Source organism: Xiphophorus maculatus, chromosome 13, assembly GCF_002775205.1.
Source record: "Xiphophorus maculatus strain JP 163 A chromosome 13, X_maculatus-5.0-male, whole genome shotgun sequence".
NCBI classification, from domain to species: Eukaryota; Metazoa; Chordata; class Actinopteri; order Cyprinodontiformes; family Poeciliidae; genus Xiphophorus; species Xiphophorus maculatus.
The window spans coordinates 12,174,133-12,317,117 of NC_036455.1; the positions used below are offsets into that span (position 1 = coordinate 12,174,133).

Sequence of the window (142,985 nt, forward strand, 5' to 3'; positions counted from 1 at the left end):
CAAGAGAGGTAACACGAAATATCACATCTAATCTGGTTCGGGAAGGGTAACTATATGGGAAAAGGGGTTGTAATGCAATTAATGTAGAATCTTCTTCAAACTCGACAATCAGGTTTTTATAAAATGCACTTTGTGAATCACTAACATGAAAAACATCCTTTACTGTACCATAACATTGTAAACGTTCAACCATCTCTTTTTCGTCATCACAGCTCTGAATGCCAGTAACTAACACAGATCGTTGCATGTTTAAACCCAACTGAGTAACAACATCCATTTTTTTTCTTTTGTTACTAACACATTCAAATTAAAGGCACTGTGGAATTGTTCAATTATTCACCCATTACAAGACTCCTGGCTAGCTCGCCACTTGTAGCGCCTTTCTCAACTGAGCAGATCTGACTGCGAGGTGTAGTGTTAACCAGTTTGTATAATCAGAAGTAGGTACGGCACGGAGTCATGAGTGGGGTGAATAATTAATACAACTGATACAAAAAAAAGTAAAGTTTGTTAATACTGCTATTTATTGCAGTGGCAATGATAATGATAATAATAATAATAATAATAATAATACCAAAACAACAAAACAATACATTTCCAAAAACAGAAAGGGGAAAAAAAAAAAAAACAACAAAAACAATTATAATAATAATCAGTGATACTTCAAACGTAATAGAGTCCACAATAGATCCAAGGACAAAAAGAGAATAATTATGTTCCCTTTTCAATACTCAGAGTTTTTAGTTCGTTTCTGTAGGGAAAGTGTAGTTCCGTTTTCCTACCACCAGATGGTGGGTGGGTAGCTCGCCATCTTCCATCATCAAGTGAGTCAATGCAACAGCAAAGGCGGAAAAAAAACCTGACCGTCGAGTAACGGATTATCTGAGGAGGTAGATGCAATGATAACTTGCTCAAAACAGGAAGGTTTACCAGCTCTCAATGGATCACAACCGCAATCTTCAAGTTTTAGAGATTACATATGAGTGATGAGTCGATTCAGACACTCCAGGTTGTTTTACAAACAACCAACACGACAACCAACAGTGAGTAGCAGCAAGGTGGGGAAGAAAAACAAAACCCGGAAGCACACATGACAATCAACTTAAAGGGACAGCTTAAAGGGAAGGTGATTGAGTCATGGCGGACACCTGGGTTACATTTACCTAAATATGATGATCAATCAAAGGATCTGAGCCTTAATATTCAGATTCTTTGATAAAACTCTATTTCTCTGCCTGCATCAGCATCTTTAGCTATTTGGCGTCTCTTTTCCATTCAGGCCTTTATTGATGCTTAACAACTATTACAGCTAAACATCCTGATTAATTAACATGGTTAAACATCCATCATAGGAGACAAAACAGCAAATATTTTCTGCATTCAGATGCACTAAAGCAGGGGTGTCAAACTCCAGTCCTCAAGGGCCGCAGTCCTCCAGTTTTTAGATGTGCCACAGGTACAAAACACTGGAATGAAATGGCTTAAAAACCTTCTTGTGTAGATCAGTTCTCCAGAGCCTTGCTAATGACCTAATTATTCTATTCAGGTGTGGTGCAGCAGAGGCACATCTAAAAGTTGCAGGACTGCGGCCCTTGAGGACTGGAGTTTGACACCTGTGCACTAAAGCATCAGTTAAATCTGGTGTTTTTATTAGTGGTCACACTGATTTTCATAATGATCTATACAAATCTTTTCCAAAGACTGCAAAAATACATAAGAGGTAAGAAAAAAAATGTGACAAAAATATAACTACTGGACCTCAGCATTAGTTGTTGACATGATAAATGTATCTGTGCAAGAATTAAAGTCATGCCAGATTTTGTTACTAATATTAATGTTTGAATAAATAGAAGAAAAACTCAAATAAAACATAAAAATAGAACTACTTCAAAAGTGGTGATCAGATGTTTTTAAAAAGTTCACATTTAAAAATATTCTTGTCAAAAATCTATGAATCCCAGTTAAGTAAAATCCTCAAGATGACATTTCAAACTGATGCCGATCCTGATCTCGGTGCCTTAATGACAACCTGAAAAAATTAAGAAATAAACAATTAGAGTGACAAAGTAATGTTAGAAATGATCTCAGTGTTATAGCACTTTCCAAATAATTAAAACATTTAAGTATCTTATCAGTCATTCAAATGTTTTCAAATATTACTCTTTTGATCACAAATATTTTGTTATGAAGTGGGAGGTTGATGGTGAGGAGAGAAGCGGTAGACCCAGATTGAAGTGAAAGAAATTATGATTTAATGGTGAAAAGCACAAAATACAAGGAGCAATCAAGGGAACACAGGTGGGATTAAATGCACAAGGGGTAATCAGGGAACATGAGACACAGCTGGGAGCAATCAGGGGGTAGACGACACAGAGACTCAACTGAACACAGAAACCTAAATTAATACACAGAAAAACCAAAACCTTACACATTTAGTTTCATTTGCCAGTTATATTAATATAAGTGCATTTCTGCAGTATTTCACAAAATTCACTATCTAGTAATTTCTCAGAATCTGAGAGTAATCACTTGGGAATCATTGCTTACATTGATGCATCCAAAACATTATCTTTTTTTAACCTAAAAAACATGCAGTTCTTCCATATTCAGATTGAAAGTGACTTTGTTTTATATATGAAATTACTCACTTCATTTCATTTTTGGAAAGCATTTCTTCCTGAGCCTCACAAAGCTTCACAGCTGGAAGTCAAACAAACTGTTAGGAAGTTTCTGTTTTATACTGAATGTTGCAACAAAAACCTGCTGAAAAAACTTCTTATCAAAAACAGAAACTATTTAGCAAATAAGTATTTTATACATGTTTTACTCACCATTTATCATACGCCCGTTTTTACCTGAAAAACGATACACAATTTGAGCTGTTATATTAAAAAACTGTATATAAAGTTTTCAGGTTTGACTTTTATTATGTAAAATTATGCATTTTTATTTACATTTAGGTAGCGCCACCTTCCAAAAATAAAAGTCCATGTCTTTTTTTTTTCTTTTTTTTTGTCAAAAAATCACTTTTGGATAATAATAACTTTAGGAAGGTGATGTTATTATTAATAAAAGATTATTTAAGTTTGGCTTTTTTTTTCCAACTCATCTCAAAATCTAAAATAATCAAACAAAATTTGCTGATTTCTCACCGTTATTCTTTCTCAACGTGTAAACGTATCCAGACAGAGCCAAAGTTGCAAGACATAGAATTACAACTACGATCAAAGAAATGATGAGCACATATGAATAGCCTGTGGATTAAAAAATAAAAATATGCACGTTAATCCCCCTTGTGCTAAAATCAACATTTACAATGAGTAAGATTGTTTATAGTCTACTTATGTTGCTTTGCTGTTATTTATACTATTACTGTACGCAGCTGCATACTTCTATACTCGTGTAAAAATACAAAAATTGCAGCACCTCTAATCTACAGTTTATTTCCCAAAATTATCCTTCACTTCTCATTTTATTCTCACCATAGTTGCTCCGTATTTGTGTTTTCTCCAGTTGGATAACAAGGTCATCTTTGAGACCAAAGAGCTGAAACACACATTTATGTTTTGTCCAGTCCTTAGTTGGAACAGATGACAGGTCAATGTAAATACTCATCTGGAAGGTCCCATCATTGTTAGGAAGAATCTCCTGTTTATCTACACCCTCATGAATCTCCTCTTCACCTTTCCTCCAGAACATTTCAGCTCTGCTAGGATAGAAACCTGTAGCGTGGCAGCAGACTGGAGAGGATGGAGACTTCTGGAGGAAAGACACTGAAGGAACATCTGTGGAGAAAAATACAATAGTTATATTGGTTATAAGGTGGTAGCACAAAAAGTTGAAAATAAGAGAAAGGAGAGTAAAACACACTCTCCTCATCATAAAACAGAGAAACTCGGTGAACAAGAAAGTCCTCAAAACCTCAGACTTGAAAACTGATTTTATAATTTCACAGGTATAGTACTAAACACAAAAGTGCACATAGAAAATTTACAAAAACAGTCAGTAATGTAAAACATATAAACATGTGACAAATAGGTCACTGTAAAAAAAAAAGTGCTGAATACTAAACTATGCATCATTTTACCTGTTTTCAGCAGAGAGTTCTTCCCATACTCCAAATATTTTTTCAGCCAATCAGGACAAATTTGGGTGATGTAGTTTTTTGTCAGTGCCATCTTCCTTTTGTCATTGTCCCATTTGTTTTTGGTGATTGAAGCCTGATATACTGGAGGAGATCATCTCTCTGTTTTCAGGTCTAATGCGATGAAGTCCTCTCCATCATAACCAAAGTTTTCCCAACCTTCAACTTCTTCATATTCATCATTAAACTCACAACCGTACATATTCTGGAAGATGTGAACACCTGAGAAACAGAAACCATCATTAGATTTTCAGTGGCTGTGAATGTTGTTTTTCAACAGACAGAGCAGGTCAGAGGGTACAAGCCAGATTATTTCTGCCATTGCTTTGAAATTTAAAAACCACATTTTCACCAAACGTAGAAAAGAAATAATTTAACATTATGGCTCATTTGAACTGTGTAAATACGTATGGCAAGCAAATGATTTTGTGCAATTTCCTAAAGAGCCTTTATGTAAGTTTAAGAAGAGAACATCAATGAAATAACTAATAATCTCACTCATGTCGGAACAGTCCTAATAATATTGAATAAAATGCCATAATCTTATTAATAAGACAAGCCTGATATTCTAACAGTAGTAAACTGACAAACCTCCAGTTTGGTTGAAGCGCTGCTTTGCAACTTCAATACCATCTATAAAAGATTTCTGGGTTCTAGATAACTCATGTGTTTGAAAGTCCCAGTACTGTGGATCATCCTCTGTGACTTTCTTCATCCAGTCCTGTTTGGGTTTTGCTTCCCTGATGTTGCTGTCATAGTACATGACCTCGTTTCCATCAACCAGACCAACAGCCACAAACTCTGGAAAGTTTTTGATTCCAGATGATGCAGTATAAATATACTGCAGAGAATGATGCACTGCAAGGAGAAACAATATTACAATTTCAATTTTTGGAATTTGAAACTGGTTGCAATAAAATCTTTGTGAAGAGATAAGAAAAAAAACAAATAAATATAGGACTCCAAGGGATATCACCAACCTGTCCTGAACAAAGATTAGCTTTGATGATGAGTGAAAGACGGCTACCTGACTATCTGCTGCAGTTTTTTTGTTTGTTTTTTGAAAATTTTATGACATGTTGCCATTTTTTGTTGCCTACATTTTCAAGCCTTCTGTAGGATTTGAACCTAATGCTTTGAACCGTTTCTTCTTTTTTCTAATTCTGCATCTAGTTGAATACAATTACCAACATTTTCCATCAAATATATATTTTTTATTTTTCATGTTTCATTACCAACAATAAAGAAATGTATGGCACTGATATGGTTTTAAACACCTCTTGGGCTAGTGCAGACTTGAACATAACCTTTGAGCAGCAAGTCAAGTTTACTCACATACTCAGCAGTTCCAACACAATCAACACATTTTTGCATAAAGGGTCGAGGTCAGGGGTCGCTGCCGGGGTCATCTGCTACCCTCGAAATCTGATTGGCATAAACAAACTGCCAATCAGTTTGTTTATATTGTATGTTAGCATTTCAGAACTGCACCAATTTATTCTGAAGAAAATTGTTTTTTCCTTTTTTAATTACTTGTTGCAGTCCACACCCCATGTCAGTATGGCAGAAATGCTCTTTTAATTGTTCTATAATTACCATTAATAATAATAATAATAATAATTATTATAATGAGTAGCAGTCTCTGACTACTGCACAAGAAGACCTTTCATTTTGATCATAAATAAGAAAAAGGTTGTAATGATTCAAAGCTGTTGACTTTAAGTTGATAAGCTGAACAGAGTTAGCATAACGGTGGTAAGTTATACAGAGTTAAGTTTCACTAAGCTAAGCAAGCTAATCGAGGGACTGAGAAACATTTTCTTGTGCAATAAGCCTCTTTAACAAGGGATTCTACTGCAGTCCTCAAATGTTAAACAGAACCATGTGGCTTTTTTGGTAAAGTAAATGGTTTTGTTTTTTAAACTTTGGCCTTCTGTCAATTTTCATCTTAATACTATATATTTTGATAAAACTGCACCTTTACTGTGACACCCACCTGTAGTCTGTGACCTGCCTGGTCCTCCAAAATAAAATAAACTCTAGGCATGTTCCCATTGCCATTTGAGGAATTTACCCTTTTCTGGAGGGACGAGATAAAAATACTGATGGATTGGCTGCACATGTCTGACATCAATGTCCTGCTCTACTAAATGAGCATGTGTTGGAATATCACTGTATAATGCATGAAAATCCAAAATTGGCTGCATTAACTGCAGACAAATGGCTCAACAGTAGTTCCAAATTAAACATCTCAGAGTTGTTAGGTCTTGGCTAGAACACAACATCTAGAATCTGCACAACTTTGTCTAATACTGCTGTACAACTCCAATCTATTTTCACCGAAGAGACAGCTGCCTTCATCTCTTTTCCAAACTTTGACTGAAGAAGGCTTCAGTAAATGTACATGACAGTGCTGAGTAGGTCGTTTCCAATCTGTTGGTGAATATTTTCTGCTATAACTACTGGTCTAATGCAGCTACATAGATGTTTAAAAACACTGTTAACACCCCAGGAGGAACTGGTGGCAGATCTCTGCAGCAGTTGAGCTGCGTCATAATTAACAGCAATGCCTGAATATAGTCATAGTAGAGCAGAAATAACTCCAGAGCCTACCTTGTCAGCCACCGTGATAGAAATACAACTGCATAACAAATATTTCTAAACAACTTGTGAATTGAACTTTGAACTAGAGTCCTTCATAACAAAACAGTCCTTACACTTTCAGCCATCTGCTGTTCCAAACAGAACAATCTAGAAACTTAGATTAAACCCTGATTATTTCATTTAATAATTGTAGGCTTAATAACTTACCTGTTGCAGCACTGAGCTGCATAAGCAGTAGGATCAAAAAGACAAACATATAGATAGCCAGATCCACTATTGCTTGTCTAGTTTACATCCAAAATAATCCACTTAGTTTCTTTACACTAAAGGAAGAAGCACGAAACTAGAGAGAAAGAATAACAGCTGCAACGTCACCAAACATTATTTATTAAAGGGGCGGCATTGTGTACTTTCCACACACAAAGTGCCAGTACAATCAAGTAACTATGTTACCTTTAGTTCTTACAAAAATGTTGTACATATCAAACGTAGGTCAAAGTGTAACCCCAAATAAACTTTTTTCAGATAAACTGTCTAAATAGGTTATTAAAGGTTCTTTCTTTATTGATTGATAGCGTTTTTCTACATATAGTGACAAAGTGGATAAGTTGGAAACAGCGGGAACACAGCCATGCTTACACAAACTAAGAATGGCACATCTGGTACCACTATTATTGCTTTGCAACAAGAAGCTGCTCACCTTGAGTAAGAAAAATGGTACTGCTCCTGACATGCAGTTGCAAAGGAATGCCAAAGAAAAGAGTTACATTATTAAGGCATTTTTACTTGCAATGAGTGAGGAGCTTGCACCAAAATGCAGCTTTCTCCCACTGAGGAACACAGGGTGTTTATACACATCAGTTGTTCTCCAACCCTGTCATTACAAGATCTTCTCGTTTCTGTAACAGAAATATCTCATCATGTGGCGTTGCTCTGTCTTCTGCAACTCAGAGTTTTTAACGGTGAAGAATTTCTTCCTCTTCTGGACAGCCGGGAGGTTCTGGGTTTTTCCACACTTATGAAATGAGTTCAGCTTAAGCAAAAATAAATGCAATGTATAGAAAATACTTTTCATATCACATATATTGATTAAATGATAAAAACAAGTCTTTCTCGCAGGTTCTCTCCAACTTCCTCCCACAGTTCAAAAACATAACTGTGAGGTTAATGAGTCTCTAATATGACATGTCCACGATCTTTTCCCCAGGCCTCGACCTAAAACGACAGATTGATGGATGGCTGTTTGAGTCATATTTAAGAGGAAATTAAACAGAAACAAGTTGCAACAATAGGACTTTACCATTGACTGTCTGATGAAGCACTATCTTGGGAAGTTGAAGATGAAGTCTCAGTCATGCTATCTTGAGTGACTAGAAAAAACATGTTAAATAGTTATTTTTTATTTTCAGAGACAAAATAAATTTTTGTCAAGTTCTTTAGCTTTAACTTGTATGTTCACATTGTTTATACAGGCCCTCTTAGAAAAATAATCTTTTCTGTATTTGACGTCCCCTCTGGCGCAGTGCCCCTATGAGGCACAATAGTGCAAACCCACATTTTACGCCACTGGCTAGCTCTGACTATAAAAGTTTGTAATTACACTTGACAAGCCCTGGATATCAGAAAATATACCCATTGGTTCATCTGTCCTTTTACACTATCTTTGTGTTTGAAAGCACCTTTAACAGTTTGACTGTAGCTCATTTTTAACATTTACTAATGTTGAAAACAATTAGAGTCCATGAGTTATTCTGAGTTGACATTTCCTATTTTATACACATTTAACAAATGTCCTGCTAAAACATGTTTGACTATCTCAAATAAACTATTAAAAGTTTATTTTCTCCTGGGTTGCCCTGGTCATTTTCTCTTAACTCTTTTTTTATTTTTGGTAATTTTTTACCTAATGAAGCAGAGTAATATATAAGCTATTGATAAGGTGCACATATCTAAAATAAAAAAAATTTCAAAAAGATAATGTATTGCTTTCTTACCATTTTTTGTTGTCTGACAAAGAAATATAATCACAGCAGTGACCAGAACCAGAATCATCACAGCCACAATAACAGCCACAATAACAGCGATGTGTGAGATGGCAGAATTTACTGAGGAGAGAAACGAGAAAAGAATCAAAACCTGTGTGCTAAAGTGAACAGTTACAACGAGTAAGACTGTCAATACTCCATGCTATTTGGAATTTCATTTTTCTGAATATATTTACTGTAGTTGTAACTTTTAGTTTGTATTCCAAATAGGTACATGTGATTATGAACTAATAGTAAAAATGAATTTTACAGTAAAGAAAAACTACATTTTCTCTTTTGTATGTGGGAATAAAAACTACATGACTAAATTGTATTTGCTGAATTTTTAGTCTTCACTTTGTCCTCACCTTCGTTTGTCCTTATTTTCTTTCTCTCCAGTCTGGTGACAATATTATCTTTAAAACCAGAGAACTGAAACACACATTCATACTTTGCCCAGTCATCAGATGGAACAAATGAAAGATTCACATAAATACTCATTTGGAAGGTCCCATCATTGTTGGGGAGGATCTCTACTTTAATCACACCATCATGAATCTTCTCTCCATCTTTCCTCCAGAACATCTCAGCTCTGTTAGGATAAAATCCTGTAGCGTGGCAGCACACTGCAGAGGAGCTATTCTTCTGGAGGAGAGACACTGAAGGAAGATCTGAAGATAAATTAAACATTTGTAGTTATTATTAGCTTTAAAGACCATTTGTAATTAATATTCATTTCCAGTTTTACCATCTTGACACTTTTCATGTTACCTCCCCTGACTCATAGTAGTTGGGTCTACCAATATTTCAATATACCCTGAAAGCTTGATAAGTAGATTTTTGAAAAAGGCAATTTAAAATTGCAGTATGGTGCTTATACATATTGGTTAAAACTGTAACTATGTTGTGACAGTATAGTATAAGACATATTCTGTGAAAAATGATGATTTTTTCACATATGATTTTGTTCCAACTTTTTGGTCCACAGTAAGAGAAGATCACTGTTCTGCGCCTGCTTTTTAATAAATAAGTAAAACACATACTTTTGTAAAAGTTCATTTCTGCAGATTTATCATAGAAAATATCAGTGGCATGACAATGTAGTAAATACACAGGCCAGTATGTCCATGGTTAACTGTGGCGGATTTTTGTTAATACAAAAACATAAACATAGTTGCGTAGTTTACGCTACTTAATGTTTTATGTCATGTGTGCTCTGTTGTAGTACCTGTTTTCATCAGTGAGCTCCTCCCATAGCTCACATACGTCTTCAGCCACTCAACACATGTTTGAGTCAAGTAGATCTTCTCAAGTTCCTGTGCAACTCTATTATTTTCCCAATTCTGTTTGGTGTTGAAAGCTTGTGGTTTAGGAGCGATCCATGATTGTCCTTCCAGGTCCAGGGCAATAAAATCTTCTCCATCATAACCAAACTGATCATAACCTTTGACCTCTCCAGTCTCATCATCCCACTCACAGCCATACATCTGCTGAAAGATGGGCACTCCTGTGACAGAGACAGACTTTATTCAACATCAGTGTTTAAAATACAATTTATTAAATACCCTAAATGTGTATTTTATTGTGACAAACTGATTCATAAAACAGAGAAACCTTCAAACATATATTTTGAGCAAATATTCTAACTTTTTATTAATGTCACTACAGAAATAATATGTATATGGTGAAGTTACAGTTTACATTTGACTGTATTAAGCAAAAAAGGCAAAGACCTTTAAATAAACAATAACTAACAATCATGTTTAAAATAAACACTTAGATGATAATCTGCAAAGATCTATTAGGGAATCTTTGTGAATTCAGTGCTTGAAAAAAATGTTTGATTTAAGAAGTGAAACATAAACAAACCTCCACTCTGGCTGTAGCGTTGTTTTGCAATTTCTAGGTTTATTTTGAAGGTTCGCTGTTTAGCCAGACATGTCTCTGTTTCCTCCTTCCAGTAATTTGGATGTTCTGAACTCACTTCATCCATCCAATCCTGTTTAGGAATATTTTCATTTGTTCTGCTGTCACAGTAACTTATCTGAACATCATCCACCAACCCAACAGAGACGTATGATGGGAAGTTTTCTATTCCTGAAGATGCCGTGTAGAAATACTTCAGAGAGTGGGTCACTGTAAGAAAAAGACATTTCTGAATATTTTACAATTTCAATTCCAGTATGACTCAAAACTAATTTCAACTCAATGTATCATATTCTGACATAAAAAAATGACATCAAAAACATATCTAATTTTATAAATTCATGGTTATTCTTCTGTCCAAAAAGTAATTTTAAGCCAACTAATCTAGAAGCTTACCTTCCAAAAACAGCACCATTGTACAATTTTTACTCTTAACATATTTTTTTATTTTATTTTTATTTATTTCTAACATAATGGTGGCATAAAATCATGCACAAGAACAAGGAATGCAAAAGACACATATTCTTGTACCACAGTAATCTTAACATTACATAAAGGAGTAGGAAGAAGTAAGAAACTTATGAACTCCGACCCCATAAACTCATACAATATTTACAGATTGATAAATTCAATCAAAAATAAAAACAAACAGGTAAATTAATTTTCCATTTTATCTGGGTTTACATATGTCTAAGTTAATGTGTATACATCCATACCCACACACTCATATGCGTTAGCCTCAATTTATGTTTACACATTAGTGCTAACAAGCACAACCTTATTCTTACTCTTTTATGTTATTTTGTTGACAGTGTGTCTGGCAAATGTTGAAGAAGGCTTTAAATACAGACAAGATGCAGGCAGGAAGATTGGTATACTGTAATGCAAAGCCAAACCTGTAATGACAATCAGCCCAAATATTAATGACTGTTTGATAATGTGGGGGACCAGTTGCCGGGGACTTTAGATCAAGGACCCCCCTTCCATTAAAATTATTCTATTCTTGTTCCTATGAATATTTTGCTTTGTTTTGTTATTTAGAAGCACTGTGATTCATTGTCCATGTGAAGCTGTGCATTCATATATATGTAGATAACTATTCTGGCTGAGAGTGAAAGGAGTTTAGAAAAGTATCACTTTTGAACAGGCGCGTAGGGCAGCTTTGGGTCCTAAGTGCTTGCTGTGTTGAGGAAGCCGAGCCAGGAGATAGCAGCCTGAGTGTGATGCACGTTGGATTATGGATGTTGTTCGTGTTTCAAGAAAAAAAGGAAAGTAAAGAAAATTTACAACAACCGTATGTCTCGACATCATTTTTGTTCGAGTGTGCAACAATAAGCATAAAAATAAACAATTCTATAGACAGTGTCTGGAAAATATGGTGAAGGCATAAAAAATACTCATTTTTCAAAGTAACAATTGAATAGCAAACATGTACAGCATATTCACTTACAGTACATGTTCACTGGCTTTTAATTTATGCAAGATTTGCATACTCATCTATTAACCACTGTCCACAAATTAGATTTATTTTTAAATTATACAAACAGTTAGCTATAAAACAACAAGAGCAATTTAACTAGCTCAAACTAATATTTCAATTTTTTCTCTAAATTCAACATATAATGCAACTTTCAAATTCAATTCAATTAAAAAATACTTTACTAATTCCAAAGAGAAATTAAATGTTGTTGTAACTCATTAATTCAAATTCTTCAGAGTTATTGTAGATGGTGATGTAGCAGTCTGTATTACAGTGAATTTGCAGAAGCCTCTGACTGAAGATACTGTTTTTGTAAGACAGTCTAATAAAAAGGTTAGAGTTGTCCATAATTTTCTTGATTTTGTGTAAAACCCTTCTTTTCATCATTATCTCTACAGGATCCACAGAACCAGCCTTCTTTATCGAGTTCTTGTGCCTTTTTAGGTCCCTGGCTCTGATGCTGCTGCCCCAACAGATGACGGCAGAAGAGACAACGCTCTCAGCAGAGAAGACATAATTCTATTGAAATCTTAATACGACAGGTGCACAACATTGAGAAACCATGCAACATCCAGTAGTTTCTTATTTGTACAACTCCTTGCTCTCTCTAATCTTGACTTTGAGAAACTCTGTATTCTCGTCAATAATTCCCTCTCAAACTTCCTGAAGGTTCGTTTTGTTCAACCCTGCATGGCTCTTTTAGCTTCTTGTGATCATCTTTTCATATTTCTTTTTATTACAGGTTGCCTCTGAAGCAGGGGCTTATACAACGACAGACTACAAACTAATTTGTCAAGAGGAGGCCTTTCTTTGGAGACGTATGCATCCCTGACTCTCTCTAGAGACACCCAAACATGACATACCCTGAAAAAGCTTGGAAAATACAGTTCACAATGACATGGCACTAAGCTTAATGACTTATTAAACACATTTTGTCAGCACATAATGGGCAGAAATGAAACTACAAGAAACTATACATCCATGACATATAATTACTAACAAATGCCTTTTCAAATAGTGATCTCATGTTCCTTTTTCTTAAGAACAGCAGTAAATTTAAGGCGATAGGACCACTCTTTTACATTGAAATTACACATCAGATGTTAGAGTGACACCTATAGATAATAATCTGGACAGAAATCAGACAAAGAAAGCCAAGAGCTTTCTTGTAAAATGATTTACATAAGCAACTGCACCGTGTTTGTGAGGCTTTCATTCTGAAATCCTACAAGAAAGTCTTACCTAGTTTATAATTTTTAAATTTTTGAAATGTATTTGTTTTGATTGGGTAGTTGTAAACTTGCATCTAATCGCCATGCTTTCACTTTCACTTTGAAAGCTCTAGTAAACATGAATACCATGAATAGGATCGTGTTTTTCTGAGCCGGGACTGGACTGAGCTGACCACAGTGACCCATAAACGCTGGTCTGGTCTGATATTATCAAATGTGTTACTGACCTGCCACCACGTTTGGTAGATCAAGAAGAAACAGGAGCACGAACACAAGCATTTGAAGAAGACAATAGTTTTTTGTTAGTTTGGTTTCCGTAGTCTTGGGTGCTGCTCCAAAATGAACCGCTTTCTCAATGCAAGGGAGGGAATGACAAATGTATTGCACGGGAATCCAACACGTTTTGCGAGGGAACGCAAAAGAAAAAAGAACTTCTCAGGTCCGGTTCTTCGTTTTCCGCTTCTTCGTTTTCCGCTTCTTCTTCTTAGATTTTTCTGGCGGTTGGCAAATAGTTTCAACGGTGCACTACCGCCATCTTTTGAATTGGAGTATGAACCAGAATTGAAAAATTATTTTTAACTTCAAAGTTCTGATTTTATAAGAAGCTGAAAATAATTTAAACGATATAATCCAACCAAATTAAACTACTTTTTGCTCACAAGACGTGTAATAAATAAAATGTATTTCTCTGATATTTTATACCTTCCATAAATGCCTGTTTAACTGTCTCTTAATTGACCATACTCATAAAGGCCCTTTTGCTTTCCCATTCTGTTCAGACTACAGTTCAAACTTGTATGATCAAATCTAAATCTTTCTCAAATATTATCTTCCCTCTTTGCCTCTTACCCATGGTTTTTTGTTGCCTGAAAGGTAACAATGGAGAAAATGTGTTTGGTACGTTATGCTTTTCAACAATTGATGTTCACCTAAAAATGTTCACTGTACAAAAATGCTGCTCCTAAATTAAGTATACTAAATCTTGAAATACTTGAAATGCACAGCCAGTATAATAAAATTACATATTTTTATTATGGATATTTTCTCTTTAATGTAAATTAAATATAAATTTTGCTGGGTAGCCATTATGTTCATGCCTGTTAATCTCAATGGTTTTATTATCCTACTCAAAGCCAGACAGGACCTGGTAAATTTAACTCCTGAGAAGCAGACAGACTATTGTCAGACTTCACAACTTGATCCCAATGTTTTTGACATTACACACAAGATAACAATGCAATAAAAATATGACTCAATCTAGATTAAAGCGTAACAGTTCTAGCTCTTTACAGTTACGTTACAGTGTCGAGTGTTGGTGAACTTGCCTATGTGAAACGACATGATGGGCCAAGATAAACATTTGTTGAAACCAGTTTAAAGGTCGACATTCTGCAGAGACCTGCTAATGAACCGTGATTTCATTCAGGTGTGATGAACTAAAACTAAAACATGCAGGACATTGGCCACTAAGGACTGACTTCAAACACTAGATGTTTTGAACTTTTGATCAGGATGTACCAGGGAAGGTTTCACATCCTGAGAAGACCCAAAACTCACCGGAGGGACAACATCTCCAAAATACCTGTTCTTAAGAAGCTAAAAATGCTGTCAAAAACTGCATCCCAAATTAACTTTGAAAGGAATCCCATACCTCTAATTTTCTTTTAATCGTTTTTTAAATTTCTAAAGACAACATGTTTCCATTTGGCCACAATAAATAGAACAACCTGTAGCATGTTTGGAGATTATTTTAAGTGTGCTATTTAAACTAGTGTGACCATTGATATAATATCTTCTTTCTTTATTCTGCTACATTATTTTAATATATGGTGGAGTATCATTAAAGGAGACCACACAAGGATTTTATTGCTTTGTGTTAATTTTATTTGTATATTTTTGGTCTTTCAACTCCAGTAAATTTTATCCACTTTATGCTACAAGTCACAGCCAAAGCACAATGTTATTTTTTAACAAGCACTAATTCCACATTCGAAAGACTTGGTGGAATTAAATGTAATTGCAATCTTGTTTCTCTTTATTTTTGCACATTTTTTAACCTTTCTCAAGTATTTTTTAAATTGATTTCAGCTGAATTTTACTTCACTCATAAGGAGCACTAAATTGCTGTTGCTTTTTCTCTACTTGTTTTTCCACAGTTTGATGTAAATTTGGTTGGAGATTGATATTTTTTTACTACTTGCATTAAAAAGAGATATTGCTGTAGGAACGAAGGAGCTTGCACATGTTACTTTTTATACAAGGAAGTCTGAGTCTGATGCCAGAAGACAGAAACTGGAACTCAGCATGTAAAGAATAAGAAGTATCAGCAATAATGGCTTTAGTTTTCCTAATGATTTGTTTTTTTACAGAGTTCTGTAAGTGAGCATTGATCAACCCCTAAGATCTTATTGCTAGTATGTAATACTCTGCTAAGGGCATTTTTTGGTCTAATACTAAGATTCCCAAACCAACAGTGGAGGGAAAAGGTAAACACAAAAATGATGAAAATGATCAACATTTACTAGCGATCTGAGTGATCTATGCTAAAAAAAAAAAAACTATGCTAATGCCTCTGCATGCGTATAGCATCAGGATACTGTCTTTCTGTAGTTGAATTTATTGTGATTAAAGTAACAATTTCACAGAGTTTGCCGCCCTAATCCAAGGTAGCAGCTCAGGCTTTTATTCACTGTTCTCAGCACTAACATAACAATAACCTTTGTATATCATGAGACCACAGGGGCCTAAGCATAAAGCGTGCGTGCACACAAAAAATGTGCAGCGCCATATTTTACGCACAAGTCGGCATGTATAAAAATTAACTTTGCGTCAAAGTTTGTAAATACGCACACTTTTTTGCTGGCATGAAAATGTGCGGCAGTCACTTTCTGTGGATAATATCAAACTACAAAGCGTCAAAACTCACCTAAATACACTGAAATCTGATTACATTCGGTGTTATTTAGACCAAGAAGAATCAAACCCGATGTTTTTCACGATTTTAATATTTTATTGTTTAAACAATGAAACTGAACCACATTTACCCTCAGACAATAAGCTAACAAGGACACAAAATAAAGCAAATAAAAATAAAAGTATATGAAAACGTCGCTCTAATCTAAATAGTACTTTTTCTCAGTTTTTGTCTCATAAAGATGTAACGCATCGGTCCGTGTGCCAAAGCGCATGAAATGCATCTGGGTCATTTCATTCTCACTAAAAGAAGAAAACAGGATTTTAACTCAAACCTGCTGATTAAAAATAATCAACAGGTTTGATTATTTTTAAGATGATCAAGGTATGTTTACAATCACACGTTTATAAGTAGCTGCGTAAAGGTGAGCCGAGTAATAGTGGCACCGCGCTTTGGCTCTGATGGAGAACCTCGCCATTGGAAGGATTCAGAGGGAGCAATTGATCTGTAGCCCAATTACACCGTTTTAACATGGGTAAGGGCCCCTGAGTTCATTAAACTCATCAAGTTATAAATAATAATTTTAGTACACTCTCGTGTTTTAAACTTATGTTGAGTTTAGAGTAATAATATACCCGTATTTCTTTCCCTTCTCACCAAATAGTAGACTTAAACAGAAATAACACACTCTAAGTATAGTTCTTAATAAATCAAACGTACACCTGTATGAGAATTAAACATGTATTAAACACATTAACAAATGCACAAACTGTGAAATACTTCACTCTTTTAAGTTCACACAATATATTAATTAATGTGGGCCCACAGTTCTAAGTTCACCTAAGCCGGCAATACTTAACTAAAATAGTGTCCCAACAAAACAAAAAGAAACCCCGTTGCAGGCCTGTTGTGAAGCTGGAACTTGGCGCCCCTCTCCGAGTGAAACCCCGAGCCCTTTCAACACCTCACCCGTCCTCAGTCCAGCCAGCAAGATGTCCTCAGGCCCCAACCAGTCCGGTAGTCCTCAGGATTCGGGAACAGAGACGTCCAGCGTAGCCCAGTCCTCCAACCACTCCACCACTCTTTCCACATGCGTAGCTCGCTGCTCCAGGCGCTACTCCATAAAGCTCCCACTTCGGAAACTTTAACTGAACTGTCCGTTAGCCGGGTTAGCTAACAGTCCTCAACGGCTATTCACTGAGTTAGCGAATAATAAATGCCTCAGCGAGCATTACATATAGTGTTCAGTGAGCTCCGGTCTGGAACTCACAGCAGCGGTAAAACAGAGCGTAGGGTTGATATACTTTCACCGACTGTCGAGCTGAAAGCCGAATTATGTACAAACCCGTTCGCTAAATTCTGTCATGTCTTCTCTCTTTTTCGTGATTCTCCCCTCTCTTCCTGTCTCTCCCCTCTTCTCTCTCCTCTCCTCATGACCCTCAGCCAACCACGGACCAGTCAAGTTCCTTTGATCTACCCCACTTCCTCCCGCAACATGAGCCTTTCAAAATAAAATACAGTGAAAATTACTTTTTAAAGAACCTGAAATACAGTTTCTGGTTAACACTGATTAATAACATTTTTAGCATATTTAAGCAACACATTCTAAACTATCACTCCTTTGAACTTAATTCCTTACAAACACCTTTAGTTTGGACCGGGTTACAGATCAAAGATCATATTGATCTGCTGGGAAATGTTGATGATGGTTTATGAGCGTTTAGATTACTCAGACTGATCATCCTGGAGCTCTGAGCCAAACTTAAAGAGCCATCCGCGGTACCGGTACCGGTCCAGCTGCAGTCATCCTTCAGTCGAGTCACCCGCTTTGTGAATGCGCCTTATGGACATAAAGCATCTATTATTTGGAATAAACGTCCACATTCCCACTAAAATGACTCTCTGACACGCTGTCTGTCTTTAAATCCCGGCTGAACGCGCTACTGTTCAAACAGGCATTTGCACGATCTCTTTATTTATTTATTTGGATTTTTATTTTTTTTTTAATTTATTTTTATTTTTGTGAAGTGACCTTATGTGTCTTCAAAGCACCTTTTAAATAAAAATATATAATTATTATTATCATAAATACTTATTGCTTCACGTGGTGCCAGACTTCCGGGTATTAATACTAATTTACATGTATTTATGGAGGCGACAGGGCGGAGCAGCCGCTGAGCTCTGTTTCCCGCAAATTATGATTTTTAAAGGAAAGGTGCGCGGTCACTTGCGTGCGCATGACTTTATGCATCCGATTTTTTTTTTTTTTTTTTTGTGCGCCGCCCTTTTCTAAAATTTTCCGTACGCCAAGTTTTAGTGTGAAAACTGCGCACTCTTTTATGCATGAGGCCCCAGATCTTTTCTCTATTAAGGGTGATTTTTTTTAATACAAAAAACTGTTAAATCAGACTTTCTTTTTGTTCAGACTAAAGAAAATCATGCCCATCTTATCAGATGTGCTGAATATATTATGATCTAGAAATTTGAATAAACACTTTATTTAAAAACAGCAAAAATACACAACAGATAAAACAAACAAACAAAAAGATACTTATACTGGGTTTGACATTAATATCTGGATTTGGTATGAGAATGCATCGGAGTAAGTATCAATTCCCTTGAAGGTAATTTAGTTTTACTAATATTTACAAATATTTGATTACATATGAGAAAAAATTAAACTCAGACATAGAACTACTTCAAAAGTAGTGACTTAGTGTTTTTGTAATATAGAGTTACATCTTCAGAGGACCAAGTTACTAAAATATGAACATTTTCCAAAGGATGTTCATTTAAACTTTTTATAAATTCCAGTTAAGTAAAATCCCAGGGATAATTTCTTTAATGTTCACTTGGTGGATGTGGTGACACTGATTCTCATCTTAGTATTTATAACACCAACCTGAAAAATAAAAAGATACACAAGTAGTTAGCAATTTTGTTTATTTTTTATAATATCTTCTGAATGCTTAAAATATTTTCAGTCATGTTTTCTGACATCACTTTGCCTCAACTATTTTATTAACTTTAATTCAGAAACAGTTCAGTCTGAGGTCTTATATTAAAAACTGTAGGACCGTTCCCAGACTTTCTTTTTATCATGTTAGTAACAGTTTTGCGTCTTTCACAAACTGTCTTTTAGACTTACATTATTTTTAGCTCAATCAAAAAAATTAACATTTAAAATAACTAAAAAGACAATTTGTTGATTTCTTACCACAATTTCTCCACAGGCATAAATGGTATACAGCAAGACCTATTGCTCCACCTGTCGTTACCCAAATTATGGTGATAAAATAACTAAATTTTCCTGTGGAGAAAAAAGAAACAAATGAAAATTTGCCCATTAAACACACATGTGCTAAAATTACCAGTAACAATGAAAGTAAAGATTGTTTAAAGTCCATGTATGTTGCTGTTATTACAGTTTCTATATGTTTGTGAGTTTGATTTGCTATCGGTCACCCTGATATATGATGCGTCTGTAGAAGTCAAAATAAAGTTTACAGTAAAATAAGATCAACACAAACTGTACATTTCTGCATTCATAAGGCAATTTCCAAAAATGTTTTCCATATCACATTTATTCTTACCATCATTGGTTTGAATTTTTTCTGGCTCCAGTTTAATGACAAGATCTTTGAGACCAGAGAGCTGAAACACACATTCATACCTCATCCAGTCATTAGATGAAATGGATGAAATATTTAAGTCAACACTCATCTGGAAGGTCCCGTCATTGTTGGGGAGGATTTCTCCTTTGTTCACATCCTCATGAATCTCCTCTCCATCCCTCCTCCAATACATTTCAGCTCTGCTGGGATAGAAACCAGTAGCGTGGCAACTGACTTGAGAGGATGAAAGCTTCTGAAGGAGAGATAATAACCAGGGAAAATCTGAAAAGAACAATAGAGATATTTCAATGACTTAGCCACCCATTTTGAGTTAATACATAAACATATTGTACAACTATGTGAAAACAGATAAGAACAAAGGAGAAAGTAAGAGGCACAAAAACCCAACTTGATGACAAAGGAAGTACTCCAATCCCTGGACTTACAAACAATGTTTAAAGTATTGAGGGTTTAGAGCTTAAAATGCATGAAACAGACTTGAAGAAAACAGCTTATATGTAGAAAGCAGACAAAAAAAGTAAACATTGTTGAATGGAAAAATGTGACAAAAAAGGTCATTGTACATATATATATATATGGTATACTTTAAGAAGTTTAAATATGGACACAGAGTGCAGAATACTAAACAGTTTGTTGTTCTACCTGTTCTCTTCAGAGAGTTCTTCCCATACTCCAAATATTTTTCCAGCCAATCTGGACAAGTTTGGGTGATGTAGTACTTTGTTTCTGCCATCTTCCTTTTGTCATTGTCCCATTTGTTTTTGGTGATTGAAGCCTGATATACTGGAGCAGACCATCTCTCTGTTTTCAGGTCTAATGCGATGAAGTCCTCTCCATCATAACCAAAGTTTTCCCAACCTTCAACTTCTTTATATTCATCATCAAACTCACAGCCATACATATTCTGGAAGATGTGAACACCTGAGAAACAGAAACCACAAAGAGACTTTCAGCGGTTGTGTGAATTAATGTAGCACATTTCAAATGTTAGGATAAATAATTATCTGGCATATTACAGTGAAGTGGTTTTAATCTCTCATCTGGAAAGATCTGACAACACTAAAATATTGCTACCTTATCAATACGTGAAGCCTGTTGTGTGAATGTATTAGAGCAAACTGACAAACCTCCAGTTTGGTTGAATCGTTTCTTTGCAACTTCAATGCTGTTTATGAAGGACATCAGGGTTCCAAATAACTCCCGAGTTTGAAAGTCCCAGTACTGTGGATCATCCTCTGTGACTTTCTTCATCCAGTCCTGTTTGGGTTTTGCTTCCCTGATGTTGCTGTCATAGTACATGACCTCGTTTCCATCAACCAGACCAACAGCCACAAACTCTGGAAAGTTTTGGATTCCAGATGATGCAGTGTAAATATACTGCAGAGAATGATGCACTGTAAAATAACACAATATTGGGATTTCTGTTTTCAGAGTTTAACCCTTCAAGTAAAAACAGATAAACAATGCAACATATGCACACAAAAATAAAAACAGTGACAGTAAATAAAGAAAATTTACCAGTTTGTTCTCCTCTTTTGAGGAAGGAAATATGCCTGCCTTGACATTGAAGACATGTTTTTAATTTTAGTTTTAAGATGAGATTATAAAAGGAAAGAAATCATTACCTGGCAGCTGCATGACCAGTGTAAGCCAGTCTTTGCTAACTACAGTTTCCCTTTTCTGAATGACTTGAATGTTAGAATCATGTCTGAATGACCCTCATTCCGGTCAAAGCAAACTATTAGTGGCAGCAAACAAAAAGTTAACAGTTTACAGTCAGTACTTTTACAAAGGTACCACTCTGCAGAACTTTGTGGATATTCCAGATTGGTTACTTTTACCAATGCACAGAAACAAATTGAGCTAAAATAATCTAAATAAAATATTAGCCTGTGAACTTATTGCTTGTAAATCAGCCTTGGTTCTTTGACAGAACCACTTAAGTTTTGTTTAGTAAAATAACTTGAACATTATCAGGTGCTATTCAGGAAGTATTTGTTAGAATCTTAACTTAACAAACCTTTAACCTTAGGTTTAAGGTGTAAATGAAAGCGCCACGAGTTTATCTCTCTGGACCATAAATGTTGCGTGGGATCTCAGCAGAACAGAACCGGTGAGAATAAATCTTTCTGCTGAAACTCTGCTCTACACAACACTGTAAACTTTTAAACTCATTAGAGTTCATTACACATATAATCTATACAGTGCAGCAGAGCAATATGCTTCTATTTTGGAAAAAAAAAACTTCATAGATGCATTGACTAATCTTAAATAGATAAACAAAAATATTAAATTAGATAAAAATTAATTAGATTTTTAAAGAAAACTATTTAACAAAATGTTTTTATTGATAAACAATCCTTTTTCTCAAAAAGAGTTAAATACTGGACACACATCAGAAACCTCTCTCAAAACTGCACAAGTTGTGAGGCTAAAAAAAAAATAAATATATATATATATATATATATATATATATATATATATATATATATATATATATATATATATATGTGTGTGTATATATACACTGCTCAAAAATAAAGGGAACACTTTAAGTGTTAAACACCTGTTTAAGTGTTCCCTTTATTTTTTTGAGCAGTGTATATATATATATATATATATATATATATATATATATATATATATATATATATATATTATTTCTGACTCACCTGATATTGCACTTTGTATTCCCTGTAAAACCAGGAAAATAGACCAGATGCTCATTTTAGCCTTTTCACAGCTACATTTTTATAATTTATAATTTTCCTCCTCTTCCCTTCTGAAGAAACTCTGGAAAGAAGGAAGATCAGTTGGGAATGTAAAGTTCACCTTTCAAAGGAACCAATGAGAGACTCCAGGTTGTCAGCGTCACTCACCTGGTTATACAACATGGTGACGTTTTTAATGACGGTGACAGTAAATCCTGACTGTACTCTGTTATTTGGACAAGAGTGAATAGAAGATGACATTATCATAAATTTGAAGATCTTTTCTTTTTTTGCTTTATTATAAATGTTGGAGGAAGAGTTATTTTTGTTTTATTTCTGTTTGGCTTGAACATAATACTAATTAGAAAACAGTTATAGAAAATGAGGCCCACATGTTGACTCTGCATACTTTTATAACTTATAACCTGCTAAAAAAAAACTTTTCTAAGCAATTAATTAATGCTTTGCACATTATTATTACTAAAAGTTATTTACAGTAAAGTAAGGTGAGCAGAAGAGGAACATGTGAACATAAGTAGCACTATAGTGCTTCCTTTAGCCAGTTACTATTGTCTCTGTTTTCCCGTTTTTCTCTGATGTTTGTTTCCAGATTATCACTGTGAGTTTATGAGTGACTGGATAAACTGTAGTTGAGATCTGCTCACACCTTTGGACTATAAATTGAGTAGCAGGTACCAAAGGTCATTTTGTTGACACTAAAAGATAAAACACCCAGTAAAACACATAGAAATGAGTGTATATAGTGGAGATCCAGGTTTTGTGCATAATAACAGCAGGAACAGTCTTTGTCTTCTCTGCAGGATCTTTATGATGTCATTATGTAGGAAGTGATTTGTTTTTCATGCTCTTGAGAATTTCTTTCTCACCCCCTGCCTGTTATAAAAGTCCAAAAGCTGGACCTGACTCCTCCCTGGTATAGTTCTTAACTACGCCTGATCTTTCTCTGATCACCAGCTTCTCTGTTCACTTTATATGCAGGTTTATAAAGACCGGTATATATTTTTTCCTGTCTGTTTAGCTTCCTCTGTCTCATGAGTATTGTTTGGATTTCTCTACCTTCTCTGCTCTGCTTCCTGTTTTTATATTTTCTTTCCACTTTTTGTAAATCTGCCTTATATTGTTACCAGTGTTGATATACTGTTATAATTTGACAGTTTATGTTTTTTCTTATCCTGTTTTATCCTGTAGTCGTCGTCATCATCATCACAGCATCTTTATTTACAACAGTATAATTGTTGTACAATTCAATTAAATTCAAATTCAAAAATACTTTATTAATCCCAAAGGGAAATTAAATAATGTACAGAACAGGAGGATTTCTGCTCTGTAATCCAGAATCTAATCCAGGGATTCTGTATTGGCAGTGATGGATGCATTAAAATATGAATTAATGTTCATATTTCTAATTTTGTATTTCATTCATGGGGGTTTCATGTCATATGCGAGTTCATGACAGGATTAATGTATTTTGAGCCGCTGCACTCACAAACAGGAATATTTAACTTTGTCTTCTTTCACTGTCGGTGTTGAGTCTTGTGTGTTGAGACTCATTTTCCTGTGAAAAGTGAAACAGAACCATTTCTGACAGAACCAGTTCCTCCAACAAATCTGAATTTAATTGAAAGGGAAGTTTTGGAGAAGAAGCAATGAGCATCGCCATGGCAACACAATAATGAACATTAGAAAAGACAGGAATTTAAAACTGTTAATAAAGGAAGATATGGTGGTTTTCAAAAAAGATTTAGAATTTAATCAACTCCATTGACTCATGTCAAATAGAACATTTAGTCTGAATCATATATTGCAGAAATTTTATGTATCTGTGTGGAGAATTACTGGCAGTTTTTTGCTATTTCAAAGTCAGAGCTATGTTTTTATTCACAAATAGGTTTATGATGAAAAAAGGATTCTTTCCTACAATTTGATAGTTTGAGGGCCCATTTCCATCCTCTCCCAGCTATCATGGGTCAGGAGCAACTGAGGACTTAGAGCAGGAGTGTCAAACTCTAACGTCCAGACGAGTTTGATGCTTGTGACCTAAAGGCAAAGGATGACAATCGGTTCATAGTCATTGTTTGAGCTAAAGTAGAGAGATCAATTTATTTAGCTAAATTGTTATTTATGGTTAAATATTATTGTTAAGGGGCATGGGCAGGCCTCCATCCATTTACATAAAATGTAAATGAAAAATGTTTTTAACAGTAGTTTTTAGGTTTTTTAATCCTGCAAACAGATCTCTTATAAAACTCATATCTTATATGTACATTTTTAGCAGAAACTGAGCTTGATATCCTAAATTTCAACTGAGGTGACCTACTAGGATGAATGACATTACAGAGCGGAAGAGACAAAGTTGCATGAGTCAATGCCATGATAACTAACAATCCTGTAATGCAGTTTTTTCATATAAAACTAATGAGAACATGTAAAGGTAAGTGTGCACATAAAACTGGATGAAATGCCCGTTTTCATCAGAAAGCTCCTCCCATGTCTCAAATGCTTCTTCAGCGTCTCATTACAAATTTATGTGTGAATTAGCCAGACTGATCAGCCTGCAGCCAACTAGTTTCACAGAGCTCACCTGTTAACGGTCACTCCTTCTCTTTATTACAACTTGCACTTGTTACTGAACCCGGTTGGTTTTAGTGACTGGGATGAGTCCCAAGGATGTTGTTTTACATATAGTTTTGGGTTAAAAGCAAACTATAAACCATTTTCCACTTTTTCCTCTCCAGAATCAAACATCATAGCTATTTTACAACCGTCAAAGAACTTTAAGGTGACTCATTAACTGAATGTCCACAACATCTTTTAGATTTTCTTCATGCTAAATATTTTATTAGTAAGGCGTTTTTGCAAGGGTCAGTACAGCTTAATTCAGTAGCAGAAATAATCAAATAAGTAAAATCAACCATCTAGTCTATTTTTCCCTAATGCTGACACTGAGAACTAAAAAGGGAACCTTTGAGAGAGACGGACGGAGTTTGGCGTTTTGAACCCCAGACCAGGCCTGATGATGAAGAAGGTACTGCAGCAGGAGGAGGATGTTGATCGACGAAGGCAGGAATCTCTGTTGGTCTGATGAGCTTTCGTCTCTGCATGGATGGACTTGTGTGCTGGCAGGAAGCGTACTGACTTAGAGCGGCAGGTCTCGGGTCTTAGGGTGACTTCCTCATGTGTGGAGCGTTTCTCAGCTTCTTGTCTTGCTTCCCTGGAACTCCCTTCATCTTGTCACGATCTTTCTGGTCCGTTGAGATGTAGACGCGCTGACCTCAAGGAAGGTAGGCACCAGTTCTTTGCCTTTGTCTTGATCTTTACCTTTATCTTCATATTTGTCTTTGGGGTCTGAGCCCAGCTGATGAGAGAAGTGCGATTTGAAGCCACAGGTTGCGGGCCTGACGGGTTGTCCACATGCGCAGGACAGTCTTCGGCTCTGTGGCCCCGGCTCTTCTTCAGCTGTATGTTCTTTGTCCATTTTGATCTTGGCTTGAAGCTGCCTGGAGGGTCCAACCAAAGGTTCCTCTTTTGCACCCACCTTTTATAGGGTTTATCCACCTTTCTGGTGCATTTGCATTGGCTAGCACTGTTGCTGTGCTTGTTTCATTGGCTGTCTGCTTAGACAGATGATCTCATATCCATCACTGTCTTACAGACATTTCCTGATGTCTGTGCTAATGTCTCAGGGTTGGTCAACCTCCTATGTCCATTGCCTGCACAACGTTTTCTCTGAAAAGTTTAAGTTGTTCAACAATCTGCTTCCAAATAAGGCGTTGATCATATCTGCTCTCCTGTTAGTCCCCTTTTTCCCCTAAACTTTCTCCTACCATCCACCTCCAACATATCAGTGATGTTTAATTGCAGTTACACCTTTTTACACCATTTCAAGCTCAATGTCAAAATCACACTTATAACTTCTTTAGCTTCTCTGATTTAGCATTATTTATAATTTTATGATAACCATAACTTATCAATTACTCTTATTATAATCTTAATGTGAGTTATTACAGATGGCCTTCTGAAAAGAAACCAAGAATAATCTGTTATTGTAATTATTTGATACCAAAGTTAGTTAGTTTTTCTTGTAGCTGTTCCCACAAATGTAAGTGTAAGTATTCTTACAATAAACCAATATTAATATAAATATTTTACTTTGAGTCTTATTCAATTACTCAAAATGTTTAGATTTCATTCTTTAAAACGTTCATGCTTTAAAATAAGGAATAGTCTCAACTACTTTTATAAACCTGCAGGCTGGAAACCTACTTCCTCTTTTTCCAGGAAACCTGCTCTTCCTGTTTCATGACTCTCTCTGTCTGACTACGATTTCTTATGATTAGATAGAAAAAATGAGTAGAATTAAAGCAAAGTTGGCAGGAGACAAAAACAACACACACAACCAGATTTATTTTATTGAAGATTAAGTCTACTGTTGGGTCTATATGTCACTTGTGTGATTAATTGATTTAAAGGTAACTTTATTTATTGTTACTGTTTAACTAAACTAAAATCTCCAGCATGGGGAAGTGGGATGATCTCGGGTTTTCTTGACAATATGTTGACATGTCAGATTGGAGGCTAAGAAGAGCTACACTTAGAGACCAGTCTGAATCTGTTTCCTGTCTGCTCCTTTAGTTCTCACCTTTCTTCAATTCCTTTTCAGAATAATTAAAAGATTGAACATATTTTCTCAGTCATCTGAAGATCTTCCACCATTCATCCTTTAACACTTGTTTTCCTTTGACACAGAAATATTATATATTTACATTCAGTAATAACCTGCAGATGTAAAGCTTTCTGGAAAACATTTCTGTGCAGCATCTTCCACTGATCTGAGAAAAATCACTTGTTTATACACAACCAAGAAAGTGTTGTTTATTTTTTTAAAAAGGAAGGAATAATATGCAGTTCTGCTCCGAGCTAAATCAAATATTCCAATCTCAAACTGACTCCATGCCAGATTGGTCAAAGCCTGGGTTGATAATGACCATCACTGATACTGTTATTCTACTCAGTCAGTATCCTGATTGTTTTATTTCTCTCCCTGGTGGTAGTTACTACTTCTTCAGGCAGCTAATGTTCTGCAGATTCCTGCTAATCATCTATCACTTAATCCATGTGAGTTGAACCAGGGAGAAAATTAAATCATGTAGGATGGACCTTTGGACACACCTGACCTACTGGATACCTATTGGACTATTGTTGCTCAACGAAGGAGAATAACCTGGTAACAACCATTTCATTCAGGTTTTCTGGAACAGGCATGCATATAAAATTTGAAAGATATTATTCCTTATCGATTCCTGATAGATAAGGAATCTACATATTTCTGTCTGGTCTTGATAAACTGTCACAGTGAACTGCCACTGGTTACTCCTTTCAAAGTAAACTGAACACCAGACTAACTTAGTTAGTCAAATATTGTATATTTGTGTTTCTTTGTTGTCTAAGAGGTTTATTTTCTATTGAGGGCCAAGAAGGAACTAAATAAAATAAATAAATAGATCATTAATTAAATGTAGCATGAATAAAAAATGCTTTATAATTTTAATTTTATCCGTTAAACCTGCCCATCAAAGTGGAGGAGAGGGGCTAACATTGATCTGTTGAACTTCATTAGTTTAGTCTGATTCTTTTAGGAAGGATTTTCATAAGCTTCTCTGTGAGAAGCTTTACAGACAACAATAGGAGATTGTTATCAAAACTACATGGTGGATAAAGTCAAAGAACTGGCTGAATGCCAAACACTACAAATAACTGCAAATATATGTTTAAAAAGAAAAATAAATAATTGTACAGAAGACATGCAGATCTGGTTGTTTACTCTGAAAAAAGTTATGTTATAAAATGTTATTTTATAATATAAAATAACATTTTATGTTATTCAAACATAAAATGTTTGAATAAATTCTGTTATTTAGAGACAGAAACTCAGGTTTTTTGTTTATCCAACACGTCCCTCCATTACCTTGTATTTATTAAAGGAGTCAATAAATCATTATCAGATAAATCACCTGTCTGTAGATGTTTTAACTGAGGAATATTTTAATTAATTTATCATGTTATCATTTTCTGTTTTTGATGTCAATATTCTGTAACCTCTGTGTGCTGATCCCAGACTTAAAAATAGATTTTTAATCTCAATGAAATTTTCCTGGTGAAATACATTTTAAATAATAATAACATAGATTGAAACATTTTAATATAACAAAATATAAAAACATTTTATTGATTTCAAATATATACATTCAGTATTTGTATTACTCAAGCAAAACAAACAACCAAGAACAAATAAAATGAGCTCATATTATAATAAACATTTCTATAAAAGTTTCACGGGTAAAGGTGAGCCCTGCAACAGACTGGCGACCCATCCAGGGTGACGCCGCCTCTTGCCCAGAACGTAGCTGGAGAGGCACCAGCAACCCTCCCGACCCCATTAGGGACAAGAGTGAACAGAAAATGGATGGATGGATAAAGGCAAGGCAAGGCAAGGCAAGTTTATTTATATAGCACTTTAAAACAGTACCACTGACCAAAGTGCTGTACAATCACAAGATGTTAGGTAAATTGTATTATTAGTATTATCAAATATTTGTTGTATCATGTAGCCTTGTAGTTACATTTAGATAATGTTTCTGTGTGTTAAATAACTTTGATTCTATCCTGAGACTTCCCTGGGAAATAGGGGTGACAGCTACTCTCAGCAGATGTTGCCCTGCAGGACTTCCTACAAGACAGAGGTGTTAATTGCTCCCAGCAGAGTTTTACATGCCTGACAATAAACTCTGCTCTGTGCTTCTTTGTGATACAAAGCCGTTGCTTTGAAGCTAGGCAACGTGTCTTATTCAACGCCGTGCCTGGAGAAAGAAAGATTTAGAGTATAGATAACATGTGTCTAGAAGTGAATGTTATTTAGCGCTGCAACCATGTGATGAATGCTTTGACTCCACCCTTTTAGAGTTGCAGCGCCCCTTGTGGCAGGGTTCCTAAAGATCAATAAAAGAGAGGAACAGACAGATGTGTGGCAGAGTGGTTGGAGATTTGTGACCAAAAGCACATCTCTGTCTGCTCTCCTCGCGAGAAACAAAGAATCTAACTCTCTTGTCTTTCCTGTATTTGTTTAAATTGTCTCTAATAGGTATTTAGACCTGACACAAGATTAAACAAATAAAAATCAAAATTAAAACACATAAAAACCAACAATGCAGTGACGTAAAACACTCTATATAATACATAAACATACCCAGATAAATACAGAAAAGCAGCATCTCAAACTGAATCAAAGGCCAACCGAAAAAGGTAAGTCTTAAGAGCAGATTTAAAAATTGCTAAGGAGGGGGCCTGTTTTACCAACATAGGTAAAGAATTCCAAAGTTTGGGAGCTGCAACAGCAAACGCCCTGTCTCCTCTCTGCCTCCTGGAAGTCCTCGGCACCTCCAGGTTCATTTGGCTCGCTGATCTAAGAGCTCGAGGAGGACAGTGTATATGTAGCAGCTCAGAGAGATAGGAGGGAGCAAGGCCATTTAAAGATTTAAATACAAATAAAAGAATCTTAAAATGCACTCTGAAATGTACCGGCAGCCAGTGCAGAGAATATAAAATCGGGGTAACATGTTCTCTCTTCCGCGATCCAGTTAAGAGCCGAGCAGCAGCATTCTGGACCAGCTGAAGACGGGACAAAGAAGACTGGCTGACACCCACATATAAGGAGTTACAGTAATCCAGTCGTGTTGTGATAAAAGCATGGATTAATATTTCAAAATAATCCACTGGTACAATATTCCTAATCTTAGCAAGCCGCCTCAAATGGAAAAAGCTCGTTTTCACAACGGCACTGATTTGTTTATCCAACTTAAAATTTGCGTCCATTACAAAGCCCAAATTTGTAACAAATGGCTTTACGTAATGTGATAGCGGACCCAAATCCACAGGAGTGGACTTGCAGGTAGTACCAGGGTCAAAAATAATAAAGGTGGTTCATAAAATGTTTGCGCTTCTCATACATGTTTTTGACTTCACATTGCTGAAAAAAAATAAAAAATTTAAAAACCCTGTAAAAGTACCACCCCGCCAACTATAAATTAAACATTTAACATTGCTAAAAATAGCAACAAAAAAAAAAGCTTCAGAAAAATTAATATAAATTCAAGAACTTGATGTATTTAGGAACTTAAATGTTTATCAATAGGAGAAGCACTTGCCAACAATACTTGCTCCAGACATGATTTTTTTTACCTTTTTTTTTCCCCCTCCAGGAGACCAGGGGGTATTTTGTGGGCTCTAGTGTCCCTTATATGATAGTTGGCTGACAGGAAAGGGGAATGGAGAGGGGGAAGACATGCGGCAAATATCGTCGGGTCCGGGAATCGAACCTACGACGGCTGCGTCGAGGACTCAAGGCCTCCAAATGTGGGTCGCGCTAACCCCTATGCCACCGCAGCACGCCCCGTTTTATCTTTTTTATTCCTCAACATTTTCAAACTAGAAATCAGCTAACATAGCAGAACAGAATGAAGTCCTTCATGTTGTTATTGTGGAAAAAAATCCTTAATATTAAGCTTCAGTTACTATATAAAATTACAGTATAATAAATATTAATAAAATATATAATAAAAATTGTGTCCTTTTCAAAACCTCTTTTGAACAATATTTGAATAGAAAGGCCAAGTAATATGGAGATCACTGAAGATGCAAATTATATTTTGTATTTTCATGCAGAAATCCAGGAAAACTCTGATTTTGGTGTCCAAGGTCCTCATTTGTTAGGGTTTTTTTTTTTTTCTTTTTGCTGTTGAAACAATCAATAAGCAGAAATTTATATAATATTTCTATAAACTTATGTTTATTCATTGTATACATACAAAGCACTGAAAAAGAAACAAGTTATAACAATGGGATCTTACCGTTGTAACAATGGTTTATCTCATGAGGAACTGCCTTTGCTGTCGTCTGAACTGATACTAGTTAAAGATGAAGTCTGTAGGCTTGAGGTCAAAGTCTGTAGGCTTGAGGTCAAAATCTCTGATCTTGAGATCAAAGTCTCTGATCTTGAGGTCGAAGGCTTCATTTCATCAGAAACTAGAAAATAAAAACATTTTATGTGTTATGTCATTTTTTATTTGTCCTTTAAGTTTATTTTGATTTAACTGAAGCCTTTAGCTAGGTCTCTTACTGGCCCTTTCAGTCAATACCTTTAGTGAAACTAAATCTCTGGTTCTGAGTTTGGTGGTTTGTGATTGTTGATGGGTGTAAAAAAACACAGCATGGATCTTTGTCATGTTCTGCATAATTACAACACTGTCTCCTTTCATTTGTCCTTCTTTCCCTATTTTCATCGTCCAGCTCTAGTAATAAGATCAAAAGCTCTTTTAATTCAATGTTGATTCACAAACAAACATCTGAAGCCAATTTTTCTGATGTGATTCAGCTACAGAAACAATTCAGTCTTGCAATTCTATACAGTGTGACAAGTTAGTGAGATTAAATTTTATCCAGTCTCACATAAGTTTTACTGTGGGCCTCAGAAAACATTGCAAAATGAGACAAAGACGAGAAAAATCTGACGAAACATTGTAAATACTTACTGACAGCACGTTTACGTCCTGAAACAAACAAAAATGATTAATAAATTATTTGTTTATACTATAAATAGCTATATCTACAACAAATATAATTTTTTGAGCACTCAAATATTTTCACAAATTATAAAATTAAGTATTAAGTGATTAATTGCCCTTGATAAACTCTGAAAATCATAATTTAAACTTACTGTTACCTCAGTAGTTTTAGATTATCTGAGTATTTGAGAGAACATTTAGCAGCTTTACTGTAGTTTTTCATCTCTATATAAAGTTAAATAAAATTATTTATTAATGTTAAAAACAATTGAGTTATTATTTTTCCCTTATTTTACATATATTCAACAAATATCCTGCTAAAACTTCTTTCACTATCATCCATAAACTATCAGAAGGTTTGTTTATTTCTGAGATGCTGGTTGTGTTGCTTTGTTGCAGTTTCTTTACCCCCCCTGCAACTTCACCTTTAATAAATTTGTTCAGTCATACATGGACTATTGTTACGTTGCTATTATTTAAATATCACATATCACATATAGTATATATAGTAGCATTTTGTTCCTCCTGTAAATAAAGGAAGCTTTACTTGTCCTTTAAAATCCCTTTAACATCATTTTTAAACTTCAAAATGCTTCGCCAGATTTGTAGAGCAGATTTTAAAGCATTTTGTACACAAACTTCCTGACATCCTTCAATTTGTTCCTGTTGTTAATTAAATGATAGTCTTTGATAGGCCTGTCGCAATAGCAAATTTTGCTGAACGATTAATTGTCTCCAAAATTATTGCGATACACGATAATATTGTTTGAAGACCTTTTTACACTGATTTAATGGAAATGACATAATAATCTATGCGATTTCTTGCCAAAGATAGATACACTTTATTTCCAAAAGAACACTTAACACTGGAGCTGATAAACAAAATAAACAAAACAACCAAAAACAAAATAAAATGGATTCTCAGTCTCCATGAACAAAAAATGTACTTGAATAAAAACTAAACAACATAAAGCCAAAGTGGAAATAAATACTACATTCAACCAAAAGAGTGCAGATTATGAAGTCTGTATATTATGTTGCCCTTCAGTAATAATTAGATTTAAATAGAGAAGATGGGCACATCGACTACCTGATGCAATAGTTCACACTACATGATTTTTGCTCCCTTACAACAATCTTAAAATGTTGATCTTTCTAAGATTGTGTGGTGTGTTACGGTAGATCGTCGTTGCCGCTATCAGGGGTTTTCCGACTGGACGCTTTAACGCAGCCTGTTGAATGTGACAGGTAGCCAATCAGAAAGCGCGGATTCTCCTCCGTGCTTTCTGAGGGGAAATTATGGAGAGGAATCCCAAACAGCTGACACGGGGCAACCCGAAGTCCAGCGGACATTGGAGATGATATGTGGAAACAACATTAATGTTTATTCAACATGCAAAGAATATAGAAATGACAAGAGGAGGAGTTGGAGCGAAATTGCTACTGCAGTTGATAAACCCGGTAACTTTTCAGCTGTTCTTCGTTAACGTGACGTAAACAGGTTATAATGATTTTCATTCAGTCAGGACTTTAGGCTGACACTAGCCACATGCACTGCAGGTAGATTGTAGTAAAGCATTGATTAATGCCTGGTTTTAAAATTAGTTAACTGAACTTGTAGCCATTATTTTGTGCCCATTGTTGGACACCACACGGCAGGAACGAACCCGATCGAACCGTTATACCAAGGATTTCTGTCGGCTAATGTGTGGTCTGTCAGGTTTTGAAAATGGGCCGACAATCGGCGTGTCGTGTCCGCTGGGCTTTACACTAAGGAAATGAGGAAGGGGGGAGTCTATGGAGAGCACCGGAGTTGAGCCTTTTTTCATTCAGTGACATTAACAGAAAGAGAAAAGGGCCGGAAGAGACGATAATGCCATCGATAGTTTTAATTTATCATACTATTAATTGATTTATCGTTTATCGCGACAGGCCTAGTCTTTGACAGTCTATTTTCTGGCATTTAGGGAATCATTGACCCATTCAGAACTTTGCTAAACATTTTTTAACAAAATATTAGAATTTTATGTGACATTTTTCTTCAATCTGTCCTGTGAACATTATTTTTAGAGAAGGTTCACATTAATGTCTGTGACATCAACGCTGTGATGAGTTGAATGTGTTGATGTGAGCAGGAACTACTCGTGGTTTTAATTAAATGTTATTTGTGTTTATTATTGTCATTCCTGCAGACACAAAACCTCTGAGGAATCTGTAACTTAAACATCGTTAAGTCACTAAAGCAATTATTTTATTTTAACTGTTTGGTTTTTGCTTCTGCAACTGTGAATAGTTTCAGATTTTTCTTTTCTCATTACAATGAACCGTCGCTATATCGCGGTTCACCTTTCACGGTCTCGCAGCTTCACGGATTTGCATCGTGCATTGTGTTCTGCATTCTGATTGGCTAAACAGTCTCTCTGCTTCTTCTCTGTGTGTCAACAACGTTGCGGTTTAATATGTACACGTATGTAAAACAGCTTGCCAAAGTTAAGGTTGCAAATTCTCTTGCAATTTCAAGAATCTTTTTGCCCAGAAGAAAAAAGAGCGACAACAACTACCGACTAATATGTTCGTCTCTCGAAAAAACACACCTGCACTTTAGAAGAAAAACAGAGCGGAGTCAGGATGCAGCGGCTCAGTCAGAAGAGCAGTGAAATAAACGTGAGTCACTATTTGTCCTACTGTACTTTGTTTTTTTTTCATAATCATTTTTTATTTTCTCCCGTTCCAATCCAATGACTGAGGTCGCGGTGGGGCGGCGCTGATCTCCGCAATTCGGGCACGGGAATCCGCCTTCAGTTCATATTAAAATTATTATTTTACAGTAGCCTACAGTAGTTATTTGTAAAAGAAAACAAAAAAAAAAATAACAACAAAAAATGTTTATACAGTACTTTTATTTGTTAAACAAATGCTTGGGCCTGTAAGAAGGTTTTGTTCTTTGGTTTCAATGTATTATGGAGTATTTTATATATAATAATTGTAAAAAAAGAAAGGTTACTACTTCACGGATTTCGCCTATCATGGGTTCTTTTTGGAACGTAACCAACGCAAAAAACGAGGGTTCACCTGTATATCAGTTTTACATATTCACCAAAATGACTAAGAACTTTGAGTTAATTTAACAGTGTTATTTTATCAGCTCAACTCAAAACCTACAATTTAAGACAATAAAAAAGACAATTGATTTCTCACCAGTTTTCTTTTTGTAAAGAATGAATCCAGCCGCAGCAATGAATCCAAAGATTATCACTGACACAATAATAATGATGAGCATGAAGGTTGAATTTACTGTGAACAAAATAAGAAACAATGTAAACATATTAAACAAACATTTATGTGCTAAAATGAACAGCTTCAATGAGCCAGTGTAAATATTCAGACTATAAATCATTATATGCATTTATAACAGCAAATTGCTGCTAATTTCTTTAATACTCTTTTTATAGAATACCATCATATTCAATAACTACAATAAATATTACAATGAGTTTTGTTTGTCAAATTAAAAGTACCTCTTGAAAATAACATTTAAGCAAATATTAAACAAACTTTTAATTAAGTTCACATTTCTGTTAAAAATATTTTACTACTTTGATAAGATATTTTAATCTTAGATAACTAGTTTACATTAACTATAAGCAAAAAATTAACATAATTTGGAGAAATAAAGGTTTGAAAACAGAATTAAATGTGTAAATTACTTATAAAATGTTTCACCTCGTAAACCGAGTAACTGAAATAAATGAAACTTTCAATAAAATTCTCATTTATTAAATATGACTCAATATTCATTGTAATGTGAAGTTTCCATTGCAAATTGGTTAATTGTGATTCTGCAATGGAAAAACAATTAAATGTTTTTTACTACATAAAATGTACAGGTCTGCACTAATAAATTCAAGAACTAAAACATTTCTTCATCAAAGTGTATGATCTAAATTTTTAATTTTTAATTTTATTCTCACCTTCATTGGTCTTGATTTTGTTTTTCTCCAGTCTGGTGACAAGGTCTTCTCTGACACCAGAGAGCTGAAACACACATTCATACCTCGTCCAGTCTTCAGGTGGAACAGATGAAAGATCAAGATAAATGCTCATCTGGAAGGTCCCATCATTGTTGGGGAGAATCTCTCCTTTCTCCACATCATCATGAATCTCCTCTCCATCTTTCCTCCAGAACATTTCTGTTTTGTTGGGGTAGAAACCTGTAGCGAAGCAACTGACTGGAGAGGAGGAAAACCTCTGGAGAAAAGAAACTGAGGGACGAACTGCAGAATATATAAAGAAAACATTTTTAGTTTCTTTTGTCAAGAAAATCCGAGCTCATCCCACTTCCCCATGCTGGAGATTTTAGTTTAACAGTAATAATAAATAAAGTTATCTTTAAAATGAATCACTCAAGTGACATCAAGGCCCAACAGTAGACTTAAGTGTCAATAAAATAAATCTGGTTGTGTGTGTTGTTTTTGTCTCATGCAAACTTTGCTTTAATTCTACTTTTTTCTATCTAATCATAAGAAATCATAGTCAGACAGAGAGAGTCATGAAACAGGAAAAGCAGGTTTCCTGGAAAAAGAGGAAGTAAGTTCCAGCCTGCAGATTTATAAAAAATAGCTGAGACTATTCCTTATTTTAAATCATGAAAGTTTAAAGAATGAAATCTAAACATTTTGGTAATTTGATAAGATTCAAAGTAAAATACTTATATTAATATTGGTTTACTTGTAATAATATTTACACGAACATTTGTGGGAACAGTTACAAGAAAAACAAGTAACTGTAACTTTGGCATCAAATAATTAGAATCATGTATTATTCTTGGTTTCTTTTCAGAAAAACATCTGTAATAACTCACATTAGGATTATAATAAGTATAATTAATAAGTTATGGTTATAAAATCATAAATGAATGATAAATCAGAGAAGCTGAAGAAAATAAATGTGATATAAGTTATGGTTATAAAATTATAAATGAATGCTAAATCAGAGAAGCTAAAGAAAATAAATGTGATATAAATGTGATTTTGACATTGAACTTGAAATGGTGTAAAAAGGTGTAACTGCAATTAAACATCACTGATATGTTGGAGGTAGAGAGTAGGTGAAAGGTGAAAGGCAAGGAACTAACAGGAGAGCAGAGATGATCAACGCCTTATTTAGAGAGTAGGTGAAAGGTTGTGCAGGCAATGGACATAGGAGGTTGAGCAACCCTGAGACATTAGCACAGACATCAGGAAATGTCTGTAAGACAGTGATGGATATGAGATCATCTGTCTGAGCAGTCAGAAACCCTATAAAAGGTGAGTGCAAAAGAGGAACCGTTCGTTGGATCCTCCGGGCAGCTTCGAGCCAAGATCGAGATGGACAAAGAACTCTGCAGCTGAAGAAGAGCCGGGGCCACGGAGCCGAAGACTGTCCGGCCATGGGGACCAACCCGTCAGCCCCACAACCTGTGGCTTCGAATCGCACTTCTCTCATCGGCTGGGTTCAGACCCCAAAGACAAAGATGAAGACAAAGGCAAAGACAAAGAAGAAGAACTGGTGCCTTCCTTCCTGCCAGCACCAAGTCCTGTGTGACCTCACCATCCATGCGGAGAGGAGGCTCATCAGACCTACAGAGATTCCTGCCTTCGCTGATCAACATCTTCCTCCTGCTGCAACACCTTCTTCATCATCAGACCTGCGGAGATCCTGGCCTTCATCGATCGGCGTCTTCCTCCTGCTGCAACACCTTCTTCATCATCAGACCTGCGGAGATCCTGGCCTTCATCGATCGGCGTCTTCCTCCTGCTGCAGCACCTTCTTCGTCGTCGTGCCAGGTCTGGGGTTCGAGGCGCCAGGCTCCGTCCGTCTCTCTCAAAGGTTCCCTTTTTTTAGTTTTCAGTGTCAGCAGTAGGGAAAGACAGACTAGATGATTGATTTTACTTATTTGATTATTTCTGCTACTGAATTAAGCTGTACTGACCCTTGCAAAAATGCCTTACTAATAAAATATTTAGCATAAAGAAAATCTAAAAGATGTTGTGGACATTCAGTTAATGAGTCACCTTAAAGTTCTTTGATGGTTGTAAAATAGCTGTGATGTTTGATTCTGGAGAGGAAAAAGTTTAAAATGTTTTTAAGTTGCTGGTAGCCCAAATTTAAAACGTCATCCTTGGGACTCGCCCGAGTCACTAAAACCTACCTGGTTCAATAACAAATGCAAGTTGTAAAATAAGAGAACGAGCGACCGTTAACAGGTGTGCTCTGTGAAACTAGTTGGCTGTAGGCTGCTCAGTCTGGCTAATTCACAGAGGGAAGAAGGGTGAGACACCTGGATGTAGGCCGTTAAAAATCAGGTGAATCGTTTCTCGAAACCAGCTTAAACAGAGTTTACTTCAGTTCTGGACAGGGTAAATCCCGGCAGATTTAGGAAACTCAATTAACCCGTTAGATGGAGAGCTGGTAGCACATCTCCCCTCTCAGAAGAGGAAGTACGAGAGTGAGAGAGTAGAGACAGAAAGGAGGGGGGGGGTGTTGCGCAACAACAAGTGGCGCCCAACGTGGGGCACGACTAACGAAGTAGGAGGGCCCTATGCCAAGTCAGTGAAAACAGATGTGAGACTCTGAATAGCTCACTTGGGTTACTAACTCTTAGGGAAAAGAGTTAGTGGTGACTGATAAGGCCATCAGTCACAACCCTCGCAGTAACTGTATAGCGTACAGGTGAGGGAAAGCTTCTACTGAGGATAGAATGACCGGATCCAGACAGTGAAGCTAGTAGCCAACATAGTCTAGACCCATCCCTGCTCAAGAGCGCAAAGAGAGGCTTTGGGGGATAGACAACTCGAACCGACGGAGAGACGGAGTGATGGATGATCACTTCGAGGAGGAAAATCTGGGGAAGAAACCGGAGGAAGCCGGCCGTCCAGATCGTTTGGAAAAGGAGGAGACCTCAACAGAACTGCATCAACTTTCTGCACAGCTACCCAGGGCACCCAGGACAGCGGATGGAAGGTTTGTTCATCAAGAGCACAGTCCCATGGGGTTCAGTCTGCATGGATGTAGCAGAACCAATGGGGACAACAGGAAAGAGAGGTGAGAAGTACCTCTTGGTGCTGATGAACACAGTGACAACTGCTAGAAGAGCAGGTCTTCCCCTGCAGAGGAACTCCGTTCACGTCACAGAAAGCAGGGAGGCGAAGACACTTCTCCTTTTTGCTCAGAGAAGAAAAAGGGAAGTTGCAGCTCAAAGTGTCACTGAAAACAGGGCAGAGAGTTTGGATTAAAGCTCAAGATCGGCCTGCAGCTACGGGGATCAAGCTGAGATTCAACGCCCGAGTTTTTGTAAAGCAAGTACTGAACTTCAACACAGTACTACTGATGAAGAAAGGGGTCCATGAGGAAGCAGTGCTCAAGCCAGTTCTTAGCTACAGCGAACCAGAACATTACGAGACGATGGCCAGAGAATCAAGCACCATGCCATCCTACAGTAGACTGGCCACTATTACAGGAAGGTTGCCGTTCAAAGAACAACTTCAAGGCTTTGGACTGGGAGGGCCGTGAAGAAATTGGACTATGCTAAAGAAGAACTCCTGTCACAACCTGATGGATTAAAATGGCAAAGGATCATGATTACGGATAAAGTGTCATGATGCTTATGCTTTTTGCTTTGCTCTGCTGAACAGTCAGAATTTTTTTTTTTTTGAGGCCTTCTGTCTCAGCCCATCTTCCCTTCCCTAAAGAACCATCCCACATCCTGAAGAACTGACAGTTCATCCAGCGAAGGTTCCTGTAGAAGAATCAAAGCGATCCAAGTTTTCTTCGACATTCATCACCTCATGGGGGAAATCAAAACTCCAAGGAGGGGGTGTCAAGAGAAGTGGAGTTTTGATGACTACACTGAGCCCTCTGTGACAACTGAGGATGAAGAATCTGCATCTTCACATCCCAGACGAACATCTTCTCTTTCCAGGGGATGAGGACGGCGAACTGCAGGAGGGTGATGGACTCCCAGCATGTGAAAGGTCTGACCTCGTGGAGGGGGTGTCAAGAAAATCCGAGCTCATCCCACTTCCCCATGCTGGAGATTTTAGTTTAACAGTAATAATAAATAAAGTTATCTTTAAAATGAATCACTCAAGTGACATCAAGGCCCAACAGTAGACTTAAGTGTCAATAAAATAAATCTGGTTGTGTGTGTTGTTTTTGTCTCATGCAAACTTTGCTTTAATTCTACTTTTTTCTATCTAATCATAAGAAATCATAGTCAGACAGAGAGAGTCATGAAACAGGAAAAGCAGGTTTCCTGGAAAAAGAGGAAGTAAGTTCCAGCCTGCAGATTTATAAAAAATAGCTGAGACTATTCCTTATTTTAAATCATGAAAGTTTAAAGAATGAAATCTAAACATTTTGGTAATTTGATAAGATTCAAAGTAAAATACTTATATTAATATTGGTTTACTTGTAATAATATTTACACGAACATTTGTGGGAACAGTTACAAGAAAAACAAGTAACTGTAACTTTGGCATCAAATAATTAGAATCATGTATTATTCTTGGTTTCTTTTCAGAAAAACATCTGTAATAACTCACATTAGGATTATAATAAGTATAATTAATAAGTTATGGTTATAAAATCATAAATGAATGATAAATCAGAGAAGCTGAAGAAAATAAATGTGATATAAGTTATGGTTATAAAATTATAAATGAATGCTAAATCAGAGAAGCTAAAGAAAATAAATGTGATATAAATGTGATTTTGACATTGAACTTGAAATGGTGTAAAAAGGTGTAACTGCAATTAAACATCACTGATATGTTGGAGGTAGAGAGTAGGTGAAAGGTGAAAGGCAAGGAACTAACAGGAGAGCAGAGATGATCAACGCCTTATTTAGAGAGTAGGTGAAAGGTTGTGCAGGCAATGGACATAGGAGGTTGAGCAACCCTGAGACATTAGCACAGACATCAGGAAATGTCTGTAAGACAGTGATGGATATGAGATCATCTGTCTGAGCAGTCAGAAACCCTATAAAAGGTGAGTGCAAAAGAGGAACCGTTCGTTGGATCCTCCGGGCAGCTTCGAGCCAAGATCGAGATGGACAAAGAACTCTGCAGCTGAAGAAGAGCCGGGGCCACGGAGCCGAAGACTGTCCGGCCATGGGGACCAACCCGTCAGCCCCACAACCTGTGGCTTCGAATCGCACTTCTCTCATCGGCTGGGTTCAGACCCCAAAGACAAAGATGAAGACAAAGGCAAAGACAAAGAAGAAGAACTGGTGCCTTCCTTCCTGCCAGCACCAAGTCCTGTGTGACCTCACCATCCATGCGGAGAGGAGGCTCATCAGACCTACAGAGATTCCTGCCTTCGCTGATCAACATCTTCCTCCTGCTGCAACACCTTCTTCATCATCAGACCTGCGGAGATCCTGGCCTTCATCGATCGGCGTCTTCCTCCTGCTGCAACACCTTCTTCATCATCAGACCTGCGGAGATCCTGGCCTTCATCGATCGGCGTCTTCCTCCTGCTGCAGCACCTTCTTCGTCGTCGTGCCAGGTCTGGGGTTCGAGGCGCCAGGCTCCGTCCGTCTCTCTCAAAGGTTCCCTTTTTTTAGTTTTCAGTGTCAGCAGTAGGGAAAGACAGACTAGATGATTGATTTTACTTATTTGATTATTTCTGCTACTGAATTAAGCTGTACTGACCCTTGCAAAAATGCCTTACTAATAAAATATTTAGCATAAAGAAAATCTAAAAGATGTTGTGGACATTCAGTTAATGAGTCACCTTAAAGTTCTTTGATGGTTGTAAAATAGCTGTGATGTTTGATTCTGGAGAGGAAAAAGTTTAAAATGTTTTTAAGTTGCTGGTAGCCCAAATTTAAAACGTCATCCTTGGGACTCGCCCGAGTCACTAAAACCTACCTGGTTCAATAACAAATGCAAGTTGTAAAATAAGAGAACGAGCGACCGTTAACAGGTGTGCTCTGTGAAACTAGTTGGCTGTAGGCTGCTCAGTCTGGCTAATTCACAGAGGGAAGAAGGGTGAGACACCTGGATGTAGGCCGTTAAAAATCAGGTGAATCGTTTCTCGAAACCAGCTTAAACAGAGTTTACTTCAGTTCTGGACAGGGTAAATCCCGGCAGATTTAGGAAACTCAATTAACCCGTTAGATGGAGAGCTGGTAGCACATCTCCCCTCTCAGAAGAGGAAGTACGAGAGTGAGAGAGTAGAGACAGAAAGGAGGGGGGGGGTGTTGCGCAACAACACTTTATAAAGATAAACAAAATTCCTTTGTAACTTATTTTTATGAGTTTATGAGTACATTACAATGTACATTTCAATATACTGTGAAAGGTTGGTAAGTTGATTTCTGATGTGGAAGGAAACAAATGATGACTGATATGACAAAGCAGGAAAAACTTGTTGCAAAGGCCAATAACTGCATGGAAACTGTGATGGAGATATTTATACAAAACAAGGTAAATAACAAGGTAAAACACATAAATACTTTACATTTTTAATACCTGTTCTCATCAGTGAGCTCCTCCCATAATTCACATATTTCTTCAGCCACTCAACACATATATGAGTTAAGTAGATCTTCTCATGTTCTAAATCATATCTGTCATTATTCCACTTGTTTGCGGTGATGACAGCTTGTGTTCTTGGAGCGATCCATTCTTGTGTATTTGAGTCCAGTATGATTAAATCTTCTCCATCATAACCAAACTGATCATAAACTTTGACCTCTCCAGTCTCATTATCCCACTCACAGCCATACATCTGCTGATATATGTGTTCGCCTGAGACAAAGAGACATCAGTGAGTTTAAAACACAATTCATTAATTTGTCCCCAGTGTATTTCAGTGTAAGACTGTTCTATCAAAAATAAACTCCTAAATCTTTTGCACAAATTAAATAAATGCTTTGAACAAAATGCCAACTTTGCCTTTATGCTCCCCCTCAAAAATAGTTCATTTTGTTTATCATGTGTTTATAACTCCAAATGGGACAATAGCTACAAATAATTAAACAATTACTGCTTTATGTTCCAAAAGTTTAATGTCATGGAATTTAAGACAAGAATTTGAATAGAAATAATTTTTATAATAAATTTTTAAAATACAGAGGTTCACACAGAAAAATACTAATTTGACTGAAATGTACTGAATTAAAAACAGAGGTAAATATATTCAAATGCACATAATAACACAATCAATGTGGGAAACTAAAAATTATATGATATGTACAAAGTGAATCATGAACAAACCTCCAGTCTGGTTGAAACGTTGTTTAGCAGTTTCTAGGCTGATTTTGAAGGTTTGCTGTTTAACCAGACATGTCTCTGTTTCCTCCTTCCAGTAATCTGGATGTTCTGATCTCACTTCATCCATCCAATCCTGTTTAGGAATATTTTTATTTGTTTTGCTGTCACAGTAACTTATCTGAACATCATCCACCAACCCAACAGAGACGTATGATGGGAAGTTTTCTATTCCTGAAGATGCCGTGTAGAAATACTTCAGAGAGTGGGTCACTGTAAGAAAAAGACATTTCTGAATATTTTAACTTTACTCTGTTATTACTCATATCTAACATAAACCCACTTCATCAGGTTCTGTTCTGATAGATGAAAAAATATAAAACACATTTAGTTTTTTATATTTTGTTTACTTATCTGTCCATAACTTTAACATTTTTAAACAGGGTAATTTAGCAGCAACACAAGCTCACGTTGAAATAATGAATCTAACCTTTTGAAATGTTGAATATCTTTGCTAAATTGTGATAATTTTGTTATCAGTATACATTACATTTTCATCACACATTAATAATTAAGGTATCAATCATAATATTCTCATCAGAACCCCAGATTGTCAAAACTAACCATCACAATATTTAATGTTATTATTTTAAAACGTCTGTTATATCAACAGCAAAACCTTTCTCCATGTGAAATCAGAAATTATTTCACCCTTTAAAACCGTCTGTATTACAGCAAATCTGAAGAAGTCTCTAACTGACGACACTCTGTTTTCCCAAGACAGTCTAATGAAGAGGATGGTCTGGGTTGTCAGTTAGACTGTCTTGGAAAAACAAGAGTGTCTTCAGTCAGAGGCCTTTTCAAATTCACTGCAACACAGACTGCTTCAAGAGATCTTTCCTGCCAACAACCATCACCATCTACAGTAACTCTGTAGAATATTAATCAATGAGTTACAACAAAACTTTATGTCCCTTTGGGATCAACAAAGTATTTTTGAATTTGAATGTATCAACCAGCACAAAATACTTTAGCTCTGATTTAAACAGTTAAACAATTTCAATAAAAGATCCTTAAATAACCAAGATTAAGTTTATCAAATTTATGTTCTGACTCAGTTTTTCAAGTGTCTGTTTTTATTTCTATTTAATTAAAGCTAAACTAATGTCAAAATCCTTCCAGGATAACAGCCTAGCAACATGTTTAACAATATCTAATAAATATTTCTAGAAAAAAAACACATTGATGTGCCCTGATATAGAGTATGTTTGGATGATGAACATTTACTGTAACTACAGAGTCTGAGTGAAAAGTTTCAGACCTGCTTTCTGGAACAAACCAAAAATCTGTTCTAGTGTCTGAACTGCTGCTTCTGACATGAAACTCAAAGGTGACAGCATTTAATACAAACTGGTGCAGATTCATAATGACAAGTTTAAAGAGGATTTTACAAAACCAGATGTAAACAGGTTAGTACTAAAGTCCAACCATTCAGATCTTTTATGCACCTGACAGCTGGACACAGTGATTTAAAAAGTATTCCTCATCTCTTTAAGTTGTTCAGATTTTGATACATTAGAACTGCAGTGAGCAGTAATGTGCTACTTTGCTCTTGTTTAACTTAATTATTACATAATACAGCAATCCATAAAGTATTTCACTTTTAAAAAAGGAAATATTATTATATTACTTAGAATTATTCTCTGTCCTAAAGTTGTTGACAAAAATGACTATAGTTAGTTACACCAGAAAAAATAAACAGAAATCTGGACTAAAACCCAGATGGTTAGAGTTGCTTTTGAAAATAATCATGAAACATTAATCAATAATCTGATGTGTAATGATAACAAAATGTAATGTTGACTGTGTGTTCTATGGCTGTATTTTTGTGTTTTTATGATGTAAAGCAGTGGTCCCCAAACTTTTTATGACCGCGGACCGATCAAGACCTTTAGACAAGCCTTTGGGGGAGTGGGGGGTATTTTTATTATTTGTTTTCTTTTGAGTTTTTTGCCCCTATTTTACCTTTACGACAATCTTACAACGTCCTGCAGTGTGCGGTGTGTTACGTGGTGGTGTGTTGAGGTATTAGTAGAAGAAACACTAAACTCTAACTGAAGTAGCATTAAAATCTGAAAAAAATTGGGGCTTACAATGTGAATTGAAAATCCTCAATAAGTCTTAAACTTTATCCAAACTATTTATTAGACTGTGGAATAAGAGTAATAAACTCACTAACGGCCATTTTACATGTCGCCAACCCAACATTGTTATGACTTAACATGCTGCCATTTTGGATAAAGCCCAAGTCGATCATCTAGTAAATGTCAAAAAATAATAACATAGGGTTTAAAAAAAGTAAGAAAAAAACTTAACAGCCGGTCCATTTTGTTTCATTTTAGACGATTATATTTTAAATAAGTGAGTAAAATGTTTAACATTCAGCATCCAGTACCAGGACCTATTATCAAACAAACACACAGTTCTTAAATAACACTGATCTTTAAATATTTAAAATGTTTAACTCACCTGCGGTAGAACCTTGAATTCCCACTAGAATCAGAAAGATTAAGGGCGTCATTTCGCCGATGTCGTTTTACATCGGCGAAATGACGACGAACATGTTTAGCTCCAATTTCAAGCAGATTATTTCCTCTTCCGTGTGAAGAGACTGAAAAGTTAAACAAGGAAGAAGAAACAGGTAGGGTGTGTGTCTGAAGATCAGCCAGCTGAGCCAATCAGAACGTCCTGGGTGCAAGCGTCACTTAAATCTGGGTTAAACAGCGTCATAAAGGTTCTTCTTCTTCTTCTTTTTGATTTTAATGGCGGTTGGCAAGCAACTTAATGGTGTGCATTACCGCCACCTACTGATATGGAGTGTGGATCGGAACGCAACTTAAAAAAACAAAAAACAAAAAAAAACACTAAATCCTTTCTATCAGTTTAGTTTTCTTAAGAAATTTTATGAAATAACATAAATATTCAGAGGAAGAGGAATATCCCAAAATATCTGATATTTTTAACTGTAACTTATTCTTTAGAAGCCTATATTCTAATTTCCTTCTCTCCTCGGAGTACTTTGGACATAACAATAAAACATGTTCTACTGTCTCTTCTTGAAGACAAAGATCACAATTACCTGATGGATGTTTCCCCATTTTAAATAGTGTACTGTTTAAACCTGTATGACCAAAACGTAATCTGGATATAATGTTTTCTTCTTTTCTACTTCTTTCTGTTGCCCTCATTGCACCAACTGTCCTTTGAATACAATAAAGCCATCTACCAGTTCTTTCTTCTTCCCACTGCTTCTGCCATCTTCCCTTAACCTTTTGTTTTATAATAGATTTTATTTCCTCTTTACTAAAAGGAATCAGTATCTCAATGGAACTGTTTTTTGAAGCTTGTTTTGCATATTTGTCTGCCAACTCATTTCCTTTTATTCCTATATGCGATGGAACCCATGTAAAAATGACAATTAATCCCATGGCCTGAATTCTATAAAGTATTAACTGAATCTCAAATAAAAGGTCTGGCCTACTGTCATAAAGGTTTGTTCACGAAAGTGAAAGTTAACTGTTATCTGTTGTTAGGAAAACTTCAATGGAAGATGGAATCTGATATTTTTTCTATTCGGTTCAGTTTGGAAGGGAAATTAAAATATCAGACACAATGCACTAAATGTAGTGTTCAATGTAAAAACAAGTTTGAACGATGTTTTTTTTTGTTTTGTTAAAATAAGAAAGACTGAATATAAGATGTAGATTAAAATTTATTTCACAAATTCCTTTTTCCCTGTTTCCTTTATTTTATTTTATTTTTAATTTCTCTTAATTTCTTGTTTATATATTTATAGTGTCATTTATTTGGGGAAAAAATGCCCCAAAATTTAATAATAACTTTAGGTTGTTTTAAAAATAAATTTGCTTGTTACATGTCTAAAAATATTACACAATAATGAAAATTGTCACAAAATATTTTGGTTAGTCAGTGTCTGGTCACAGACTAACCAAACTAAACTCAAACCATTGGAAAGTCTTTATTCAGTTTAAATTCAGAAATACTTTATTGATCCCAAAGGAAAATTAAATGCAGCTTTAACTCATTAATTCAGATTACATTCCCTAAACTTTTGCTGACTCCTCGTCAGGGCATGAAGTTCATCCATCCTGTTCGCTGTAATCCAGGTTCAACACCTGGTTACCAAATTACATTGTTGCTGCTCTCCTGAGCTGCATACAAAAGGTGATGAAGTTGTGTCACTTCCTGTTTCCTCACTTCCTGTGTCAGACTGAGAAGCCTGTTTGAAAGGGTTTCAAACCTTTTTACAATCAGCAGTGAGTTCCTCGTGTTCAGTAATCAGTAAAGCCTCTTATTGATCGAACCGATCTTATAAAATCATCTCCCAAACTCTCTTCTTGTTGCAAGTTAAAGCTAAATATGTTAGCTCTGCTCTAACCAACCACAGCAGCTGCCCACCAGAACACAAACTTTGGACCCATTTACACTTTGAAAAACAAGGTTTGTACTATTTAATGATTTTGTCTTATGTAATAGGATGAAAACAAGTAATTGCAATAATATATTTATTGTTTTCTATGGAAACAAGATGAAAGCTAAAGGTAACCAATCATTTGTTTTGGTAATTTTAAGTTAAAGTGTTGTTCAACCAAATGACTGTTTTTTACCTGCATCTCAGATTTATTATTTTTATTTTTTGGACTGACTTCATTTCCCTGTAGGGTCTCTGCTTATTTGTTTTGCTCCTGATTTGATTACAATTAATTTCCCCATTTAAACGTCGTCTTTGGGGTCAATAGGATCATTTTCTTGTGATGAGAACCTCCTGAACCTCGACTATGAAATTAAACTATTCAGTTTGATTAAGAAACCCAGTAATCTGGTTACACAGGTAATAATCTCATGTTACCCGTTATGATAAATGAAAGAGATGGTTTGAACTTTCTCCTTCTGTCTCTCCTCTTTGCTCCTGCACACAGGGAAAAAGTTCAGCTTCAGATAAATGTTGTTTCCAGCAACATCTGAACTTAATTGAAGAGGATAATTTTGAAGAACAACAATGAGTGTAACCATGGTTACACATCAACTGCACTGGGATATTGAGTTCCAGTACATTAATATTATTATATTAATGTTTATAATGGGGGGTAAATTGAGTTCATCTCGTTTCATGGTGTAAAAACCGACTTGATGTTTGGACCTGAACCATCTCTCTCAAACACTGACTTTTCTACAATACTCTAACTTTGCCTGATAGATATAAATACGATACTAAAATAATTTTTGTATGAAGTTATGAAAATCTGATAATTTATAAATACATTACATTATACTGCCCACCTCTGTTTCTCATTAGTTTGTACTCAGTGGTGTTGGATGTTGATGTAAAACTTTATCATTTTTCCACTGTAATAATCAAAGGTTTTCCAAAAAAGATTTTACTGGTTCACAATATTGCAGAGAATCTTTCTTCACTGCTGCCTGCTGGAACATCAAGGCCTACAAAAGTTCACCTTGGAGATCCAAAATGGCGAATGAGTCCTTCACTGCTGACTGCTCATCCCCTTCTAGTGAAGGAATTTGTCTTTAATATTTTATTAATTGTAATTTCTTTTCCAAGGCGCAGATGAAGCAGCAGCTCACAGGATCTGTTACGGCCCAACGCCTTGTTTCTGTGTGTGCATCCACAGCACAGCTTTCCTTTCTTCTAGAAATGGTTATTGTAACATTGTTTTGCTTAAAAAGGAGCTTAATTGCTTTTGAATCTGTACTTTTATTAGTACAGGGAGACTGCACTAATACAGTATTAATATTTTCCATTTAAATCTTTACTAATACAGTCTCTGTTACAACTTTATTAGAGAAAATTATGCAAATATTGACACGTCTAGAAATTAAATTAGGACGTGTCATCATCATCACTGTAATGCAAATCATAGTCCAGTTTTTAATATTCAACAGTTAGATATTAATATCTTGGTAGCTAATTGGATCAGAACAGTTTAACATATATAAATTTGTTATGTTACACTAACCACAAAAGTATCTACTATCTCCATTTAAATCTGATTCATGTGTTACATCTGATTTACTATTATTTATATGTCTGCAGCTGGCATATTAATCACTGATTCTTTCACATAAGTAAACTTAGAAACCAGACAAAATGCAGATAAACTCCACTGGTCAGAATTATTGTTTGAATAAAAAGTTTATTATTATTTACAGAACCCAAAACAATGGCAACACTTTTCTAGACAAAAATGTCAAAACTACTTCATTTAACAGTATTTGAAACATCCATTCAAGTCCAGTTTATTTGTACATTTCAGCAACAAGGCAGTTCAAAATGCTTTGCTTTATAAATACACAAAAATACAAAGTCATAAAAGACTCAGTCAACAATTAAAACACTGCATTTTGTCAAGTGGCATCATTACCCATCAGAATGTAACACACAGTTGGATAAAGCATTCATTATCCAACAAGCTTATCTGCTTATCCCTTGTGAGGTCAGGAAGGTGCTGGTACCACCAACAGGTGAGAGGCGGAGCCACCATGGACTGGTCACCAGTCCATCACAGGCATTTGAACCAGTTAGTGTTAATGTTCCTCAATTTTAAAACTGGATTCCTTAGATATCTGTTGAACATCAATAACATTTCAGCAACACATTTCTTGTGTCAGTTTAGACTCTATTGATGAATCTGCAGAGAGAATAAAACAAAGATTTAGTTACAAAGAAATGTTGGAATTAAACACATTTAACTAAACAGAGTAAATTTACAGAAAGCTGAGATAAAATCAAAACTTGTCTGTTTAAGACTAAATTCCAAGTGACCCAAAGATAAATCCAAACACAGAAATGGCTCAAAATTTAAACGATTTTTGTCTCCTTTTCATTTTCTTTTTGTTTTGATTTTTCAGCTGTAAGAAACTTGCTTTCAGTTTTTGTTTTCCTTTCTGGGTGTTTTTCTTTTAAACATTTTTAAACAGGAAGCAGTTTTTTCAATATAATCAATTAAAACAAACCATCAAATCAAAAATAGACATCAATAACTTTCACCTAGGACAACCTTCCCTATTTGACAGCATCAACAAAATCACAAAGTCTACAAAAACACTCTCAAACCTAAACAAACTAAAATCTTCTACCAATAATGCACCTCAAATTCTGATCACTAAATGGGAAAAGATCATACTATCCACACAGATAATCAATTTTGGAATAATGTCTGCCATAACATTTTCAACATATCCAACAACTCCAAGATATCATTGATACAATATAAAATAATCCATAGAAAACAAATCACACAGCCCAGGATGCACATAAAGAGCCTTACAGACTCAGACATTTACACACACAGTTCACTAAATACAGCTGATGACCAGCTCCAACCATTCTGGCTCTGTCCACCAAAACTAAACTTCTGGAAAGAAACAATCACCAAACTGTCTCAAATCTCTGGCCACAACATCCCACAATCCCCTCTGTCTGTTTACTTGGTAATCTGGATGAACTGAACATGAACTCCATCAGACCCAAACTCCACTGCTTGTGACCCTGACTATCGCCAAGAAAACAATACAGATTAACTGAAACATAGGAAAAAATCAGTAGCTCACAATGTCTAGATCTACTTACATAACAGATATCAATGGAGCAACAGTTGGCAATACATATAAACTAATTCAAATAGTTTAATAAAATATATTTTGTGTTTTAAGATGACATTTCATTGCCGGTGAGTTAATGCCGAGGCAGAGGACCAAGGGAGAAGAGGGAAATCAGAGAGCCAAATAATAAGACTCAGTGTTTTTTCCTTATCCTTTATTCTTTATTTATTTATTCTTTGTTCTTGCACGTACTTTTACTTAATTATTTTCTATTTGTTTGCTTTCTTTTTTCCCTCCTTTCTCCACTTTTTCCCAAAATACCTGTGATGCTAGATTAATCAATTAGAGAACAGAAAAATAATTCAAATTAGAAAATAACTGCCAACATTTTGAAGAAAAAAAATACATATCCTAATTCACATATAAATCAATTTCATTTTTGTTGTGACACCAATTGATCTTATTCTGTGTTTTGTTTTGCTTTGAATGTATCCATTTTAATTTATACTTCCTTGTTTGCTTGTTTTTTTGCTTTGTTTTTGTTTGTTTGGTTATTTGATTTCTATTGCTGTTATTCATTCTATTATCTGGTAAAAAATTTTATAGATCAATTTCCCTTTTTATTTTTGGCCACTCTATAATGTTTGTTATATATACACCTGATGGTGAATAAAAAAAATAATAACAGCTGCTGCTGTTGTACAGCAACATGTACAGCTACACTTTTAATAATGCTTTACATTAAAATGCATGTTTTAATCTTCCAGTTCAATACAAATAACATTTCATCATGAACTTACAAGAATTCAATACATTTTTGGTTAAAAAATAATAATAATAATAATAATTTCTTGCACACTGATATTATTGCCACAAAAGCACAAAACTGGTTCATACTGAATCAAATGAGCTCAAATTTTCTGGTATTTTTAAATTATTTGCAGCTTTTTCATGGACTTAAACCTAATTTTCAACCACTTAAAGCAGGAAGTCTTGCTTGGTCTATGCACAGATAAAATGGCTCTAAACTACAGATACACATGGACGCATCATTGACTCATGTCTAAATTAAGTCCATATTTAGATTTACCATTTAAATCAGGTCTATTTGTATCTAAAAACCAACAATCAAAATATCCATTTCTCACCGTTCATCTTATTGTAAATAATCAATCCAATCACAGCAGTGAGACCGAGGACAGCCAGAGCCACAACAGGGATGATCACAGTCGGGATATTTGCTGTTGAGAAAACAAACAGTTCACTTAATTAGAATGCAAATGGATTTTCAAGTTTTATAAATGACCAATGGGTTATATAAAACCTTTACAAAACCTAAAACCAATAAGGTAAACAGTTTCAGATGAAGCTGGTGTTGATTTTACACTTGTAAAAACAAAAAGAAGCACAAACACTTAGAGCAGATTGTATTAGCAGCAAATCACTTGTTTTAACTTTTATTTTATGGTACATACTTAGATAATAATCCCGAGATAAAAGATTGTGTCTCTGACCTAAAACTGAATGTAAATCTAAAAACACAATCAATCAGTCAGAACATTGTATTAATCAGATATTTAACAGCAAACAAACGTGGCATTTTATATAATTACTTACTGATAGAATTAAAATAATAACCTATATAAATACTAATTATTATATTTAAGGAGGCATCACTGAAGAGAGCGGTCAACATGAATGTTTTGAGTAAGGGAGCGGTTGCAGCCGGATTCAGCAGATAATCACTCAGCAAGAAGTTCCTGAGCCCTTAACACAAAAGATTGTGTGAAGCTGTATAACTTGTTTTTGTTTAATTGTACATGGACATGTGTTCCAGAAGATATGCTGTGGAACTCTGAATCATGTTGCAGCTGCGTGACCTATTTTCCTTAGAGATGCAAAGTGCATTGTGGGTAGGGCATTCCCTGTTTCAATAAAAAGAGAGGGCACGGCAAGATGTATTTTCAGAGCGGGAAGAGATTGTAACTGGAGTACGTCTCTGTCCGTTCTCCTCGCGAGTAAAATGAATCTAACTCTCGTCTTTTCCAGTGTCTATTTGATGTTCCAGGTGCATAAACCTGACACTTACATTTATTTCTCAAGATTCTTGTTTTCTCCAGTCTATTGGTCATGTCTTCCTTGACTCCAGAGAGCTTAAACACACATTCATACTTGTTCCAGTCTTCATTTGCAACAGATGACAAATCAATGTCAACATTCATCTGGAAGGTTCCATCATTGTTGGGGAGAATCTCTCCTTTTTCCACACCATCATGAATCTCCTCTCCATCTTTCCTCCAGAACATTTTTGCTCTGTTGGGGTAGAAACCTGTAGCAAAGCAACTGACTGGAGAGGATGGATTCTTCTGGAGGAGAGAAACTGAGGGAAGATCTGCAGAGAACATGGAGCAAACAATTTTAGTTATTTTATAAATATACACATAATTTTTACTAACTAATTTATATTAACAATATAGATTTCAGTTTACAGAGAAAACTTGACAAGTTTATTTATGAACAATGCATTAAAAACAGGTTGAAAGGGCCTATAGCGCCATGGAAACTGATGACGTTTATCTGAAACAAGGGGAACACATAAATGTAACTATGTGCATTAAACTATTTTATGTTTTGTATTACCTTTTCTCATCAGTGATCTCCTCCCATAATTCACATATTTCTTCAGCCACTCAACACATGTCTGAGTTAAGTAAATCTTCTCAAGTTCTTTAATAATTCTACTATTATTAAATCTGTTTGCGGTGATGACAGCTTGTGGTTTTGGAGCGATCCATTGTTGTGTCTGTGGATCCAGCATAATTAAATCTTCTCCATCAGAACCAAACTGATCATAACCTTTGACCTCTCCGGTTTCATCATCCCACTCACAGCCATACATCTGCTGAAAGACGTGAACTCCTGAGACAAAGAGACATCAGTGAGTTTAAAATACTTTCCCATAATTTGTCCCAACTGCATCTCAGTGTAAGACTCTTCTATCAAAATAAACTCCTAAACCTTTGGACAAATTAACTAAATAAATAAAAGCTTTTCACAAAATACTAACTTTGCATTTATACCCTCCTCCCAAGAACAGTAAGTTTAGTTTACAATTTGTTCATAACTTTTAATGGGACCATAGAAACAAATAATCAAATATTCACTGCTATAAGTTCCAATGTTTAACTAAGGCATGAATAGGAACAGAAACGGTTTTCTGTGATAACATTTCAGATTACAGGGGAATACACACAAAAACACTATTTATTGGACTTATGTTTTAAATTAAACAGAGGTAAATACCTTCAGATAACTAACGATCAAGTGTAAAATAATCATTAAAATAAAATGTGCAAAAAACAATGTGGAAAACTTTACAAAAACCACTTTGTGTACAAGGTGAAATATAAACAAACCTCCAGTCTGGTTGAAACGTTGTTTTGCAATTTTGAGGCTGAATTTGAAGGTTCGCTGTTTAGCCAGACATGTTTCTGTTTCCTCCTTCCAGTAATTTGGATGTTCTGAATTCACTTTATTCATCCAATCCTGTTTAGGAATATTTTTGTTGATGTTGTTGTCACAGTAACTTATCTGAACATCATCCACCAACCCAACAGAGACGTATGATGGATTTTCTATTCCTGAAGACGCCGTGTAGAAATACTTCAGAGAGTGGGTCACTGTAAGAAAAAACACTTTTCTGAATATCTTAGTGTAGCAGGATGAAGCCTGCCCCAAGATTGAGAACACCTGGCACCTAATTAGCTCAGTGGGTGTGAGCATAAAGGCAGACTCTCTCACCTGCTTTCTTCATGAGCCGGCTGACGGCGGAAGGGTTCTGGTGGCTGCTACGGGAAGGGGAGGAAGCCTAGCAAGCAAGTTTTTCCTTTTGGCAGAATTTGAAATAATGTTGCGCTTTAACGTTTGTTAGCTGGGACTTAACTCGGAACATGACGACGTTGGATTTGGAAAGAAGTGACTGTAATAGTATGGAGTGTAGTGATGAGGAAGGAAGGAGTGGTCGGAATGAAGATAAAGAGTGGGAATTGGTGGGAAAGGGTGGAAAGAAGCAGCAAGCTGCTGAAAGAATGAGAAAAAAAGGAAATGAGGAAAGCACTGAAGACACTGATAATGAAGGAATTGAGGAAGGAAAAGAAGCACTAAAAAGACAAAATCTGAACATTATAATAAGATTTGATGAAGGAGAAGGAGTCAAGAAGATTGATCCACTTAAACTAACAAAAGCACTTAAGACACATGTTGGGGAAATTAAACATGCTAAAGTACTGAGAGACGGAAATCTTTTGATTGGCTGTAATTCTGAAGGTCAGGTTGAAAAGGTGAAAAAGCTTGGATGGGTGTGTAAAGTCAAAATTAGAGCAGTTGTTAAAGTGGGTGAAAAAAGAAATAATGAAAGCAAAGGAATCATAACAGGAGTGCCGTTGAGTGTTGATATGAAGGAATTAGTTGAAAATCTGAAAGAAAGAAACAAGGAAGTAAAAGGAGCACGAAGAATGACAAGGGGTCCAGAGAAGATTGAAACAGAAACTGTGTTGCTGGAGTTTGAAACAAAAGAAATGCCAAGGGAGGTTTTCTTTGGCTTGATAAGATTTAGTGTCAGGGAAAATGTGCCCAAACCAGTGAGGTGCTTCAACTGTCAGGAATTTGGCCATATTGCAAAAATGTGTAAAGGAAAAAGGAGATGTGCCCGTTGTTCTGGAGACCATGAATATGGTAAATGTGGGATTGGAGTTAAACCAAAGTGCTGTAGTTGTGGAGGAGAGCATAGTGTTGCTTTTTGGGGATGCGAGGTAATGAAACGACAATCAATGATACAGAAAACAAAAGTTACGCAGAAAGTAACATATGCAGAAGCGTGTAAAGTAGTTGAGAAAGAGAAACAAACTGGGAAATCTCTAACAGGAGAAAAGCAAGTAATTTCAAAAATTATGGAAATGGTTGAAAAGAAAGTTGAAGAGGAAAAAAAGAAAATGGTGACTTTTATTGCAGGAGTTATAAATGCAACGTCGGATGTGAAATCAAAAACGGAAAGGATTCAGATTATTGTAAAGGCAGCGTGCCATAGTTTAGACTTAAAGAATAGTCGGTGGGAGGACATAAGGGGAGAACCGTGTAGTCAGGCAAGTCAAGAAGGATAGTCTCAATATTACAATGGAATGCGAGGAGTCTTCTGTCAAATGGGCAAGATTTTAAACAGTTTATTTACGAATTAGAAGAAAAACCTGATGTAATTTGTATACAGGAAACTTGGCTGAGGCCTTTTTTGGATTTCAAATTGGATGGATATATTGCAGTTAGATATGATAGAGAAGAAGGAAATGGGAGAGGGTGTCTTTCTCTGATTAAAGAAGGTATTCCGTATAAAGTTATTGGAAGAAAAGGAGATTTGGAGTATGTTGCAACTGAAATATGGGTGGAAGAGAAGGTACTGTTGGTTCTAAATTTTTACAATCCTTGTAAAAAGCTTGAGGTAAGTAAACTTGAAGAGATGGATATGAAAGGAAATGTTATTTGGTGTGGAGATTTTAATGCACATCATTCATTATGGGGTAGTGAAAAAGTAGATTATAATGGGAACATTTTAGAAGAATTTCTAGATAGTAATAATTTGGTTTGCTTGAATAATGGAAAGAAGACAAGAATTGATATAAATTCAGGTAAGGAATCTGTACTAGATCTGACATTTGTTTCTAGCTGTTTAGCTCCACTATGTGATTGGCAAGTTAAAAATAAGTCATTTGGTAGTGATCACTACATTATAATCAGCAAAATAAGGATGGGCCAGGTGCATAGGCCTGAAATGATAGGAGGAAAGTGGATATTTGAGAAAGCAAATTGGGAGGAATTTTATAACCTATGTGATAGGAAAATTTTAAATGTTCAAAATGATCAGAGTATTGAAAGTATGAACCGAGTGATTAGTCAGGGTATTTTAGTTGCTGCAGAGGAGGCTATTCCAAAAACATCAGGGAAAAATAGGAGAAAGTTAGTTCCATGGTGGAATGAAGAGTGTAGGAAAGCAGTTAGAGAAAGAAATAAAGCATTTAAATTGGTTAAAAGGTCTCATAATTTTCAACATTTAATTGAATATAAAAAGTCACAAGCCAAAGTCAGGAGAACAATAAGGAGCACAAAAAGAGAATACTGGAGAGGTTTCTGTGACACAATTGGCAGTAGTACAAAACTAGGGGATGTTTGGGGGATGATCAAAAAAATGGGAGGAGATAGAAGTGAATGGAGTTAACCTATACTAAATAAAAATGATATAGTAACTGTAACTGACAAGGAAAAGGCTGATATGTTAGTGAGAACATTTGTGGAGATACATAGTGGTAGAAATTTATTGGGTAATGAAATGGAGGGAAGGGAGAGAACTAAAAAGGAATATGATGGAATCTTAAGAAGAAAGGAGAATAATAATGATCTGATGAATTATCCTTTCTCTATTGGAGAGCTAAAAAGAGCTTTGGATAGAACGAGGAATAGTGCTCCAGGTAAAGATGAGGTGTGTTATATTATGCTAAGACATGTAAGTGAGGAAGTTTTAAATAAATTATTAATTTTATTCAATAAGATTTGGAAGGAGGGGAGACTTCCTTGTAAGTGGAAAGAAGCTATTATTATTCCGTTGAAGAAACCTGGGAAAGATCAGAGTAACCCTGTAAATTACAGACCAATAGCTTTAACATCTAATCTGTGTAAACTGATGGAAAGGATGGTGAATGAGAGATTGACACAATATTTGGAGTCAAAACATTTAATTGCTCCTTATCAGAGTGGTTTTCGTAGAGGGAGAGGAACAATGGATCCTATTTTATGTTTAGAGGATGATATTAGAAAAGCTCAGATTAATAAGGAAACTGTTGTTGCTGTGTTTTTTGATGTGGAGAAAGCATATGATATGTTATGGAGGGAAGGGTTAATGATTAAATTACATCAGATAAGTATAGGAGGTAATATGTTTAATTGGTTATGGGATTTTTTACGGGACAGAAATATTCAAGTTAAAATAGGATGTCAGTTTTCGAAATTATGTAAAATAGAAAATGGAACCCCTCAAGGAAGTGTGGTAAGTCCAACATTATTTTCAGTTATGATCAACGACATTTTTAAAGAATTATCCATCGGTTTTGGTAAGTCACTTTTTGCTGATGATGGAGCATTATGGAAAAGGGGAAGAAATGTGGACCATCTTATTGTTAAAATACAGGAAGGTATAGATAAAGTGGGGAGTAAAGTGGGGCTTTAAATTTTCAATTGAAAAGACAAAAGTAATGTTTTTCACAAATAAAAAAATAGGGGTTGATAAAAGGTTGTGTTTATATGGGAAAGAGTTAGAAAGGGTTGATTGGTTTCATTTTTTGGGAGTAGTTTTGGATAAGAAACTAACTTGGGGAAATCATATAGAACATATTATGGAGAAGAATAAAAAGGTTCTAAACATTATGAGGTGTTTAGCTGGGTTGACATGGGGTGCAAATTTCGATTCCCTTAAAAATATATATGCGTCTCTAATTAGATCAAGAATAGATTATGGGAGTGTGGTGTATGGATCAGCAGCTAAAACTAGGTTAAAAAAGTTAGATGTTATTCAAGCCAGAGCACTGAGAATATGTTTAGGGGCAGTTAAATCAACACCAATATGTGCATTACAAGTAGAGTCAGGAGAAATGCCATTATGCATTAGAAGACAGCAGCTAATGGTCAATTATTGGATAAGTTTAAAAGGACATAATGCAGATCACCCGGTTAAGAAATTATTAGGAGAGTGTTGGGAAAGAGGAAAGAAACAAATTGATAGCTTTGGGTGGGTTGGGGATGATAGAGCGAAAATTTTTAATGTATATTATAAGGAATTTAGTCCAACTGTATTGTGGCCTTTGAGACCGACATGGACTTGGAAATATATTAATGTAGACAGAACACTAACAAATATTAGGAAAAGGAACACATTAGATACTTGCCAAGGATTTTATAATCAAATGCAGAATAAATATAATGAATATTTGCAAATTTATACAGATGGGTCGAAAGACCCTAAAAGTGAAGCAACCAGTATAGCCATAGTGATTCCTGAATTAAAGATTAGTATTTCAAAAAGAACATCTGATTATTTGAGTGTATTCGCAGTAGAACTAGGTGCTATTTTAGTAGCTTTAGAATGGGTGGAGGAAACTAATGGGAATAAAATAATAGTTTGTAGTGACTCTCTATCTGCGTTGACGAGTATCGGAAAGGGACGTACAAAAAATCATCAAAATATTTTATATGAGATTATGGCGGTTCATCATAGGATATGTGAACAAAATAAAAATGTTGTATTATTCTGGACACCTGCTCATGTAGGTATTATGGGGAATGAAAGAGCAGACAGGCTGGCTAAGGAGACAATTAAGAAAGATGATATTGATATGCAAATAAAGTTATCTAAATCTGAAGGCAAAAGTATAATTTGGAAAGAAAGCAAGAAGATATGGGAAGCTAGGTGGGTAAATGAAATAAATGGAAGACATTTATTTAGAATACAAAATACAGTCGATGTAGAAAGGATCAGAGGATTAAACAGGAGGGAAGAGATAATTATAAATAGAATACGAACTGGGCATAGTTTCCTAAACGGAACTCTTTTTAAGATGGGGAAACATCTTACTGGTTTATGTAGATGGTGTGATGAAGTAGAAACAGTGGAACATGTTTTGATTAAATGTAGGAAATACGCAAGTCAAAGAAGATTATTAAAAACAGAACTAGGTGTTAGTAGGGAATTGAAATTTGAGAAGGTGATCGGTCAGCTGAATAGTGTTGAGGGGAAAAAGAAGATGTTTCGTTTTTTAAAAAACACTGGGATTTTTAAGAGACTTTGAGGAGTAGGTGGTAGGAGGCAATAGAGGGCAGTAGTGCAACGTAAATGGATGCAAGCTGCCGTTAAAATCTAAAGAAGAAGAAGATGCTTTCTTCATGCCTGCATTTGGTCACACTTCAGTGGGAAGGTCACTTGGTTAACTTGCAGTGGTCAAAACTCTAAAATCAGTAAGTAATGTTTCTCCTTCTGTACTAGACTGCAAATTTAGTTGGTTAATTCAAATTGTTTAAATTTAGAAGCTGCCTGAAGTCTCCTGTTGATACTGGGATGTGGTTGTAATTTACCCTCCCCAGTGCATCTCTTGGCAACGTAAAACGGGTATGTAATTCTTTTATTGCACTGCACCCATGCAGTTCAATAGCACAAAATGACAATTATTTATATATAGAACGTACAGTACATGCAAGCGGATCCTCCTATATTTGGGCCGGAAGGGCTCTCTAGTTGAGGTGGAGTCATCCAGCTCTGGTAGGTGACAATGGCTTCCTCTGCCTTCTGCCATTTTTCTACAAATCACCTATTAATCTATGCCTTTATTTCAGACAAAGCGGCTGCAGCTTGCTGGAAGCCCTGCTGCTTTGTTTTTTGCTTTGTTTTTGCTTTGTATCCAATTCTGTGTGGCCTCCGGCTCTGCTGCGTTTAACGGCTGTGATTTTTTATATTACTTAATTAAAACATTGATTTTAATGATTGATACCTTGGAGGTTAGGGGTAACCTCATTTTAGCACCCCATGTCTAAATTGTAGTCTCTTTCTTTTTGTATTTGCTTTGTTTTACCCCACCCTTTTGTCTCCAGGCTGAGAGCTGAAGGCTGTGGGGGGGGTGTCCAGAGGAACTGGACCTGTGTGACCGGTGTTGGGATTTCTTCACGATCGAGTGTCTGTTCACAAGTGCTTGGGGTGATTTATTTTGATTTATTAATTTGTTTTAGGAACCAGTTCCCACATTTGGACTGCCCTCCCCCTGCTGGTAGGCCCCAGTACTGTGCACTTCCCTTCCTATTGAGGTTCTTTGAATTTTACTGGGGGTTTTTTTAAACATGGAACAATAAAAAATGAATTTTGTGGTGGAATGAAGTCTCGTTCTCATTGGTTACGAACCTTGCGTACCTTACTATTTCCTTGGGCGCAATTCCCAAGGTGGCGCTGTGACACCCTCTGGTTACCCTGCCTTGAAGGGCAGAGTAGCAGCTTCATACCCTTGTGTTGAAACATTAGCATCAGAACGCTGTTATATAACCCAAGATAACATTATACTTGACATAAACCCAAGAATCAGGTTCTGTTCTGATTGTTGAAAAAATATCAAACAAATAAATTGCTTTTTTAGAGTTTTGATTCATCTGTCCAAAAATGTATATTAAATAGACTGACCTAGCAGGCACATTAGGTTACTTGTATCTAACCTTTCAAAATGTTGAATAATCAGTAGTTATTAAAAAGGATCAGTATACATTACTTTTCTCAGCATATATTAATAATTGTTCAGACTCCCAATAACAGTCAGAACAGTCATACCAGCAGCGCAAAGCATCACATAATAATTATTATTCTAATTATTATTATTATTATTAATGTTATTCTAAAACTTCTATTGTATCAACAAGTGAAACTGTTCTATGTACATGTGGAAGTCAGAAAACATTTCACACTATAAAACAACCTGTTGAAGAATCTCTGTTGATCAGCACAGAATACCTCAGATCTGATCAGGCTGTACTGGGACCAAAAAACACACCTGGCACTTTTGGCCACGGCAGCCCACCATAATTATTTATTAAAATGACATACCAGTGATTATATACGGACATTGTGTTGTTTCAAATGTTAAAATAAAGAACAACCAACGAGGAGGAGAATAACCATGTTAGAAGATTCTTTCACTGCTTTTTTTTTTCTCGGGAGAGAGCCACTGTTACAGTTTCATCTTAAAGTGAAAAGATCAGTGAAACTCTGCAAGAGATATTATGGAATATGCTGTTTATGCAAAAACTTAAATAATCATAGTGAGACAATATATCCATGTAAAATAAAGAGTTCTTCATCAAACTGGCACCTTAACTTATGAAAAACAAAGAATTTCACTAATGTTGTTTTTCTGATAAATATATTTCAGCAAAGCAATGTTTCATTAAAATTATATGATAAAACATGACATGTAATATATAACCAACACCTGCAAACTGTAACTTTATGATAAAAATTATACTAAGTTGGTCACCATATTTACTTAGCATAGCATTAAACAAAGGCTATAAAAGCAGGCCTCTACAGTTTATGCCCCAAACTGTAGTTTTGCACACCAATCCATTATAATGCCATAATGTATTATCATGTTTTAAGTCTGACTGAATAAAACAAGTCTAGTAATCATTTAGTAATTGTTTAGTATTTTTAATATTTTGGCTACAGCTTCTCCTGATAGTATTTAGTGAAGATGTGTCTCTAAAAGTTTTTTTTTTAAATAATTTTTCAATTGTACAAATTATAACTGTTTTCTAACTGTTCTATTTTTCATTTTCTGCATGAAGGTTTCCTCTTCATGAACATTTTCAGTTCCTCCTTACTGGGGCAACAGTTCCTCAAGCTGTCCCTGGATCACAAGGATCTCATTATCTTTCTCTTTCTCCTTCCCTGAATCAGCTCCAGTGATTGAAGTTTACACAGGGGAAATGTTTATGTTTCGTTAAATTATTAATTAACCATTTACAGTTCAATATTTTCTTAATTTGACAGTGATTTTTAAAACATAAAGTGTAAAACGACAATGTTAAATAACACGAGCTGGTGGAAAATTTGGGCATATCTAACATTAGTGCTGGTGCACCTATGAAAAAAGTTAGACGCACTATTAAAACAAGTAGTGAAGTTACTCACAGTGGGCAGAGAATCCAGACATTTTACTCAAGTAAAGGTTTTGATACTTCATAATAAAATGACTTAAGGAAAAGTAAAAAGCAAAGAGTAGTGAAAATATTCCTAAAAGTATTTTTCTTCTTCAAAACTTTAAATGTAGCTGAATGTAACTGGTTCCTACCCAACTATGATGGGTAGTGGGTACAACTATGAAACTATGACTTTCTAACTCACCTGCCATAGACCCTCGTATTCCCACAAGAATCAGAATCATTAGAGGCGTCGTTTCAGCCATGTCGCCTTGCATGTTCAATTTTGATATACTTTAGTCTTCTTCCTCCAAAGAATACTGGAGAACTGTGTCTGGACTTCTGCTTTCGCCTGAGTCAATAGTTTCAGTAACCCAAAGTAGTTACTTAAACCACTTTGGGTTACTTTGCAAATGGGATGCATCCATTTGCAAAGAATCCTCTAAAATCTGTCTAATCAAAAGGGAGACGTTCTGAATTTATTTGACTGGCGGAAATGAGTTCAACAAGTAGAAGGTTTAACATTTTTCACAGTTAACATGCTAAACTGTGTTATAAAACCCGAAATAACAATGTGGTTATCTGGCACAAGTTCTAAGATAACAATAACTAAAACTCATCTAAGGTTTAAGACACAACTTCTCCCTTTGATTACTCCCAGGTGTTTCTCATGCCCTGATTACCCTCCTGTGTATTTAGTCTCACCTGTGTGTCTGTGTCTTTGTCGGGTCCTTGTCTAATGTGCGATCAGTCCTTCATGTGTCCATTCGTAATTCAGTTGCTACCGGCGTTGAGCCCTGGCTTCCGCTCCGTCGTGCTGCCTGTGTTTTTTGGACTGTTTTGACTTTATTTATCATTAAACTTCCATCATTCATCTCATCTGGGTCTGCTGCGTTTCCCTCACCGCTTCCACCACCCACAGTTCATGACATTTCATGCAAACATAAAAGGCCTTGTGCCAGTGATTCCTTGTGCCAGTTCATTCTGGACACATATGAAGGATTGTGTCAGGAAGGGAATCCAACTTAAAACCTGAGCTAAATCAAATATACAAATCACAAACAGACTCCATGCCTGATTGGTCAAAGCCTGGGTTGATAATGGCCATCACTGATACTGTTATACAGCAGGTGTGTTCAAACTCAGTCCTCAAGCGTCAGTATCCTGCATGTTTTATTTCTCTCTAAACATGCAGGATAGTAGTAGCAGTTATTACTGCTACAGCAAATGTTCTGCAGATTCCTGCTAAGGAGCCATCATGTAATCCAGATGAGTTGAACCAGAGAGGAAACTAAATCTGACCTACAGACTATCAGTGGACTACTGTTGGTTGACGAAGGAGAATAACTTGGTAACAATCTATTCATTTGATTCAGGTTTTCTGGATCAGGGATGCATCTAAAAGTTGAAAGATGCTAAATCAGCTCTTGACTTCTGGCATAGAAAATGAAAGGAAGGATAGATAAGGAATCTACATATTTCTGTCTGGTCTTGATAAACAGCCACAGTGAACCGCCACTGGTTACCCCTTTCAAAGTAAACTGAAAACCAGACTAACTTAGTAACCAGATAATATTGTATATTTGTGTTTCTTTGTGAGCAGAATGTCTAAGAGGTTTATTTTCTATTGAGGACCAAGAAGGGACTAAATAAATAAATAAATAGATAATTAAATATAACATGAAATAAATAAATGTTTCATTAATTTTATCCGTCAAACCTGCCCATCAAAGTCAAGGAGTTTTCCTCTGAAAATCGACTGTTTTTGTGAGGAAGCATTTTTAGAAACTTCTCTGTGATCTCATTAAAGACACTTTACAATTAGCTGACAAACATTAGGAGATTATCCACCATGTAGTTTGGATGCCAAAGTCAAAGATCAATCAATCCGTCAATCAATCAAATTTTATTTGTATAGCACATTTCAGCAGCCAGGCATTTCAAAGTGCTTTGCATCATTACAAACACAGAATCACAATGCAACATAGAATCTGTTATGGTCTGGCTCTAGTACCATAACAAATGAAAGGGAAGCAACGCGTGGGATAACTTAAAATAGGATTTATTTAACAAAAGTCATAACTGGTTGGAGAGGAAAGGGAGAAAAGAGGAGAGGTTGACAGACCAAGAGAAAAAGGGCTGTCCTGGTGAGAAAAAGGTGGTGCATTTTAAGCTGATCTGATGTCATTCATGGAGACACTGGCCAGCTGCCTCCACTTCCAATCAGCACCAATCAGAAGATCTGGAGCAGGGATGCTAAACCCCAAAGGAATAGCCTTGGGCCGTAACACCCCCCCTCTTCAAAACAGGGTCCCCACCGGAACCCTGGGCAACCTATGTATCAACATCTGAAGAGAAAGAAAAAAACAAGTTTAAATACACTCACATCATTTCAGACAAGCTGAGACGGAACAAAAAACAAAACTTAAATCCTTTTAAAACCCATCCCCAAGTCAACAACTGGTACCATGAAGTGACTCAGACAGGTAAGAGGAAAAAATAAATAAATTACTGACTTTGTGCTCTTGACAAAGCATCTGCGATGACATTATCCTTTCCCTTGATATGACGAATATCTAAAGAAAATGACTGCAGAAACAACGACCATCTCACAAGTCTCTGATTTGGGCACCGAAAAGAATTCAAAAAGGTCAGAGGATTATGATCTGTGAAGACAGTTAAAGGACCTGAACCCACATAAACCTCAAAATGTTGTAATGACCAAATAAGAGCAAGGGTCTCTTTTTCTATGACTGAATAATTCAGTTGATGTCTATTAAACTTCCTAGAAAAAAAACTCACAGGTCTCTCAATTGAAAAGACATCCATTTGCAAAAGGACTCCCCCTGCACCAACATGACTGGCATCAACCTGTAGTTTAAAAGACTTATTCATATCCGGAGCCAACAAGACAGGAGAATCACATAGCATCCTCTTCACATCTTCAAAAGCCTGCTGACAGACAGAGGACCAGATGTATTTCACATTACTTTTCAAAAGATCTGTCAGAGGTGCAACCACAGTTGAAAAGTTTCTGCAGAAGGCTCTATAATACCCAACTAAACCCAAAAATTTCATGAGTTCCTTTTTAGTAGTTGGTGGGGGATACTTTTCAATCGCTTCCACCTTTGCTTTAACTGGACATACTTTACCTTGACCCACTTGATGACCAAGATAAATGACAGTTGCTCGAGCAAACTCACATTTGGCTAGATTCACTGTAAGACGTGCATCCACCAAACGGTCAAACAAAGTTGTGAGTTGTTCCAGGTGAGAAGACCAACTATTAGAATAGACAACAATGTCATCCAAATACACAGAACAACCTTCTAAACACCCAACAACTTTATTCATCAAGCGCTGAAAAGTCGCCGGCGCATTCTTCAAACCAAAAGGCATAACATTGTAGGAGTACAAACCAGTAGGTGTAATAAAGGCAGCGATTTCCTGTGCCCTTTTAGTTAAAGGGACCTGCCAATAACCTTTTAACAGGTCTATCTTACTAATGAACTTAGCATTACCAATCTGGTCAATACAGTCATCCATACGAGGTAGTGGGTATGAATCAGTTTTGGTTATGCTATTGACTTTTCTGAAATCGGAACAAAACCTATAGGTTTTGTCTGATTTTGGAACTAGCAAGCAAGGTGAAGACCAGCTTGAACATGATGCTTGAGCGATCCCATTTTTTAACATGTAGTCAATCTCAGCATCCAGATATTTGCGTTTTTCAGGGCTAACCCTGTAAAACTGCTGTTTTATAGGTTGTGCATCACCCACCTCAATATCATGCTCAATCAAATGTGTGCAGGATGGAATATCTGCAAACAAATCAGAGTAAGATTTTATCAACTGAACTAACTCAAAACATTGAGTCTCTGGTAAATAATTCAGCATAGTGTCCAAGTTCTTCAGTACTTCAGAATTTATAAGTCGACCAGTTAGCATGGCTGAATCTGGAACAGGCAACCCATCGCCATTCCATTCACCTCCAGCAGATGTCACCGTTTCACTAATGCACACAGGGTGAATGTCATCCACCAATACAGTGTTATCACGAACATGGTAAGGTTTTAAGAGGTTTACATGAACCGTCTGCTGTTTCTTCCGTCTTTCTGGAGTTGCAATGAGATAGTTTTGATCGGAAAGCTGTTTCAAAACTGTGTGTGGGCCAGAAAACTTGGCCTGAAATGGTGAAGTCACAACAGGAAGTAAAGCCAGTACTTGATCACCTGAAAGAAAAACACGATGTTCAGCTTTCTTATCATACAAACACTTCATTTTTTCCTGTGCAGATGATAGTTTCCTATTTGCCAACTGCGTTGCAGTAAAGAGTCTCTGCCTAAACCCATTAACATAATGCAACAAGTTTTGTGGTGGTTCAGCATCCTTCCACTCATCTCGCAAAACTGTTAACGGACCACGCACAGTATGACCGAATACTAATTCATTAGGGCTAAAGCCCGTACTTTCTTGTGTTACTTCTCTCGCTGCAAGTAACAACCAAGGCAGACCATCCTCCCAATCAGCCTTCATCTGAACACAGTAAGCACGGAGTAAAGATTTTAATGTCTGATGAAATCGCTCCAGTGCCCCTTGGCTCTGTGCGTGATACGCTGTAGATTGATTATGCTGAATGTGTAGCTGCTTCAAAACCTGTGCAAACAAATGAGAGGAGAAATTAGATCCTTGGTCACTCTGAATGACTTTAGGTATTCCAAAAATACCAATAAATTGCCCAAGCGCTCGCACCACAGACTTTGCAGTAAGTGTGTGCAATGGATATGCTGCTGGATACCTGGTACTTTGGCACATAACTGTCAAAAGATACTTAGCACCTAAACATGAAGGTGGAAGAGGACCCACACAATCAATTATTAAGTGCTCAAATGGTTTACCAATAGTCGGAATAGGATACAGTGGTGCCCGGTGTATGACTTGATTGGGTTTACCAGTCAACTGACAGGTGTGACAGGTTTTAATATATGAAGCAATATCTTTTTTCAGCCGTGGCCAAAAAAAATTTCTTAAAATGCGGTCATAGGTTTTCCTAACTCCCATGTGTCCGGACTCATCATGGGATACCTGCAAAACCAAGTCACGCAATTTCAAAGGCACCACAACCTGATAAACTGGCTGCCCAATAACATCATCACCACATGGCATCCACTTCCTTAACAGTACCTTGTTCTCAACAAAGTATCCATGAGCATGGTTCTGCATCTCCTCAGCAGGTAATGCAGACTGAAACAAGTGCTGTATTGTGGGGTCAGATCTTTGCTCCTGCCCCAGATCATTCTGTGAAATAGACAAAGGAATGTTAGACCAACAAAAAGAGGACGTCTGTGTATCTTTTCCAAAGCTTTCATCCTGATGCACAGCACTGGATGCTTTCATTGCTCGTGTCACAGCACATGCTTGGAAAACTTCTGGGTGTGATTTTTCATTTTCGTCAGGACCACTGCTGACCAAAGGTATTGAAACAATAACTGGAGATTCTGGTTGATCAGGCCAGACTTTCCCTCCAGCTATATGGTTCCCCAGTATAACTGTGACACCAACCACAGGTAGTGCAGGTCTAACACCCATCCTTACTTCTCCTTCAAACAACTCTGAATGAAGCACAAGCTTATGTACTGGAACACAAAACACAGACATGCCCATACCCAACACAGGTATCGATAATCCAGTGTCAGACTCATCTGAAAAAGACAACACTGATGCCAGAATGAAAGAATCATATGCACCAGTATCTCTTAAAATGGTAACTGGCACCCTGACATCACTCCCAATTAAAGAAACTTCTCCTTCCATAAGAAATGGTTTGTAAGAACTCAAATCAGGTTTTCTGGCAAATGGCACTTCAGTCATTTTGTTAGAAACATTTAAAACTGATGCAGCAAGTGCTGCTGGTTTAACCTGATTTCCATTTTTATTTCTAGATTTCAACAAAGCACAGTCTTTCTTCCAATGACCCTTTCTGTGACAATAATTACAAATTTTGTCCAGATCACGGTTACTGTGGTTTGAAAAAAAACCTCCAGAACGTGTTGAACGCCAGTTTGGAGCACTCATCCCATCTGTGTACTCTCCACCAGTATCTTTATGCGTCAAGACAAAATCATCAGCCAAAACTGCAGCTTCTGATACAGTTTTTACCTTCTGTTCATTAATGTACACTGCAATGCATTGAGAAACAGAGTTCTTAAATTGTTCAAGAACCATTAAATTACAGAGGTCACCAAGTGTTCTAACCTCAGAGGAAGTGCACCAACGATTGAAATGAATCTCCAAATCCCTTGCAAACTCTACATAAGTTGTGTCACCTTTTTTCCAGTTTCTAAACTTCTGCCTGTATGCTTCAGGGACTAATTCATACGCTTTCAGTATTGTAGCTTTAACCTTGGCATAATCCTGGCCATCAGCTAAACTCAACATAGAAAAAGCTTCCTGAGCACGACCAACCAAAACACACTGAAGCAAAACTATGCGGTCTGAATCAGACCAGTCTCTTGTCTCTGCAACCCTTTCAAACAAAGTGAAAAAAGTTTCGACATCCTTTTCACTAAACTTAGGCACCAAACGCAAGTCACTTAAAATGTCAGAGGCCTTACATTTTGAGTCCATAACACAAGATTCCGCAAACAATTTGCCGTCTTTCATCAGATTTAATTTCTCACTTTCTAAATGTATTCTTGCCAATTCAGTTTCCTGTCTTAGTTTTTCCAAAGCAAGAACCTTATCCAAATCCGCCTGCTGTCGTAAAGTCTCCAAAGCCAACTCCTTTTCCTTCTCCAGTTGCATTCTTAACCTTAACATCTCTTTTTGTTGTTCAAAATCCAAAAATTTAGGCTTTACAACCTCTAAATCCAAATCTTCAGGCATTGAAGGCAAAGACAAAACGCCCATTTCAATTAAGTTTTCCCTTAAAATTGCTTTAACATTTTCTTTCAACCGTTTATCACCAACACTTATTTTAAAGTGCTCAGCAATTTTTACCAATTGTTCTCTAGAACACAGGTCCAGAAATTCTGCTGATGGATTTTTATTAAAATCTTCAACAGACATAATTAAATTCTTAATCAGAAAACAACGTTTCAAAATTTAAAGTAAATTGCTGACAATTTGTGCAACACAAAACAACCAACCTGAACCTCCCCTCTAACTGCCTATCAGACACTAACTAGCTCAACCCTAGTCTTCAGAGATCAGGGACGGTGGGTACTTATGCACTAAATACCAGTAGAGTGAAAAAAGCGACCAGAAAACTGGCAACCTTCTCAACACTACGGCTGTGCCCCCGAGACAATTGCTCTAACCATATGATCTCACACTACTATTTTGAGCACATGAATCCCAAAGGGGAAACACGATGAGGCCTAAAGGAGAACCAGTTCAGATCAGTCATACTTAATTGCACAAACCAGTCAACAATCACACTTACCATTAGAGTCGTCAGAAGAAATGAAAGCAAACTACTTACCCCAAACCAGAAAAAAGAAGAGAAAAAAAAACATTTCTCTAAAAATAACTCAAGATTCCCACACTAACTTCCCAAAAAGCTTACTAACTGAAAAAACTGTCACGCCAAACTATAACATAAATTTGAACGAGCCCCCAATTTGTTATGGTCTGGCTCTAGTACCATAACAAATGAAAGGGAAGCAACGCGTGGGATAACTTAAAATAGGATTTATTTAACAAAAGTCATAACTGGTTGGAGAGGAAAGGGAGAAAAGAGGAGAGGTTGACAGACCAAGAGAAAAAGGGCTGTCCTGGTGAGAAAAAGGTGGTGCATTTTAAGCTGATCTGATGTCATTCATGGAGACACTGGCCAGCTGCCTCCACTTCCAATCAGCACCAATCAGAAGATCTGGAGCAGGGATGCTAAACCCCAAAGGAATAGCCTTGGGCCGTAACAAATCAATAATCAAAACAAAGCATTAAGTCAAGTTCCATCAATAAATTTGTAATTGATTACATTTCAAATACAATTCTAAACAGGTGGGTTTTCAGTTGAGATTTAAAAGAAGTCAGTGTTTCAGCTGTTTTACAGTTTTCTGGAAGTTTGTTGCAAATTTGTGGTGCATAGATGCTGAAAGCTGCTTCTCCTTGACCTGAGAGGTTCTGGAAGGTTGATACAATAAAAGCAGATCTTTAATGTATTGTGGTGCTAAGCCGTTCAGTGATTTATAAACTAACAACAGTATTTTAAAGTCTATTCTTTGAGCTACAGGGAGCCAGTGGAGGGACTTTAAAACTGGTGTTAGATCTGACTGGATGCCAAAGAACTGCAAACATGTTTAAAAAGAAACAAATCATTGCAAATAAGACAAACAGATTTGGTTGTTTACTCTGTAAAAGTTATAAACATTTTGTTATTTAAAGGTGGAAACTCTGCAACAGGTGTTTTTGTCTATCCAACACGTCCTTCCATTACCTTCTATTTGTTAACAATGTCAATAAAACATTATCAGATAAATCACCTGTCTGTAGATGTTTTAACTGAGGAATCTTTTAATTAATTTATCATGGTATTTTTTTCTGTTTTTGATGTCAATATTCTGTAATCTCTGTGTGCTGATCCCAGACTTTAAAAGAGATTTTAAAACTCAATGAGATTTTCCTGGTGAATAAATTTTAAGTACTAATAAAAAAAGATTAAAACATTTTAATATAACAAAATATAAAACCATTTGATTGATTTCAAATACAGACATTCAGTATTTGTATTATTCGAACAAAAAGAACCAAAAACAAATAAAAGAAGCTCATATTATAACAAACATTTCTATAAACGTTTCGTGGGTCAATGTGGGATCTAAGATGTTTGTACAACTCAGACATGTTTTTGATTTCACATGCTAAAAAAAAAAAAATTAATTAACAACTCTCCAAAAAGAATCACCTCACCAACTATACATTATTAAACATTTAACGTCAGAAGTACAGCTAGAAAATTTAACTTTAGGAAAATTAATACAGATTTAACAACATCATGAAGTTAGGAACTTAATGCTCCAGACTAAATGTTTTACATATTTTTTATGACCTCAATATTTTCATCCTAAAACTCAGCTGGCACAGCAGGACAGAATCAAGTCCTTCATGTCTTTATTGTGGAAAAAAAATTAAATTGTGTTCTTTTCAAAAATTCTTGCAGGCATTATTTGAATAGAAAAGCCAAATAATGTGGAGATCACAAACTATTTTGGTGTCCTCAGATTTTGGTGTCCAAGGTTCTCATTTGTTAGGGTTTTGTTTGCTGTTGAAACAATTCAATAAACAGAAATGTTCAATACATTGTTTCCATGTCATGTAAATACATGATGTACTATAATAACACAATGTGTACATGGCACTGAAAAAGAAACAAGTTATAAAAATTGGATCTTACCGTTTTAGCAACAGTTTGTCTGATGAGGAACTGCTATGTGAACTTGAACTTGAACCAATCCTTAACCTGAGAAAATAGAAAATAAAAACATTTTGTGTGTATAGTAACATTTTATTTGACTGTTTTTCAGTTTCTTCTAACTGAAGCTGTGAGGTCTCTTACTGGCCCTTTCAGACAAAACCTCTATTAATGAAACTAAATCTCTGGCTCTGAGTTTGGTGATCTGTGGTTGTTTAAGGAGCCAAATGAACACAACATGGATTTAGCATTCTGCCATAAAGCAAATCACATTAAAATATCATGCAGAGATTTTCTCTGTACAATCATGCAGACTGGTTGCTGGTTCTCTGTTGCGTACTTCCAACACTGCCTCCTTTCATTTCCCCTCCTTCCTCCATTTTTATTATCTAGTAATAAGATCTGAAATCAGTCTCTCTGATTTAGTTCAGCTACAGAAAATTCAGTCTTGCAATTCTTACAATACAATTTGACAAGAGGTATTATTGAGATTTAATTTTGTCCAGTCTCACATAAGTTTTAAAAATGTACTGTGGATCACAGAAAACATTACAAATTGAGACAAAGACGACAAGAATATGATCAAACATTTTAAATACTTACTGGCATCAAGTCTAAGCTCTGAAATAAACAAAAAAGATTGATAAATGATTTGTTTATAATATTTTACATCTACAACAAGCAGAATCAAATATTTTTGCAAATTATAAAATAAATTAAGTGATTAAATACACTTGACAAGCCCTGAATATCATAATCTAAAACTCAGCAGTTTTATATTATCTGAGAGAACATTTAGCAGCTTTACTGTAGTTTCTCCTCTCTAGATAAAGTTAAATAAAACTTTATATAGGGAGGAGAAAACTCAATGTTGAAAACAATTGAGTTATTGTGGCCTGGGAGTTTTTTCCCCCTATTTTACATTCATTCAACAAAGATCCTGCTAAAACATCTTTCACTGTCTTCCATAAACTATCAGAAGGTTTGTTCATTTCTGAGATGCTGGTTATTATTATTCATAAATTATTATTAATAAGTTATTTATTAATAATAAATTATTTATTAATAATAAAGCATCTAAGAGGATTAGTTTTGCATTGGATGAAAAGTTATCTCAGCAACAGGCAACAATTTGTGCAATTGGGTGATTCCAGTCCTCGTGCTGGACATTGTTTGTGGTGTTCCCCAAGGATCAGTATTGGGACCAAAGTTGTTTATCTTATACATTAATGATATATGTAAGGTTTCCAAAATACTTAATTTTGTTTTATTTGCAGATGATACAAACATTTTTTGTACAGGTGAAAATTTACGGCAGCTTTTGATAGAAATGAATTTAGAGTTATATAAATTGAAAAAGTGGTTTGATATTAACAAATTATCACTAAATTTAGATAAAACTAAGTTTATGTTATTTGGGAATTGTAAAAGGCATAGTGATTTACAAATAATAATTGATAATGTGACTGTGGAGACAGTGACTGAAATTCGGTTTTTGGGAGTATTGATTAATAATAAGATCTGTTGGAAACCTCATAATAAATATGTTCAATCTAAAATAGCTAGAAGTATTGCAGTTCTCTCTAATGCTAGAACATTTCTAAACTCCTCTGCCCTTCATATTCTTTATTGTTCACTTATTTTGCCATATTTAAGTTACTGTGTGGAAGTTTGGGGTAACACTTACAAAACTTCACTTCAACCATTTTGCACATTACAGAAAAGAGCCATTCCAATAGTTCACAAGGTTGATTTTTATTGTCATACCAACAATCTATTTATAGATTCTTATTTTCTGAAATTCCCAGATTTGGTAGAGTTTCAAACTGCACAGTTTATGTATAAAGTAAGAAACAAATTATTACCAGAAAATATTCAAAAATGATTTCCTTGTAGAGTGGGGGGATATGACTATAGAGAAAACCTCAACTTCAGAACTTTATATGTTTGAACAACAATGAAGAGAATCTGCATTTCTGTCACTGGAGTGAAAATTTGGAATAAACTTACTAAAGAGCTGAAGCAAAGTCCAAGCATGAGATATTTTAAGAAAAGACTTAAAGTGGTTACTATTCAAAAGTATAAGGATGAACAGGGGTGATGAATTTGGCTGAGAATTACAGCACTGTGGATGCAATGGATGCAGGCGTGTGTATGTGTGTGTAAATATATGTGGGTGTGTAAATAGGCAAATATTATTTATGTATATATGCAGGTAGATGCGTATGTATACTGTATATATATGAGTGTATGTATTACTTTCATTTGGTTCAGGAAAACGTATTATAGTTATTATTGTTTTATTGTTTTGGAAAGGATACTCGAAATAGAAAGACTACTTATGCTATAAATTAATGATTGGAAAGGCGGTATGATTATATAAGTTAAACTTCATCATACTCCCTTTTATGGAGTGTGATGAAGGGTGATCCCTTTCATGGGGTCACCGATCACTGTATGATCGTTGACCCCATCATACAGTCACCGAATAAGTGGTGTATTTACATGTATTGAATATGTAAATATGTAAATTTGATAGGTAGTGTATTTACACTTAGAACCATGAAAGTCTTCTCTATTATGTTTGTTGGTGATATGTCTGTCTGAAATAAATTATCATTATCATTATTATTATTATATTGTATTGCTGCAGTTTTGTACATGTTTTGGTTTTGGTCATTCTTTACACACCTGCCACATTTTAATAACTTTGTACAGAGTAATACAGGGACCATTATTTAAATATCACATATAGCATTTTGTTACTCCTGTAAATAATGGAAGCTTTGCTTTAAAATCTAAAAATTTAAAAGGACTTTTACTTTAAAGTCCTTTAAAATCCATTGGACATCATTTTTAAACTTCAAAATGCCTCAGCAGATTTGTAGAGCAGACTGGCTTTAGTGCTGCTCTGTAGCCCAGTTTGTACACAAACTTCCTGACATCCTTCAATTTGTTCCTGTTGTTAATTAAATTTGGAATGTATTTAGTGAATTAGGCCTGATAGTCTGTCTTGGACATAGTTACATTTTCTGGCATTTAGGGAATCGTTGAGCTATTCAAAATTTGCAATACATTTTTAACAAAATATTAGAATTTTATGCAACTTTTTCTTCAATCTGTCCTGTGAACATTATTGTCGGAGAAGGTTCACTTTAATGTCTGTGACATCAAAACTGTAATGAGTTGAATGTGTTGATGTGAGCAGGAACTACTTGTGGTTTTAATTAGGTTTTATTTGTGTTTATTGTTGTCATTCCTGCAGACACAAAACCTCTGTGGTTTTTTATCAGCTCAACTCAAATCCTACAATTTAAGACAAAAAGACAACTGATTTCTGACCAGTTTTTATCATGTGACAAAGAATGAATCCAGTCATAATGAATTCAAAGTTTATCACTGACACAATAATAATGATGAGCATGAAGGTTGAATTTACTGTGAACAAAATAAAAAACAATGTAAACATATTAAACAAACATTTATGTGCTAAAATGAACAGCTTCAATGAGCCAGTGTAAATATTCAGACTATAAATCATTATATGCATTTAAAACAGCAAATTGTTGCTAATTTCTTTTATACTATTTTTATAGAACACCATCATATTCAATAACTACAATAAATATTACAATGAGTTTTGTTTGTCAAATTAAAAGTACCTCTTGAAAATAACATTTAAGCAAATATTAAACATACTTTTAATTAAGTTCACATTTCTGTTAAAAATATTTTACTACTTTGATAAGATATTTTAATCTTAGATAACTAGTTTACATTAGCTATAAGCAGAAAATTAACATAATTTGGAGAAATAAAGGTTTAAAAACAGAATTAAATGTGTAAATTACTTATAAAATGTTTCACCTCGTAAACCGAGTAACTGAAATAAATGAAACTTTCAATAAAATTCTCATTTATTAAATATGACTGAATATTCATTGTAATGTCAAGTTTCCATTGCAAATTGGTTAATTGTGATTCTGCAATGGAAAAACAATTAAAAGTTTTTTACTACATAAAATGTACAGATCTGCACTAATAAATTCAAGAACTAAAGCATTTCTACATCAAAGTGTATGATCTAAATTTTTAATTTTTCATTTTATTCTCACCTTCATTGGTCTTGATTTTGCTTTTCTCCAGGCTGGTGACAAGGCCTTCTCTGACACCAGTGAACTGAAACACACATTCATACCTCGTCCAGTCTTCAGGTGGAACAGATGAAAGATCAAGATAAATGCTCATCTGGAAGGTCCCATCATTGTTGGGGAGAATCTCTCCTTTCTCCACATCATCATGAATCTCCTCTCCATCTTTCCTCCAGAACATTTCTGTTTTGTTGGGGTAGAAACCTGTAGCGAAGCAACTGACTGGAGAGGATGAAAACCTCTGGAGAAAAGAAACTGAGGGAGGAACTGCAGAATATATAAGAAAACATTTTTAGTTTCTTTATAAAGATAAACAAAATTCCTTTGTAACTCATTTTTATGAGTTTATGTGTACATTACAATGTACATTTCAATATACTGTGAAAGGTTGGTAAGTTGATTTCTGATGTGGAAGGAAACAAATGATGACTGATATGACAAAGCAGGAAAAACTTGTTGCAAAGGCCAATAACTGCATGGAAACTCTGATGGAGATATTTATACAAAACAAGGTAAATAACAAGGTAAAACACATAAATACTTTACATTTTTAATACCTGTTTTCATCAGTGATCTCCTCCCATAATTCACATATTTCTTCAGCCACTCAACACATATATGAGTTACTTAGATCTTCTCATGTTCTACAGCAGCTCTATTATTATCCCACTTGTGTTTGGTGATGACAGCTTGTGGTTTTGGAGCGATCCATTCTTGTGTTTTTGGATCCAGTGTGATTAAATCTTCTCCATCATAACCAAACTGATCATAACCTTTGACCTCTCCAGTCTCCTCATCCCACTCACAGCCATACATCTGCTGAAAGACGTGAACTCCTGAGACAAAGAGACATCAGTGACTTTAAAATACATTCAATTAATTTGTTCCTAATGTATTTCAGTTTAATACTGTTTTATCCATTCATGACCCCCTCAAAAATGGTTTAATTTATCATGTGCTCATAATTTTTATGGGACAACAGCAACAAATAATGAAACATTTACTGCTATATGTTCCAATAGTTTAATGTTATGGAATTTAAGACAATTTTTATGATAATTTTTTAAAATATAGAGGAACACAGAAAAATACTAATTTGATTAAAATTTACTGGATCAAATCCAGATGTAAATACAGTCAAATGCACAATAACTAAAATCGTGTGTAAAATAATCACTGACATGATAATTTACACAAACAATGTGAGAAACCAAAAAATTATATGATATGTACAAAGTGAATCATGAACAAACCTTCAGTCTGGTTGAAACGTTGTTTGGCAATTTCTAGGTTTGCTTTGAAGGTTTGCTGTTTAGCCAGACATGTCTCTGTTTCCTCCTTCCAGTAATCTGGATGTTCTGAACTCAGTTCATTCATCCAATCCTGTTTAGGAATATTTTCATTTGTTCTGCTGTCACAGTAACTTATCTGAACTTCATCCACCAACCCAACAGAGACGTATGATGGGAAGTTTTCTATTCCTGAAGATGCCGTGTAGAAATACTTCAGAGAGTGGGTCACTGTAAGAAAAAGACATTTCTGAATATTTTAACTTTACTCTGTTATTACTCATATCTAACATAAACCCACTTCATCAGGTTCTGTGCTGATAGATAAAAAAATATATAAAACACATCTAGTTTTTTATACAGTTGGTTAAAGAATAAACACAGAAAAAGTTGAATGTGCTTTATAGAGTTTGCCAACATGAGCCAGTGACAACAAGTCTATTTCTGAAAACTGAACAGTCAGATCATGTGGTTCTGCACAAAAAGCAGAACAGAAACACAAGAGAGGAAAATGTCAGGAGGAAGATCGCTGCATTGATAATTATTGCATGTAAAGTAAGTGATTATAATTAGCAAAATAAAAACTGTTAACGTTTTATCAAATTCAGTGCTGTGTTTCATTTTGGCTGGTAGGTGTGGATGTGCCAAAACTTTCTTCAGTAATTAGAAACAAAACTAAAGTTATTATCTTTGGACCTAAAGAGGAACAATCTAGAGTCAATGCACAGCTTCAGTTATTACAACTAAAACCAGCAATCAGGCCTGAAACCTGGGAGTAGTGATGAACTCTGACCTGAACCTTCAGAGTCACATGAAGACAGTTACAAAGTCGGCCTTCTATCACCTGAAGAACATTTCCAGGATTAAAGGACTAATGTCTCAGCCAGATCTAGAGATCCTAGAGCTCCTTTAAATCTAGACTAAAAACCCAGATGGTTAGAGTTGCTTTTGAAAGGAATCATGAAACATTAATCAATAATCAGATGTGTAATGATAACAAAATGTAATGTTGACTCTGTGCTCTATGACTGTATTTTTGTGTTTTTATGATGTAAAGCATTTTGAAATCCCTTACTGCTGAAAGGTGCTATACAAATAAAAATTGATTGATTGATTGATTGATTGATTGATTGATTGATTGGTATTAGTAGAAGAAAGGCTAAACTCTAACTGAAGAAGCATTAAAATCTGAAAAAAATTGGGCCTTACAATGTGAATTGAAAATCCTCAATAAGTCTTAAACTTTATCCAAAATGTTTATTAGATTGTGGAATAAGAGCAATAAACTCACTAACGGCCATTTTACATGTCGCCAACCCAACATTGTTATGACTTAACATGCAGCCATTTTGGATATAGCCCAAGTCGATCATCTAGACAATGTAAAAAAATAATAACATAGGGTTTAAAAAAGTAAGAAAAAAACTTAACATCCGGTCCACTTTGTTAAATTTTAGACAATTATATTTTAAATAAGTGAGTAAAATGTTTAAAATTCAGCATCCAGTACCAGGACCTATTATCAAACAAACACACAGTTCTTAAATAACACTGATCTCTAAATATTTAAAATGTTTAACTCACCTGCGGTAGAACCTTGAATTCCCACTAGAATCAGAAAGATTAAAGGCGTCATTTCGCCGATGAACAGGCTTAGCTCCAGTTTCAAGCAGATTATTTCCTCGTTCGTGTGAAGAGACGGAAAAGTTAGACAAGAAAGAAGAAGCAGGTCAGGCGTGTATCTGAAGATCAGCAGGATTGAGAGTCACTTAAATCTGGGTTAAATAGCGTTAAGGAAGTGAAAGTTCAGTTTGGAAGGGAAATTAAAATATCAGACAAAATGCACTAAATGTAGTGTTCAATGTAAAAAAAAAAAGTTTGAACGATGTTTTTAAATTTTTTTGTTAAAATAAGAAAGACTGAATATAAGATGTAGATTAAAATTTATTTCACAAATTCCCTTCTTCCTTGTTTCCTATATATATTTTTTATTTCTCTTAAGTTCCTGTTTATATATTTATAGTGTCATTTATTTGGGGGGGAAAAAAGCCCAAAAATTGTATAATAATTTTAGGTTGTTTTAAAAATAAATTTGCTTGTTACATGTCTAAAAATATTACGCAACAATGAAAATTGTCACAAAATATTTTGGTTAGTCAGTGTCTGGTCACAGACTAACCAAACTAAACTCAAACCATTGGAAAGTCTCTATTCAGTTTAAATTCAAAAATACTTTATTGATCTCAAAGGAAAATTAAATGTAGCTTTAACTCATTAATTGAGATTACATTCCCTAAACTTTTGCTGACTCCTCGTCAGGGCATGAAGTTCATCCATCCTGTTCGCTGTAATCCTGTTCGGATTACAGCGAATCCAGGTTCCAAGGCGCAGATGAAGCAGCAGCTCACAGGATCTGTTACGGCCCAACACCTTGTTTCTGTGTGTGCATCCACAGCACAGCTTTCCTTTCTTCTAGAAATGGTTATTGTAACATTGTTTTGCTTTTAAAAATGAGCTTAATTGCTTTTGAATCTGTACTTTTATTAGTACAGGAAGACTGCACTAATACAGTATTAATATTTTCCATTTAAATCTTTACTAATACAGTCTCTGTTACAACTTTATTAGAGAAAATTATGCAAATATTGACACGTCTAGAAATTAAATTAGGACGTGTCATCATCATCACTGTAATGCAAATCATAGCCCAGTTTTTAATATTCAACAGATATTAATATCTTGGTAGCTAATTGGATCAGAACAGTTTAACATATATAAATTTGTTATGTTACATTAACCACAAAAGTATCTACTATCTCCATTTAAATCTGATTCATGTGTTACATCTGATTTACTCTTATTTATATGTCTGCAGCTGGCATATTAATCACTGATTCTTTCACATAAGTAAACTTAGAAACCAGACAAAATGCAGATAAACTCCACTGGTCAGAATTATTGTTTGAATAAAAAGTTTATTATTATTTACAGAACCCAAAACAATGGCAACACTTTTCTAGACAAAAATGTCAAAACTACTTCATTTAACAGTATTTGAAACAGTTTATTTGTACATTTCAGCAACAAGGCAGTTCAAAGTGCTTTGCTTTATAAATACACAAAAATACAAAGTCATAAAAAACTCAATCAACAATTAAAACACTGCATTTTATCAAGTGGCATCATTACCCATCAGAATGTAACACACAGTTGGATAAAGCATTCATTATCCAACAAGCTTATCTGCTTATCCCTTGTGAGGTCAGGAAGGTGCTGGTACCACCAACAGGTGAGAGGCGGAGCCACCATGGACTGGTCACCAGTCCATCACAGGCATTTGAACCAGTTATTGTTAATGTTCCTCAATTTTAAAACTGGATTCATAACATCCAGTTTTAACAACAGTAACATTTCAGCAACACATTTCTTGTGTCAGTTTAGACTATTGATGAATCGACAGAGAGAATAAAACAAAGATTTATTTACAAAGAAATGTTGGAATTAAACACATTTAACTAAACAGGTAAATTTACAGAAAGCTGAGAAAAAATCAAAACTTGTCTGTTTAAGACTAAATTCCAAGTGACCCAAAGATAAATCCAAACACAGAAATGGCTCAAAATTTAAATGATTTTTGTCTCCTTTTCATTTTCTTTTTGTTTTGATTTTTCAGCTGTAAGAAACTTGCTTTGAGTTTTTGTTTTCCTTTCTGGGTGTTTTTCTTTTTAACATTTTTAAACAGGAAGCAGTTTTTTCAATATAATCAATTAAAGCAAGCCGTCAAATCAAAAATAGACATCAATAACTTTCACCTAGGACAACCGTCCCTATTTGACAGCATCAACAAAATCACAGAGTCTACAAAAACACTCTCAAACCTAAACAAACTAAAATCTTCTACCAATAATGCACCTCAAATTCTGATCACTAAATGGGAAAAGATCATACTATCCACACAGATAATCAATTTTGGAATAATGTCTGCCATAATATTTTCAGCATATCCAACAACTCCAAGATATCATTGATACAATATAAAATAATCCATAGAAAACAAATCACAGAGCCCAGGATGCACATAAAGAGCCTTACAGACTCAGACATTTACACACACAGTTCACTAAATACAGCTGATGACCAGCTCCAACCATTCTGGCTCTGTCCACCAAAACTAAACTTCTGGAAAGAAATAATCACCAAACTGTCTCAAATCTCTGGCCACAACATCCCACAATCCCCTCTGTCTGTTTACTTGGTAATCTGGATGAACTGAACATGAACTCGATCAGACCCAAACTCCTGCTTGTGGCCCTGACTATCGCCAAGAAAACAATACAGATTAACTGAAACATAGGAAAAAATCAGCACCTCACAATGTCTAGATCTACTTACATAACAGATATCAATGGAGCAACAGTTGGCAATACATATAAACTAATTCAAATAGTTCAATAAAATATATTCTGTGTTTTTAGATGACATTTCATTGCCGGTGAGTTAATGCCGAGGCAGAGGATCAAGGGAGAAGAGGGAAATCAGAGAGCCAAATAATAAGACTCAGTGTTTTTTCCTTTTTCTTTATTCTTTATTTATTTATTCTTTGTTCTTGCACATACTTTTACTTAATTATTTTCTATATGTTTGCTTTGTTCAACATTCATCAACTCACTTCTTGGTGTTGACCTGTTTTGGTTTTTTCATGCTTGTCGAAGGAATCTGGTTTCTTCTGGAGGCCGACCGTTCACCACAGCTATAAAGTCAAAAAGTGTGAATAAATGTAAAATATACAGAAAGATCTCCAGCAACATAAGATAGAAATACTTTCAGAAAATACAGATAGTGAGTGGTTTTATTTGTTTACTTACGAGAAGGTGGACGCCTGGCTGAAACAGTGAAAAAGAGCAACTTTAGATCTTACCTTTTAAAAAAAAATTTATTTTCTGCTTTATTTTTACAGAAATCACACAGTGGCCATTTTTAGGTGAAAATACCTCTAAGCAAATAATTCACTACTAATTTAACTGGGCTAAATTTAGTAGTTATGTGATCTAAAAGTCAGACATTTTTGAACATCTAGAATCAGTTTTAGCCAACATTAAAATTTAAATAACATTAAAAAAGAAATTAGTCTCAGACTCAAGGCTCCTAAGTTACTGTCCAAGTCCTCCTACCAGATAAGTTACAGAATATTATAATATATTAATTCAATGACTGTGTTGTGTGATTATTATCTTAATGTTATGGCTAAATTGAGAAGTTTTTTGCAATTAGAAAGGATCCATTTCTCAGATATTTTTTTGAACGCTGAATAATTTCTGTTTGTAACAAACTTGGTCACAGAAGAGATGCTGCTGCATGAGAGTCATTTCTGTTTGGAAATTACAATTCATGCCAATTAACTGACATTTATATTTTTATGAAAACAAACTGAACTTCATCTCCGGTGACATCCAACAGCAGCATGTACAGCTACACTTTTAATTCCAGTTCAGTATAAATAACATTTCATCATGAACTTACAAGCATCCAATACATTTTTGGTTCAAATATTTAAAAAAATAATAATAATTTTTTGCACACTGATATTATTGCCACAAAAGTACAAAACTGGTTCATACTGAATCAAACGAGGCTATTGCTCAGCTCAAATTTTCTGGTATTTTTAAATTATTTGCAGCTTTTTCATGGACTTAAACCTAATTTCCAACCACTTTTAAAGCAGGAAGTCTTGCTTGGTCTATGCTCAGATAAAATGGCTCTAAACTACAGATACACATGGATGCATCATTGACTCATGTCTAAATTAAGTCTATATTTAGATTTACCATTTAAATCAGGTCTATTTGTATCTAAAAACCAACAATCAAAATATCCATTTCTCACCGTTGTTCTTCTGGTTGTAAAGAATGAATCCAATCACAGCAATGAGACCGAGGACAGTCACAAAAAGAACAAAGGTGATGATCACAATGGGGATATTTGCTGTTGAGAAAACAAACCAGGTCACATTCAGAGAGAATAACAGGTTTCATCATGTTTCTTATCCCACTTTGTCTAAACATCATGATGTTTTTCATCTTTTGCTTGTTCTGATTTCTGTTCTCTTGATTTTTCTTGTACTAAACACAAACACCTCAAATATTCAATGTATCGTTTTTCAGTCATTTTTAAAAATTGTTCACCTAATTAGAATATAAATGGATTTTCAAGTTTTATAAATGAATGTAGAGAAAGTTACACAAAGACAAATATAACCTAAAACCAATAAGGTAAACAGTTTCAGATGAAGCTGGTGTTGATTTTACACTTGTAAAAACAAAAAGAAGCACAAACACTTAGAGCAGATTGTATTAGCAGCAAATCACTTGTTTTAACTTTTATTTTATGGTACATGCTTAGATAATAATCCCGAGATAAAAGATTGTGTCTCTGACCTAAAACTGAATGTAAATCTAAAAACACAATCAATCAGTCAGAACATTGTATTAATCAGATATTTAACAGCAAACAAACATGGCATTTTATATAATTACTTACATTCATTGGTCAAGATTCTTGTTTTCTCCAGTCTATTGGTGATGTCATTGACTCCAGAGAGCTGAAACACACATTCATACTTGTTCCAGTCTTCAGTTGCAACAGATGACAGATCGATGTTAACGCTCATCTGGAAGGTTCCATCATTGTTGGGCTTGATCTCTCCTTTTTCCACACCATCATGAATCTCCTCTCCATCTTTCCTCCAGAACATTTCTGCTCTGTTGGGGTAGAAACCTGTAGCGAAGCAACTGACTGGAGAGGATGGAGATTTCTGGAGGAGAGACACTGATGGAAGATCTGCAGAGAACATGGAGCAAACATTTTTAGTTATTTTATAAATATACACATAATTTTTACCAACTAATTTATATTAACAATATAGATTTCAGTTTACAGAGAAAACTTGATTTATGAACAACTCATTAAAAACAGGTTGAAAAGGCCTATATCGCCATGGAAACTGATGAAGTTTATATAAAACAAGGGGAATGTATAAATGTAACTATGTGCATTAAACTATGTTATGTTTTGTATTACCTGTTCTCATCAGTGATCTCCTCCCATAGTTGACATATTTCCTCAGCCACTCAACACATGTCTGAGTTAAGTACTCATTCTCATGTTCTAAATCATTTCTATCATTGTTCCATCTGTTTGCTGTGATGACAGCTTGTGTTCTTGGAGCGATCCATTGTTGTGTATTTGAGTCCAGTATAATTAAATCTTCTCCATCATAACCAAACTCATCATAACCTTTGACCTCTCCGGTCTCATCGTCCCACTCACAGCCATACATCTGCTGATATATGTGTTCTCCTGAGACAAAGAGACATCAGTGAGTTTAAAATACATTCAATTAATTTGTTCCTAATGTATTTCAGTGTAAGACTGTTCTATCAAAAATAAACTCCTAAAATTTTGCAAAATTAATTAAATAAATACTTTGAACAAAATGCCAACTTTGCATTTATGCTCCCTCTCAAAAATAGTTAATTTTGTTCATCATGTGTTCATAACTCCAAATGGGACAATAGCTACAAATAATTAAACAGTTACTGCTTTATGTTCCAAAATGTAATGTTATGGTTTTAAGGCAGGAATTGTTATAGAAACAGTTTCCAATGATCAAGTTTCAGAATACAGAGGAACGCAGAAAAACTTGTTGGAAATTTACTGGATTAGAAACAGAAGTAAAAACCTTTAGATGCACAATAACTAAAATCATGTATAAAATAATAACTGATATGATAATTTACACAAACAATGTGGGAAACCTAAAAATTATATGATATGTACAAAGTGAACCATGAACAAACCTCCAGTCTGGTTGAAACGATGTTTAGCAATTTCTAGGTTGCCTTTGAGGAATCGCTGTTTAACCCAACATGTCTCTGTTTCCTCCTCCCAGTAATTTGGATGTTTTGAATTCACTTTATTCATCCAATCCTGTTTAGGAATATTTTCATTTGTTCTGCTGTCACAGTAACTTATCTGAACTTCATCCACCAACCCAACAGAGACGTATGATGGGAAGTTTTCTATTCCTGAAGATGCCGTGTAGAAATACTTCAGAGAGTGGGTCACTGTAAGAAAAAGACATTTCTGAATATTTTAACTTTACTCTGTTATTACTCATATCTAACATAAACCCATTTCATCAGGTTATGTTCTGACAGATGAAAAAATATAAAACACATCTAGTTTTTTATATTTGTTTACTTATCTGTCCATAACTTTTAAAAGTTTTAAACAGGGAAATTTAGCAACAACACAAGCTCACGTTGAAATAATGAATCTAACCTTTTGAAATGTTGAATATCTTTGCTAAATTGTGATAATTTTGTTATCTGTATACATTACATTTTCATCACACATTAATAATTGTTAAGATTCCTTATATCAAACCCCAGCTTGACCAAACTAACCATCACAATATTTAATGTTATTATTCTAAAACTTTTCTTATATCAACAGCAAAACCTTTCTCCATGTGGAAATCAGAAATTATTTCAACCTTTAAAATTGTTAAAAGTGTCTCTCTTAAGCTTTTAATGGATTTCATTTTTTATTTTTAAGGAAATAAAAGGTCCCCTGGAAACATTTTATTCTTTAAACTGTTAGCAGATAAAGACACATCTGCTAACAGTTTTCTGGAGTTGATAACAGTTGATAATTGTTTTAAATACTCTATCCATCCATCTATTTTCTAACACCCTTGTCCCCAGTGGGTTCAGGAATTAAATGTTGTTGCAACTCATATCAATTCAAATTCTTCAGAGTTATCGTAGAGGGTAATGGCTGTATTTCCTGTAGCAGTCTGTATTACAGCAAATCTGAAGAGGTCTCTAATTGACGACACGCCATTTTACCAAGACAGTCTAATGAAGAGGATGGTCTGGGTTGTCCATAATTTTCTTGATTTTATGAAGAATCCCTCTTTGAATCATCATCTCCAGATAATATAGTTGTTATCAACAAGGACAGAGCAAACTGGACTTCCTGAGGAAACTACGATCCTTCAAGGTTTGCAGCAAGATGCTGCAGATCTTCTATCAGTCTATAGTTGAGAGCGTCATCTCTTCAGCCATCATCTATTGGGGCAGCAGCATCAGAACCTGGAACTTAAAAAGGCTCAACAGCCTGATAGAGAAGGTGGTTCTGTTCTGGTTCTGGTCCTGTTCTGGGGATGACTGTGGAACCTCTGGAGATGATAATGCAAAGAAGGATTTTACATAAAATCAAGAAAATTACGGAAAACCCAGACCATCTTCTACATGAGACTGTCTTGGGAAAACAGAGTGTCTTCAGTCAGAGGCTTCTTCAAATTCACTGCAAGACAGACTGCTACAAGAGATCTTTCCTGCCAACAACCATCATCATCTACAGTAACTCTGAAGAATATTAACCAATGAGTTACAACAAAACTTAATGTCTCTTTGGGATCAACAAAGTATTTTGGGGACCGCTGCTCTAACTGAAAAAGCATTAAAATCTGAAAAAAAACGGGCCTTACAATGTGAATTGAAAATCCTCAATAAGTTTTAAACTTTATCCAAAATGTTTATTAGATTGTGCAATAAGCGTTATAAACTCACTAACGGCCATTTTACATGTCGCCTAACCCAACATTGTTATGACTTAACATGCAGCCATTTTAGATATAGCCCAAGTCGATCATCTAGACAATGTAAAAATAATAATAACATAGGGTTTAAAAAAAGTAAGAAAAAAACTTAACAGCCGGTCCATTTTGTTTAATTTTAGACAATTATATTTTAAATAAGTGAGTAAAATGTTTAACATTCAGCATCCAGTTCCAGGACCTATTATCAAACAAACACACAGTTCTTATAACAACACTGATCTTTAAATATTTAAAATGTTTAACTCACCTGCGGTAGAACCTTGAATTCCCACTAGAATCAGAAAGATTAACATCATTTCGCCGATGTCGCTTTACATGCTGAGCTCCAGTTTCAAGCAGATTATTTCCTCTTCCGTGAGAACAGACTGAAAAGTCAAGCAAGGAAGAAGAAACAGGTAGGGTGTGTGTCTGAAGATCACCTGTCAGCTGAGCCAATCAGAACGTCCTGGGTGCAAGTGTCACTTAAATCTGGGTTAAATAGCGTGATAAAGGTTTGTTTACGAAAGTGAAAGTTAACTGTTATCTGTTAGGAAAACTTCAATGGAAGATGGAATCTGATATTTTTCTATTCAGTTCAGTTTGGAAGGGAAATTAAAATATCAGACACAATGCACTAAATGTGTTCAATGTAAAAACAAGTTTGAACGATGTTTTTTTTTTGTTTTGTTAAAATAAGGAAGACTGAAGATTAGATGTAGATTAAAATTTATTTCACAAATTCCTTTTTCCCTGTTTCCTTTATTTTATTTTATTTTTAATTTCTCTTAATTTCTTGTTTATATATTTATAGTGTCATTTATTTGGGGAAAAAATGCCCCAAAATTTAATAATAACTTTAGGTTGTTTTAAAAATAAATTTGCTTGTTACATGTCTAAAAATATTACACAATAATGAAAATTGTCACAAAATATTTTGGTTAGTCAGTGTCTGGTCACAGACTAACCAAACTAAACTCAAACCATTGGAAAGTCTTTATTCAGTTTAAATTCAGAAATACTTTATTGATCCCAAAGGAAAATTAAATGCAGCTTTAACTCATTAATTCAGATTACATTCCCTAAACTTTTGCTGACTCCTCGTCAGGGCATGAAGTTCATCCATCCTGTTCGCTGTAATCCAGGTTCAACACCTGGTTACCAAATTACATTGTTGCTGCTCTCCTGAGCTGCATACAAAAGGTGATGAAGTTGTGTCACTTCCTGTTTCCTCACTTCCTGTGTCAGACTGAGAAGCCTGTTTGAAAGGGTTTCAAACCTTTTTACAATCAGCAGTGAGTTTCTCGTGTTCAGTAATCAGTAAAGCCTCTTATTGATCGAACCGATCTTATAAAATCATCTCCCAAACTCTCTTTTTGCTGCCAGTTAAAGCTAAATATGTTAGCTCTGCTCTAACTAACCACAGCAGCTGCCCACCAGAACACAAACTTTGGACCCATTTACACTTTGAAAAACAAGGTTTGTACTATTTAATGATTTTGTCTTATGTAATAGGATGAAAACAAGTAATTGCAATAATATATTTATTGTTTTCTGTTAAAACAAGATGAAAGCTAAAGGTAACCAATCATTTGTTTTGGTAATTTTAAGTTAAAGTGTTGTTCAACCAAATGACTGTTTTTTTTTATCTACATCTCAGATTTTTTATTTTTATTTTTTGGACTGACTTTATTTCCCTGTAGGATCTCTGCTTATTTGTTTTGCTCCTGATTTGATTACAATTAATTTCCTCATTTAAACGTCGTCTTTGGGGTCAATAGGATCATTTTCTTGTGATGAGAACCTCCTGAACCTCGACTATGAAATTAAACTATTCAGTTTGGTTAAGAAACCCAGTAATCTGGTTACACAGGTAATAATCTCATGTTACCCGTTATGATAAATGAAAGAGATGGTTTGAACTTTCTCCTTCTGTCTCTCCTCTTTGCTCCTGCACACAGGGAAAAAGTTCAGCTTCAGATAAATGTTGTTTCCAGCAACATCTGAACTTAATTGAAGAGGATCATTTTGAAGAACAACAATGAGTGTAACCATGGTTACACATCAACTGCACTGGGATATTGAGTTCCAGTACATTAATATTATTATATTAATGTTTATAATGGGGGGTAAATTGAGTTCATCTCGTTTCATGGTGTAAAAACTGACTTGATGTTTGGACCTGAACCATCTCTCTCAAACACTGACTTTTCTACAATACTCTAACTTTGCCTGATAGATATAAATATGATACTAAAATAATTGTTGTATGAAGTTATGAAAATCTGATAATTTATAAATACATTACATTATACTGCCCACCTCTGGTTGTCATTAGTTTGTACTCAGTGGTGTTGGATGTTGATGTAAAACTTTATCATTTTTCCACTATAATAATCAAAGGTTTTCCAAAAAAGATTTTACTGGTTCACAATATTGCAGAGAATCTTTCTTCACTGCTGCCTGCTGGAACATCAAGGCCTACAAAAGTTCACCTTGGAGATCCAAAATGGCTGCTGAGTCCTTCACTGCTGACGGCTCATCCCCTTCAAGTGAAGGAATTTGTCTTTAATATTTTAGTAATTGTAATTTCTTTTCCAAGGCGCAGATGAAGCAGCAGCTCACAGGATCTGTTACGGCCCAACGCCTTGTTTCTGTGTGAGCATCCACAGCACAGCTTTCCTTTCTTCTAGAAATGGTTATTGTAACATTGTTTTGCTTAAAAAGGAGCTTAATTGATTTTGAATCTATACTTTTATTAGTACAGGAAGACTGCACTAATACAGTATTAATATTTTCCATTTAAATCTTTACTAATACAGTCTCTGTTACAACTTTATTAGAGAAAATTATGCAAATATTGACATGGCTAGAAATTAAATTAGGATGTGTCATCATCATCACTGTAATGCAAATCATAGCCCAGTTTTTAATATTCAACAGTTAGATATTAATATCTTGGTAGCTAATTGGATCAGAACAGTTTAACATATATAAATTTGTTATGTTACATTAACCACAAAAGTATCTACTATCTCCATTTAAATCTGATTCATGTGTTACATCTTATTTACTCTTATTTATATGTCTGCAGCTGGCATATTAATCACTGATTCTTTCACATAAGAAAACTTAGAAACCAGACAAAATGCAGATAAACTCCACTGGTCAGAATTATTGTTTGAATAAAAAGTTTATTATTATTTACAGAACCCAAACAATGGCAACACTTTTCTAGACAAAAATGTCAAAACTACTTCATTTAACAGTATTTGAAACAGTTTATTTGTACATTTCAGCAACAAGGCAGTTCAAAGTGCTTTGCTTTATAAATACACAAAAATACAAAGTCATAAAAAACTCAATCAACAATTAAAACACTGCATTTTGTCAAGTGGCATCATTACCCATCAGAATGTAACACACAGTTGGATAAAGCATTCATTATCCAACAAGCTTATCTGCTTATCCCTTGTGAGGTCAGGAAGGTGCTGGTACCACCAACAGGTGAGAGGCGGAGCCACCATGGACTGGTCACCAGTCCATCACAGGCATTTGAACCAGTTAGTGTTAATGTTCCTCAATTTTAAAACTGGATTCATAACATCCAGTTTTAACAACAGTAACATTTCAGCAACACATTTCTTGTATCAGTTTAGACTCTATTGATGAATCGACAGAGAGAATAAAACAAAGATTTATTTACAAAGAAATGCTGGAATTAAACACATTTAACTAAACAGGTAAATTTACAGAAAGCTGAGATAAAATCAAAACTTGTCTGTTTAAGACTAAATTCCAAGTGACCCAAAGATAAATCCAAACACAGAAATGGCTCAAAATTTAAATGATTTTTGTCTCCTTTTCATTTTCTTTTTGTTTTAATTTTTCAGCTGTAAGAAACTTGCTTTGAGTTTTTGTTTTCCTTTCTGGGTGTTTTTCTTTTTAACATTTTTAAACAGGAAGCAGTTTTTTCAATATAATCAATTAAAGCAAGCCATCAAATCAAAAATAGACATCAATAACTTTCACCTAGGACAACCGTCCCTATTTGACAGCATCAACAAAATCACAGAGTCTACAAAAACACTCTCAAACCTAAACTAACTAAAATCTTCTACCAATAATGCACCTCAAATTCTGATCTCTGAATAGGAAAAGATCATACTATCCACACAGATAATCAATTTTGGAATAATGTCTGCCATAATATTTTCAGCATATCCAGCAACTCCAAGATATCATTGATACAATATAAAACAATCCATAGAAAACAAACCACAGAGCCCAGGATGCACATAAAGAGCCTTACAGACTCAGACATTTACACACACAGTTCACTAAATACAGCTGATGACCAGCTCCAACCATTCTGGCTCTGTCCACCAAAACTAAACTTCTGGAAAGAAATAATCACCAAACTGTCTCAAATCTCTGGCCACAACATCCCACAATCCCCTCTGTCTGTTTACTTGGTAATCTGGATGAACTGAACATGAACTCGATCAGACCCAAACTCCTGCTTGTGGCCCTGACTATCTCCAAGAAAACAATACAGATTAACTGAAACATAGGAAAAAATCAGTACCTCACAATGTCTAGATCTACTTACATAACAGATATCAATGGAGCAACAGTTGGCAATACATATAAACTAATTCAAATAGTTCAATAAAATATATTCTGTGTTTTTAGATGACATTTCATTGCCGGTGAGTTAATGCCGAGGCAGAGGATCAAGGGAGAAGAGGGAAATCAGAGAGCCAAATAATAAGACTCAGTGTTTTTCCTTTTTCTTTATTCTTTATTTATTTATTCTTTGTTCTTGCACGTACTTTTACTTAATTATTTTCTATATGTTTGCTTTGTTCAACATTCATCAACTCACTTCTTGGTGTTGACCTGTTTTGGTTTTTTCATGCTTGTCGAAGGAATCTGGTTTCTTCTGGAGGCCGACCGTTCACCACAGCTATAAAGTTAAAAAGTGTGAATAAATGTAAAATATGCAGAAAGATCTCCAGCAACATAAGATAGAAATACTTTCAGAAAATACAGATAGTGAGTGGTTTTATTTGTTTACTTACGAGAAGGTGGACGCCTGGCTGAAACAGTGAAAAAGAGCAACTTTAGATCTTACCTTTTAAAAAAAAATTTATTTTCTGCTTTATTTTTACAGAAATCACATAGTGGCCATTTTTAGGTGAAAATACCTCTAAGCAAATAATTCACTACTAATTTAACTGGGCTAAATTTAGTAGTTATGTGATCTAAAAGTCAGACATTTTTGAACATCTAGAATCAGTTTTAGCCAACATTAAAATTTAAATAACATTAAAAAAGAAATTAGTCTCAGACTCAAGGCTCCTAAGTTACTGTCCAAGTCCTCCTACCAGATAAGTTACAGAATATTATAATATATTAATTCAATGACTGTGTTGTGTGATTATTATCTTAATGTTATGGCTAAATTGAGAAGTTTTTTGCAATTAGAAAGGATCCATTTCTCAGAGATTTTTTTGAACGCTGAATAATTTCTGTTTGTAACAAACTTGGTCACAGAAGAGATGCTGCTGCATGAGAGTCATTTCTGTTTGGAAATTACAATTCATGCCAATTAACTGACATTTATATTTTTATGAAAACAAACTAAACTTCATCTCCGGTGACATCCAACAGCAGCATGTACAGCTACACTTTTAATTCCAGTTCAGTATAAATAACATTTCATCATGAACTTACAAGCATCCAATACATTTTTGGTTCAAATATTTAAAAAAATAATAATAATTTCCTGCACACTGATATTATTGCCACAAAAGTACAAAACTGGTTCATACTGAATCAAATGAGCTCAAATTTTCTGGTATTTTTAAATTATTTGCAGCTTTTTCATGGACTTAAACCTAATTTTCAACCACTTTTAAAGCAGGAAGTCTTGCTTGGTCTATGCACAGATAAAATGGCTCTAAACTACAGTTACACATGGATGCATCATTGACTCATGTCTAAATTAAGTCTATATTTAGATTTACCATTTAAATCAGGTCTATTTGTATCTAAAAACCAACAATCAAAATATTCATTTCTCACCGTTGTTCTTCTTGTAAATAATGAATCCAATCACAGCAATGGGAACATAGACAGTCACATAAACAACAGCAACAGCGATGATGATCACAATGCTGGTATTTGGTGCTGAGAAAACAAACCAGGTCACATTCAGAGAGAATAACAGGTTTCATCATGTTTCTTATCCCACTTTGTCTAAACATCATGATGTTTTTCATCTTTTGCTTGTTCTGATTTCTGTTCTCTTGATTTTTCTTGTACTAAACACAAACACCTCAAATATTCAATGTATCGTTTTTCAGTCATTTTTAAAAATTATTCACTTAATTAGAATATAAATGGATTTTCAAGTTTTATAAATGAATGTAGAGAAAGTTACACAAAGACAAATATAACCTAAAACCAATAAAGTAAACAGTTTCAGATGAAGCTGGTGTTGATTTTACACTTGTAAAAACAAAAAGAAGCACAAACACTTAGAGCAGATTGTATTAGCAGCAAATCACTTGTTTTAACTTTTATTTTATGGTACATGCTTAGATAATAATCCCGAGATAAAAGATTGTGTCTCTGACCTAAAACTGAATGTAAATCTAAAAACACAATCAATCAGTCAGAACATTGTATTAATCAGATATTTAACAGCAAACAAACGTGGCATTTTATATAATTACTTACGTTCATTGGTCAAGATTCTTGTTTTCTCCAGTCTATTGGTGATGTCATTGACACCAGAGAGCTGAAACACACATTCATACTTGATCCAGTCTCCAGTTGCAACAGATGACAGATCGATGTTAACATTCATCTGGAAGGTTCCATCATTGTTGGGCTTGATTTCTCCTTTTTCCACACCATCATGAATCTCCTCTCCATCTTTCCTCCAGAACATTTCAGCTCTGTTGGGGTAGAAACCTGTAGCGAAGCAACTGACTGGAGAGGATGAATTCTTCTGGAGGAGAGACACTGAGGGACGATCTGCAGAGCACATGGAGCAAACATTTTTAGTTATTTTATAAAGAACTAATTCATATTAACAATATAGATTTCTGCTTACAGAGAAAACTTGATTTATGAACAATTCATTAAAACGGGTTGATAAGGCCTATATCGCCATGGAAACTGATGAAGTTTATATAAAACAAGGGGAATGTATAAATGTAACTATGTGCATTAAACTACATTATGTTTTGTATTACCTGTTTTCATCAGTGAGCTCCTCCCATAGTTCACATATTTCTTCAGCCACTCAACACATGTCTGAGTTAAGTACTCATTCTCATGTTCTACAGCAGCTCTATTATTATCCCACTTGAGTTTGGTGATGACAGCTTCTGGTTTTGGAGCGATCCATTCTTGTGTCTTTGGGTCCAGTGTGATTAAATCTTCTCCATCATAACCAAACTGATCATAACCTTTGACCTCTCCAGTCTCATCATCCCACTCACAGCCATACATCTGCTGATATATGTGTTCTCCTGAGACAAAGAGACATCAGTGAGTTTAAAACACATTCAATTAATTTGTTCCTAATGTATTTCAGTGTAAGTTCTATCAAAAATAAATTCCTAAACTTTTGCACAAATTAACTAAATAAATGAACAAAATGCCAACTTTGCATTTATGCTCCCCCTCAAAAATAGTTCATTTTGTTTATCATGTGTTCATAACTCTAAATGGGACAATAGCCACAAATAATTAAACAGTTACTGCTTTATGTTCCAAAATGTAATGTTATGGTTTTAAGGCAGGAATTGTTATAGAAACAGTTTCCAATGATCAAGTTTCAGAATACAGAGGAACACAGAAAAACTTGTTGGAAATTTCCTGGATTAGAAACAGAAGTAAAAACCTTTAGATGCACAATAACTAAAATCATGTGTAAAATAATCACTGACATGATAATTTACACAAACAATGTGGGAAACCTAAAAAATATGTGATATGTACAAAGTGAATCATGAACAAACCTTCAGTCTGGTTGAAACGTTTTTTGGCAATTTCTAGGCTGATTTTGAAGGTTTGCTGTTTAGCCAGACATGTCTCTGTTTCCTCCTTCCAGTAATTTGGATATTCTGAACTCACTTCATTCATCCAATCCTGTTTAGGAATATTTTTATTTGTTCTGCTGTCACAGTAACTTATCTGAACTTCATCCACCAACCCAACAGAGACGTATGATGGGAAGTTTTCTATTCCTGAAGATGCCGTGTAGAAATACTTCAGAGAGTGGGTCACTGTAAGAAAAAGACATTTCTGAATATTTTAACTTTACTCTATTATTACTCATATCTAACATAAACCCACTTCATCAGGTTCTGTTCTGATAGATGAAAAAATATAAAACACATTTAGTTTTTTACATTTTGCTTACTTATCTGTCCATAACTTTTAAAAGTTTTAAACAGGTAATTTAGCAGCAACACAAGCTCACTTTGAAATAATGAATTTAACCTTTTGAAATGTTGAATATCTTTGCTAAATTGTGATAATTTTGTTATCAGTATACATTACATTTTCAACATACATTAATAATTAAGATTCCTTATATCAATCATAATATTATCTGAGCAGAACCCCAAATCGACCAAACTAAGCATCACAATATTTAATATTATTCTAAAACTTCTCTTATATCAATAGTAAAACTTTTCTCCATGTGGAAATCAGAATTTATTTCACCCTTCATAACAGCCTGTGTTTCCCATAAACTTTTATTGGACTTCATTTCTTTATTTATAAGGAAATATAAGCTGGATGTAGGACCACTGGAACCGTTTTATTCTTTAAACTATTTAAACTGTTAGCAGATAAAAACATCTGCTAACATTTGTCTTGAGTTCATAATTGTTTACTCATCACAGCACGGAGACTGCCCTCGTAAAAATGTTCAATGATATTTTTATAAATATGGATTGTGGAAGAACCACAGTGCTAAGTAATGACAAATAATGATCAGGGAAATATTACGTTACATAAATTAATTCCATTTCTTGCGTATATTATTAACTGTTCAGAACAAGCAAGAAATAAAACTGAGAAGATTAAAATTATAGTGAAAGCAGCTACTAAATTTTTTAAGGTAAAAGATTTGTCTTGGGAAAAAATACATGACAAGGTGAAGGGTCAGCTGATCTTGAAGCGTCTCAAACAATTTCATAATTTTAATAGTACAGTGGAATGCTCTGAGTTTAATAGCAAATGGTCAAGAATTTAAAGGTTTCATTAGTAATTTAAATCCTAAACCGGATATAGTATGTGTTCAAGAAACTTGGCTCAAGTCTTCATTACAGTTTAGTATTAATGGTTATTCAGTTCTAAGTAAAGACAGGGAAAGTAAAACTGGAGGAGGGTGTGCTATTTTTATCAAAACTAACATAAAATTTATTCAAATACCAATACAAATAGTGTCAGACTTAGAAGTTATTGGTGCTGAAGTATGGACAAATGAAGGGAGTGTTAAAATAATTAATTTCTATAACCCTTGTAAGCAATTAGAAAAATCAAAACTTGTAGCAGTCCTAAAAAATTGGAGAGGGAAAATAGTGTGGTGTGGGGATTTTTTTTACCCCTCCAGGGGATATTTATGTGGGCTCTTGTGTCCCTTAAATGACAGTAGACTGACAGGAAACGGGGAAGGAGAGGGAGGAAGACATGCGGCAAATATCGTCGGGTCCGGGATTCGAACCCGCGACGGCCGCGTCGAGGACTCAAGGCCTCCAAATACGGGTCGCGCTAACCGCTACGCCACCACGGCACGCCCTGGTGTGGGGATTTTAATGCTTATAGCACATTATGGGGTGATCAAGATAATTATAATGGAGAGATTGTAGAAGAGGTCATAGATGAAAAGGGATTGATTGTTTTAAATAATGGAGAAGGCGCTCGGGTGGACATTGTTAGAGGCAAAGAGTCTGCTATTGACTTGACATTGGTGTCTCAATCTATTGCTGATGTATGCAGATGGGAAATAATGAAAGAAAATACAAAGGGGAGTGATCATTACCCAATAGCCATTAATATAGGGGTAGTTATGAAACAGGATCAGTTAAAAGTTGAGGGAAGGTGGAAGTTTGGGAGAGCAAATTGGGGTATGTTTGGAGTTATGAGTGAAGAATGCTTGGAAAAGGTAGATATTAATAATCCAATTAATGAGGTTAATTCTGAAATTAGCAAGGGTATAATAAATTCGGCCAAATTAAGTATTCCCAAAAGTAATGGGAATAGAAAAAAAAAAATAGTTCCTTGGTGGACAATAGAATGTTCAATAGTTATTAAACAGAGGAACAAAGCGTTTAAGATATTGAAAAAAATGATAAGTTTTCAGAATCTGATACATTATAAAATAAAACAGGCAGAAGTTAGAAGAGTTATTAAAAGTGCTAAAAGAAATTATTGGAGAAAGTATTGTGAATCATTGGGGAAGAATTCAACATTAGATAAAGTCTGGAATACTATTAAAAAAATGTCAGGGAATTCAAAAGAATTTTTTTTTCCAATAATAAAAGACAATGGAAATAATATTATAGATAATAAAAGTAAGGCTGAGGTATTAGGGAAGATGTTTGCTAAGATACATAGTACAGAGAATCTAAATAATAGGGAAAAATTAGGACGTGAAACTACCAAACAGCTGAATATAGTATTAATTCAAAATGATGAGAATTATGATGATTATAGTAATAAGGAATTTTCCTTAGCTGAATTAGATAAAGTGTTGAGGAATTCTAGAAAATCGACACCTGGTAATGATCAAATCACTTATAATATGATGAGTAATCTTAGTGCTGTGAGTAAAGAAAAAATGTTAAAACTGTTTAATAAAAGTTGGGAGGAAGGAGTTTTGCCTGATAACTGGAAGGAAGCTGTTATTATTCCAATATGCAAACCTGGGAAAGATCCATGTTTAACTGAAAGTTATAGACCAATAGCCCTAACGTCGTGTTTATGTAAAATTATGGAGAAAATGGTAAATAATAGGTTAGTATATTTCTTAGAATCCAAGGGGAAGATAAAGGAATACCAGTTTGGATTTAGGAAAGGAAGAAGTACGATTGATCCAGCAATATGTTTGGAACATGAAGTTAGACGAGCTCAAATTAATAAAGAGAGTGTGATAGCAGTGTTCTTGGACGTGGAAAAGGCTTATGATATGTTGTGGAAAGAAGGGTTGCTGATTAAATTAAAGCTAACAGGTTTAAAGGGTAAAATGTTTAGATGGATTAAAAATGTCTTAACTGAAAGAAAGATAAGAGTGAAAATAGAAGGGGAAATTAGTTCAGAGTATCAAGTGGAAAATGGAACTCCCCAAGGGAATATTATAAGCCCTATGTTATTTAATATAATGATTAATGATATTTTTAGTAATATAGATAAATCCTTAGGTGTTTCGCTATTTGCAGATGATGGTGTCATTTGGAAAAGGGGAAGGAATATTGAATATATAACACAGAAAGTGCAGGAAGCATTAAATAATGTAGAAGCATGGGCGTTAGAATGGGGATTTAGGTTCTCAACATCTAAATCTAAATTTGTTGTTTTTTCAAAGTGAGTAGTAATGTGGAACTTAAATTTTATGGGAGTATAATAGAAAGGAGAGATGAAATTAAATATTTGGGGATATGGTTTCATAAAAAACTCACATGGAAAATGCACATAGATAAGATAGTGGTAAAGAGTAAAAGAATTTTAAATATTTTAAGATGTCTGGTAGGCAGAGAATGGGGAGCTGATAGGAAAGCATTAAGAACGGTTTATATTGGTCTAATTCGATCTATTTTTGATTATGGATGTATTTTATATAATTCAGCTTCAAATAAGTTATTGGAAAAGAGAGACAAAATACAATATCAAGCGTTAAGATTATGCTGCGGAGCGATGAAAACAACTCCAGTCTCGGCTCTACAGGTTGAGATGGGTGAGATGCCAATGAAGATTAGAAGAGAACAAATAGCAGTAACATATTGGGCGAATATTAAAGGTCATAGCAAAAATTATCCTCCATATTTAACGCTAAAACCTTGTCAGGAAAGAGAAAAGAAGAATACGAATAGTTTTGGATGGGTAATTTTAAATAAAATAAAAGAAATTGGGATTGATAAAGTTCAAATTAGTTCAGTAGTTGTCTCTCCTGCCATCCCACCATGGGTTTTAGACCAGGCTGAAGTTGACCTAAAACTATTGGAAAAGGTAAGAGAGATGGAAAAGAATGAAGTGGAAAATTATATTAATAAAGAATATTCAAAATATATCCAAGTATATACAGACGCTTCAAAAATGTCAATTAATCAAGTAGGGATAGCGTTTATTGCTCCAGATTTAAATGTTATGGAAAATAAAAGAATTAGTGATAAACTAACAGTGTATACAGGCAAATTAATGGCAATTTTAATAGCCTTAGAATGGATAGAGGGAATAGGAAGAGGAAAGTTTGTAATTTGTTCAGATTCTAGTATAGTGCATTAATTAGTATAAAAGGAATGAAATCGGAAGTTAGGCAAGATATTATAGAGGATATAGTTCAGGTAATTTTCAGGATTAAGAAGAAAGGATCTCAGATTAAATTAATTTGGATTCCTGCTCACATCGGTGTTGTAGGAAATGAATTGGCGGATAGTTTTGCTAAGAGAGCCTCTAATAAAGAAATTGTTGAGGTAAATATTAAAATAAGTAGGAATGAGATAAAAAGTGTTGTTAAGGAGTACATGAAGGAAAAATGGCAAGAACAGTGGGATAGAGGAGAAAAAGGGAGATTTTATTATAAAATTCAAAAAAGAGTTGGGGGGTATAGAAAAGGTAATAGGAATAGAAGGGAAGAAGATATTATTTCCAGAATCAGATTTGGGCACACAAGGTTGCTGTTTGCAATTTATTGTCACCTTCTTTTGATGTGTGTGCGTGGGAATGCGAGTAAGTAATATTTGAAGTTAATGACATTGTTTATTCAGTATTTCAGTTTTGCCCTTAATTGATAGCATGCTTTGTACACCTGTGCACTTAAAAGCTACTCAACGTGGGTTTTTTTGTGTCGTGTATTTATTTAGAAACGGGATGCTTGTAACCATTAATGTTGCAGTTATTTAGTATGTGTGATATTGTTTCAGTCATTTCATTTAGGGATTATTCGGACACTGACATTGTATTGTTGTTTGTCTATTCTAGAACCACACCATTATGTCAAATTAAGAAATAAACAACAAGTGCAAGTTAAACCCACTGAGTGCGACTCTGTGTTTCTTTGGAGTTCTAACCGGACTCACCACAGTGATCTGAACTTTTCCACTAGCAATTACAATCCCTAACTTTTAGTGCTGGTTCTGTTGGACCTCAGTGCAGCTTTTACCATGTTGATCATGACAAATTACTGAAACGACTGGAGAGTTGGGTCGTACTTTCAGGCCGAAACACTGAGTTCCTTTAAATCTAGACTAAAACCAGATGTTTAGAGTTGAGTTTGAAACATAAACATGAAACATCAATAATCTGATGTACAATGATGGAAAAATGTAATGTTGTTGACTGTGCATTATATGACTTTGTGATTTTATGTTTCTATGTTGTAAAGCACTTTGAAATGCCTTGAAGGTGTTATACAAATAAAATTGTGTGCATCATCACCTCTGTCACACACCTTGAATGCCAGGCACACATGTTCAGTTGACATGACGGCCCCTGTCAATCAGTCCAGTTTGTCCCAATTTGTCCTGAAGTAAACGTTCCATACCTGGAGGGACCTGACAAAGTTATCAGGTCTACTATGTGCTGCAGTCTGGCTATTAATTTCTTGATTTGCTAGTTAATTCAATGTAAAATGTGACAATAATCTGAAAAAATGATTACATGTTCTCAGTGGGAAACAAGCCCTTAAGACACGGTTTACCCAGAGCATTTAGATAGAGTTCATAACACTTTCAAAACTGCAGTGTAAGAGCCTTATGATTGAAATAAGCAATCACTGATGTGGCAGGAGCACACGGCTTTGACATGTGGGTGGTGGGTGTGTCGAGGTGAGCGTGACTGTCACTAAGTATGAATGGGAGCCATACTGGCGCGCTGGTTTTGTATGTATGAGGAAGCAGGTGAGCCGGTGGTGGTCGTAATTTCTGTTGACCGTGTTGTGATGTCGTTTATTGTTGGCACCATTGTATGGTTTAGCCTGGTCAGTATGTGTCAGTCCTTGTAAAGTCTGAAGTATGGCTGTCGCAGTGGAATAAATTGATGATTGCAACAACCTGAAGCAACTTGGAGTGTATTGAAGCACGAGTCGGACAGTTGAAATTCACCGCGTTAACCCAGTGCGGCCCTCTGCAATACCGCTAGTTTGCCGCACATTTATGCAGTCTGGAAAAATGTAAAAGATGGATAAATGTCTATGACCCACCTCATGAACAGCTGAATACTAGAGTCATCAATGATATTACAATAACGTGTAATACTATTTGATGACAAAACCTTTATACAGGTTTTGAAATGCCATATAATTGCTACAGGTTCTGAATGGAAAGTTTCAGACCCAAAAATCTGTCCTGGTGTCTGAATCTGAACTTCTGTCATGTAACTGGAAGGTAACAGCTCACCTTATTTAATAAAAACTGGTGCAGATTCATTCAAAGAGATAATGACAGGTTTAAGTATGATTTACAAAACCAAATGCAAACACATTAATACCAGAGACAATGAACATGAACATGTTTCATCACCTCTGTTACACACCTTGTTCCTGTGTGCCTGGCACATTACAAAACATGCAGGTTTTGTCATCAAAACTGGTCAAATATGTGGAAGATTAAAATATATAATAGTAAAATAGATGACAAATATCCTCCAGCAATGACAATTTTGAGCAGCAGGACAACCAAATGATTCCAGCTTATCATTACGTTACGGAGCAGCACTGATATGATAAAATGCTGCTTACAGCATTTTTAACTAATAAAAAACTCTCCAAGTGTGGCATGTATTAGACAACTCTGTAGACAACTCTGCCGTAGGGCAGAACAAAAATGGCGTAAAACTCAACTCCACGTTCATTGTGACATCTATAAAGAAAGACTACGTAACTATCATTTAACACTAAAACATGCAAGAGAGGCTTTCTTTGCAGATGTCATAAACAAAAACATTAACAATGCTCGAACTTTATTTGCAACAGTTGACAGAATCACAAACCCTCCTGTGACGTTACGCCTGAATTCCAATGTATTGCCGCCTGCAACCAGTTTTCCAGTTTTTTTCAGAGAAAATTCAAAAAATCAGAGGATTAATCTGTACATCCACTATAAAGTCAGTACCAATGCTGTGCCCAAACAAAACAAATACAGGAAAAATGACCCAATTCCAACTACTTAATTATAAAACCCTACAGGAAATTATAAGTCAACTAAGCTCCAGTTCCTGCTGTCTGGATGTTTTACCCTCACATTTCTTTAAGAAAGTCCTGCCTGCTTAGCACCACAATACATTAAAGATCTGCTGTTGTTGTATGAACCTTCCAGACCTCTCAGGTCTTCTGGTTCTGGTTCTGCTCTGCATCCCCAGAACCAGAACCAAACGAGGAGAAGCAGCTTTCAGCATCTATGAACCAAATTTGGAACAAACTTCCAGAAAACTGTAAAACAGCTGAAACACTGACTTCCTTTAAATCTAGACTAAAAACCCACCTGTTTAGAATTGTATTTGAAATGTAATCAATTACAAATTTATTGATGGAACTTGACTTAATGTCATGTTTTGATTATTGATTCTATATTGCATTGTGTTTCTGTGTTTGTTATGATGTAAAGCACTTTGAAATACCTTGCTGCTGAAATATGCTATACAAATAAAATTTAATTGATAGATTGATTGATTGATGTATTTGAATACAGCCTTTTTTATTTACCAGATTTTTAGATAACATCAGTAAACAAACAGCATCATGAACACCAAGAAACACAGCAGAAAGAAACACCATCACCTGAAAATAACAACAATCTGATTAAAACAACATGATGTCATTTAAATGGCTGGTATGAGTGGAGATTTGGTTTGATTTTCTTTTGTCATAAAATAATTGCACAACAATATAACCACTTGAACATAATCAGGGCTTTTGTTTAGGATTAACTCTGTGCCAAATGTCTTTTGTTACTTTCTAAATCATCATTCTGAACATTTAATCTCATTCTGTCTTTTAATAAACCTCTTTAATAATTTCTATTTTTAAAAAATCCACCATTATGTGTTTTTTTGGCAAATGTTCTTAATTTATATTATAAAATTATCTGGTTCTTTACTGGAACAACATAAAAGGGGTTGGAGGCACATTACTTTGTGCTTCTTTAACTTTATTACATATTACATTATTCTATAAAGGATTTCACTTAGAAAATTACATTTCAGAGTTAAGTAGTTACTAGTTAAGTTAAGTAGTTATTAGTTAAGTTAAGTAGTTACTAGTTACATTTGTACTGTGGAGTAAACCTGATAAACTCACTAGCGTCCATTTTACATGTAGCCTAATTCATAGGTAACAACTCTACTTAACATGCTGCCATTTTGTTTGTAGTCTAAGCCAATCAGCTAGATAATGTCAAATCATAAAGGTTACAATTACAACATGGTTAAATAAAAAGAAAACAACTTAATACCCGGCTCATTTGTTTAATTTTAGACAATTCTCTACTAAATGCATAAATAAAATGTTTAAAACTCAGGACATATTACCAGGATCTGTCATTAATTAAACCTCAAAATAACACAAAGTTGTTAAAATAATGCTGATCTTTAGACCTTTAAGTATTTAAACTCACCTGCTGTAGACTCTTGTATTCCTACTAGAATCAGAAAAATTAAGGTATTTTTATCGGCCATGTCAATTTTTATACATCCATTTTAAAGCTGCGTGATTCTTCTTCTGAGCGAAGAGACTCTGAAAATAAAGAGGAAGGTAACAAGGTGTGTACCTGGACTTTGGTTATACCAAAGTCCAGGTACACACCTGAACCAAAGTCCAGGTCCCAAAGTCCTGGACTTTGGTTTTACCAAAGTCCAGGACTTTGGGACTCACTGTCCCCTTGTAATTGGGTTCAACATATTTCCTTCTCTGCCACAATGTCTTAAGCAACATTAACTAAAGCAGCACAAGATGTAAGCAAACTTAGACACTAATTATTCTCTAACTATAAACTAAAACCAGAACAAAGATCAGAGTCAATCCCAAGCAGCTCCCACTGTGAACTATGCTATGCTATGTGTACACTGTATTCATAGTGTACACATACCATAAGTAAGAGATGCTAACAATAACATTTTTATTAATTTCTTATTTCATTCAGTCTATCTGGTTCTAGCACCATGTGTTCATTCATAAAGACACATTCAGGATTTCATTTGTCTTATGGAACGGTTCAAATTACACCCTGCCAAAAGTAGAGATTTATTAAGTTAGCATAAAGTCTTGTTTCCAAAGCAAAGCAGGTGACACATTTTCCAGTTTATTGTAAACATTTATGTTTCTTAAGAATGTTTCTTAAATTTAATTTAATCAGATGAAGGGGGGTTCTTTGTTTGTTTTTAAAAACATAGTTCATATGAAGTTTTATGTTGTTTTACTCCTAAACACAGCTTACCATGGTATGAATCAAACAAGGAAATATGATGCAACAGGTGATCAAAGTGCCACAACAGCCATGATGCCATTTTGTGCCTCCCTCTGTTTTAAAATGGCGTTCAGACAACAACTCTGACTCATGTGACATTTCCGTACTTGTGAAAGACAAACACCATGTATAGTATAAAGAAAAATGTTAATCTTATAGTTCACAAGGCATGTATTTATCAGATCAGTGAGCCACGAAGAATCTGCTTCAATTCTAATGAAACAAAACTAAAACCTTTCTTCTTTGTAAATATAGGTGCAGCTTCTCTGGTATGCAGCAGAACAACTGACCTGACATCACTAGCAAATCCTGCATGGCAGGTTATGAAAACATACATGGCACATCAACTGATCATTGTTACTGGTGTTAGAGCGCCACCATCAGGGCTGCCTAGGAATATCCTCTACGCTTCATTCTGGGAAACCAGATGATCTCTGTTAGGTTTTGTTTTTCTATAAAGGCAAAATGATTCATGCAAATGTTGGCACACAAAAGAGGAAGTATTCATCACCTTGGTAACTATCTGATTAACCTTTGTCAGGACAGAGAAGTTTGTTGTCTGCCTGGCTAAACCACATTTCCCCAGTAATGACAGAAACAAAGCACAGAAAAATATCATAAAAACTCCACCTTCAATGGAAACTGATAAATAAATAAAGCACCAACCTGCTTAAAATTTACCAAAATTATTGCAGTGTAAAGTATTCCACGTTATGCTTTCCTTATCATTGTACATTTTCTGGATTAATGTGTACTTTTACGTTTTACAGGCATTTCTTGAAAGTGAGATTGCGGCAACTTTGTAAAATACGATGAAATGTGAAAATATACAAAGACATTCCATAGCAGAAACACAAATCTGCATGTAGAAATATGTTGTATTGTATTTAAAAGTTAAACGAAGTGATTATCGTATTTTCATCCTGGTTCTCAGAAATAATTAAGAATTTCCCATTGTTTCTGTTTCTCTTGTCCTTATTTCACCTCAGTTCCTTCAGGTCGGAATCCACTCCAGATATTTGTTCCCTCTCGTTTCTTATCATCTTAATATCTCTGTTCTAAATAAAATGCGTAACAGTATAAAAAGCATTTGTACATATGTAGACTAAAATAAATTTAAATAAAGTTTGCTTTTTCACAGGCTAATTAGCACAATAGCAAGCTAAGGAATTAAAAGAGTTATGATGCAACCAAAGCTGCCACTAACTTATAGTGGAGGAACATCGCCCTCTAATGGTGGCGTTTAAAAACTACTTCATGTCATTATGGAATTATCAATTTAAAAGTCGATGTTGCTACATTTTATTTTTCTCTTCATCTGTTGTCTACTTATTTTTTTTATATAAAAATCATATTTAACATTTTATTTTAAGCAATTCATTTTAATAATATAACCTGAGTGTTTATTTGTCCCCAGCTAGCTGGCCTTGGCGGTGAAAGCGAAAGTAAAAAATGCTGCTGCTGGGTTTTCAAGGGGAAAACCAGCCATTTAATCTACTTTTCTCCGTGTGTTGGTTGTAAAGAAAGAGACGAGAGAGCAAAGAAAGACGGGTCAATCATGACGGACTTTTCTACAATATATAAACTGTCTATTATCGCCTTCATCGGCTTTATCCAAGGTAAGCTAAACAATGTAATTTCTGCTGAGTTACTGTCTTGATCAATTTCAGGAAACATGAAAAATATATCTGTGTATGCACTGGCTGGACAGTCATGGTACAAATATTGATTCTATTAAAACCAAGCTTAGGCTGCTTCACTTTATTCTAAGTACTGTAATGCAGAACCTCATCTCAGTTAGCATGAAGTGCAAAGCAACAGAAAGTTAATAAAATGACCAACGCGTTAATGCTTAATAGAAATCCATATGTTCGCCGAATTTAGCCCAACTCTCCCAAAATTTGGACAAACCTAAAATGAATGACTCTGGAGTTTGCTTTTTGCTCTAACGTTTAGCTAATTTATAAAATTGGGTACTTATGAATAAAGTCTGGTTTGCAGCGTTCACCGTCAATTATTGCAAAAAAAAAGCCCTTAACTTACCCTAAATAACTTAACCCTAGAACTTATTTTGTAGATTCATCAATAAACAATAGAATAAACATTAAATATTTAATTTCGAACAGAAAATGTAAGATAACCTCGTTGGACTTGGAAAATGTGAAAACAGAAAGAAATAAATTTTGGCTTGGAGAGAATTACACTTCTACTTTTCTTTTTGAATGTCAGCTTTTACTGCTGGGGATAAATTTATAGCTGATAATATCTGTAATTACAGTTTCCCCCCCAGGGACAGCCATTAACAGCTATTAATCTACAGTTCATCTATTGAGTTTTCAATTAGGGGGAATTTAAACAACGTTTCCTCCTAACTTTAAAAGCAATTTTATTCTACCAAAAATTTTTACAATAACATTTTATATTTATTTATTTATTTGTCAACCAACTAATAAAATGTAAACAAACCTTTGCATTTCAAGACCTTGATATTAAATATGCACATATTTTTAATGCTGCAACAGCCTAGTTGCTTAAGTTGCACCAATAAGACTGATGTGTCTTATGACTTTCAGCATTTAATCTCCGTTAGCATCATGACTTGTCAATATTTACCTCAGCTACCTGACAGAACTTCGTCAGAACTGTGAGCTGACCTATTGTCCACAGCCATTTTAAGCCAACATCAGATCTAGTTCGGGACTCTCCAAAGGCCAACCCAAAAGTTTTTTTTCTTGTATAAAGTCATTCTTTTCTTGATTTTAATATGAACATTTCGATAAAATGAACCCCCCTTTTTTGCAGACGCCTGAATATTTTTTGATGATTAATATTTAGCAGGTTTGCTCAAATGAAAAGGACACCAAACGTACTTCTAGATCCTTTATAAAGTTTTTATTTTTGTTCTTGCTTAACTGAAGGAGACTAATGTTGTTAAATCTGTTGTGTGAAGGCTGCAGCTGCACCTGTCCAGTGATGGAGTGCTGGTTCGTTCAGGAGAAACCAGGCAGAGGAGGAGGACTGACAGGAGCCACAACGCAGGAGAAATCTCTGCTTCACATCAGGACCGACAAACAGAGTGAAGCAGCAGGAAGCCAGAGCGATGCGACCGACATCGACCCCAGCAGAGTTTATGCTATAACAGGTCAGTTCAACATGAATTTGAACACAGATTATGAAGGTATTGGGAACAAATATCTGTTTGGTTCCATCTTTGTCCTGATTGTCTTGTGTGCATAAATAACAAATGTTCTGAAATTACAAAATTGTGTAAACCTTAGAAAATGGTGAATATATTTCTGAGAGATGTGCTGTTATTCTCCATGATTATAATTATTCCCGAGAGTCATTAAATGGCTACACACCAACCTGAGCATCTCTGTCTGCAATATAAATTTAATATTTATTCTCCATATTTCTGTAAAAATCAGAAGTGTGTTCTGCTAAATTCAAGAAGAAAAACTGCTAATTACTGGAAAAGACTTGAGTTGAGGGTTTTAGGTTTACCTTCTAGCAGGAAACCAGAGCTACAATAAATGGTTTAGATTAAAACGTATTAATGTGTTAGCATAGCCTAGTCAAAGTCCAGATCTAAATCCAAATGATTATATCATGGAGTTGTTTTGCAAAAAAAAAACGTTTCTGAGGTTCTGATTACAAATTTCATTCCAATTTTCTTTCATTTTGCCATTATGTTGTACTATAGATTACATTTGTCTATCCTAATAAAAAGGATCCTAATGAAATATTCGGGGTTTATTTATAAACACAATAAAATATCTTACCACTGAGATCAAACCAGAATGTTCTGAGCAGATTTCCAGCTGCTTTTCGTTAACCTTGAGTCTTTTTCTCCTCCGCTCTCAGACCCTTCTGCCAACCTCTGCCACGCCTCTCTCAACCCCCCCAGAGGCTCCATCCAGAAGCCGCAGTGTGAGATCAACCCGTTCCTGCCGCAGCCGTCCAGCCTCAAATGGGTCGCCTCCCTGACAGAGTCGGCCCTCAGCCCCGTCTACCTGCAGGCCGACTGGTTCTCGGCTTCCTTCCAGGGCCTGGACCAGCAGCTGGGCGTCTCCACCATCTCCAGAGCTCCAACAGGAACTAAAGAACACCACGGTAACCAGTTTCCTCATCACCAGTCTAGATTTTTGTTTTTAGGGAGAACAGACTATATGCAAACTTAGATTATAATGAACAGTGGGTAAAAACTTCAATGACATTTGAAGCTATTTATTTACCCAAACAAAACTCATTGATCCGTTTAGCATGTGAAAAATGTTCAATAGTTTGTAACTGTGACCTACGAAACAGGCTGATTTTTCTAGCAACACAATTAGCTTGTTTTGCTTAGCTGTATACAATTCAGTTTTTAGCACCTTTATGCTAACTCTGTTAAACTTATTTATCAACTTAAAGTAAAAAATATTGAATTACTATAGACTACAAGTACTGTAGTTGCAAACAACTTTTTAATGATCCTTTTTTCTCCATTAGGAAGTTTTTTGTGCAGTGGTCTGAGTGGTCTAATGGTTCCCCTTAGTTCTGTCTGATTCATTTGAGCTTCTTGTTCCCCAGTAATCCTGAGCATCACCAGCAGAACCATGTCAGCCAAGTCCAGACTCGGGGAACCGGTCACTCTGGACTGCAACTTCTGGGTCGACCCGTCCACTCCTCTGTCCGCGTCGGGCTTTGCGGTGGAGTGGCGGTACCAGACCAGAGGGGACGGCCGGCTGGTTCTGGCTTACGACGGGAAGTTGGACCGCCTGGCTGACACTCACGAGACCGGGGCGTTTCTGGACTTTGAGGCTCTGCATGAGAGAGGAAACGCCTCCCTGGTTCTGGAGGAGGCTAAGGTCCGACACTCTGGGACGTACATCTGCACCATCTACCTGCCCTACCTGCTGGCTCAGGTGGCGATGGAGCTGGAGATCGTAGGTGAGGGAAACACCTGGACAGTTTGCAGACATTAATGCTGTTAATGCATGTGATTAATCTGAAAGGTTTAATGTGTTAATGTTACATTAATGTTACAGATTAATCATATTAATCTGCATTAATATGATTAATGCCCTTTTAGGGCTTTAATCGTCCCTAAGAGGGTCACCTAGTTAAAAGCAAAGTGTTACATGGTCTTATACTGCGTTACACAATGCAGAGTTACAAACATGCTGCAGCGTATTACGGCCACTGTAGGTTGAAAAAAAAAAGATGGAGTAAATTTCTGCCAAAATACTCAGAAATTTTGAGATTAATCTCAGAAACTTTAAATGTTCAAAGTTTCAGCAGTCAACAATTTTAAAAGCAAAATGACTTCTTTTAAACGTTCCTGAATTTGGAAACCTGGAAAACTGAGATGTTTAGTTTGAGACAATGTGAGATTCTTTTAAACATTTTTTGAAATCTTGCATTTTTATATTTTAAGTTTTTGAAGTTAAGCAAAGTGGTTGACTATGATTAATCGCAGCGCTGGAGTATGATTTGATTACATGGTTTAATTGATTGACAGCACTAGTGGAAATATTCTTAAAACATTTAAATAAAAATCCCCTCCTTCCTCTCCTCTCCACCAGAGCCTCCGTCTCTCTCCATCCATCCTTCCCCGCTGCCCCTCGCTGTTCCGGGTCAGACTCTGAACCTCCAGTGTGAAGCGTCGGGCTTCGCTCCGCTCCCTCTGGAGATGAGCTGGGAGTTTAAAGGAGCCGACGGGAAGTCCAGATCTCTGGGATCAGGCAGGATGTCGGGACACCGGCAGGCCTGGGACGGCACCTACAGCCAGAGCAGCCGGCTGGAGCTGGACACGTCCAAACTGGACCTGGGCCGAGGAGGAGAGGTCACCTGTGTGGCGGCTCACGCAGGAGGAACTCGACGGGCCAGCGTGACCCTCAACGTTATCGGTAAAAACTTGGAGAAACGTCTACATTAAAATAAAATATCTTACAAGTATTTTTGTCCAACTTCTAGTGCAAATATCTTAGCACACTTCAAATGAAACTAACTTACAAGGAACTTTTCAGCCAGATATGGGCTTGTTTTATGACAATCATATTGGTATAAAAGCTTCATTGGCAGATTGTTTCACTTATAGCAACACATTTTTCCATGTAAGTCAGTTTGTCTCATTTCAGCTGTGCTAAAATATTTCCACTAGAAACTAGACCAAACATACTTGGTAAGATTTTGAGTGTGCTGAACTATTTGATCAGATAAAAATGATTCTTCTGCTCTTTATTAACACTTAACACAAGAAAAATATCAAATGCGTTGATTGACTGGTCATCTGCAGCGTTATTATCTCTGTAGAAGAATCAGAAAAGCAACTGTTGCTGTTCATCAATCAGGGAAGGTTAATAAGACCATTAAAAAACATTTTCCTAAATGAAGTAGATATTCCTGTGAATTCAGCCATAGTTGCAATATTCAATCAACTAGATTTACAATGTTCAGTTTTAAAGGTAATTACAAAACAATTAGATAAAAGCTGAACAAGTATGGAGGGTTTGGAAGGTTTGGAGGGGAAAGTTCCTCTTTAAAAACAATTTGGCCGCACAATTAGGTTAGCAGAGCTGCATCTAGTTGAACCTAAACATTTTTACATCAATGTCCTTTAGACAGATGAGACCAACATGGAGAATTTTGATCAAAGAACAGAGAATATCAGCACTAATATCTCATATCAGCTGTGAAGCACGGTGGTGGAGGGGTAATGATTAGTGCTTATTGTTCAGCCAGAGGACTGGTGAAGCTGAAGATTGGGCCAAACTGAGCCATCATGGTCCAAAAAACAGGAACAAAGAACAAAGAACAGCTGACAATGAAAAGAACCAAGGTGCCTAGTCAAAGTCCAGACCTCAGTTTTATTGAAATGCTGTGTTGGGATCTGAAGAGAGCTGTTCAGAAATATGGCTGCAAATATTAATGAACTAAAAACATATTTTAAAGAAAAATGTCTGAAAATCCCTTTAGAAACTGACAGAATCAAACTATTAAGAGTTAATGTTGCTAAAGGCGATTCTACAAGCTGATGATCTCCTGGTTCACACACAGTTTCTCTGTTTGGCTTCATAATATACGTAGGTGTGAGGTCTGTTTGGTTTTCAGAACAGAAAACAATTTATTACTACTAATTACTAACGTCCACTAACATTTAGACAATTAAAGATAAATTAAACTGTTTAAAAACTTAATTAACATGATAAGATAAGATAATTTATTAGTTTCCCAAAGCAGAAACTTGTCTAGGAAGCAGGAACGAAGTTGCAGTACAACAATTAGAACAATACCTCAAAAACGATAAAAACCATAAATACATAAAAGTAACATCAATACAAAAGCATGAGGAATCCCTCTTCCTGTCACAGCAGAGCTGCGCCATCTTGCAGATAGAAAATCAGTTTGGATTTAAATATATTTTGTGTTTTTTCTTCTCCTCAGGGTTCAGCAGCCCCTCCATCGAGGACTCCATGGCGATGGTCGGTGTGGCGCTGGTTCTCTACGGACTCATCAAGTTTGTCTCATGGAGTTTTACTGGATCAGGTAGAAAAACGGTTTTCTGCTACTTGAATAAAATAAAAAGCAGTTTTACTTTTTTATTTGCAGCTATTCCAATTTTCAGAATCCTTTGGTGATTTTAATGTTTTTATTTTCTGCTTTTAGGGTCAAATAAAGCTGATGGAGAAGATAAGGTAATAAAATTTAGAACATGTTTTTATTAAATGTATATTTTTCCACATGCCTCAGCAGCTGTTTTATGCTTCATGGTGTGACCAAGTTTTTCTGCTTCTTACAGAAAGAAAAGTAAAGGTGACAGAAATCGACTGATTAGAAATTTGTTGAACCGATGAAACTTTTAAAACCTTCGATGGGATTTTAGCAGCAGCTCCACGTCTTCATGCAGATTCCTTTTTCTCTTTTTCACATCCTGCAGCCTGGTGGTACATCTGTGCAGAATTTAATGCTTGTATATTTCTAACGTTTTGTGGTATGAATTTCCTGTTTGGGGGAAAAAACCTCTTCATGGTTGGAACATTTGTATGTATATATTTGACAAAAATTCTCCTTTATTTTTTGAGTTTGTTACAAACACTGGAAATTGGCCACAAAGGAAAATGTAATTTAGATCGATGCTTTCAGCTTCATTTGGTGAATAAAGTCACCAGCTGAAGGTTGTCTTCAGTTTATAACATGATGTTGATTTTGCTGGTTCTGACTGACGCTCCGACCGGCTGAGTGCAGCATCATGATCTGATTGAAGAAATGTGAAGAATACAAACAGAGTCCATCATTTTAATTCAGGGAAACTTTCGCTGTTATTGAATTCTGCATTTTCTCTGAAATAAAAGTTTTTTGAAACAACCACTTGTCTAATTTCCAGTCTTTCATGTTTGAGCCTTTAAGACACAATGACAGTCATGTTTTAAACAAAGACAAAATTTTCAAAAATAAAGTTAAATACTTCTGTGAATAATATATTAGTATGAGGTATATTACAGGTCCATCATTCTACATAGAAAAAGTGGTAAAATGGGAGACATTTAAGACAGCAATGTTCAGAGAAAATAAAAATCTAAAACTTCAAACGCTGCAGGTCTTTGCGTGTTAAAGTGACAAGCTAAAGTGACTCATTTCACTTCTAATCAGAACAGAAAAATCCTTTAAGATTTTACAAAAAAGTAAAATTATCTGCCATTCTATCTGATATATTAAGGTCAAGAATAATGTATGAATTTTTTTTAACGTATTTTCAGCTTAGATGCAACGCTAAAACGTTAATTGGATATTTTTTGTTCTGAATTAAAACTTTATTTAGCCGAAATATATTTACATTTACCTACTGGTGTGCTGTTCCTTGCATTCTCCAGCAGGTGTCAGTAAAGCACGTTTACAACGAAATGAATCCCCAAATAGAACTCGCAGAATAACAGCCCCTTCTACTCATCCGTCCAATAACGGGCCACTTTACTCATCGTGTTTGATCTATCCACCAATCAGAGCCTTGGATGTTTGCCGTAGTTTAGCGGGTCTCGACTTGACAACATAGCCAAGTTTACAAGCAGTGTGTGTAAGTGTAGCAATTCTGATGGGATTTAAATATTATATTGTGTATTTATTTTATTAGTTAACTCTACAATACACAAATATCAAGAGGATTTTTGTAGTTTAGTACCGGCTCTCTGCCAGAGTATGTTAAAATACTAACTAGCTGCTAATGCTAATATGAGCTAACTAGGAGCTTTCTTATTTTGTGCTGGGAAGCGGTTTCTGCGTTTATTGTCATCTCAAGCAGCACCCAAATAGCAGGTGAGTGCATTATAATATGTCCTAAACGAGCTTTATCATCGGCACATTTATCTAGTTAATGGTTTCCTTTAAGTCTTCTACCAGTTTCACTATTTAGTAAAGTTTCTGTTTCTTATTGTTCTTCAACAGTATCGGACTGTTTAATATAACTAACTGTCTCTGGTGTTATTATTATTGACTTCACTGTCGTTCTGACAGAAATATTTAATTAGTTGTAGCTCCCAGAGTAAACAGCTTATAAACCATTTTGCATTTCCATAACCAAATTAACTTTTGATGTCTCTATAAAAGCAAAGAAAATGTTTCTGCAGCATACCGAGTTTGAAAATTGTTGAAATTGAGTAATTAACTGCATAGAGATTCACACAAGTTGCATCTTGTTTTACATAAATCTATTATATTTACTCTTTTTAACTTCCTGTAGTTATCTGAGCTAAGATAATGTGTACATTTCAGTTTAAATTCTTTTTGCTGCTGCCTTCATAGAATAAATATTGGATAAATATTATATAGGAGATGCACCAATCAGGTTGCAGGTTCCTTCATAGAGTTGGTAGTTTGAATCCAGTTGGAAATAAGGAATTACAAAGCATGCATATTTATTGTGTCTGTTTTTGTCCAAATTAAGAAATTCAGTAATAAAATCACATTTTAGTTTTGTTTTAAGAGCTCAAATGCTCGGGATTATGTCTCCCAGTCTGCACTGAAAACTAAAAAAATGTGGCACAAAATTTAGATTTGTCTCATAAAGCTCTAACATGTTGCCTTATAATGTTTGACAAGTTATCTTCCATGAATGTTCTGCCTTTTTTATGGTCAGTTTAGATGTGACTTAAATTACCTATAACAGCTATGTAAGTTACTGTACAATAAAGCAGCACAGAATAATCTGCCTTTAAACTAAAAAACTTTAAGCTTTTATGTTTTTTTCCTCTTATTGAGTTATTTAGTAATGTTAGTTCTTATAGGTTTTGTCTAAAAATTGACAGTATGAACTCTATTGACAGTCTGTTTTGTTTAGTAATTACAATAAATACACTGTAGGATGGACAAAATGTGCCATCATTGTTGTCTTTTTCTAAATAAACCTATTTTCAGCCTGTTATTGAATTCAATAATATGATGCTTACTTGGCATCTTGCATTTACTGTTGTGTTGATAATTTTCTGACTCTTTCCTTTCCTGGATGCAGAACCATTCAGTACTTAGATGGCGGTGGCTCCCGCCTCGATGGCCGATAAGATCATAGTCCTCGACGATGACGATGATGATACCGACATAGAGCAGCGACCTCAACCTTCATCATCTGAGCTTCGGGCCAAAAATGTGTCACCACCTAAAAATCAGCATCTGGTACAAACCCACATCACACAGTCACCTTTTAGCTCAGCGAAGAAGAGTACAAAAGCTCTGCAGGTCCAGAACCAGAAGCTGTTTGACGAGGTGAGAAAAATGTTAGAAATACTTTAGTTTTTATTCACCACGGAGGTTTAAGTTTTTTCTTTATCGTCATCATACCGACACATAACGAAAGTAGAACAGCTGCCACTGAACACTGCTTGTAAATAGTAAAAAAGAATAATAGAATTTATTAGACTTTATATTATGAGATTATGATTTTAATAAGAGGTTCTGGTGGGCCAGCAGTTTAGAGCAAAAGTCTAAAAGCTGTTTGTTTTTCCAGCCAGCTCTTTAATAAAACATCACTATGTAACATGTTAATATATAAATGTGTGTGTAAAGAGTTTCATTATTTGTAAAGCTGTTTGAGCTTTATTAACAGTGATATGTGCATTCTACTTAGAGATCCTTTTCACTGTGAATGCAAACAAAAAACCGCCTTCATCTCACCTCATCTGTCTTTTTTTACTTCCTGTAAATGAAACAGTGTTTTCCATATTTGGCCTGCAGGATATTAGGACAACATCCAATGTAAAAATTGTTGCGGTGACGATTTCTTTGTGAATTCAGCTTTTGGTTAATTGCAGACAAACTTATTACTTCCATGTCAACAACACGATTGATAGCAAAAGCTGCTTCCTGCTACATCTGATATATTAGAAAAGAAAAACATTACTTGTAGTTTCTTTAATGATTGTACCAGAACGTCTTGACGACAGTTTCTGCTGCATTAAACAAAAAGAATCACCAACAATATTACTGGAGAACAGGAACATGTGGTATCTAAAAACATTTATTGTAATTTGGTAGTTCTCAGTTATGTTTTTTATTAACATGGCCAATATCATGCAGCTCTATTCCATAGCTAACCTTTTGCATAATTTCCATCTATTTGTCATTCTAACATATTTAAATGCAGCTCTCTGAGGAAAATCCATGTTCTGATCAGGACGTTGACAGAGTTCTTAAACACAGGAGGAAATCTAGGTTAAAACCCCAAACTTTTTAAACTGCTGTGCTCCATTTTACATCATTTAGTCTGGCTCACCGCAGCTATTTATGTGGCCATTGTTTCTAGAAATTTAAGATAACAGTTGGGTTCTTAGGTATTATTTTATCAGTCAAATCAAATGAGTTTTTATTTGCATAAATGTCAAATTGCATCAATGTAAAAGGATTTTAAATATTATTCAGTTTAAGAAATACTCATTGAATAAAGAGAATACTAAAATATTTTAACTGTGTTAATTGTTTTATTAATATATTCTCCCACCGCTGTCCCCTTTAAGGAAATTCATGATCTTGAAGTGGCCCAAAGTGAAAATGAGTTTGAATAATTGAATTTTAAAAATCTGTTTAATTGAGCGCGACCCACTTTTGGAGGCCTTGAGTCCTCAACACGTTCGATTCCCGGACCCGGCGACATTTACAGCATGTCTTCCTCCCTCTCCTTCCCCCTTTCCTGTCAGCCTACTTTCATATAAGGGACACTAGAGCCCACAAAAGAGAAAAAAAATCTGTTTAATTAAAGTTCTCATGTTCTTTCCTTCCTGTTTGCTCCAGTTTGTGCAGCACTGCACTCCTCTCACCAACGAGTGCCCAGAGGTCCTGACCTTCCTCCAAACCAAACACAGCAAGGCCTGTCCGGACTACCTCTGCTCCGTGGAGTTCAGGAACTCTCTGGGTCAATGTCTGACTCGAGCTCAGGGCAACGTCGGCAAAACATTCGTCTACATTAACGAACTGTGCACCATGTTGAAGCAGCACTCCGTGAAGAAGAGGCAGACCCTCAGCAAGGTGGAGCCCTCTGCTTCTGAATCAGGAAGTCATCAGTCTACCTCCGCATCGCTCAAAAGCAAAGATAAGAGGAAAGGTGGGACAGGGGAGGAGGAAGATGGTGTTCAGTCAGAGGAAAAGGAGCAGCCTACCACCTCAGGAGATCCAGGGGAAACCAGAGAGGAAAATCCAGAAGCTGACAGGAAAGCCAGGAGAGCGCTAAGGAAACAGGTCAGATCTGTCAACATGGCTGCAGGAAGTACCTTTTTATTTCAGAAAAGTGAATAAAAACAACAAAAAAGAAATGGATTGTTTTTGTGTATGTCTGAATTTCAGATTGCGTACCTGGAGAACCTGTTGAAGCTCTACAACGATGAGATCTACCGGCTGCAGCAGGTGGAGCTCAGCTTAGACGACATGGAGACGGAGAACTCCACCTACATCCAGGAGCACAAACTCAAACGGAAGGTCTGCAGACATTTCAACAGATTAACTCACAGATTTTGTTTTGCTAAAATCAGATTTTTTGTATGGTCGGTCATACTACTAATTAAATCTAACCATAATCTGGCTTCTGTGTGAACGATTTACGTTCAAAGTGACCAGCATGAGCAGAAGAAAATTGCTTACATCACACACCAGCACATTGTTTATGGAATCAATAATGTATGGAGCTGTTTATGGATTGATTCGAAAGTTGTTGAGCAATGGGAGCCGACAGTATCGTCACAAGATCATAACAAGACGTAAGAATCTAATAAACATGAAGCACAACTAATAGCAGCAGCTTTTTGTGGAGCATCGACTGTAACTTCTACAGGGAAATCTGTTTGAATGTATAGTCAGAAGAACCAAGAGTGGTCTGATTGTTAGTAAAACAAACTTCTTTCATAAGTTCGTAATCATAATTTTCAGCCATTGTTTACGTCCAGATTATCTGGCTTCTTCTGGTGCAGAAGTTTGTCTCACATCAGTGACATAAAAATAATCAGAAGTGGCAGAAACAGGATTTTGCTTTGGGGGTTGAAAAGTTTATAATTGGGTCAGACTGCCATGACAAGTCGGATGTTGGTTGCATCTGGGCCAAAACAGGGTTTGGTTTGCCTTTGCCTGCAGTCTGAACCTTAAACCGATGTTTTAAATAAACTAACATCTTTTTTTCTACTGTAGATGATGAAGATTTATGAAAAGCTGTGTGAACTGAAAGGCTGCGGCTCACTAACAGGCCGAGTGATTGAACAGAGGATCAGATACGCTGGAACCCGCTACCCAGAAATCAACAAGAGGGTGAGCTGATTTAAATGATTTCATCCAGTAGAAATGCTACAAAACGTCACTGATAACCTGGATTATAATCCCAGTTCCATTAGTAACGATCCAGTTTGTGCTGCACAGATTGAGCGCTTCATCAACAGCCCAGGGACGCACAACAAACCTCCAAATTACTCAGACATCCTGCATCAGGTGGTGCGAGCAAACAAGCGCCACGGCCTTTGTCTGAACGCGGAGCAGCGGGAAGAGGTCGCCCGGGAGGCGTTCACGGAGACGGGAAAACGCGTGCAGGAGCGGCGCCACCTGGACCTGGTCTACAACTTCGGCTCGCGCCTCACAGACACTTACAAGCCTGGTGAGACCCGGAGAAGAAGAAGCAACGTTGGGTGTTTCTTTTTTCATATCAGCACAACGGAGAGAAACTGAGTTTAAATCACGATTTCCATAAAGAAATTAGTTATAGTTATGGCCAGAAATGCCTTTATTAGCAACAGTAAGTGTTTAAGAATTAGGGTTGTGTTATTAGTGTGTTGTCAGAGCAAACTATTTGTCTGTGAGGAATCACTTTGAGTATTTATATCCCTGATAAGAAGATCTGATATAATTGTTAACCCTTTCAGCAGTAGTTCAGTGAATGTCTAGATGCATCTAAATCATTTGGAAAATAATCTGCACCAGCAAATAATAAAATCCCAATAAAAGTTATTCTCTGATTGAACAGTTTTGATTCAGAGCAAATTAATCCATCAAAGATGACATTTTTCTTATATTTTCAGATGATTTCCTACTCATTCCATTTATAAATATTTTGGTAAAATGCAATTTCTGTAGAGGAAATTGAATCTTTATCTGACTTGATCAACCCAAATGATTCTATCTCAGACTTATGTTGCAACCAGGAAGCAGAGTGACAGCAGTAAAGGTCATGCTGACACTTTTTAATGTCACCATACTCTTGAACTGATTGCACAATATATGAAATCCAGTGTCTCTAAGTGTAATATTAAAAATGACCACTACTTCAAATGAAAGCATTTGAACAGCATTTGTATTATTGTTGCTGTTTTGCTTTTTTTTAAAAACGTGTCCTTTTCCTTTCATCCTCTTTTTCTTTCCTCTCTTTCCTTCCGCAGCGACGGACCCGGCTCTGATGGACCCGGCTCTGTTGAAGAAGCTGCGCTCCAACAGGGTAGTTGCTTTGTCCCGTCTGGAGGAAGTCATCGATAAATACGCTGTGGAGCAGGACATGGTGGACAAGGAGAAGCTCCGGATGGACAAGGAGGTGAAGGAGGAAACATGAACATTTCCAAATTAGTTTGGAACTTTTTCATCGGAACAAACGTTTGGATTTATGACAAAGATGCTGTAATAACTCTAAGATCAAGCATAGTGTGTGTTTTTGTCTGATAATTGATTAGATACATAAAGATGGAAAAATATGAACTAGTTCAAAAACTAATTTAAATTTAAATCCAGGATATAATTGAATCTACTCTATTTCCAGAATCAAAAAGTAGGAGAGAAATCAAAGACCAAGCAGACAAACGGAGTGGCTCAGGATGAGGAGGAGGAGGAAGAGGATGAGGATGAGGATGAATCGTCAGACCCGGACATAGAGGAGGAGATCGAGGCCAGCACTCAGCAGCACGGCGCAGGTCAGAGTCGAGACTTTATTCTGATTTCAACTGGAGTTTAGATTAGATCTGGACTGATCAGAGAAATGATCTGATGCACATTTTCCTGCATGAAGAGACAATAAGTCATATTCAGTATCGGTAAATGCATGATGTCATGGGCAGTTTTTAATTAATTCTTTTCAGTGCATAATTTTAACTTAAAATGAATCATTTTGCACTGAATCAAACTTTGGCAGCTTGAAAGCTTGATGTGATTATTTAAACTTCTGTAACCATAAAGGTTGTAGTTTCATCCTGCAGGAATCTGCATGAAGGTTCTAGATCAGTTATTAATTCTGTCAACTTTAGGAACAAATTGTTTGTTTAGGCAAATTGATTCGTATTTTCACAGTGAGGTTTTATCTTTGTTTTCATTTTCAGTTTCCACTTCTTCCCTTTTTTCTGATTAAACTTTTTCTCTAATCGACCCGTTAGAGGCAGCATTGTTGTTACACTTCCCCATTTTTCACTGTAACACATATAAAGGGGAATCTTTGCTATTTTAGGTGGTTTCTAAAACATGAGATCATAGATCCATGTAGAAAACAAATATTTGCTCAGTAAATCTGCTTTACCTGCAGGACATCAGCAGAACTCTGAAATTATATTTTAGTTTTTTTGGTTTGTATGAAAGAGTAAAGAACAGGAAAATTACTGTTTTCCCGAAGTATAATTGCTTTTCATTGTTTGACAAAGATTTTCAAAACTGTGAAGTTTTCACACATTTTATTCACAAAAATTAATGTATTTAAAGTTTGTGAAACTTGGTGGAAGAAAGATGTTAATTAAAGGGGACCTGTTATGCAAAACTCACATTTTGCACATTTTTGTACTTCCAGTTGTTTTTCTACTGCTTCTAAAATCAGTCCGGCTGTTTTTAGCAGTTAGTTAATGTTTTTGGTGTCTGGAAAACGAGCAAAAATCTCCCTTTTGTTAATTCATGTTTGATGGATGCTGTGCCGTTACCGAGCAACTGCAGTGGATCTCCAGCATTTTTGGCCCTTTGTTTTTATGGCTGTATGTGTTGTACAATGGCTGCTGGAAAAGACTTACCATCCAGAAACCACTTGCTGCTTCTTTGTTGGTTGCACAGGAGGTTCTACTAATGCTTTTCAAAGAGATACTATTTTATAATTGTGAATCTGTTTGCAGCCGTTGGATTAAAAAACAATTCATTCTGAAAGGTGTTCAAAATACGCTTTTATAATGATTTACTGTGATTCCCTTCAATCACTTTAAAACACTTCTCTCTGTAGATGACGATGATGATAATGAGGAAGACAACGATAACGAGGCAGACGAAGCCGGCGACGACGCTGACAACAAAGAGGATCAAACGTTGGAGGAGACAGGAAGCACAAAGGATGAAGACGATCCGGCGTCCGATGAAACTCAGATCTCCCCGATGTCCGACGTCCGGTCGCCCAGAGACAGCCCCAGCCAATCAGAGTCCATGCAGACCGACGAACAGCTGCCGTCGTCCAATGGGAGCCCAGCGGCTCCGCGGCAGTCCGAGGACTCGTCCAATCAGGTGTCAGGCGTTGCTGTAGCCGATGAGCCCACAGATCTCCCATCATCCCCTGCAGCAGCCGTAACCAAAGGGAATCCTTCACCGGAACAAAAAACCGTCTCAGTGGAACAAAGCAACATGCAGACGACCAACGGCACGACTCCGGCTCCCAGCCTGAGAACCACGAGGAGCCTGAAGAGGAAGAGGGAGGAAGTGATGTCATCAAACTCCAGAAGCACAAAGCAGAAGATGAGTTATGACAGGTAGAACCGCAGGATGAAGATGGACCAGAAGTATTTAAATCTTAGGAATCATTGAGAGTAATCTGTCAGGAAAATGTTTTTAACTTGAGCAACACTTTGTTTTATTCACTTCTGATTCTCTACGTTTTGTTCTTCATCCCTCCTCCTCCTCCTCAGCAACGCAGACATCCCTCTGGACATGGGCGTTATTTGCTGCGGTTCTCCACAGAAGGAGGAATCGTCTGTACTCGACACTCTCACTAAGAACCCGACCGTCAGCGTTCAGTCGACGCCGCCGCCAAAGAAAAACAAGGTGCAGAAACAGACGATGTAACGAAAAAACGCAGGAAAACAAAGAAACAAAGACTCATAACTTCACATACAGCCTGGTCAATGTAGAAATCATGATTAATTTACACAGTAACTCACTGAGTCAGGAGATCAATTTTATTTATTACTTTTAATAACAAAATAGAATATATTTGTTAAGAAGAATCAGTCAAAATAATTTTATTAATCATATTATTAGTGGTATTGATTTGAGCTGAAATCAGAGCTGATATGCAGCAGACAGACGCCATCATACTGCAGTTTTTCTATCTTTTAGTGAGTAACAGGCTGAGTAACTTGGACAGCAGCAGTTTAATGTTTCGCCTCAAAACTCCTTAGAAATAAACAACAAGGCCTGAAAACTGGACCAACCAGGAAAGGTCACGCCGCCAGTTTCACAGTATTTAAAACAAAAAACTGATCAGTAATTATTGATAGTGACTGATATAAAATGATTACATGGTGATACGTTTTTCAGCCATATTGTCCAGATCTAGTCTGGACCGTTTGGAGGAGGTCGTCTCCTTGTGGTACCAGTCGAACTCTAGAGCGGTTTGTTTACGTTTGAACGTGATCAAACCTCGATTCGACTCAGATAGCAGGTGTTTCCTCCCGGCTCGAGTCAAACGCCTTCCTGTAGCCGGGTTGCATTGTGGGTAGAGGCTAGGGGTTGAACGACTACATATTTTTTAAGGTCGACTACATCATGATAATAGTCGAGTCGATGTCGACTAGTCGCGGTGACGTCATAGTGACGTAAGCGCAAAAACCGTTCACAACTACTTGGAGGCTTTATTAGCTATTTTCACGGCAAATATTGACCCCCCCCCCCACACACACACACACACACACGCTCCCCTTCTCCTGCTTTTACTAAGTCTATTATGGAGATTCTTCGTGAGCAGCGGGGAAAAGTTTGTTGCACAAAGTCGGGTCTGACTTTTTTTTTCTAAACACCGGCTGATGCTGATGATCTCTGGATAGTTACTATAGGAGTCAAATGATCACACTGACTACATGGAGCTTTTGGAACATCACAAGCCAAACTTGTTATGAACGGATCCCGTTTGGTTACAGCTGAATTCAACGAAACCACCTGCTTCTCCTCCGCCCGATGCGCGGCAGGAAGCTCTGCTGACTCAGCAGATTGAACGATTTAAGATATTTTCTAGTCAACGTCAACATGATAAAAGTCGAGTCGATGTCGAGTTGACTAGTCGTTGTGACGTCATAGCAACGCAAAACGCAAAGCTTTGGAGTAACGTACAGGCTTTATTACCCGTTTTCACGGAAAAATACGGCATTTACACAGAACAGCAACAAGTGAAACAACAAAACATCGGGATAGTTTATGATAAATAATAAGTTGCTGGGAAACCAACATTCAAAAGGAAACGCACATCTTTTAGATGGCATGTAAAAACAATAAAAAGAGGTGGCACGGGGGAGGGGGGGTAAATAAAGTTCACTCGCTGTCAATATTCTCTTCGCTAAGAGTTGTTGGGGTTTTTTCTTGGTTGACATGTAGGAAAACAAGGGCATCAACATGAGCCGGATGAAGGCTTGCCCGCTTTCTCGTAATGGTATTCCCAGCGAGAGAGAAAATCCTCTCGCTGGGAGTGCTGGTTGCCGGAACAGCTAAATATTTTCTGCTGAGGTTTGCCAGACGGGGAAATCTGCCCTGGTTGCTGGCCCACCACTGCAGCGGGTTCGCCATGGTGGGGATCTGCGGTAGCGAAAAAAAATCAAGGATTTCTTCGGCAGCAGTGGTGCTGTGTGCTGCTGATCCCCTGTAACTCTGGTAATGTGGCCCAAAAAGTTGCAAAAAATCTTCTTCACATCTGACTTTTTTCCCGGTTACCGGCTCGCTCTGATCGGGCACGTCCTCCACCTCCTCCCCTTCCTCTCCTACAGCTATAAATAAAATAAATAACGCTAAGTTCATAAATTTTCACTTCATTTGGACATTATAGACTAAAGTTATCGTAAACTGTTCAACCTAAATCAGCAGCTGTCATTACCGCAGATCTTTATTTAATCAGCAACATAACATCATAATGTATTAGTTAGATCGTCGCGACAAAGACACTCGCGAGCCGGCTAAGTGACATCCTTAGCGGGAAGGGGGCGAGTTTTAGACGGCTAGTGTTTTGTAGTGGACTGCAGCTGCAACTCCATCTCCTTTTAAAAACACTGTAAAACCACAAATATGCATCCATCTACATATCATTTAAACTAATGTATTAACTTATTTTTCTTGTGTCTTGTGACGTATACTGTGCTGTCAGATCAGCACAGGCTGTCACCACCGGCAATCACATGACTGCGACTAGTCGACATGAAATGTAAAAACTCGCGAGACGTCCTAGAGTCGACTAGTCGACTAGTCGACTAATTGGTTCAACCCCTAGTAGAGGCTGTACGTCTTTTTTTTAAAGCTACAGGAACCTTTAAAACATCTTGAAGGTTGCATGGATCCTTCCATGCAACTTTTAGTGCCTGAAATAGTAACAGGATTACATTCTCTGTGTTTTATTAGCTTAGATCACAGCATCTGTGTTTATATTTAATCTGGTTCTTCTGGACCAGGAAACAGACCAGATCGGTTCTGGTTCACTTGGAGTTTTCTCTGAGTCTTGGACAGTTTTCACATCTACAGTTTCTCCAGTGGTTCTGCTTCTTTTCACACAGTCGGTCTGCCAGCTTCACAGCCTTCATGTTTGGTTCTGTTGATAAAAGAGAAACTACCATCTCTGAGTCCAGAACCTCCCAGAATCATCTTATCGACCCAGACTGAGTTTGTGTTGCTGCTGATAAACAGCTGCTGATTCTGCAGAGTCATTGAAGGAGGCAGTAGCTGCCAAATTACCCATTTACCCCTAAATTACGGCTGATAGTTTTCTCTATCTCTACACAGGGATCAGACAGAGCTGCATCTTTGTCACATTTCACTGACAGATGCTGGAGTTTCTCAGATTAAAACATTCAATCAAATCATATTTTATCAAATTTTTACAGCTTTAGATCTGTTTGTTTATCTCCATTTCTGCTCTAATTCTTCGTTTGACTCAATTCAGATAAATTTGCTCCCATTCTCAAATGTTCTTGTCACTGTTATGAGAGAGAAACCAGCAGACAAGCAGCCGATGACTGTATTTTACTACAAGGTTTATAGATTCCTGCTTTTATTTAAAATTCCTCTTTCAGAGAAATGTGGGTTGTAGCTTTGATTTTATAGATTCATTCCTTAGTGTTTCAGTTTCTACAATTTAAAGTGACCAAAAAGAGACAAAATTAGAGAATAATCAGTTTGTAAACATGCAGTCTGGGATCAAACAGCTAGGAGCTGGAAAAACACATTTTTTCTAGGTCAGTGAACACCTCACAGCTCTAACAGCAACACTCAGCAAAGCAGCAACTAATTATTATTTTGGGCGTGCCGTGGAGGCGTAGGGGTTAGCGCGACCCATATTTGGAGGCCTTGAGTCCTCGCCCCGGCCGTCGCGGGTTCGACTCCCGGACCCGATTATATTTGCCGCATGTCTTCCCCGTTTCCTGTCAGCCTGCTGTCATATAAGGGACACTAGAGCCCACAAAAAAAAACCAACTAATTATTATTTTATAATTGATTCATGAAATCACATTCTGCTGATTTTTTTTCTAAATCTATTTAAACTATTTTGTACATTAGAAATACAATTCAGTTCCTTTTTTCCCTGATCGGTTGGCTATTTGTTGGAGTGTCTGAAAAGTCTTTTTTTTTTTTAGCAGAATTTTAATCAGGTGAAGCTAAAAGTTTAGATAAAGGCTATTTTAATTTTAATGCAAAATGTAGATATTTTTGTACAGTTTTGGTTTAATATCTGCTCTGACATGTTTTTTCAGCAAATTATCTTTTTTGAGTCTGTATCATCTAGCTCATTATATTTATTTTTATTTTATTTTACCTTCTATTTAACCAGGAAAATACCATGAGATTAAAAAGAGAAAGGGTTACACAACAACTACAAGTAGTTACAGAATTGAATAGTTATTAAAAACAGTCACAATTTAAAGAATTAATCTCTTGTTCTCTCAGTCAGGACGTAAAAATGCTCAGTGAAATAATTTAGTTGTGGATTAATCCAGATTAACTTCACTCTGCATCAAGTCGTTACAGAGTGCAGAAACTTCATGTTCATGTTCAACAGAAAGTAACAGATGGAAATAATTCCAGATTTTATATTTAAAAACTTTGCATGTTTTCATCTTGAATCTGTTTTTTATAAATCTTTTTTTCTGTCTCATCTGTTTACAGGTTAACGTTGCGACTCAGTGCGACCCAGACGAGATCATCGTCCTGTCGGACTCGGACTGAAAACAGGAACACGTTGATTTTCCAACGGCCTTCCTGGAAATGGGCTGACCTCTGCTAACCCTGGAGAACTGGAACAAGACGATGACCAGGATGCAGTTTCTGTTTTCTGCCTGCAGGGGGCGCTCTCTGATGGGTTTTCACCGCAGACCTCCAGCTGACGCTGTGGCGGAGAAGACGTTTCAGGATGATGAGCTGAACGGTCGGACATGTTGAGTTTTCCTCCTTAAAGGAGCTCAGTTCAGGGAGCAGCTCGTCTGTTTACATTTTCTACGTTATCTCCGCAGACAACAGGCGGGTTTGGGTTTGTATAAAAAGGATTTCTGATATTTTCCTGATTTCCGGTTTGTGCTGCTGAGGCGACAAACTGATTGGTCAGATGTTTGACGCAGCAGCAGAAATACGTAACAGTTTCATTTTTCCTTTTCCTCTCGGCCCTTAAAAGCAGATTTTACCACACAGTCTATAAACAGCTTCCTGAAAGCTCGCCCTAAAAGACCAAAACAATAAAATTTCCTTTTTTTTCCATCAAATATTTCAATTGCATTTTTAAATTGCTGTAGATTTCAGACTCTGTTCTCCCTCTATTGGTTCTCCCTTTAAACATGCGTAAAAGCACATAAAAAAAAAATCAAGTTTAAAGATGTAACACAATCTATGGAAGCAACTGATTGTTTAATAAAAATTATATTTACTAACATGAAGGGATATTCTCAAATTATTTTTTTTCAGCTTGTTTTTATGTCTTGCCTACGATGGCCTGTTAGGGCCTCTACAGTTCTCTACAGTAGAGAAAAAGGAATATATTCAAACAGTTTGAGATTAATCTCAGACATTTTCTAAGAAAAACAAGGACACTTCTGAGTTTGAAAAGTTGAACATTTTTTAGAAAAAAAAATCTCTAAATTTAGAGATTTAGTCGAATCTCTAAATTCTAGAAAAATCTTGGAAATGGACTTTTGGAGTTTCGAAAGTCCAAATTTTAGACCTGGGAAATTTTCTGGGAACATTTTCCCATGTCTTTTTCCTAGAACATTTCTGAGATTCATCTCAGAATTCCTGAATTTTTCTTGCAAATTTTTGACTTTTGAAACCCAGAAATCTCCTAGAAATAAACTTGAAAATTTCAGATTAATCAGACTTTTTTTTTTCTTGTAAATTTTCAACCTTTTTTTCAAGAAAATTTCTGGGTTTAATCTCAAAATTCCTTAATTTTTTTCCTGGAAATGTACACTTTTGTTTCTGTCAGCAATGACCCGAATACCACGTGGTACTTTTCCCTTCTGCAGCCAACACTCAGAGCATTAAAGTAGCCAACACTGCCACCTGCTGACGGAGGTTTGTAGCTGAATGTTTTTACACCAACATGTAAAAAATTAATTTTTAATTAATTAAAAAAATGTAGTTAATTAAATTAATTATTCCTGGATGCTTTGCATAAAATATTGCTAAAAATCTGGTTACCAGATGGAAAGTAACAATTTACATTTCCTGTTGATCCCACATGATCCTCTATGCAAATTAGACATTAAATCTCCAGAGGTTTAGTTTCTTTTTTGAGGAGTTAAAATTAAAACCTTCTTCAGCCTCATTAATAAAAATTGCTGGATTTTTTTTTGTCCAGTAAAAACAGAGAAACTGAAAACATTCATTAGTTAAATGAAAGCAGCAGAAATCACATTTTAGACTTAATTAACTTAAGCTAAATGATGGTTTATTTATCTAAATGAAGCCTAAATCATTATTAAAACTCAGCTAAAGATCTCAGATGGTATAAAAATATTCATCAGTACCTGTTATTTTTACCAAACGTTAAACATTTTCCCCCTATCATCAGAAATCGCTTTATTGTTTATAATTCAGTGTTTTTATTCTGTCCTGCTGAAAGAACTGAACTTTCTGGTTTGTGTTTTTTTTATCTCTGGAATATTTTTGAAAGAGTTTTGCACTTTGCATTTTCAGAACCCGATGAATAAAATGTCATTTTTAAATCTGCTGTTGTGCGTCTGCTGGTGGGTTTGAATGTCTTCAGGTTTTCTATCCCAGGATAAAACATTTATTGATTAGATTTTATCTTGCAGGTGAATTTCTCTTTCTGGGGGTAAAAACTCTTTTCAGAGTTTAAGGATGTGAATCGTTGTGTTTCTACAGACTCTCCTCTTCTGTCCAGACAAATGTCCTTTCATTCACTGTGAAATATTTTCCTTTTTTTACTTTGATATGAAGATAAATAATAAAAATAGCTATAAAACAGTTTTTGTGTCTTTCATTCTTAAATAATGTGTGGTATATTTTATTAATCAATGGAGTTGTTTGAAGAAAATGTAAAAATTGATTGGTAAATTATAGTGATAGAGCATCTTAAATAGTGTGAGAAAGTTTTCACCCCTCTGGTGGATTTCTGCTGTTTTCCCCCTTTTTTTGTCCTATAAAACTAAAGATTATATCAGACTACATAATCTGAGTAAAAAATAGTTTATTGATTTATCTTTTCCAAAACAATCCGGCTCTGTGTGAAAAGTGGTGGCAGTTGCAGCAACAGCTGCTGTCATGCGTTTGTGATATCTGGCAATGAGTTTTTTACAGTGTTGTATAGTAACGAAGTAAAAATACTTCACTACTTTACTTAAGTATATTTTGGAGTACTTCATACTTTCCTGGAGTATGAAAATTTTTGATGACTTTCACTTTTACTTCACTATATTTCCGAACTTAATTGCGTACTTTTACTCCGATACATTTTCAATGTGTGGTTTAGTTACTCGTTACAAAAAAGCGAGAGAGAGAAACAAAGTGTTTTGACCCCACCTACTGATTAGCAAGTAGCAAGCAGGCTACCGAACAAAGTCCGTAGCCTGCTTGCCTGGGCTTGTTCATCACCACCAATAGGATACTTCTTCTTCTTCTTCTTTTCTATTATGGCGGATCACAAGCAACTTTAAGGTGCATACCGCCACCTACTGTACATGAGTGTGTAGAAGCATTACTTCATATCTATTAAATTCTACTTTTTAATTTTGTATTCTTAAGATAAATAAACAATGCTTTCCTTAATTTGTGAATATCTGTTATGTTTCCTTCATTTCCTAATATACCTTTAAGATTCCATTCATGCCCCATATTTCTAACTATTCTCTTTAATTCTTCCCTTTCGAGTTCATTTGACTTACAGTTCATCAATATGTGTTCTACATTTTCTTTCTCTCCACATCTCTCACATTTATCATTATTTTTCCTCCCTATTTTATAAAGCATGTCATTTAAGTAGGTATGACCTACTCTTAATCTACTAATTATTATTTCTTCTCTTCTGTTTCGTTCATTAATGCTTCGAATTCAAACTGACTTTTGTACTTCATATAATCTTCTTCCTTTCTTATCTTCATTCCACATTTTTTGCCATTTCTTGATTTCTTTACTTTTAATTAGGATACACCTGTTTCGCTTCTCCCATTAAACACAAAGCAAGTCTCGCAATCAGTAGCAGTCACATGGAAATTCTATCTTACAAAAACTCCCCGTCCAACTTGAAGAAACACATCGAGGTAACTTCTTATGAAATGGTTATAATCCTCCTGTTTCAGTAACTATAGCTTGGTCACTAGACACTACTGTATTGTGAAATCTTGACCATAAATGAACTTTGTTTGGCATTGTTTCAGTTCCACACGTGGTGTATTTAGCTTAGGCCTAATGTTGACTGTAGCAGGCTACCTAGACTCCTCTGTTCAAGGGGGGACAGAAGCCATAGCGATAGCAATTTAGACTAAATTTAACGAATATAGGAAAGGCATGCAAGTTCAAAACCAGGTTTACAGATGCCAATAAGCTGCATTTCCCTCCCAATTCTTTTTTTCTTTTGCATAATGACCAGTTGTGTGCACCACCTACTGACTGTAGCATTGACTGATTCACTGATTTGTGAAGTAGAGTAATCGTAACAGCTCTTTTTCTTCATGTTGGCCGCATTTTCTGTACTATTTATTTTTCTCATTTTCAGCACTGACCTTACTTGAAGGGAAAACTTAAGGCTTACAAAAACTTTGTATTTTCTGTCCTGGAGGGTTTACTAAGAAGCTGGTTCAGTTGTAAAGCAGGTTAAGTTAACCTTGTGCTATAGGTAAAGCACCTAATTTTCTTAACTAAATGATGCCTGCAGGTATATCTATTAGGAGGTTTAATTTTGCCTGCACTTGGTTGGGTACATTATTTTAAGTGTATTTGACAAGTTTACCAAAATATAAAAAAAGTCATTCAAACTGCATTTGCTTTGTTTTACTTTTTACTTGTACTTTTCATTACATTACTTGAGTACATCCATTTTTACAGCAATTTCCATACTTAAGTACAAGAAGTTTCAGATACTTTAAGACTTTAACTCAAGTAACATTTCAGTCAGTGACTTCGACTTTTACCAAAGTCATATTTTGGAGAGGTACTTGTACTTTTACTTGACTCTGAGATTTCAGTACTTTATACAACACTGGTTTTTTATTCAAATTGAAAAAATACTTTATGCAAAACAAGAAATTAATTGTTATAACTCATATTAATTCAAAATATGTCTGAAGAAAATGTACCTGCTCTGCTTTGAAGAATTGCTTTAATTCAGTGATATTTTACAGTTTTCAAGCAAAGCAACAGGTTTAATATCATAACAGAACTCAGTTAAACTCCAAAACCTTCATTTTGGATATTTTGAGCCGTTTAGAGACGAACTTGGATGATTATTTTGCACCGTAACTCAACTGGGCTTCATGATTTTTAGAAACGTTCCTGTAGGATTTTCTGGTAGAAAGTAGATTTTACCAAGTTTAATAGAAAAAAAGATTAAATCAATCCAGACCAAAGATATATATATATATATTTTTTAAATAATTTATTAGTCCATAATATCAGTACATGGAAGAGGTTAATATTGATGCACTGGAATATTTTACATGATTAGTTCCACTCTGTGATTTTCTGTACAACAATCAGCTGGTCAAAAGGAGGATTTAATTTACAAAAACATGAAATGATTTATTAGGATTTTAAGTGGCAGATTTCAGCTTTATGAAGTGAGCGCTCTGTCTGCAAGAGAACATCTGAGAGACAACAAGCTGCACAAATATTCTCCGGCTGTTTCTTTAACCTTAAACTGATGAAATTGTCTTTGGTTCAGGGTGTTTTATCATCTTTATGATTTTAAATAAATATTTTTGTTACTGCATTTAGAACACTCCATGTGTTGCAGAGATATCAGTTTTTACTTTAATCTGACTTTGCTGCAGACATTTTTATCAAACACAAAGTAAATTTCCTCCACTTCTCACCCAAATATACAAATTGTGTTGTGCTTGAATCACGACTCGCATTAATCTCTTTATGCAAATGTTAACAGTGTTGGTGCAACATGACGGGTTCACTGCACTCATGAGAAACATGTCAGACATTCATCTTCCTCTCTGATGAACACCACGGAGGAACCACTGCACATCCCACCAACACTCAGACCAAACCGTGGAAACCAAACCGAACCTTCACAGAAGGTAAAACACAAACTTAGAGCATCTTCAAAGGCTTCAGAAGTCATTTATAAAATAAAAATAATAGTTCATTCACACATGAAATAAGTTTCTGTTTAGTGTTAGTAAAAAGAAAAATCACATTTTGAAAAGTTGATCTTCACATTTCTATTTCCAGGTAGTAACAGTACCAGCGACGGCCACAAGGGGCAGACTTCTGCAAAGAAAAATATAAAACACAAAAAGGAAAAACTTTAAATATGCTATTAGTGTTAATATGTGTGTGATATGTTCTGCTATATTAGCGTGTTTCTGTCTTTATATGTAGCGGCTTCCTCCGACTGAGAGAATCGGTCTGAATATAACTATACAGCGCCCGCTGGTGGACGATTTTGGCTCTACAAGTACAAAATAAATCTGTTGAAAAGATTCATTCCTGTTGACGTGGTTAGCATGCTAATTATTAAAATATGACCGTGCTTAAGGTATTCACTGGAATGTGTCTTATTAAATGTATCAATAAAATTAATGATTTTGTAACGGTGTCTGATTAATTAATGAGATAAAGATAATGAAAAACAGATTTTGTAATAGATACAAAAAACTCAGAATAACTATAATAATGTCTGATGTCACCAAACATATTATTATCCTCTAACACAGTTTCATTAAATATGCAGCACAGGGAGGATAAACTTACCAGAACGGAGCTGGAAACGATAAGCTCACATTTTAATCAGATTAGTTTCAATACGTGTTAAAAAACAACAGATTTGTTTTTATCTTTGTGTCTAAACTCAAAAGATAAAGATAATTTCTTACTTTGAAACCTTCTCTAAGAGCTTAAACATTTATTTTCTCTAATTAAATCTTTAAAATTTAAGTTTAAAGACCTTTTAAAGTTTAAACTGATTATCTCTTCATAACAGAATCAGTACTTCAACTCAAAAGGAACCAAATCACAGCTTTTTCCATCAAAATGCACTTAGATCAACAAATATTCATTATGTTCAAAACAAGAGCACTAACACACAAAAGAATGTATAAAATCTAGTTTATATTATAAATATCTATAATATGTACTTGAAACAAGGTACAAGAATCTACTTAGATTTTCTCTAATTGGCCAAATATCAAAACAAACAGCCTGTAAAATATAAATACTGGAGGCTGTTTTGTAATTGTAATCGTTCTAGTTTATGAAATTTATTTTTAAACAAGCAGATTTATGAGTGTAAAAACCCCCAAATTTATTAATCTTGTGTTTTCCATATACTTGTAATGAATATATATCATATTTTAAAATATGCTCACATAAAGCAGGACCTGAAAATCAACTGGGATGTAAAAAACTTCTGGACTAGAACATGTTAAGATGAAACATGATGTAAAAAATAATAATAATAAATTATGCTTCTAAATGACCAGTTCTTTTTTTCCTTTATTGAACATTCCTGAACATCCAGCTGACATTAAAGAATCGCTTCATTTGTTCAAAACAGGAAACACCAGAATAAAACTGAACTATGAGCTGCTTATAGTACATATATTTAAATATGTATAGAAATAATATTATTATTATTTTCAAGGTGCTAAAGCTGAAAGAACAAAGTAAGAAAGTTAAAAATGTTGCTTTGTCGCCCCCTAAAGGTCAAAGTTGCAGCAATTTATATTCATGTAAGTTTTGATTTTTTGTTATCATCCAAATTTAAGCTTCACAAAATCACAAACCTGTGTGGAAAATATCTTAGAATAATCCATTAAAATTTCTGACTGAGATGAATCTGGATGAATTATGAGTATCAGTTTAATCTGCTGCAGAGAGCAGAGAAAAAATATTACATAAATGTAATATAAATGTTTCTATTTCTAATTAGTCTTGCAGGTTTTTATCTGAGCACAGCAACAGGGTCACGATACGAAGCTGCAGAGGAATCACAGCAAACTGGAACGTTTTCCCACAGAAACCAGCAGCCTTCTGGTTTCCCCCCAGCAAACCCAGAGAAAAATAAACTTTCAGAACATCTTAGAATATTAGAAGCTAACAGCTAATTCTGAGGCGACGGTCCGATCTGATGAGGCCACTTTTCAATTCTGTTTGTGCAAAAGAACTGGGTCATTTAAGTCAAAAGTAACTGAAACCGAACCACCAGGAAGGCCGACCCGAATCTCCAGGTTCTTCAGATTATTTCTCCAACAGGAGTTTCAACAAAGTGCATTTTCTTCTTCTTCTCTTTTTCCAGGATAAAACAGCAGCAGGAACCATCAGAACCTTCAGAACCATCAGAACCATCAGAACCATCAGAACCACCAGAACCTTCAGAACCATCAGAACCATCAGAACCATCAGAACCTTCAGAACCACCAGAACCTTCAGAACCATCAGAACTATTAGAACCTTCAGAACCACCAGAACCTTCAGAACCATTAGAACCTTCAGAACCATCAGAACCATCAGAACCGGACTCCCATTGGTTCCCTCAGCTCCGGTTTAAGTCACGCTGCTTCCGTCTGCGCTGACCTCACACACGTCTTCCTCACACACACCTCTAGCCAATCCCAGCCCTCCGAACATTCCCGATCCGTGATCCGGACCCGGACTCTGGGAGACGGCCCCCAGCATCGTCCCTGTGGCAGCGGCCATGGTGTTGCCATGGTGACTGCTTCCTCCGCCATGTTGTCCAGCAGCAGCTGCAGACGCTCCTCCTCCTCTGGCTGCTCCTCCCTGACCTCCGTCAGCGGCAGACAGCAGCAGGTGGGTGGAGGCGTTGAAGTCCGGGCCTTCCTCTCCCCCTCCTCCTCCTCGCCTCCCTCCCTCGCCGCCCCCCGCCGTGTCGCCGTCGGCGCCGCGCCTCTCGCAGTGCGAGCGGTGCCTCATGAAGCTGTCGCGCCACATGAACTTCTTGCCGCAGCCCAGGCAGTCGTAGGGCTTGAGGCCGGTGTGGGTCTTCATGTGCTCCGTCAGGTGGTGCTTCATCTTGAACTTCTTGGCGCAGACGGGGCAGTGGAACGGCCGCAGGTCCAGGTGCATGTTGATGTGCCGGTCCCGCATGCTCTTGTGGGTGAAGGTTTTCCCACAGTGACACATGAACACCTTGGCGGTTCCTCCGGAGCCGCCGGCTCCGCCTCCGACCCCGCCACCGTCAGAACAGTCCGGACCCAATCCGGTCTGCAGCTGGACGGCGCCGTGCTCCAGTCCGGGCGTTTTGAAAGAGGCTCCGCCCATCATGCCGGCGGCCACGCCCAGTGGCGGCGCGGCCGGGTCCAGGGAAAGGCCGGACGCCTGGCTGTACAGCAGGATCTGGTTCCCCTGCATGTCCAGAGGGAAGAGCTGCGCCCGGGCCGAGGCGGCGGACTGGACCTGACCCAGCAGGGCCGACACGGCCCGGTTGGCGCTCTGGTTCTGACCCGCGGCGCCGTCATGAAGGTGCTGGGCTAACGTCTGCTCGATCAGGCTGCCCTCAAACTTCAGGTAGTCCTCTGATGACTGGCAGTAATCCACCTGCAGGAAAAGGTCAGAGGTCAGATCTGTTATTGACTAAATCATAGGGAGGAGATCGATCTGCCACAGATTATCTGTCTCATAATAAACTGTAACGACATGGAGACAATTTTAACAAATATGTAAAAATGTTTTTTTATTATAAAAGTAAAATATTACAACTTTAGGTTCCACAGAATATTTAACTAAATTCCCAGTTTTTTTATATCTTACACAAACTAAAATAAAAAAACTCGTGTTCAATTTGTAAGTAGAAAGAAAGAAGGTCTCAGTTTACTTTAGGGGTATCATAATAAAGGAGGCAGAATTTTTTTAAAAAGCCACACTTTTCAGATAGTTTATTGTAAAAACAAAATTACAATCATCTATTATTACTTTCCTTTTTAATTATATAGTTAACACCACTTTATGCTGATCTGTCCAATAAAATCCTAATCCTGTTTGTAATCTGCCTGAATGTAAATCGTTGTGAATAGTTTCAGATTAAAGGAGGAACTGGACTCTGGTACCGGCTGACCTGTGAGTCCATGTCGCTCTCGGCTCGGCCCGCCAGCTCCGCTGAAAGGCTCCTGATGTTGGAGATGTTGAAGTTCCCTCGCTCCCTCACCAGCTCCATCTCCCTCTCGTCTTCGTCCTCCTCATCCTCGCCGCCCTCCTCTCCGGACACGACGATCAGGTCGTCGTCCTCCGTCCGCTCCGTCTTCACCACCACCCACTGCTTGCGCGGCATGATGCTGGGCTGGCTGTAGGTGGGACGTTTCTGCAGCGCCGCCTCAGAATCCTCGCCGTCCTGCAGAGGGACACAGATGTAAAATACGGCCTGATATTTATTACTAAAGTAAACTAAAGATTATTTTAGTAACCGATTATTCTGATGATTAGTGGGACAAAATAAATGACCACATTCTACAACTTTTTCAAGCCTTTTTACACAATATTAAAAATATGTTAAAAGATTCCAATAAACAAATAATTCCCTTTTTAAATCAGAAAAATAAACATGTTATAAATGCAGTCGCAGGATTTTAGTGTAACCTTCATCATTTGTTGCAGTAGATGCTGCAACTGCAGCACAAAAACATGTAAGTTCAGGTTTTCTGCTTGACTTAACATCAATACAGTGTAGAAATGATCTGGTGATTATTTTTTAACTAATCAATTAATAACTGGACAGGAAAAGATGCTTAATGGGAGAATTTTTTTTTTCTGTTACAGAATTTGAACCAGATGAAGTTAAAACTGATAGTTGAGGAAGAACAGATTTACAGACAGATGTGTTTTTTCATCTTAAAGGCAAAATTTAAGATTAAAAGAAAGAAAAAAATGTAAGATTAAATTAATTTTTTTGTATATTTCTTAATTATTGCCCTGACTAGTTAACGATTATTTCATTAATCATAATTCCTGCATCTCCCTCAAAGTTGAAATCTGACCTGATAGGAGGAAACGCCGAAGCTGTCGCTGACGCCGACCTCCTGCTCCAACACCGAGCTGACTTTCTTCCTCCTCCCGCTGCCTCCTCCTCTTCCTCTCTTCCTGTGGTGGTACATGACCTCCTCCTCCTCTTCCTCCCCCTCCTCCTCCTCTATGAGCAGGGCCTCCTCTCCCCCTGATGGGGTGCAGTAGCTGGGGGTGTTACTGGCCCTGCCTCCATCCAGAGAGGCCCCCCCTGCCGCTGCGCCTCCCCCCAGGAAGCTGCTCCCGTCTCGGGGGCTGAAGTAGTTGGTGCTGCTGGGCGACTGGCTCTCGCTCACCGAGGGCCGGCTGGAGGGTTGGGGGACCCTCTGGGGGTCGTTGGGCTCTACAACCAGGACACCACCTGTGGTCCCAGTTCCACCAGCTTCACCGTTGCTGCTGCTGCAGCCGGGATTGGCCGAACTTCCGCCTCCACCTGCTGCGTCCTGCGCTCCTCCTCCTCCTCCTCCTGCCGCTGCGGCGCGGCCCTCCTTCAGCAGCTCGGTGCATTTGTCCACGATGTGCCACATCTGCAGCACGCTGCCCACCGTGAGGTAGTTAACGATGTCGTCACGCAGCATCCGCAGCTGGCCGGTGTAGGCGCAGCTCAGGACGCTCTCGAACGCCAGCGGGTCCATCACCGCGGGGATGGAGACCGTGGACATGTTCTTCAGCAGCACCTGGAAAAGGTCAAAAGGTCAGGGTTAAGCTGCTTCCAGACAGAAGTGGGCATTTATTATGATAATATTTTGATTTTGAGTCATCATTGATTCACGATAAATTCCAACTAATGTTTAAAACTACTTTACGTGGAAGGTTCTGTGTTTTTATCACTAGAGGGCGCCAAATTTGTAAAATGTTTATAAAACAAAGACTGTAGAAGAAAACTTTCTTTAAAAAGAAGCAAATATAGATTTCTCATTTTAAAGGTTATTGTATCATTTATTGTGATAAATTTCTTATCATTATAACATTTTGATACATCGTTGTCATGATAAATTCCAATTAATGATGTTTAAAATTCCCTCAAAATCACTTGATGTGAAAGATGATGTATTTTTATCACCACCAGGGGGCGCCAATTTTGTGAAACATTAATATTAAAGTGAAAGATTGTAAATAAAAACATTTTTAAAAAATTATTTCCCATTTTAAAGGTTGGAAATTTAGCTAAATATTCTTTTCATAAAATCTTAATATATCGTCACTGCGCTAAAACGTGACAGTGGCTGTTAGGGATGGACATTTATCGTTTATCATAATAAATTTTATTTAAGATTTTGATTGATCTTTGTCGCAATAAATTCCAATTCATGGTGTTTAAAATCCAGATTGTAAGTTTACTATTTTTCTCCAGTGTTTGTTGAATAAAGTCGTTTCAATAAATATGAAAATATGATTAAATTTGTGCATTTTAGTGAAACAAATCAGATTTCTTAATGTGTCTGGTGTCTTAAATACTTTGTAATTGTGAGGCTATAAACGCTATTCCATGCAGTCACAACTATAGTTACATAAAACAAGTAATAAATAGTTATTGAAATTTGTATTATCACCATATTACCATAAAATATTGTGATAAAGAATTAGGTCCATATCTTCCACCCCGACTTCAAGAATATTCATTTTAAGTAAATATAATTGAAAAATAAGACAGTGGGTGAATTATTATCACCTGAAGAATGAAAACATGACTTAATTTATTCAGAATTCATAGAAAAACAACCATTTAGCTTTTTTTATTTTCTAGCATTCAAATCTTCCTATAAAAACTTTTAATTAATTATTTGGTTGTCTCAGAACCATTTGGGTCAAACTCCCCCACCTGGTCATGGAAGTAGGGCGAGGACGCGGCCAGGACGCAGCGGTGCGCCTTGAAGACGTGTCCCTGAACGTGGATGGACAGATCGCACAGACTGCCGTCCTCTCTCTGCCGGTTGAGGCTGTCCAGCACCGAGGTCTGAGCGCCGGGGAAGCTGACCTCCACCGCCGACCCGCCTGAGCCGCTGCTGCTCCCCACCTCCATGGGAACCGACTGCATCTGCAGGAGGAAAACTGTCAGGATCCTGGAGTCTGAAACCATCAAGTTTCAGACTCTTTGTTGAAGTTTTTATGTCAGTATTAATGACTTTATTTTCACTTCTCCTGACCTCTCCTGGGGTCGTACCACAAGGCTTAATTCTGATACCCTTTTTTTCCTACCTTGTGCCACTTTGTTTTTTCCCCTGTTTGCATCTCAATCTCATCAGAAGAGATCCTGTCATCATTCAAAACGCGGGCTACACGTTGCAGCAGTCACCACTCCATCACAGAGACACACACTCACCTTTCAGACTAATCTTAAGAAACCAGTTGACCAAACAAACGTGTTTTTGGACGTCAGAGGAAGTTAGAGTACCCAGAGAGAAACCATGCATGCACTAGGAGAACATGCCATTTTCATGCAGAATTTTGTTCAGTTACAGTCCCATCCATATTCAGCTACCAGTTTCATTAACTAGAAAATATAATTTAAAAACAAATAATTACTGCTTTGAAGCTAAAGTATTGTTTACTTCAGTTCAGCTGAAGAGAAGAAACATTTTTTAGGCAAACCAGTGCATGCATTCTCAGTTTACATAAATTAACCAAAATATACAGAATCAAGCTGAGATTTGCATGCAAACATGCAAATATGTTCTTTAATATTAAACATTTTCAACATTTAACTAAAATATTCTGCAGATGATCACTCAGCAACAGAGACTCATTCCTTTATAACCAGGTGCGTCTACAACATTTCTTTCTATTGCATGTCATGCGTCCCCCATCAGACACAAAGCAGCAGATCATATTTACTGACTGTTGTAGTTTAACAGGTTGACTTCACAGAAAGCTGCACATCTCTGCAGGTTCTCCACTGAAAACAACACTTTACTGCAGAGTGAAGGAGAAAACCAGCCTAAAACCAGAGTCAGGTGACACTTACAGAGCTGCACATCCCAGACTGATCTGTTATCATGTCCTGAGTGAGACTGCCAGCTCCAGTCTGACAGAAACATCTGTCAAACATCTGGAACAGCGTCAGACTCCATCACTACAGCTGTGAGGTTAGCCTGCTAGCCGCAGTTAGCTCGCCAGGCTGAGGTAAAAGCAGCAGGTTCGGCTCACCGTTTCAGTCCCTGCTGCCCTCAGAGGTCCGGTGTGTGGGGGAGCCGAGGGCAGGAACCGCTGCCAGGTCACCCAGAACCAGAACTTCCTGGCGCATTTTCAGCGAACCCGCTGCCCGTCGGATCCCTGCGGCTGCAGACAGCGACTCTGCGCCTTTAAGGCCATTCCAGACAGGCGGGCCAGACTTTGGCCGACAGAAAATCACATATTTAAAGCAAAGCTTTAATAAAGACGCTGATAATGACAGAAAGGATATGGAGATTTAATAAGTATATATAAAATCTTAAAACTACCACAAAAAAATATATTTTCACATATTTTTAAAGCTTCTAGTCAGTTTTTCATCCTCCACTAACAAATGTTCAGAGTAAAATTACAGCTGAGTAAAGAAGCACGAATTTCCGCTGCAGAATTGAACAAAAAATACGTTTTCAAAAGCGAACTGAAGAAAAAGAAATAAACCACCTAATGCTGCTGTGATGACATCACAACAAGCATCTTAACTGCTCTGGGTTTATCAATACGTTTCTTTCCATTTTGTACATGTAAACAATCAAATATTGCAGCTATTTATCTGCACCACTGAATGAGTTTATTTTATGCTGTGAAATATTTTTAAATCTGACGTAAGTCCTCAATTTACTTTTGTTTTGAAACCCATTAAAGTCAGTTTATTATTGAAATTCAAAAATAGTTTATTTATCTCAAAGGGAAATTAAATTTATATTTAAAAATTCTTTAGAGTTAATGTAAATCTTATATTTCATCCAAATTTGGCTCCAGTTCAAACCACAACGGAGCAAAATCCTGCTATTATACAGCAGTTATTGGTATTATATGTTTAAGTTTAAAAATAAATAAATAAAGTATTACTCAAAATCAGTCAAAGTGGAATATTTTTAATATGATCAGATCTTTGGATGCACATAAGACTCAGAGAATTTGAGACAAAAAACAAAATAAATGCATTTATAATACTAATTAAACATATTGTAAAAGGAAAAACACAAAATAATAGTAAAAGCTTAGAACAGTGTAACAGTTTAAATCTAGTTTAGTAGTAAATATCTATCACTGCTGCAGGTTGAACCAAACACTGTTAGTTATAGAAATTTAATTACAAGAATAAAGACATCAATACATTTATTTGCAGATGTTCTTCATTTATTCATACTTTTTAAAAAAAATCAGAAATTACTAACCAAAAAGGACCTTTTTTCCTAAAAACACCAGTGATGGATATTTAATGTCCGAGTTAAAACTGAAGAGGTTAAAAACAGACAAATATGTACATATGGCCCAATTTACACAGACTGATGAGAGAAACAAACATTAAAACCTGTTAGTGATTACCAAGAGGCCCTGAGAATTTACCAAAGCTTTCATTTCATATGAATCTGGCACCAGATTAAACTCCGAACAGCAAAGAGAGAAATTGAGTACAAACATCTTACAGACTGATTATAGCAATAAAGTAGAAAAAAATGACGTTTATGTAAAAACTTGGATCTACTTCTTGTTGGAACTCGCTGTGCCGATGACGCAATCGTTCACCTGGAGAAACAGCAAAACAAAAATAATTAAAAAAGCTTTTTATGGTAGAACTGAACATTCAGCTGTATTTACACAGCAACTCATCAGGATGGTGATAAACATGAATGATTCATCCAACTATGAATCACTGGGTAATAAAAGCCCCAATATCAGCCATGTTTCCACAAACTGACTAAACAATGTTTTAGTGAAATCATGTCTCTGTGGATTAGAAAAACATTTTTTACTTCATGGTAAATAATTCAGACCAAACTGACTGACCTTGCTGGCGAACCTCAGAGAGTTGAGTGTTTCTCCAAAGCTGTCCGACTCTGGAGAAATGTTCACGAACATCAACCTGGAGTCGAAACAATAAAACCATCAGAAACCATGCTTTAAAAGTCACAGCAACACGGCGGATGCTTCTTCAGATAATTTGATTAATATCTTTCAAATAAAGTATCTTTTAAACAGACGAGTGACTTTTCCGGGTTGATGATGAAGAACTCACGTTTTGCTGTTTCCTCCGAGGCAGTTCTGCAGCAGGTAGGTCAGCTTGGAGTTCCTGTATGGGATGTGGCTCTCCTGAAACATTGTTTTTGTTTTAGAAGCAGAATGAAAAGTGGCTCATCTTGTGAATAAGTCACTTCAGGTCAGACTCACCTTGTTGGCCAGAGACGTGATGACGATGCCCAGGTTGGACAGGGAGCTGTTGATGGACGTCATCTCCTTGAAGCGCTCTCCCTGAGACTGACTCTTCATCATTCGCTCGCTGCCGGCCAGGTC

General features: G+C 36.0%; 10 protein-coding genes and 2 pseudogenes across 18 annotated transcripts in view; 2 read left to right on the plus strand and 10 right to left on the minus strand.

Moving 5' to 3' along the window:
* Positions 1 to 1,563: 1,563 nt before the first annotated feature.
* On the minus strand, positions 1,564 to 7,053 carry LOC111610384 (annotated as a pseudogene).
* A 66-nt stretch (positions 7,054 to 7,119) lies between these two features.
* LOC102224240 (class I histocompatibility antigen, Gogo-B*0102 alpha chain-like) lies at positions 7,120 to 18,274 on the minus strand. 2 transcript variants are annotated; one of them, XM_023344396.1, is made up of 7 exons: positions 17,294 to 18,274; positions 10,642 to 10,908; positions 10,001 to 10,279; positions 9,141 to 9,443; positions 8,743 to 8,853; positions 8,049 to 8,118; positions 7,120 to 7,963 (listed from the first exon to the last, which is right to left on the minus strand). In XM_023344396.1, exons 2-7 carry the CDS (start codon positions 10,763 to 10,765, stop codon positions 7,924 to 7,926), a joined length of 927 nt encoding a protein of 308 aa, XP_023200164.1. In that variant the 5' UTR covers positions 10,766 to 10,908; positions 17,294 to 18,274; the 3' UTR covers positions 7,120 to 7,923. The 2 variants fall into 2 exon arrangements, with proteins under 2 accessions (XP_023200164.1, XP_023200163.1); XM_023344395.1 differs by having other exon boundaries at positions 17,185 to 18,272.
* Positions 18,275 to 18,798: 524 nt separating this feature from the next.
* Positions 18,799 to 22,764, minus strand: LOC102223985 (H-2 class I histocompatibility antigen, Q9 alpha chain-like). 2 transcript variants are annotated; one of them, XM_023344402.1, is made up of 6 exons: positions 22,632 to 22,764; positions 21,087 to 21,296; positions 20,602 to 20,880; positions 19,918 to 20,220; positions 19,542 to 19,634; positions 18,799 to 19,226 (listed from the first exon to the last, which is right to left on the minus strand). In XM_023344402.1, the coding sequence occupies exons 1-6, from the start codon at positions 22,684 to 22,686 to the stop codon at positions 19,207 to 19,209; spliced, it is 960 nt and encodes a 319-aa protein (XP_023200170.1). In that variant the 5' UTR covers positions 22,687 to 22,764; the 3' UTR covers positions 18,799 to 19,206. The 2 variants fall into 2 exon arrangements, with proteins under 2 accessions (XP_023200170.1, XP_023200169.1); XM_023344401.1 differs by having other exon boundaries at positions 18,800 to 19,226; positions 21,087 to 21,353.
* An 8,830-nt stretch (positions 22,765 to 31,594) lies between these two features.
* Positions 31,595 to 46,254, minus strand: LOC102228868 (major histocompatibility complex class I-related gene protein-like). Its single transcript, XM_023344388.1, has 7 exons — positions 46,093 to 46,254; positions 43,570 to 43,836; positions 42,823 to 43,101; positions 36,280 to 36,582; positions 35,507 to 35,602; positions 32,276 to 32,293; positions 31,595 to 31,769 (listed from the first exon to the last, which is right to left on the minus strand). Exons 1-7 carry the CDS (start codon positions 46,142 to 46,144, stop codon positions 31,615 to 31,617), a joined length of 1,170 nt encoding a protein of 389 aa, XP_023200156.1. The 5' UTR covers positions 46,145 to 46,254; the 3' UTR covers positions 31,595 to 31,614.
* Positions 46,255 to 49,776: 3,522 nt separating this feature from the next.
* On the minus strand, positions 49,777 to 63,274 carry LOC102229128 (H-2 class I histocompatibility antigen, Q9 alpha chain-like). Of its 2 annotated transcripts, XM_023344391.1 has the most exons (6): positions 63,179 to 63,274; positions 54,621 to 54,884; positions 53,845 to 54,123; positions 53,294 to 53,596; positions 52,353 to 52,445; positions 49,777 to 50,291 (listed from the first exon to the last, which is right to left on the minus strand). In XM_023344391.1, exons 1-6 carry the CDS (start codon positions 63,249 to 63,251, stop codon positions 50,248 to 50,250), a joined length of 1,056 nt encoding a protein of 351 aa, XP_023200159.1. In that variant the 5' UTR covers positions 63,252 to 63,274; the 3' UTR covers positions 49,777 to 50,247. The 2 variants fall into 2 exon arrangements, with proteins under 2 accessions (XP_023200159.1, XP_023200158.1); XM_023344390.1 differs by lacking the exon at positions 63,179 to 63,274 and having other exon boundaries at positions 54,621 to 56,370.
* A 9,759-nt stretch (positions 63,275 to 73,033) lies between these two features.
* Positions 73,034 to 79,562, minus strand: LOC102226453 (annotated as a pseudogene).
* Positions 79,563 to 80,783: 1,221 nt separating this feature from the next.
* Positions 80,784 to 87,905, minus strand: LOC102221188 (H-2 class I histocompatibility antigen, Q9 alpha chain-like). 2 transcript variants are annotated; one of them, XM_023344398.1, is made up of 7 exons: positions 87,761 to 87,905; positions 85,685 to 85,951; positions 84,906 to 85,184; positions 84,366 to 84,665; positions 83,712 to 83,810; positions 82,694 to 82,707; positions 80,784 to 82,578 (listed from the first exon to the last, which is right to left on the minus strand). In XM_023344398.1, exons 1-7 carry the CDS (start codon positions 87,807 to 87,809, stop codon positions 82,570 to 82,572), a joined length of 1,017 nt encoding a protein of 338 aa, XP_023200166.1. In that variant the 5' UTR covers positions 87,810 to 87,905; the 3' UTR covers positions 80,784 to 82,569. The 2 variants fall into 2 exon arrangements, with proteins under 2 accessions (XP_023200166.1, XP_023200165.1); XM_023344397.1 differs by having other exon boundaries at positions 82,694 to 82,711; positions 87,761 to 87,904.
* A 4,391-nt stretch (positions 87,906 to 92,296) lies between these two features.
* On the minus strand, positions 92,297 to 104,477 carry LOC102223722 (H-2 class I histocompatibility antigen, Q9 alpha chain-like). 2 transcript variants are annotated; one of them, XM_023344392.1, is made up of 7 exons: positions 104,349 to 104,477; positions 95,529 to 95,795; positions 94,758 to 95,036; positions 94,237 to 94,536; positions 93,580 to 93,684; positions 92,574 to 92,587; positions 92,297 to 92,458 (listed from the first exon to the last, which is right to left on the minus strand). In XM_023344392.1, exons 1-7 carry the CDS (start codon positions 104,407 to 104,409, stop codon positions 92,450 to 92,452), a joined length of 1,035 nt encoding a protein of 344 aa, XP_023200160.1. In that variant the 5' UTR covers positions 104,410 to 104,477; the 3' UTR covers positions 92,297 to 92,449. The 2 variants fall into 2 exon arrangements, with proteins under 2 accessions (XP_023200160.1, XP_005802942.2); XM_005802885.3 differs by having other exon boundaries at positions 92,574 to 92,591.
* A 2,121-nt stretch (positions 104,478 to 106,598) lies between these two features.
* LOC102237532 (tapasin-like) lies at positions 106,599 to 113,549 on the plus strand. Its single transcript, XM_014470170.2, has 8 exons — positions 106,599 to 106,816; positions 108,148 to 108,339; positions 109,062 to 109,310; positions 109,770 to 110,129; positions 110,765 to 111,088; positions 112,626 to 112,727; positions 112,848 to 112,876; positions 112,981 to 113,549. Exons 1-8 carry the CDS (start codon positions 106,756 to 106,758, stop codon positions 112,990 to 112,992), a joined length of 1,329 nt encoding a protein of 442 aa, XP_014325656.2. The 5' UTR covers positions 106,599 to 106,755; the 3' UTR covers positions 112,993 to 113,549.
* A 653-nt stretch (positions 113,550 to 114,202) lies between these two features.
* Positions 114,203 to 128,152, plus strand: LOC102237505 (death domain-associated protein 6-like). Of its 3 annotated transcripts, none has more exons than XM_023344370.1 (11): positions 114,203 to 114,252; positions 115,684 to 115,934; positions 117,456 to 117,899; positions 118,005 to 118,136; positions 118,839 to 118,955; positions 119,064 to 119,295; positions 120,074 to 120,222; positions 120,445 to 120,595; positions 121,873 to 122,389; positions 122,546 to 122,681; positions 126,996 to 128,152. In XM_023344370.1, exons 2-11 carry the CDS (start codon positions 115,701 to 115,703, stop codon positions 127,053 to 127,055), a joined length of 2,172 nt encoding a protein of 723 aa, XP_023200138.1. In that variant the 5' UTR covers positions 114,203 to 114,252; positions 115,684 to 115,700; the 3' UTR covers positions 127,056 to 128,152. The 3 variants fall into 3 exon arrangements, with proteins under 3 accessions (XP_023200138.1, XP_023200137.1, XP_023200139.1); XM_023344369.1 differs by having other exon boundaries at positions 114,205 to 114,491; XM_023344371.1 differs by having other exon boundaries at positions 114,205 to 114,491; positions 115,684 to 115,844.
* Positions 128,153 to 134,953: 6,801 nt separating this feature from the next.
* On the minus strand, positions 134,954 to 140,838 carry LOC102223205 (zinc finger and BTB domain-containing protein 22-like). Its single transcript, XM_023344368.1, has 5 exons — positions 140,667 to 140,838; positions 139,342 to 139,557; positions 137,495 to 138,196; positions 136,579 to 136,851; positions 134,954 to 136,061 (listed from the first exon to the last, which is right to left on the minus strand). The coding sequence occupies exons 2-5, from the start codon at positions 139,555 to 139,557 to the stop codon at positions 135,051 to 135,053; spliced, it is 2,202 nt and encodes a 733-aa protein (XP_023200136.1). The 5' UTR covers positions 140,667 to 140,838; the 3' UTR covers positions 134,954 to 135,050.
* Positions 140,839 to 141,556: 718 nt separating this feature from the next.
* The window catches only part of kifc1 (kinesin family member C1), a 9,859-nt gene continuing 8,430 nt past the window's right edge, over positions 141,557 to 142,985 (minus strand). For both annotated transcript variants that reach the window (XM_005802882.3, XM_023344373.1), the window contains exons 14-17: positions 142,863 to 142,985; positions 142,711 to 142,784; positions 142,482 to 142,557; positions 141,557 to 142,220 (exon numbers count right to left, since the gene is read on the minus strand). The exon at positions 142,863 to 142,985 is cut by the window's right edge and continues 17 nt beyond it. In XM_005802882.3, the coding sequence (XP_005802939.2) occupies positions 142,176 to 142,220; positions 142,482 to 142,557; positions 142,711 to 142,784; positions 142,863 to 142,985 (318 nt within the window). In that variant the 3' untranslated portion in view covers positions 141,557 to 142,175. The remainder of the gene's footprint in view (positions 142,221 to 142,481; positions 142,558 to 142,710; positions 142,785 to 142,862) is intronic.

Excerpts from the sequence above, each read along its gene's own strand:
- LOC102228868 (XM_023344388.1), bottom strand. The coding sequence starts at position 46,144 with ATGACGCCCTTAATCTTTCTGATTCTAGTGGGAATTCAAGGTTCTACC. Across the intron at positions 43,102-43,569 it reads ACGTTTCAACCAGACTGGAG|GCGAACACATATATCAGCAG; the intron begins GTTTGTTCATGA and ends TCTTTGTCTCAG. Across the intron at positions 35,603-36,279 it reads CAAAATCAAGACCAATGAAG|TAAATTCAACCTTCATGCTC; the intron begins GTGAGAATAAAA and ends TTTTGTTCACAG.
- LOC102224240 (XM_023344395.1), bottom strand. Across the intron at positions 10,280-10,641 it reads ACGCTACAGCCAGAGTGGAG|GAGTGCCCATCTTTCAGCAG; the intron begins GTTTGTTTATGT and ends TCTCTGTCACAG. Across the intron at positions 9,444-10,000 it reads GAGCTCACTGATGAAAACAG|ATCTTCCTTCAGTGTCTCTC; the intron begins GTACTACAACAG and ends ATTTATCTTCAG.
- LOC102229128 (XM_023344390.1), bottom strand. The coding sequence starts at position 54,987 with ATGCTCACACCCACTGAGCTAATTAGGTGCCAGGTGTTCTCAATCTTG. Across the intron at positions 52,446-53,293 it reads AAGAATCTTGAGAAATAAAT|CAAATATCCCGACTGTGATC; the intron begins GTAAGTGTCAGG and ends TTTTCTCAACAG. Across the intron at positions 50,292-52,352 it reads TATTTACAATAAGATGAACG|ATTCATCAATAGAGTCTAAA; the intron begins GTGAGAAATGGA and ends TTCTCTCTGCAG.
- LOC102221188 (XM_023344397.1), bottom strand. The coding sequence starts at position 87,809 with ATGATGTTAATCTTTCTGATTCTAGTGGGAATTCAAGGTTCTACCGCA. Across the intron at positions 85,952-87,760 it reads AATTCAAGGTTCTACCGCAG|TGACCCACTCTCTGAAGTAT; the intron begins GTGAGTTAAACA and ends TTTTTCTTACAG. Across the intron at positions 83,811-84,365 it reads AAGAATCTTGACCAATGAAT|CAAATATCCCCATTGTGATC; the intron begins GTAAGTAATTAT and ends TTTTCTCAACAG.
- LOC102223205 (XM_023344368.1), bottom strand. The coding sequence starts at position 139,557 with ATGCAGTCGGTTCCCATGGAGGTGGGGAGCAGCAGCGGCTCAGGCGGG. Across the intron at positions 138,197-139,341 it reads CGCCCTACTTCCATGACCAG|GTGCTGCTGAAGAACATGTC; the intron begins GTGGGGGAGTTT and ends GACCTTTTCCAG. Across the intron at positions 136,062-136,578 it reads AGAGCGACATGGACTCACAG|GTGGATTACTGCCAGTCATC; the intron begins GTCAGCCGGTAC and ends CTTTTCCTGCAG.
- LOC102237505 (XM_023344370.1), top strand. The coding sequence starts at position 115,701 with ATGGCGGTGGCTCCCGCCTCGATGGCCGATAAGATCATAGTCCTCGAC. Across the intron at positions 118,137-118,838 it reads AGCACAAACTCAAACGGAAG|ATGATGAAGATTTATGAAAA; the intron begins GTCTGCAGACAT and ends TTTCTACTGTAG. Across the intron at positions 122,682-126,995 it reads CGCCGCCAAAGAAAAACAAG|GTTAACGTTGCGACTCAGTG; the intron begins GTGCAGAAACAG and ends ATCTGTTTACAG.
- LOC102237532 (XM_014470170.2), top strand. The coding sequence starts at position 106,756 with ATGACGGACTTTTCTACAATATATAAACTGTCTATTATCGCCTTCATC. Across the intron at positions 108,340-109,061 it reads CAGAGTTTATGCTATAACAG|ACCCTTCTGCCAACCTCTGC; the intron begins GTCAGTTCAACA and ends CTCCGCTCTCAG. Across the intron at positions 110,130-110,764 it reads GATGGAGCTGGAGATCGTAG|AGCCTCCGTCTCTCTCCATC; the intron begins GTGAGGGAAACA and ends CCTCTCCACCAG.
- LOC102223985 (XM_023344401.1), bottom strand. The coding sequence starts at position 22,686 with ATGAGCATCTGGTCTATTTTCCTGGTTTTACAGGGAATACAAAGTGCA. Across the intron at positions 21,354-22,631 it reads AATACAAAGTGCAATATCAG|TGCATCATTCTCTGCAGTAT; the intron begins GTGAGTCAGAAA and ends GTTATTTTACAG. Across the intron at positions 19,635-19,917 it reads AAAAATTCAAACCAATGATG|GAAAATTTAGTTATTTTATC; the intron begins GTAAGAATAAAT and ends TTTTCTCCACAG.
- LOC102223722 (XM_005802885.3), bottom strand. The coding sequence starts at position 104,409 with ATGGCCGATAAAAATACCTTAATTTTTCTGATTCTAGTAGGAATACAA. Across the intron at positions 95,796-104,348 it reads AATACAAGAGTCTACAGCAG|TGACCCACTCTCTGAAGTAT; the intron begins GTGAGTTTAAAT and ends TTTTTCTTACAG. Across the intron at positions 94,537-94,757 it reads GAGCTCACTGATGAAAACAG|ATCGTCCCTCAGTGTCTCTC; the intron begins GTAATACAAAAC and ends TGTGCTCTGCAG.